General features: G+C 39.0%; 3 protein-coding genes across 7 annotated transcripts; 1 reads left to right on the top strand and 2 right to left on the bottom strand.

Moving 5' to 3' along the window:
- Positions 1-9,054: 9,054 nt before the first annotated feature.
- On the bottom strand, positions 9,055-13,714 carry LOC127580342 (fibroblast growth factor 23-like). Its single transcript, XM_052033666.1, has 4 exons — positions 13,040-13,714; positions 12,238-12,563; positions 11,324-11,427; positions 9,055-10,818 (listed from the first exon to the last, which is right to left on the bottom strand). Exons 2-4 carry the CDS (start codon positions 12,554-12,556, stop codon positions 10,525-10,527), a joined length of 717 nt encoding a protein of 238 aa, XP_051889626.1. The 5' UTR covers positions 12,557-12,563; positions 13,040-13,714; the 3' UTR covers positions 9,055-10,524.
- A 15,251-nt stretch (positions 13,715-28,965) lies between these two features.
- Positions 28,966-75,040, bottom strand: c19h12orf4 (chromosome 19 C12orf4 homolog). Of its 5 annotated transcripts, none has more exons than XM_052033661.1 (15): positions 74,766-75,039; positions 64,595-64,800; positions 61,511-61,656; positions 60,886-61,067; positions 60,223-60,322; positions 59,367-59,488; positions 58,336-58,433; positions 58,025-58,222; positions 55,642-55,770; positions 54,666-54,740; positions 49,453-49,655; positions 45,953-46,010; positions 44,718-44,785; positions 37,662-37,707; positions 28,966-31,329 (listed from the first exon to the last, which is right to left on the bottom strand). In XM_052033661.1, exons 2-15 carry the CDS (start codon positions 64,788-64,790, stop codon positions 31,274-31,276), a joined length of 1,677 nt encoding a protein of 558 aa, XP_051889621.1. In that variant the 5' UTR covers positions 64,791-64,800; positions 74,766-75,039; the 3' UTR covers positions 28,966-31,273. The 5 variants fall into 5 exon arrangements, with proteins under 5 accessions (XP_051889621.1, XP_051889622.1, XP_051889620.1 ...); XM_052033660.1 differs by lacking the exons at positions 28,966-31,329; positions 74,766-75,039 and adding exons at positions 35,377-36,498; positions 65,752-65,851; XM_052033659.1 differs by lacking the exon at positions 28,966-31,329 and adding an exon at positions 35,378-36,498 and having other exon boundaries at positions 74,766-75,040.
- rad51ap1 (RAD51 associated protein 1) lies at positions 74,530-127,039 on the top strand. The gene is made up of 10 exons (XM_052033665.1): positions 74,530-74,574; positions 74,984-75,149; positions 82,890-82,936; positions 83,581-83,719; positions 85,712-85,791; positions 86,777-86,851; positions 89,094-89,258; positions 118,523-118,675; positions 119,483-119,608; positions 124,473-127,039. Exons 2-10 carry the CDS (start codon positions 75,061-75,063, stop codon positions 124,598-124,600), a joined length of 1,002 nt encoding a protein of 333 aa, XP_051889625.1. The 5' UTR covers positions 74,530-74,574; positions 74,984-75,060; the 3' UTR covers positions 124,601-127,039.
- The last annotated feature ends 17,140 nt before the right edge of the window (positions 127,040-144,179 follow it).

The raw sequence follows: 144,179 nt of genomic DNA, 5'->3' as shown, positions 1-144,179 counted from the left end.
GTACAAGTCTCAGGTTGTGGGTTCAAAACTATTGATTTCAAAGTCCAACAGATGCCTCAGTGCACTGCCAAGGGTCTGGGACACTTTCAAATAAGACATTTAGCAATTTAACGAGGGCCATGTCTGGTATTGGTTTATTATTGTTGGTATTAGTTTATTATTGTCACTTGTACCGAGTGACAAGTGACACTCGATCATACTGATTGTACAGGTCAATTCATTACACAGCGCAGTTACATTGAGTTAGTACAGAGTGCATTGAGGCAGTACAGGTAAAAACAATAACAGTAGAGTGAAGTGTCACAGCTACAGAGAAAGTGCAGTGCAGGTAGACGATAAGGTGCAAGGTCACAACAAGGTAGATTGTGAGGTCAGAGTCCATCTCATCGTATAAGGGAACCGTTCGATAGCCTTATCACAGTGGGATAGAAGCTGTCCTTAAGCCTGGTGGTATGTGCCCTCAGGCTCCTGTATCTTCTACCTGACGGAAGAAGAGAGAATGACACAAGTTGGTGGGGCCTTTGATTATGCTGGCTTCTTCACTAAGGCAGCGAGAGGTAAAGGCAGAGTCCAAAGAGGGGAGACTGGTTTCTGTGATGCACTGGGCTGTGTCCACAACTCTCTGCAGTTTCTTGCGGTCCTGGGCAGAGCAGTTGCTGTACCAAGCAGTGATGCATCCAGATAGGATGCTTTCTATGCTGCATCGATAAAAGTTGGTGAGTGTCAAAGGGGACATACTGAATTTCTTTAGCCTCCTGAGGAAGTAGAGGCGCTGGTGAGCTTTCTTGGCCATGGCATCTATGTGATTTGACCAGGACAGGCTGTTGGTGATGTTCACTCCCAGGAACTTGAAGCTCTCTCTGCACTCTCAAGTCATGGGGAAGTTTGCCCATGGCGGCTTCACCAATATTTATCCCTGAACCAAATCATTAAAAAAAGATTATGTGGTCATTATCACATCTCACTTCTGGGGTCTTAGTTCATGTAAAGTAACTGCTGCAGAAGTGATCATACTTCTAAAATATTTTTGTTTTGAGATGGAAATCAAGTGTGTTTTGGCAAAATGGACCAAATTAGACAGTAGATACATCATTAAAAGGGGACTTACAAGTAAAACCCTTAGCACAACAGGTTTATTTTTCGATTGCAATAGTTTACACAAGGGAAAAGGAAAACTGGTGTGTTATTAGCTCAAATTCTGCACTCTGCAGTTTAACTCAGATATTGTATTTTGGAGCAAGTAATGTGAGAGGAATCTGGTGGGTAGAATTTTCAGACCTAATACAAAATATTCCAGACAAGGTAAACATCGTCATACAAAAGTACAGTATTGTCATAGGGTGAATAGGTGATGGTGGAATGAAGGCAGAAAACAAAATGTATGAGAAGTAAGGACCCCAGAGTTGTCAAGCTCCTGAGGTAATTTAATGGCAGTGCCACTGATGGGAGAAAGGATGATCCCTTTGTTTTTAAGGCACTGAAGAATATTTGAAGTTTTAATGAGTAACTAGTAGTGACAATCGTGTTTCAGTGCAGTGATGTACAACTTTGTTTTGTGGAGAGGGCTAAATTTGCAATCCAAACCACTTCCAAGGGTCATACACAAGAAACGTGCTTTATTTTTTCCAAGACATTCAGAAAAGTAAATAAATCCAATTTTTTTTTGTTGGCTGCTCATCCCTTCCAAGGGCAAATGTTTCCTAGTCCCTTGCATTGGAAACCGGACAGATTCCCTCCCTGTCCACCCTCAATAAACACATACACATGCAGAAAATCTGGGGGGGAAGCTATGCTGGGTTGGTAATTCAAGCAATCTTACCACCCGTAATGTCTGTACCATCTCTTTAAAATAGCTCATTGAAATTACAGTTAGCACCAGTGAGACGCTTGTACTCATCAGTACAGATCTTAGGTTTGCATGATGTTAGGCCTGTGCCCAGTGGCACTGCACCCCAGTGTTATACAGTGACAGACCCATGTCCATCATTACAAGACATCAATGGCTGGAACAGCATTTAGACCTGAATCTGGGCTCAGGCCCAGAGGCTTGGGCAGGGCAGGCATAGTCCCAAATCTATCCGGTCCCTATTCCAGGATCAATCTGATCCCTGGTTTCAGGCCCAGTTCAGTTACTGGATAATGGACCCACCATCAAATGGGCCCTGCTCTCTGTATTAGGTGGGACCCAGGTCTGGAACAATTGGGCCTTGGGACCAAGATGCACAGCAGGAAAGGGAAGAGATAAGGACCGAGTCTTCGCTACACTCACTGGCCTCCACAGTTCTCTCCCTCCCCTCATGTGATTCTGCCTGGGCTAATCTGTTTGATAAACTGTCCTGGGGATTCCCAGGAACTGCTGACCTATGGTTGGGGCAGCTCCTGGGAGACTGGACAGAAGCCAACTTTGTGGCACTGCTGGGAGTGCAATTGCTTGCAAGCAGAACCACACCACTAGTAGTTGCTACTGCTGCTTCAGTTTAAGCACTTGATGTCTGTGCACTTCCTGAGTTTTAACACACACAACTCCCAGCTACCTAACCTTTAGTATTTTTGTCCACCTAGAAAACCCATCACAAATAAGGTGCTCAGCTTCTAATGTTGATGTTTTCACCCCCACTGCCACTTTCATAGTTTTATTAGCTTTTAAAATAAGATCTTTTATAATCACCTTGCAGGAGTTGGGATTTGGAGCAGGAGATTTGAAAAGAGGTGAATCTCTGAGTTTCACCTCGCAGAAGTCTAAAAGAGGCACATTTGCAAGTTGTTAATAGTTGATTGGCTTATTGGCTGGTTAATACCAGCCAATAAAAAGAAGTTAGGGACAAGCACAGTGGGTCAGTGTTGAAGGGGGCTGGGGTCTCAGTGAGAAGAGGTAGTGGATAAGGAGTTGGCAATCTGGAGTGAGAGTAGGAGAATTGGAAAGAATAGAGTCTCCTTGCTTGTGAGTTTCACTTGAGGAATTTAAGGGGTAAGTCAGCTAGCTGTTGGTTAATAGGTGATTGGCTAATTGTCAGTAGCTAATAAAAAGTTAGGGTCAGGTGGAGCAGCCATTTTGAGAGTGAATACCAGGCTTCAGTGATGAGGGTGAGTAACACTAACCTAAGGTGAAGGTAGGTTCTTATTCACTTTCTCTGTCTCTTTATTTTCCTTCAGTGTTTTTTTAGTCATGGCAGGTGAGCTCAGACCTGTGTCATGCTTCTCCTGTGCAATGCAGGAACTCAGGGAGGTTGCCTGTGTCCCTGCTGACTATGTGTGCAGGAATTGGAGCTGTGCATGGATTCATTTTTGGAGTACATGGGATGCTGAGAATGTTGTGGATAGCATGTTTAGTAAGTTGGTCACACTGCAGTTTAGAGGCCTAGGAAAAGATGAGAAATGGGTGACCAACACGCACAGCAGTAGAAGGAAGACAGTGCAGAAGTCCCTTGTGGTCGACTTCCCCCCCCCCCCCAAACAGATGTACTGCGTTGGATACTGCTGGGGAAGATGGCTCATCAGGGGAAGGCAGCAGTAGCCAGGATTGTGGTACTGTGAGTGGCCCTGCTGCACAGGAGGGCAGGAAAAAGTGGCGGAGCTGTAGTGGTCGGGGATTTCATGGTAAAGGGAATAGACAGGAGCTTCTATGGCTGCAGAAGGAACTCTCGGTGTGTTGCAAGGGTCAGGGATATCTGAGTGGCTGCAGGACATCCTGGAAGGGGAGGGTGAACAGCCAGTTTTTGTGGTGCATGTAGGTACAACAATATAGGAAAAAGCAGGATGAGGTCCTACAAGCTGAATCTAGGGAGCTAGGAGATGGATTTTAAAAAGCAGTACCTCAAAGGTAATAACTTTAGGGATTACTACCTGTGCCACATCCTAGTCAGAGTAGGAATAGCAGCATAGTTAGGATGAATATGTGGCTTGAATAGTGGTGCAGGAGGGAGGATTTCAGATTCCTGGGGTACTAGAACTGATTCTTGGGGAGGTGGGACCAGTACAAACTGGATGGTCTACACCTGGGCAGGACTAGGATCAATATCCTAGGGGGATTGTTTGCTAGTGCTATTGGGGAGGGTTTAAATTAATATGGCAGAGGGATGGGAATCCATGTAGAAAGACAGGGAAGCAAAGCAGAGACCAGAGCAAAAGTTAGAAAAGAGAAAAGTAGACTAAAGTACACAGAAGTCAAATGCAAAGGTTACTAGATTCTACAAGTACAATGTGTAAGGGCACTTTATCTGAATGCCTGTAGTATTCAAAACAAGGTCAGTGAACTTGTGGCACAAATCAATACAAAAGGCTATGATTTAATGGTCACTACAGAGATGTGGTTGCAGGCTAGAGATGAGTGGGAATTAAATATCAAAGGGTATCAGGTAATATGGAAGGATAGGCAGGAAGGTAAGGGAGGTGGGGTAGTGCTCTTATCTAAGGATGAGATCAGGGTGATGGTGAGAGATAAGATCTAAGGAACAGAATGTTGTGTCCATCTGGGTAGAGATTAGAAATAGCAAAGGGGAAAGATCACTGGTGGGAGCTGTCTATAGGCTACTGCATAATAATATTAGTGGTACAGGCAATAAACCAAGAAACGTTTGATGCATGTAATGGAATGGCAGTTATCATGGGGGGGTTTTTAACTTCCACATAGGGAGAATCAAGTTGGTCGGTAGTCTTGAGGAGGGCTTCATAGAATGCATCCATGATAGCTTTCTTGAACATCATGTTAGTGAACCTGCAAGGGGAAATGCTATCTTGGATCTGGTCCTGTGCAATGAGACAGGTAAAATTAATGATCTTGTAGTTAAGGATCCTCCTGGGAAGTGATCGTAGTATGACTGAATTTCTCATACAAATGGAGGATGCAATAGTTCGATCTAAAACCAGTGTATTATGGCTAAACAAGGGAGACTACAACAGGATGAGGGAGGAGTTGGCTCATGTAGACTGGAAGTGCAGTATGGTGGGACAGTTAAGGAACAGTAGGAGACTTTCAAACTTTTTTCAGTGCTCAACAAAGGTATATTCCAGTTGGAAGCAAGGACAATAAAGGTGGGGAGAGCAGCCTTAGATAATTAAGGAAATAAAAGAAGGCATCAAGTTAAAAGCTCATGCGTACAAAGTTGTCAAAAATAGTGGGGAAATGAAGATTGAGAAAACTTAAGAAGCAACAAAGAACCACTAAGCAAGCAATAAGGAAAGGGAAGTGATTAAGAAAGTAAACTAGCACAAAATATAAAAACAAGTTTTTGTTTGTATAAAGTGGAAAAGGGTGGCTATAGTGAATGCAGGAAGATGAGAAGGGAGAATTAATATTGGGTAATGTGGAAATGGCCGAGGCCTTGAATGACTATTTTGTCAGTCTTCATAGAGGACATGTCTAACATGCCAAAGAGATATGATGGGAGGTGAGGCCCTTGATATAATCACTGTCACTAAAGAGGTAGTGATGAGCAAACTATTGGGCCTAAAGGTAGACAAGTCCCATGGTCCTGATGGGATGCATCCCAGGGTACTGAAAGAAATGGCAGAAGTTATAGTAGAGGTGTTTGTGATAACTTACCAAAATTCTCTTGGCAGATTGGAAGACAGTAAATGTTGCATCACTCCTTTAAAAGAAAAGATGTAGGCAAAAGGCAGGTAACTATGCACAAGTTAGCTTAACATCTGTAGTTGGGGAAAATGCTTGAAGCTATCATTAAAGAAGAAAAAGTGAGATATCAGGATAGGAGTGGTTCCATCAGGCAGACATGGCATAGATTCAGCAAGGGCAGGTCCTGTTTGACAAACTTACTGGGGTTCCTTGAGGATATAATGAGTGCAGTGGATAGAGGGGAACAGGTGGCTGTTGTGTACTTGGATTTCCAGAAGGTGTTTGATCAAGATGCATGGATTTGGGGGTAATGACTTAGCATGGATAGAGGATTAGTTAACTAATAGAAGACAGAGTTGGGATAAATGGGTGTTTCTCTAGTTGGCAAACAGTGAGTGGGGTGCTGCAGAGTTTGGTGCTGGACCTGGAACTGTTCACAATGTACATTAATGATTTGGAAGCGGGCACTGACTACTGCAACTAAATTGAGTGGAAAAGCAAATTGTGCGGAGGATGCAGAGAGATGTAGATAGGTTAAGTGAGTGGGCAAGGGCCTGGCAGGTGGAGTATAATGTTGGTAATTGCAAGGTATTTCACTTTGGAAGGAAAAATAGAAAGCAGATTATTATTCAAATTGTGAAAGATTGCAGCATGCTGTTGTGTAGAGGGATTTAGGAGTGCTTGTGCATGAATCACAAAAGGCTAGTTTGCAGGTGCAACAGGTTATCAAGAAGCAAATGCAATGTTGGCCTTCATTGCTGGAGAGATGGAATTTGAGAGCTGTGCTCACACTGTACAGGGTAGTGGTGAGGCTGCACCTGGAGTACTGTCCAGTTCTGGTCTCCTTACTTGAGGAATGATGTGGAGGTGGTACAGAGGAGGTTCAAGTTGATTCAGGAGATGAGGGGGTTAGCCTATGAGGAGACATTGAGTCACCTGGGACTATACTCACTGGAATTCAGAAGAATGAGAGGGGATCTTATAGAAACACATAAAATTATGAAAAGTGGATAAAGTAGAGGCTGGAAAGTTGTTTCCACTAGAACTAGGGGATATAACCTCACGATTTGGGGGAGTAGATCTAGGATGGAGATGTGGAGAAACTGCTTTTCCTGAGAGGAGTGAATCTGTAGGATTTGCTACCCAGGGAAGCAGTAGAGTCTACCTCATTAAATGTATTTAAGACATAGATTTTTGCATAGTAGGGGAATTGGGGGTTGGGAGGCATGTAGGTGGAGCTGAGTCCATGACCAGATCAGCCACGATATTATTGAATGGTGGAGCTGGCTTGATGGGCCAGATAGCCTAGTCCTGCTCCTATTTCATGTTCGTATGGTGCAAGATATTTGAGTTGGGAATATGATATTTAGCTGTGCTGGGGGTGACTGATTCTTTTTTTTTTGTACCTGGGCAGCAGCTACTACTGAGTTTTACAAGGCTGCAAAATGATGCAGGTACTAATTTTATTTTTCCCCCACCTCCAATCTGCCTACTTTCACATTAAACAAAGATGAGATGCATGCTTGGCAGCCAACCTACTCCCAAGAGACCTGTTGTCTATTTACAAATTATATTGGGACTCAGAGCCCCAGGTACAACCTGATTTATTGGTTTAATTCATGGGCCACAGGAAACCTAGTGGCTCAAAGGAGCAGAGGACAGCTTTGGGGAAAATGCACTGTGCCCAAGAACAGCTCATGAGCCAGGAGGAGCAGGAACGTTCTCTCTGCCTGCCTTTAAACTCAATGATAAGAATGGAAACTGCATACTCTCCAGAATCAATAACTCTAGAACTTCCTACATCATGTCTCCATATTGGCAACATCACAACTCCCACTAACAGCAGTGGTTTCTTTATTTGTTACTGGGGCTATGGCCTCCTCCTGAGGTACCTCTTTTTAGATGGGATTCTGCCTTAAAAGAGGGCTTCACAACAAGCAAGAAAACAGATACCCTGCTGTCCCAATCAGAACTCCTTTCCTTTCTTCATTGTCTAATCCACCTAATAGATATCAGCAAAGGAAGCCTTCCCTCACCAATCAAAATACCAAGGACAAGCTCATCAAGAACTGAGGCCTGCAAGTAAAACAAAATTAAGACAAATCAATTATTATTGGGAAATGTGTAATTATTTGTTTTTTCTATTTCAATACATGCCTTATTTTAGAAATTTCAATGGCAGAAAGAATAATTTTCCAAAAGTTTGATTTGATGATTTGAGTTTATTAATAACAGGTTTTGATAGGCTGGGCATTCAGGATTTTGTAAGTGTCCTCCCTTTAATAGTTTTTCTGTTGCCTTTGGAATTGGAACTCCCAAGATATGGCAGAGGTAAGTATTAGATACAGTACTTGTGCAAATTGACTGGAATGCAAGGTTGCATTAATTTTAAGTGTTGGTGCAGCCTTTGGTAGCTTCAGTTTTTGGCCTGTCCTGATGACTGCTGAAGAGTACCATTTTCATAGTGCAGATGTTCTTTTATCACCTTGTTATGGGGTAGGAAAGATGTTCCTTCCTGTATAATAATTATAACCCTTTTCATATTGGAGCTAAAGTAAACTCCACTGGTAATAAGTCAAAATACTTTAAGGCATTTCTGCCAATTCCAAAAGTAGCAAAACAATGTTGATTTTCACTTTTTAAAAATCCTTATGGAAGATGTATTGCAAATTATTACAACAGCTTCTGAGCTAAAAATATACCCTTGATTGGAACAAATTGTGTAAGAGATGAAACTGGAACTGTATTGTTATTGTAACTGTTATTGCAATCCTCCAAAGCAGTCCAGCCTCGCTGCTTATCTCAGTCATTGCACTTATGGTACAAAAATTGGGACCATCCCTGTTTGCATTGGCAAGGTGATCAGAAGCTGCCTTTGCGAAACTTTCCAGTAAAAATCCTGTTGGTGTCGCATTGAATACTTTAGATAAAATGACTAAATATTGCACTGAATGCAAATGAGTATGTAGTTTTATTGCAAAAATATGTATTTAATTTACATACTTCAAATCTTACTAATTGATGTCATTCCTCAGTAATGCTGGACAGTTCCAGTTTAAAAAATACACAAAATAAGTTACATCCTCTCCAACCCTTTCCGGGAATGATAACACCCTTAACATCAAGAGATTGAAACTGAGTGTTATTTTACATGATGTAATGAATGGCCTCATAAAACTACACACCCATTAATTAGCTAAAATTAGGGCAAACTGCCAGTCCTAATGGTCCTCTCTTCATAAACAAAAGTTGTCAGATAAATGCTCCATTGTATTACTAGGGGTTTTCCAGACTTTTGCCCCCAAGGAAATTATTGATAAGAGTAAATGGAGTTTGAAGGATGTACTTAATTGCTGTTTATTCAAAGCTCTGCATTAAAAGCTATCAATGACAAACTGTCCACTTGGTCCAGTTGTTATAAGTCACCATCAACAATCCTTGAGTAATCATCCAAACAAATGCAAGATTGGAATAGGGAACAATTGACATTTTTATTGCTTTATTATCAACATCATACAAATCACCACTTAAGTAAAAAAAACTTTATAAAAAGTAGTTGCATTTGCATATAAATAAATATTGACAGCAATAATTTAAATAAATAGATAATTCAGAGTAGGCAGTACAAATTCATGCATGAGATTAGCCTACTTTGTATTGCAGAAGATGTGATTCAAGTCTTTTGCATATGTGAAATGAAAAGCATTTACATTGTCCTTCTGATCTCTATTAAATTATCCTTCATACACAATGTAAGAAGACTATTAAACCCATTTGGATTTAGAAGGGAAAGAGTCTGCTTATTTGCCCCCTTTGGGAAGCAGCAATCCAAGTGGTCTTGGGTTGGTCTTAAGATAGTGTACTTGGATTCCAAATAGACATTTGACAACGCTTCATACAGAAAGCAATGAGTTAAATTTAAACTTTAAGGTAAACTTTGGGAATGGAAAAGAAATGAGTTGAGTAGAAAACAGCCAGTGCTGGTTGGAGAGGTTTCATCAGGGTTGAAGAAGGATTATGAGATGGCAAGGTCACAATGTTGAGACTAATGCCATTGCTGATTAACATCAATGAGCTGGCTCTGATATCTCAAGGCCACATGTTCCAAAAATAACAAGAGTCACTGAAGTATTGGAAGGAGTTGGAGTTAATGTGTGAATGGGGGCATCCAATTCAATACAGACCAGTTTAAATTAATGCATGAAGTAAGAGAATGGGTGTCATACAAATTCCACAAATGGTTTAAAGTCACCATGATTTAAGCCAAAACAAAATAGCTATCAGGCTTCTTAAACTGCACAGGCATTTCACCTAGCGCACACAGTTAAGGACAATGCAGAGAAGGTCCTGATTAATCTACAGTTTGCTTTGGTTGGAGTACAACGCCATTTCTCTTCACGGAGATACCAGTGATCCCCAAGTTCTTTGGCAGTGCAGTGAGAACGTGATCCTTAGTATGAGATCAGAGATACCAGTAAAGCCTCCAGAAACATGGAAAGGAGACATCTGAAATATGGCCTAATAGACAGTTATGGAAAGGCTGAATAATACTTTAAAACAGTTTGAGTAGGTGGAGAAATTTTGGTCTAAACTGGTAAAAAGCGTTTTTACACAAAAGCCCACTAATGTATTAAATAGAATTCCAGGAGGAGTGGTGGAAGTGAAAATCCTGGAACCGGGTAAGAAACAATTGAATAGTCCAATCGGGTCTTTATGGCCGGCAGGACTGATTGAGGATGACTTTAATCCACCGAGAATGACTTTGTAATCTTCTGCCCTAACCTTGCCAGTCGTTCTTCAACTGACCCGCACCTACTCTTATTTTCCATTCCTGAACTACATGGCCGTACAAGGCAATAAATCAGTAGAGTCGAATCCCAGGAACAGTACTTTAGACCTATGCCATCGCAGTAATCGGATTTTTAAAGCCTTAAAACGGTGGGTGTGTCCCGTTACCCTCTGCTACTTCTGGACAGTTTAAGACTCTCCCGCGGTCCGGATCTCATGTCAAAGGGATCCGTGTCGTTGGCCCCTCTCTCCGGGTTCCGCCTGCTGTGTGCGGTGGGAGGCAACTCGTTTTCTCGAGGCAAAAACATAGAAAGGGGAGGCAGTTCTGCATTGGGAATGTAGGGACGCTTCTCCACGCTCAAAGTGAGCACCGTCTTGTGCCTTGGCGAGTGGTACACGTTGTAAAATGTTTCTAACTGCACCTCATTGAAGTTGCAATCATCTTCACGGTAGGTTGTCTGTACAAAAAGGGAAAGAGGTTAGAGTCCTCTGCTGGAGTATTCCGTTCATTTAGAGGGAGGGTGTGGGGCAGTAGAGAGGGTTCAGGGGAGATTTCCAACAATGGCCCTTGGGATGACGTACCACAGTTATGAAGTTGTAGAGACTGGGACCATTTCCTTTGGAGAAGGCCAAGGGGAAATTTGATGCAAGTATATAAATGACGAGGGGTTTGGCGAGAGTGGATAGCGGGCGACTCTCCCCGTTGGTGGAGGTCACAGGTGTAACAGAAAGGAATAGAGAATGAAAAGTGGCGTGAGGAAACGCTGTTTTAGGCGGTGTGTGTTTGGCATTTGAATGCACTGTCTGCGGATGTGCTGGAGGCAGACTCGATGGGCCGAATGGCCTGCTTCTGCTCCCTTATCTTGTGATCTTGTGATCTTGTGAATGGTTTTCAGTTAAAAATCTTCAGGGTCGGTGGGGAGAGGTGGGACAGTCTTAGAAAACCAGTAGACGGGTGCTCACCGATCCAAAGATGCTTCCTTTGGTGTCCATGCACAGGTACCGGCCGGTCTTCACCCCTCGGATCACCACCTGGCCATGTTCCACTGCTTTGATCTCCAGTAGAGCTGCAGCCAAAAACCAGGTTCCCGTTAGACAGCGGTACCATAAGGGCACAGTTCTATAATATAACCAAGGAAGTGAGCCAACCTGTCCCACGTGTCTCAACGACCTCGTGGTTTGACGAAGGTATTAGGGAGGTCACCATATGAAGGGGCAGATGTGCAGGGTTGAGGGGTGAGGAGCAATTGGAGAGTAATTTCAAAAAGATGGCACAAGCTTGCGGACTAAATAGTCTTTTTCTGTGCCATATCATTGAGTCAGGTGGTGATGGGAGATCTTGCTCTCCCGTATTGCCCAAGCCCCAGCCGCCTCCTCCCAATATTCCTGCCATTTTCATCCCCTTCAGAAGGTCCCCTTCTCATTCTGTAATCCCCTGATTACGTAAAGAAATGAAAATAAACTTTCGAAGGCTGTGCAAATTACCTTTAACGAGCGATAATCTCATTGATGAAATCGTTAGGCATGATATAGAATTCAGACAAAATAGATTTATTTTTTGATATACTTCATACAAAGTGACTTTGTTTATTTATCACGCAGGTCCCTCTGTAGGGAAAGGACAAGCGTCCTGGGAGTAGGTGCATTCCCAGTTAGAGAAAGGATCCTATCGGTTTGACCATTCCGATGAGTTTGTTAGAAATAATAACTGCCAGCTGAATTGGACATTCTGTCTGCCACGTTAGTCTAATATGACATTTTCTACCATGTAATCAGGAGGAATTTAAGTTTTTTAATAAGGGAAATACAAACTTAAGGATAAACTGTCAGGACGTGTCACAGAAGTCCACAGTTCTCCATGGAAATATTGCACTTACTGTAAAAGTTCTGGGTGTTTGAGCTGTCGATGTGACCGTCAGGGTTGATTTGCAAGTGTCTGCTGTTGCCTTCCATGTACAGATGCTTGAATCGGATCTGCTGACCCCAGTCCCGCTCCAGTTGAGCTCCTGATTCCGTCCTGACCAGAGGAGTTGACCTGACCAGTGAGGACCCGAGAGTGGCGGCGAGGTGAAGCACCAGGAGAGCGCGGTGGGTGAAGCTGGAGCCCATGCCTGAACCGAGGGCTGGAGCTGCGAGTTGGGAGCTCGGATCTTCTCCTGGATACAACCCGGATCGTTCTTCCGCCCCCGAACCCATTGCGCTGCTTTTAAAGTCAACCCAGCAAATGACATCAGAATCACCTTAAACCCCGGCAAAAAGCCAGTGATGTGACAGCTTTGGGTAAGATTATGGGTTTCTGCATTAGGTCCTTTGTGAGACACTCATCCTAGAGGAGGGCGAGGGGAGGGCACAGGGCTGTTTGTTAATTGCCATAGTTGGAATTGGTGATGGAGATGCACAGAGTGCCAGCCCTTCAGCACGGGCTGGAGCGGGGCGAACTTAAGTCCACATTGGAAAGTCGTACTAATACTCAAGTTGTGAAAGTCACAACCAACCTCTGGTAACTCCCTGACCTGGTTACCAGACACCTGCTGAATGTTTCCTTCAGTTACTCGGCGCTCTCTCTTCCTCTTCTACAACCGCTTTACTTCAGACCATCCCTTTCCCAATTCTAACCTCTTTTCTCCAGCCGGTTTATTTGGGTAGGTATGTTATCGGTGTATTGTCAACACGCTTTACCTTTAACACTTCTGCATCGCTTTAATCGGTTCTTTTAATCTCCAGCGATACTCCGATTTCCTTGTTATAGAAGTCGTGACCTAGTAATGTAGCCAATTATCTCTCCAACCATCCGCCCTCCCGAATACACCCTTCCAGTGAGCAGCGAATAATTTTTTGATTGTACTAACTCCAGCGCCAAGAGCTTTATTTGTACATAAAAATGACTTTACTGGAGTCTGCTGTTCTGATAAAGCGACTCCCCCGCAAAACGATGTTATCTTTTATTTGGATGAAAGGGTGAATTCAGGCCAATTTCACAACTCTCGTGATCATTAACCGGGGAGAGTTTCTTTCACTAGACACTATAGTTTCTTTAATTTTCACCAGTAAGTTCCAGCAGCAGATACCAGAACCAAAAAGTGCCCCCTCTGTCAGGTTATGTTCTCTTGGCAATCCGTGCGGGACACACAAATCCTCCCGTCATTTCCCTGTAATCGAAACCTTGCCGCCGACTTTTCCAGTTCCCACACTGAGAGCCACGTGTCCCGCTTCCTGCAGCACGGAATGCGGATCTTCAGCGTCTTCCCTCCATTGACATGGTGCGTGTGAGCCTCCGGAGTCCTGGGGAAACGGCCAGTTTACACATGTGTCATTTCCAGAAACCTGGAATGGATGGCAGAGATTCCGGGAAGGTCAACTGCATCAACAGTTTTCCCAAGTCTGCAGCGTGGAAATGAACGTTGACCGAAAGGCATGTCCCGCACGTCCCTTGCATAAAGTCGATTCATACCAGTTAAATCTTTCAACATTAAATAAACTTTGTCGATCGATTCCAGTCGTTAAATGCATTTATTGCACACCTTTGAGTGGCCGTTTCATCAAAAAATAATTTTGAAAACTTGAAAGTCCCACAGTTCTTGGAAGCTGATCTGTAAATAAAGCGGTACAAATGAGTTACATTCGAGGAAGACATTTCTTTAAAGCTTCCGCAAGGGGTCGCGCAGTCACCCTCGTCTTGGTCGTTTCCACGTTTCCCAGACCCCCGAAACGCTCAAAACTTCTTGTGTCTGACTGCAAACCCATTTCACTATCAACCATCGCCTCCAGAAAAAAAAACAATCTCTGGCATTTAAAGAAATCTAAAAGGAGAAAAAAACTACTTAGTTAAATTTTTGGTACCGTTTTATTATGTCAACTTTTTTAAAAAAACAGATTAACAAATGAATCTCTTCACTCTTATGGTTTTGATGCCTATAAGTCTGATTTTAAGGTTGCGTAATTTTGCTGCGTTGGAAGCAAGCATTCTATATTTTGTTACTGTTGGTCAATGCACTGTTATAGCTATTACTATGTGGTTCTGTGCAGGACAGTAAGAATAATAACTTGCATTGTGCAGACCCTTGCGTTCAAAGTGAATCGCTTGATACATAGCCTGCTCGGTAGCTGTGCATTTGCTCAGAACCACCTGAACAAGGCCTTACTGTTCAAGGTACGTCGGTTCTCTGAAACTCCAGCAGCCCGTAACGGCTGGCAGTAATTCTAGGAAAATAAATTGTACCAAATGCCTCACACCATCTGCAGTCATGGAATCTATATTGACTCAATTGCAAATAAGTTGCAGAACCACCGCGGACCCAATGAGTAGGGGAATAGCCCAAGGAACGAAATAGCCAACTCCTTTGTCACAATGTATTCTGCACAAAAATTCTAACTTTATTGCCATGAATTTACAATCTACGACAACAAGACCCAGCAAAATCAAAAAAAAATCCAGGTAACACCACATGGTATTTCCTTAAAAGCCAAATAATTTTAAGTTTCAGCGATCTGGTTAATTCTATTGTGCAAGTCAGATAAATATAAAACTAAAGTAAGACTGTTGTTCAACAATTATAATACGGGCGGGAGACTATAATGTCATTAATGTTTCACTATACCCAGGAACTATATTCCTCGGTCCAATGAAAATAAAATAAAACTATTACATCGTCCATACTTCAGTAGCCGATTTTAGCAAAGTATTCCATTACCCAAAAGTTTGTGTGGAAGATGAATCTTTTCCATCTTAAATCGAGGAAGTTCAGTAGAAAATTATGTCCCTGCATTGTTAATTAGTAGGAACACACTTTTGTAAAGTACCGTCTCAATCTGTCTCATTTTAAAACCCCCAATCAGAGTCCTCCCTTTAAAATTTCAATCTTCCAAGGAAATATGTTCCTTGGAATTTGGGTCATTTCATTACTCATTCATTGGCATTGACGTTTGCTTAATTATTTGCTGACAGAACTTTGATAAGCCAATATTGAGCAGCCATCAATAGTACCCTCAGAAGGCACTGATGCCAATTCTCCCTGAACCACAGTAATCCTTGTGAATTCCAGTGAATTCTTGTTGTAATTGGGTATCCCAAACTGTTTTAAACAATGTTTTTTCACAAATTACTGCCTTGTTTTTGATTACAGTGTTCCTGTGGATAAAACTCAAAGCAGACTCAGCAGGCAGTTATACAAGTAGGATAAGCAGCAAGAACAGAAATTAAATGTAAATTTTCTTGCACTGATCCATCATTAGACATAATTTAACAATACAAATGTAGAAGTGATATTAATAGGTTGGTGACCCTACAAAATATGACCATGAAAACTTGGCAACAGATGAAGGTAATGTGCATCTTGATCATCACTTTCTTGAAGGGACCAGTCTCAGTTAAGCATAATTCATGTTATCCATGGTTTATTTACAAACTTATGCTTCTGCCCTCTTATTCAATGAGTAGAAAATGATGTAATGTTTTGCTGCATGTACTGGAAATTAATTTTCTAAGATTTCCTGTAAAGTATTCCTTCATGCTACATCAGCAATCAAATGAAGTGCTACCAATAATGATGAATATTGGAACTGCTGTTTGTGATGTAGATAGGGATTGGTCCACTGGGAGGAACTTGCTGCCTGAACAAAAATTAAGCTCATTATTTTCATGTGTTCTATCATATTCAGACTGGTTTTTATACAGGAAGGATTTGGAAACAAATAACTTTATAGGTGATGGAGTATGAAAGGACAATGGACACAAAGGTTTGAACAGCAAGGTGACAGTTCTCAGACATTTTCAGGATATTAAGGCCAGACACTAATATTGATATGCTGGATTATCAGGAACAATGGAGAAATTGTTGTCTCACTTCAAGAATCCCAACAAACATTCACACCATGGGGAGATGCAGTGTTCTTTCCTATTAGGCATTACATGTTTAGTTTCAAAGGAAAAGGATTCTCTGTCAGGTTTAATTAGTAAATCTTCTGGACAACCCTGGACAGGACAAAGGGGGAGGAAGCCAGTCTGAACATTTGGTGGGGACAAGGAGGAGATGACCAAAGGTCACTTGCTAACGGTCATATGTGAAAATGGAAAAGCCATGAAGATTTTTGCTGAGGTAAAGCTGGCAGCTAGTTGGAAGGCATCTTGTTTAACTCAAGTAAGATGAGTCACTAAATTAGGATGCTCTTTATTTTCTATCATTGCACAAAAATAAGTTAATATTGAATGAATGTTTTCTGCATTTTCATTTGCCATGGATTGGGGAAGTATCAAACTTCACCTCACAAAGTGTAGGTTCAATCCACCTACAGCAGGAATACAGAAACAATGAGCAACAGCATTGTATGTTTGTTCCCAAACAATCGTACATCCCAGGTGCATCCAGTATTATTTCTGTGTATGTTACTGGCAGGGCAGACCTACTTGGGTGACAGCACATGAGGGAGCAACCCCAGAGAGTTCTAAGCATTGACTCCAAAGCCCACAAAGTCTTGTGGTATCGGATCAAAATGAGTAAGGAAATTTCCTCCTGATTACCGCCTATCATCCTTGCTGAATTGATGAATCAATGCTGCTCCATGTAGACCAACACTTGGAAGAAACTGTGAGAGTAATAAGGTACAGGATGTACTTTGGGTGGGGAACTTCTAACCCTAATCCAGAGTGGCTTAATGGCACCGTCATTGACTAAGGAGGCTGAGTCCTGATGGACATGACCACCAGGTCAGGTTTGCAGCAGATGTTGAGTGAACCAATGCAAAAGACAAAAACAGAAAATACAGGCAATACTCAAAAGGTCAGACAGCATCTGTGGAGAGAGAAACAGGATTAATGTTCAAGGCTAATAACCTATCATTAGAAGTAAACTTGCTGAATATCTCCACCATGCTCTGTTTTTATGTCAGATTTCTGGCATCTGCCTCCTCTACCATTCCTAGTTCAATGAAGAATGCAGAAGCCCATTCTAGAAGATATACCAGGTGTAGCTACAAACTTGGTACCAACCTGATAATGCTGCAGCACAAGGTGATTTGCAAGCTGAACAGCAGAAGCAGCTTGAGCTAAGCAATACCAAGACCCACAGTTCAGACCTCTGTAGAGCAGATGCACCCAGGAGTGAATGATGGTAATTAGTTTAACACCTACCATGGGGAGGGCACTCCAAGAACATCCCCATCCACAACAATGGTGAAGCCCAGAGAGTGACGTCAAAGACAAGTCTGAAGAATTTGCAACAATCAGCCAATCATTAGCTTCATTAGTTTGGCCCAACATTGTGGGCCAAAGGGCCTGTTCCTGTGCTGTACTGTTCTATATTCTGGAAATGTTACATGAATGATCTATTTCAGCTTCCTCCCCACCACCATAGGACCAAACTTCAGCCACCGGATATCAAGAAGTGCTGAGAGCACAAGATCCAGCAAGGGCTATGAACAAGACAACATCCCACACGCAGCACTGAACCAGCCTTGCCTCCAACCAAGCTGTTCCAGTACAGCTGCAACACTGCCATCTATCAGATAATGTGGAAAATGCCCAGCTTGTCTTACCTCTTAAAAAAAAAAGTACAGCAGATACATTTTGGTCAATTATTGATCCATCTGTCTACTTTCAATCATCAGCAAAGTGATTTGAGGTGTGAACAGCAATGTCAAGCATCATATACTCTCAAGTAGCCTGCTCATTGGTACTTTGTTTGGCTTTCATCAGGATAATGTGATTCCAGACTTCATTCATGGACCAAAGAGTTGAATTTCCATCAAGGGACTCTGGTAAAACTGAAGTCCATGGCCATTTTGGGGAAGACTCTTCATTGACTGCACAGAGAAGATGGTTGTGATTATTGGAGTTCAATCATCCCAGCCCATGACATCATTGCTGGAGTTTGTTTAGGGCAGTGTCCTAGGCCAAAACATCTTCAGTTGTTTCATCAATGACTTTCCTTCCATTATAAGGTCAGAAGTGGGGGTTGTTTCGTGATAATTGCACAGTGTTCAATTCCACGTAATACAACAGAAAATTAGATGCCCATACTTGCGTTCAGCATTCGGGTATGGACTGATAGGTCACAAGTAGCAAACATGTCACGTAAGTGCCAGATAATGATCCAATCCAACAAGAGGTATTACTTTAGCCAACTCCTCCACCATTAACACCCTGGGGGCTATTAAAGACCAAAAACTTAACTAGATCAGTAGCATAAATAATGCGGCTGGGTATCTGGCAGTGAGTGACTCACCTGCTGTTTCCCAAAACATCCTTGAGGTTCTTACCAATTTGCTGATCTCCAGTCATGAAACATAGAACATAGACCTTTAAAATTGAAAGACATAAAGAATATGCATTTTTTTTACATGCTAATAAATGGAATTTTAGAAGTACGCTTCTTAAATTTTATAACTGCAAGCTTTCATTTTAAGTTGTTACATAGTTGTGATTTTTAAAGCCATTCAGGTATGTAATAATTTATTCATTTTCTAATGTTGTGTTTTGTACATTAAGATATGTTGCAAAATCTTTGGCTCAGTTGCAGAAAGTAAAGGGCAATGGTTAGCAGTCGGCTTTCACCAGGCTCTCATGTTCTCTGCAATATAATTTAATGATTTTTGAGTTAAATATTGGCAAGATGATGAAGAAGTTTGCAGGTGGTGTAATGATGGCCTATGGTTGACAGTGAGGAGGAAATCTTTAAACTGCAGGGCAATAGAGATGACGTAATCAGCTGGAGTCGAAAAGCGTTGAATGGAATTTAATCCAGAGCAGTATGAGGTAATCATTGGGGGAAATCTAGCAAAGCGAGGCAATACACCATAAATGGGAGGGTATTGAAGGGTGTTGACCTCGGAATGTAGGCCCACAGGTCCTTAAAGTAGCAGGACATGTCAATAAAGAGCTACATGAGAAAATTCTTTTTATTATCTGAAACAAAAAATACAAGAGCAGGGAGGTTATGCCAGACCAGTAGACATTAATTAAGCACAGTTTGAGTTCTGGGTACAGAACTGGTTACCACATTACAGGAAAGATGTGATAATACCGTGAAGGTGCAGAGGAGGTGTATGAGGATGTTCCCAAGATTGGAGAATTGTAGCTATGAGAAAAGATTGGATGAGCTGGAACTATCCTTTTCTGGAACCATAGGAGGCTTAGGGGAGATATAATTGAGGCGTATAAAATTATGAGGGACCTAGACAGAATAAACAGGAAGAACTCAAAAGGACTAAGGGGTACAGATTTAGAATAATAGCTAGAAGGATTAGAGTTGAGATAAGATTTTTATTTTTCATCCAGCTGTACTTTTTACCACCTGCAAAATGTGGTGTAGTTACTTGCCAAGGCTGCTGCAACAGCATTTCCCAAACCCATGACTTCTACCACCATAAAGCACAGACAACAGGCACAAAGTTACACCATGACCTGGTTCCCCTCCAAGTTACACACCATCCTGACCTGGAAGCCTATCATTGTTTCTTCCCTGTTGCTGGGTTGAAATTCCACAGCAATGCAGGAGAACTATCACCTGAAGGATTACAGCAGTTCATGCAGCTGGCTCACTATCCTTTCTTAAAGGCTGTAAATGCTGGTCCTGTCATTGATGCAACATCCCAGGAACAAATGAAAGAAAAGGTAAAAAAATTTGGTTAAGTAAAGGTGAATGAAATGCCATCCAATGAAAATTTAACTATCAGGAAAAAACCCTTGAACTCTCAAGAACTTGTACTGTTAGGACATAGAACATAGAAAAACTACAGCACAATTCAGGCCCTTCGGCCCACAAAGCTGTGCCGAACATGTCCCTACCCTAGAAATTACTAGGCTATAGAACATAGAAGTTCAATGTCTCTGCAGAAGAATAACTGGAAGTGATTTTTTTGGCAAATATGAGTTTTATGAAATAATACTAAATATAGGCATGCAACTGGATTAACATATCATGGGAAAAATTAAAAATACATTATTTGAAAAATATCTTTTAAATGACTGGGAATTGGATTTTACCCATTTTGGCCCACCATTTTTGTTCTATTGCCCAAATACAGCACCCACAAAAAACTGGCAAACTTGACCATTAGAATATTGCAAGCTCGTGTTTCCCCAGTTGCTACATATGGGATTCCTGAGTGCAACTGCCACACCGCCCTCTGGGCTCTATGCTTGTGGGTGCCTTGACATACATTCACAACAGCAGCCACATCACAGTAGTAACAACCGAGCATGGAGGTGAGGAAAACAGTGGGGGCAGAAGGTACACACGCCCTTAGTGCTGATGGCTCAACCCTCAGAAGGTCATGGGCTCTGAAGCCTGTAGAAACAACAGTATATGTGTGTGTAGTCTTTTTATTGCTGAAGTTGGTAAAGCAAAGAGTAGAGAGCAAAACATTAATTCATGTCTGCTTGATGACTTGCTGCAGGTTTAGTTTTTTGCTGGACTGCAAGTTGAAACAAAGCTTGTAGATCATGACTTTTCTTATCCTTATATCAACACTGAAAGAGTCTATTTGGCTCCATGTTACTTCCCATATTTGAGGCTCATCAACTCCATTCTGATTCTCTTACTACCCACCTACACTAGGGGTAATTTAACTCAGCAAACAGCACATCTTTGCATGGGTTTCCCCAGGATGTTCCCATTTCCTCCCTCATTCCAGTTACAGGGTGGACATTGCAAAATTACTAGCTCACCACCCCTTAGTTAGAGGCAGTGAGTGTTCATTCTGCCAATGATGATACATCCCATAAATGAATCAAAAAACTGTAAGTAATTTGGTCAATGTTAAGGAAGATGTATTAAATGCCAGCCAATGAAAATTTTACAGTAAGAAATAACCCTTGAATTCACAAAGACTTGCATTGTTGTTTAAAGTCTCTGTAGGAGAGTAACTGTAAATAATGTTTTTTGGCATGTAATTGGATTAACATATCTTTAGAAAAATTAAAAATACATCATTTGAAAAATGTCTTTCAAATGCCTGGGAATTAACTTTATCCATTTGGGTCCACTATTTCAATTCCAATGCCCAGTTATGGCACCCACAAAAATTTGGTGAAATTTACCAGAGATCAGCACTGAACCCAGGTCGATGAGGACCCTGGTGCTGTGGAGAAATCCCGTAGATCCCATTGTCCCTCTCCTTATGTCCCTGTACCTCTGCAATTTATTCCTTCTGAAAAATATCAACTCCCATTTAATACTTTTTGCCGTAAACCTACATTAAGAGGTAATTTACATTAGCCAATTAGCCTACCAGAGTGTCTTTGGGAAACGGGAGGAAATCAGAGCACCCCAAGGAAACCCAGATCCAGTTTCTGTCAGAATGGCATAAAGAGTGCTCAACATGTTATGATATTATCACATGTACAAATCATGCTAGAAAAATGATCACTGCACCAAGTTTGATTCTTGTGATAAATGGGCTTAATTGTGTTCAAACATGTGCAAAACTGCTCTTATGCAGGATTTGTGCATAAGAATGGGTGATAGGTGCTCTGATTTCTAAGCAAAAGTGTCCAAAGTACAGTTTGTTTTCACTAGTCTTTTGATTTCATAAAATAATTTCTAACCACAATTGCACACACATAATCCATGTTCATTTTCTGAACATATAATCATTATTTAAAATATTAACATTATATTTCCAAATATTCAAATTTGCCATTGTAACTAATATTTACATTTGTTCTCTTCATAAAATTGAATCATAGAATCTTGGTGGCACAGGGAAAGCTTTGTAATTCATTGAGTGCTTGCCAACTCCTTGAGCAACTCTATTCAGTCCCATTCACCTGCTCTTTCCCTTTGCCTCAAATTGCCCATCAAATTCCATTCTGAATAATTGACGCTATTTCCATGGCACTTGCAGAATGCGAGTTTCAGATCATCACCTTTTCTTCCCTCCTCTGCCTTGTGTCCCTCACTCTGAATGTCTGTCCCTAGTTTTCAAACAATTCCCTAATGGGAATAGCTTCTTTGCCCATACCTGTTGTAAAGCCATCACCTCTATCTCTCAACCTTCTTCACTCCAAGGAAGTGTGTTTGAAATCCCTCATCCCTGAAACCATTCTTCAGATCTGTTATGTACCCTCTCCTGGGCCATTACATGCATACTAAAGTGTGGTGACAATAATTGGATGCAATATTACTGTTGTGAATTAACCGGTGTTTTATGACTATGACCTTTCAGGTTTTGTTCTATAGGTCAGTTTATCAAGTTTAGGAACCCATTGTCTTCACTGAACCATTTCTTAACATATCTTGCCTCTTTCCAAATTTATGGTCATGTTCACTCATGTTCCTCTGTTGTTGCAAACCCCATCTGACCATGTAATTTAGCCGATATTACCTCTCCTCATTCCACTGCCAAAATGTTTTGCTTCACATTTTACTGTATTGAATCTCACTGTCACTTGTCAGTTCACTCCGCCAAGCTATTTCCTCTTGCAATCTATTACCACGTTCATCACTGCTCACAAAATTTAATGTTGACTGCACATTTTGAAATGTCAGCTCATTAATAGATGGGAGAGATACATTTTCCTTTTCCATTTCTTTGCTTACTATAAATTTTCATTTCCTGTGCATTGTAACTTTTATGCAAGATTATTTTCCCCATATTTATATTCATCCTGGAAATTAGCAAATAATAATTAGTTGATTGCACACTCATCATTTTAAATGCTACATGTAGCATATCAGTCATAGGAAATTCTTTGATTAATCCAGATTTAATAATTTACCAGACACTGTGATGTAGAAAGGCAAGAAATCTACAGTACTGATGAAAAATAAAACTCTTCTTATGCTAAGTACTATGCACTTAGACAATAGTTCAGAAATTGTAGTTGTTTCAATAATACTTTTTGATTTTATTTTTGTACATGAATAAGAAAATATATGGCCTTTTCTGAAATTGATCTACTGCGTTTTTCCCCCAAAGTTGGGCAAAAATTATGTCATTACATTATTAATACATTACATGCTTATTTTATGGAATAAAAAGGCGAAGATGTATAACTTGACTTCCTGAATGAACTATTGTATATTGAAAAATATTGCTCTTAATCTTTTATGAAAAATATATTCAAAAGCATCTGAAAGGTTGAGTTTTTTCTTCAAAGGGCAGCCTTGTCGACAGTACAAAGTATTGTATATTAGTTTAACAAATATGTGCAAATATCATCAGTCACAACAGGTTTAAAATCAATCAGGAAAACATCGGATCCAATTCAGTAACTTCCTTGACTATATCATAGTTTCATAATTATGGTGTTATTGTGTGTATATATGGTGTTATGTAAACAAATGTCTTAAATTGTAATGCCTTAAAATTGTATTTCAGTACTTGGAACTGCAAGTAGAAAGCTTCTGTGACATTAAGGTATGCAGAGTTTATCAGAAACATTTCATCATGCTTTTGACCCAACTTTTATTTGTTTTGATGTTTATTGTAGAGTTGCAGCAGCCACATATTACATTTAAACCAAATTCCCATTAATCAAAGTCATCTCCTTCCAAATGGTTTGATTAAGGCTTTCTTCAATAATGAAGAGTAGCAAAGAAGCCTATTCTAAATTGTAACACTGTGGATTAGTTTAATAAAACATAACATGATTGACATAAGTTACACACACATATACATAAGCAGAACATAAACTATTTGAAACTAAAACAGCATATTAATCTAATACAAAAGACAGACAGCTCTTTAATTTAAATAATACATTAACTTTTTACAAAAGCAACCATTAATCTAATACTATAGATGGGCTGTTACATTAGGCACATTAATTTACAATGACCGATTAGTGTAACATATTAGTTTAATCCATTAATCCCTGTACAATCACGCTAACAATGGAATAAACCGCGTATTAAACATCCGATACCACATATTAATGTAATACAACAAATCCCAAGTTTAGTACATGAACTCATTTATCACATAATATATTAATAACATATTTCACCCAACATTTTAACCCAATGCTACATATTTACCTAATTACTGCGTTATAGATTTTTTTTGTTGTGCCTTATAAGGTTAGTGCATTATGAGTTGTATTTTACTTTTAAACAGAATAACCACATACAACTTTAACCCAGTATCACATAGAGTGCATGGACCCGAAAGTTAATACAATATAAAATGTATTAAGGTAACGAAGTGTTATAACGTAGCATTAAAATTGTCTACGGAATTCGTTTGCGTTATGTGTTTACCTATTTTTCAAAGTGAACTCACTGTACTGAGTTTCGGTAAGCGCGCGGTTTGCGCTCCAGTCAGGCAAAACCTAAAGTTGAAGCCGGATACCAGTAACGCCTCCGCAGCCGATCGATTCTCATCAGAAGACTTTGCCAGATATCCAGATCCCAATCATAGACCTGGAAAGGGTCTTAAATAACTTCCGACCGGTTGTTAGTCCCAACTGCAAATAGTTACGGATACAGGTCTTCACTTGAACGGATAATTTCTCCGGTCTTCCTACATATATGGGGACTGTTTTGCCGAGTCTCTGCACTATCTGCTTTTGTTTCAGATTAATACTTGTTAATTACGCATGGAGCACTGGTAATCTCTGTTCCTATGATTTCTCACAGTGTTTTATTTTAAAAGACATTGGTGATGAAAAAGTTTAGATTTGGATGGCGGCGTCAATTTAGCAGACATAAATAACTGAATTCATTAAGCCCATTTTACTCAGTCACTCTCCAATCATGTATGTGAAGGGAAAGTAAATTAATCGTGAACATAGTCCGATAAATAAGAATTCCCACGGAGTTCACTGATTAATATAAATAGGTATTAGATCACAGCAAGGCTGCTTGCTTCCAGTAAGTTATGTTTCTATGTCTACAAAGACATGAAGTTGATGTGTACCACGGAGTTTATTTTCCTAATCCCTATTTATTCTGATACCCGAAATTTTACTTTTAAATAGAATAATTGCAATTAGAAGATGTCTTCGTGAATATTAATTTAAAACAAAATATATGCCATAAATAATTTATATTAATGCTTTTTACAGTGCTGAGTTGATTATTTTGTGCCGGTATTAGTTGTAGACTTGCCTTAGTACATTAACTACAGTGAGACTATTGTTAATTCGCGCAGATGTGGGCACATTTTGGTAATATGGAATGTGCAGGCAATCCCAGTCAACACAAAATCTGACCACATATTAAATTAAGTTAGTCCAGAAATCTAATAGATTATGTAAAGAACAGTTACATTGGGAAAGGTCCTTAGATTTTGGCGACAGTTCTATACTACTAGAACTTTATATATAAACAAACTGCGGATAAACTAGCAGCCAACATTAGATTAACTTTATCAATATGCTTTTATCGAATTAGGTCGGCATCATTCCACATCAAGGCACAATTACCACACTCAGCTGTTAGTTCCAAAGATATTGCTCCAAATATTTGAATAATGAATAAGTTCAACATATCTAAACTAAATATTTGACTTTCTTAATGAGCTGATAGACTTGCACCACACTTCCTGGCAATTAGAATTATTGTTAGTTTCAATAGTTTAATTGTTCTTGCGTCAGCTGGAGCATAGAAAAGGATTTGTCCCCAGATCTCGCGGCTGCTACATAACACTTCTTTAGCGTTACCGTGACATCGCTTGAACCGTAAACGTTTTCCTCCGCTCCTTAATTTCTCCCCAGGATTACAAACTGATATATTTAATTTCAAATCAAATAATAACTCGTTAACAAAATTCGGTTTGTCACGGAAGTTCAACGAGAATCAAAATCAAAATATAAATCCTTTGATTGTTTTTCAACGCTGTCAGGAGAACAAGTATTCTTTTACTATTATAACCATAGTAACAAAACCAGTTGTAACTTCACTCTTTGTTAGGTTGGCAATAATCATGCAAATGTCAGAACAATGCAGGTACTTGGAGTACATCCCTCCTCACGTTGTAAATGTAATCACGTTATTTCCCCTCTTAGCTGCTCCACCCCCCTGGACTCTTTAAAATCAAACTGGGATACTTTTCCTAATTCTACTGTTCCTGAGTCATCACATGCCCTCCTTGCGTGATGTCGAGATGAAAACTTTGAACATCCCTTTGCATTGGAGGTCAAATCATCCTCCATGGCTCAGAGTAAGCTATTATTACAAGGGCAATGCTCCATTTTAAATGTGCACCTATCCATTTGCCTCATCCTTCACAATCCATTGCAATGTCCTGGAAATCACCTAGTACACTAACTCCCAAACCAAGTCTTGCCTTCCCTTTCTTTTGTCGTGACTGACTTATTGTGTATCACTTGGAGTGATTCCAACGTTACTACTCATGAGTTACTGTTGTTTATTAAAATACTTTGCTCCTCTAAGTCCAATTGCTCTATCCAAATCAGTTGGCTCTTTGGGAACAATGAATTCTGGCTGCTGTTTCTTTCTTTAACAAAACACTGGTATTTTTGTAAATAAATATCTATTAAAGAAACTGCATGGAATTTAAAGTTCAAGGAAGTCATATTGAATAGTTGCACAGATCTTCATTTACTTAAGAATGTATGAAATAAGAGCAGGAGTTGAACATTCAGATCCTTGAGCCTACTCCACCATGTCAAATGATCAAAACTGATCTTCTACCTCCTTGTCATCTTCCTGCCCAAGCTTTACAACCATAGGACATTTCAAACAAACACATTATTTTAGAATTGTCTAAATTATTTACTAAATTCTACAGAAAGCCTATGCAACAATGATGCATTATTTTGAATTGCTGGCTATTTCATTTGCAAAATTCCAGCTGGAGTTTGGGAATAGCATTCTTCTCTCTTTCCGGCCAACTCTGGACCATCAATATAAAACATAGATTGATACATTGGTACCTGGTCTGTTGGAAGAATAGACTTTTAAATAGAATAATCCTTTCCGCATTTTTATGATTAAATCTAAGACAACTGATGGTAAATATGAAGCCAAACTAACAGACAGGATTGCATTTTACCATAAATTGAAGTAAAAAATCTGCAGATAGTAGAAGTCTGAAACACTTAGCAGGTCAGGTAGCATCATCTTATGTAAACCTGAAACATTGACTTTGTTTCTCTCTTTCTAGCTGCTGCCTGACATGCTGAGTGTTACTGTTTGTGTTTTATATTTTACTATAATTTTTTTAGACATTAAGGAATAGGAATCTTATCCATCAAATATGTTGTATCCATAACAGTCTGGTGTAGCATCTATATAGCTGAAGTTAATTACAAAAGTAAGTACCAATCAACATTTTGGTAATTTTTCTATGTCAGTGCTATGCATTTTCTTTATGCATATATTATACCATAAGAGTTTTTTTAAATAAAAATATTTGTAACAGTAGCATCTTTGCATTCACACCATGTGAGGACATTTTTCACTTGAACCAAAACTATCTGAATATGTTCGATTTTTGATCTTCAAGTATCTTCATACATTTCCCATTTTCAAATGCTTTCCTGGTAAATATAATGCATGTGTTCCTGTTTGAAATATTGCTTACATGGGCCATCTTTTGAAAAATATGCACACCTTATGATTTGCACATGCTGTTCTTGATACATTTTCTTGGAGAACAAGGCTTCATACTGCAAACTGTGGATCAATTCATATTGGATGTCACACTAGCCAGTTATAAAATATTCCATCCTGTGCATAAATAATTCTGGCAAGTTGCTCATTAGTTTTTCAGTTGATAACCTTTGTTACCCTATTGTTGGACTATCTTTAAATAGTTACCCTCTCTAAACAAGAGTTCCTCAGCTCATCTGCTCGAATGATTTTGTTTTAAGCAGTTCAGTTACCAGATTTCAATAAGAAAGTATGGGGCAGATCTTCCACTTAAAAGCAGGCAGCTTTCTGCTGCAGGTAAGTGCCTACCTCAGCACCTACAGTGCACTGGTGGATTCCTCATGATTTCTCAGCTCTCAGGCTGGGCAGTCTGTCCATTAAACCTACCTTATGCAAGTAGAGCAGACCCATTGAAATTTAAAACAGAAGTCTGCTGGGAGCTCAGCATCTAAACCTTTATATTGAAATTTAAGTCAATTAGTTTGACTTTTGCCAATTGTTTTTATGTATTTTATAGTAATTACATTCTTAAACTTTGTACAAGAAATTTGTTTTTTTCACTTTTTTAAAAAATATTTCAGGTGTTTTGGAATGTCACTCGCACATATTGACCTTGTAACAAAAGAATTAAATGTGCTCGGTTAACTTTGAATAGCGTCAATGACCTTCTTTATGCAATAGAGGAGAACAAACTGGGAAATGTTGCAAGTACTTCCACCTCCAGTTTAGAAGGAGCCCAACAGGTTTATAGTCAAAGCATTTTGACAGCCACTGGCAATTTGCTTCCTTACATGCTCCAAAGTGTAGTCATGGCTGCAGCAGTGGCATATGTTAGTGATTACACCCTGAATAAAGCTCCTATAGTTCATATACTGTTCCTCACCAAGATTCAGATTATAGAATTACACTCTGAACATCCTGGGCATATATGAGAGCCTTTACTTCCACCTCCATCTTCATTACCTGACGTGTTTGCCATCTGCCCATCCTCTCAATCAAGCCATTCATCCCAGAGAATGCCATTAATACACCCATGTGTGGGAGCAAATGTTTTGTGCAGGAGATTTAAAGAGCACAAAATGAGCCATTCTCACCTGGAAGACTTAGATCTCTAATGGTGTTACAACCTTTCAAGATTGCACAGAGTGACTACCTAGAAATTCTTCTTGTTAAAGACTCTAGAGTGGGACTTGAACCCACAGTCTCCTGACTCAGGGCACAAAGTGTTAACAGATAAATTCAAACATAATTTTTAATTTATCCAAAATGTGAGGACATGTAAGACTGTTTAACACTACAGGATTCATGATGCAAGATTCCCGAAAACCTACTTTCAATGCACACTTAATGCTTTCAGGAAGTGCTGTAGAATGCCTGTGGTGAAGTTGAAGCTGCTACAAACATAACACCAGCAAATGATGAGCTTCAGGTGATGCACATCCACAAACAGCCATGCACATTAGCATTACAACATAGAACAATACAACAGGCCCTTTGGCCCACAATGCCTGTGCTGACAATGATGCCATATTAAACTAAACCTATCTGCTTGTACATGATCCACATCCCTCCGTTCTCTGCATCATCATGTGCCAAACTGCCTCTGAAATGCTACTATCATGTCTGCTTCCACCACCATGCCTGGTAGCGCGTTTCACGCACTTACCACCCTGTGTAAAAAAAACTTAACTCGCACACCTCCTTTAAAATTTCCCCCTCTCACCTTAAAGCCATGTCCTCTAGCATTTGACATTTCTACCCTGGGAAAAAGACTACGACTATCTACCCTATCTACACCTCTCAGAATTTTATAAACCTCTATCAGGTCTCCCCTCAGCCTCTGACACTCAAGTTTGTCCAACCTCTCCTGATAGGTAATACTCTCTAATCCAGGCAGCATCCTAATGAACCTCTTCTGCACCCTCTCCAAAGACTCCACACTCTTCCAGGAAAGGAGACACCAGAACAGCACACAACATACATAAATGTTAAATTAGTCAGCATCACGGTTTAATTTTTAAATGCTCTTTACTTCTTCAAATACAAAACTGTATAATCTTGAGACAAATCATTTTATATTCATGAGATTATGAGTAACCATTCCCACAGGATCCTAACATATTTTAAAATGTTTTCATTCATTTTTCTGTACACTAAGTGCAACTGAACTTAATTTCTTTTGGACAAATATGTGAAAAATAATGAATAATGGATTTTATGACCTGTGAATCTGCAGATAAATAATAATAATAATGTCATAAGTTAATTATCAATGGCTCACTGTTACACCAACTTCAAACATAACTTTCCATTTACAGTTTTTGAAGTGATTTGGTCCTTTAATGCCACTTAGTGTCCAAAGTGACTTCATTTTAAATACATGTTCAAAATCCTATAAATTACTTACTAGGACTTAAACTCTCCAAGTCACCATTGGGAATTAATTCATAGCTGAAACTTGTAACTGAATAGAATTAAACCACCTTATGATATCTGCATCACTTTATACATATTACTATTATACTTGTACATTATTGCAATATGCTTGCGGTTCTGATGGCACACTTAATCATCCATGTTTTAAGTCTCAGGACTAAAAAATGTATTAGTTGACTGCCTCATTTATGATCAATTTGTAATGGATTTAGATGGACCAACTAGTTGCATAATGTTAAAAGGCATGGAAAAGTAATTCTAGCTTCATAATTAAATACCTACCTGTACATAAATATGAAACTTTTCAGCAACTAATGTTATCTAAGCAATATATAGACAGTAATCAGTAATCAGTTTCTCAAATCTAATTATTCTTAGGCCGACAACATTACCTCACACATGTACAAATAAGGGAAGTAGAAACTGAATAATTTTTTACATCTTCAGGATTATATGTCCTATAGTCTGGAAATATAGTGAGGATGTGACTGTACAAAGGCTTAATGCATTCATGTCAAATCTTTTTATTTTGGCGGAGGAATTAAACCATAATATTTCCATAATTTTGGTGGCTGAAATTATGGAAAGAGGAATTTAGTACAACTCATTAAATCTGCTTGTAACAACATTACTTGGTAACTTGACAAGTATCGTCTTTAAGACATATCATTTTCATTTTGACAGTACAATAAGTTTTGATGCATATTTTAAATTAAGTGCAACAATTTTAAATGTCTGAGATTCTGCTGAAGTGAGAAAAGTCTTTCCTAACTGCCGTGGGAAACATCATGCAGTGTTGATTATTTTTAATATCTTGTCCGAAGCCCACACAAAAAGTGACCTGTCAGCATAACTCACTTGCTGTTCAGTGGATTGTTTGTTTGTTCATCGCTTGGAGGTCAGGGTCAGGGTGGATGACACTCTAAAAATCTGAGGTAGCATGTTGCTCAACTGGTAGAACATTTCCTCTGAAATACTCTGTTAATATAAAATTGTATCACCATTTACATTCCATGGTACAGAACACACATTAACAGCATTATTCATACCTATGCAATAGTTATACTCCAATATGGGTGTGAAGTTGATTGTTGGCAAGTGTGAAAGGCTGTCAGCAAAAGCTTCACTGGCTGGCTGCAATCCGCACTCTAGTTGCCAAAAATAAGCTTTGGACATAGTTAGATATATGATGACATTGCTTCTAACTGGTAAATGTTATTAACCTGGAGAGGAATGCAAGGTTTCTCAAAGTGTTCATGATGTTCAATGAACCAGAGCAATTTTTAAACCTGGTTTGTCACTACATCATCATTCTATTGCCTGTGGTGAGAGAACAATCTTTTGAAGCCTTGGCATTCTTAATTCTGGGCTTCTAAGCATTCGGATTTCCTTCAATTATTCAGTGTTGGCCATGACTCCAGCCATCTTAGCTCCAAGCCCTGGAACATTGTCCTTCATAACTCCTTGCTAGAGGCATTACTTTTTCCAAATGGTACAGTTGAACACATTTAATTAAAAACATAAGGAACATAGCTACGAATGCTGTGAACACATTGTTTAGCTTTCTTGAGGGTGATGTTTTTACACTTCCTGCACATCTGATGGTTTCATGTTGCAGGAGGCTCTGTTGACACACCAGACTTCAACATGAGATCACAACATAAATTCTAGTTCCAAGTACTGATATATTACATAACAAGAAATAGAAGAACTGGGCCATTCAACCCCTTGTGCTATTCTGCCATTCAATAAGATTATGCATGATCTTTTACCTCAAATCCACTTTCTTACACTGAACCCATATTCCTTGATTCTCTAAATATCTCAAGATCTGTAATGTCTGTTTTGAATACACTCAGTGACTGAGCCTCCATAGTTCTCTTGAGTAGAAAATTCTAAAGATTCACTACTGTCTGCAGAAAACAAAATTCTTCGCATCTTAGTCCTGAAAGGCCCAACCATTATTCAAGACTGTGACACCAGCCAGAGCATCCCTACACCTACTGTATCCTGACAAGCCCTATAAGAAATGTATACGTTTCAATGAGATCACCCCTCATTCTTTTGAACTTGAGTGTACAGACCCAGTCTGCTTAAACTCCACATAGGGACTATTCTTCCCATCCAAAGAATCCATCTGGTGAATCTTTACTGCACACATACCATTGCAATTATATTCCTCCCTAGGAAAGGTGACAAGACTAGTGCACAATATTTTGGTGTGGTCTCACCAGGGCAAAACATAATTGCAGTAAGATGCTTTTACTCTCATACTCAAATCCTCTTGCAATAAAGACCAACATATTGTTTGATTTCCTAATTGTTTGCTGTAGCTGCATATTCATTTTCATAGATTTTCCTACTAGGATATCCAGGGCCCTTTGAACACCAACATCTTGCAATCAACCATGATTTTCTACATTTTTTTTAACCAAAGTATATGGCCTGACATTTTCCACATTGTTTCCCATCTACCTTGTTCTCACACATTTACTTAGCCTATCTATTTTCTCCTGAAGCCTCTGAACATCATCACAACCCACACTGGTATTCAGATGTCATACAAATCATAGATTTTGAACAGCTGGGGCTTGGCACCAATTCCTGTGCACACTAACAGACACAGCATCCCAATCCCAAAATGATCCATTTACTTCTACTCTCTAATTTTTGTCCAGTAACCAGTTCCCAGTACACAACAGTATATTACCCCCAATCCCATGTGCTCTAGTTCTGTTTAATAAACTCTCATGTGCATCTTATCCAAGTTCAATAAATTACTTCCACTGGTTCTCCCTTATCTATTCTGCTAATTACAATCTTAAAAAGCTCTAACAAATTTGTGAAATGTGATTTTCCTTTCAAAAGGCAAAAAAACAAGCTGCTGGAGAAACCCAGTAGACCAGGCAGCATCCATGGAGGAAAATGGACAGCTAACATTTCAGGTTGGGATCTTCATTGGCTGATTCTGCCCAATCCAATATTATTTGCGAACTGCTCACTACCACTACTTTAATAATAGATTCTTGAATTTTCCCTACGACCGATGTCATGTTAACAGGTCTGTATTCCTGGCTTTCCCTCTCCCTCCTTTTTTAACTAGTAGGGTTATATTTGCTACCTTCTAATCTTGTATCTTCAGGCATTCACTGCATTGTTAAATTCTTTTGCAAAGGAAGATAAATAAATCAATACATATGGGAACCGTTCTAGAATCTACACTATTTCCAGATTTTCTGTGCCTTCTTTTGAGAAGACAAACACAAAATAGTTGTTTAATTTCTCTGTTATTTCCTAATTCCAAAATATATTTTATTTTGTCTTGGTCTGACAGGCACCCACATCAACTTTGGCTAATGGGTTTTTTTTACATACGTAGCTATTGAAACGTTTACAGTCATTTTTCATGTTTCTCACCAGATTACTATTGCATTCTACTTTCCCTCTCCTTACAATGTCTTGGTCCTCCTTTGCCTGATTCTGAAATCCTCTCAATCCTCAGGCTTGCTGCTCTTTTTGGCAACATTTTAGGTCTCTTCCTTTGATCTAATTTTACTGCTCGTTGAACCATTGTGTTCTGCAGCTCCACTCTTTTCCTGTTTTTTTTTGCCTTAAACATATATTTTTAATATCAACTATGTATTAATTCTTTAAATGTCAGCCATTGCTAGTTGACTATAATACCTTCTAAAGCTGTTTCCCAATCTACCATATAACTTGCCATTCCTTTGTAGCTTGCTTTGTTTAGATTTAAACTCTAGTTTCAGATTGAACTAAATCACTTTCGATCTTTGCATAAATTCACAAACAAAAGTATTTCCCTCAAATTTTACTCAGGTAGGAGCCAGTTCTCACGCTGCAACTGGCACTACATTAGTTACATTAACTGAAGAAAACATTAGTGCTTGTAATTAAAATCAAATACATAAATTTAGTTGGCTACCTGCCAGGCCAATTTGGCATACATTATAAAGTGCAATTTTCCTCAAAGTCCAGTTATTTAAAATCCAATGGGCATCAGGGTGAAGCACACAAGTAACTGGACTGTCAACAGGTCAATATTTTGCCTTGTTTTACAGAATCCACTACTTGATAATAGGAATGTTTTAAACCATGGAATCTCATAAGCTATGGAAAATTTACCTGCATATTGAACATACACAAAAATGATCCTCCTCCCCAGTAATAGTGGCAGGATGAGGAATTTACACTGTTATTTGACATATCAGTGTAAAAACAGTCCAAAACCAAGTCATTAATTCTCATCTTGTGTACTAATGACACAGGAGGCCAATTGGACTATTGGATCCACACCCCTCCCATGAAAAACAATCCCATCAGTCCCATTTCTCCTCTCGTTATTGCCCTGTTTTCTTGCAACTTATTCATTCTCATACATGTCCAACAAGTCCCCTTGGATTCTTTTGGCCATTAACCAATGCCAAGTGGTAATCTACAGTAGCCAATGAAACTACCAGCATGACATTGGGATGTGGGAGGAAACCAGAGTACCCAGAGCAAACCCACACAGTTGCAGGGGGAATGTGCAAACTCTGCATAGACAACATCCGAGGTCAGGATTGAACCTGGGTCCCTGAACTATGAGGCAGCAACATTTACTGTCATGCTACAACTTATAGGTACTGATGCAGGAACTGATGTTGAGGGCAAGTTTGAATTGTAAGTTCAAACTTTTTCTACAGTGGGTCATGAACTTGGGATAATAAATCCTAAAATGTCCTGTTTGCAGAATCTAGCTCCAAAAGTTATTAATTAATTTACCTTACATATTTCTTGGCAAAGATATATAAAACATGTCTTACAAAATCAATTAACAACAGTAAAACATGGAATTTTTTTACATGGAAGATATAACATGTGAACAGATAGACCATTACAAAATGTATTCCAATATAACATATCAAAGGTGAAGGCAGGAATTCAAAAGAGAGGAGAAGGGCAGTCCACATGCCCTATTAAAAAAGAGTGGAGCTGTCGACCACAATGGTTCTAAAGCAAGCATCCAGGTTAGGTATTTAGAGATCTAAAATTAAGACTGTGTCGTTAGCACTTCAGTGTTTTTTTGTAAACTTAAGTAAATAATTTAGTCTTTGATTAGTTCACTTTGAGGGATGAAAAAACCAGGTGAGTAGATTAAACAATACAAATAATAAACTTGCATCTAAGGAGTTTATTTTATCTTTTTGATTTTTTTAAAAACACACTCATGAGAAAAGGGTGTTGCTGCTAGGCCAGCATTAATGTCCATTGTCCCTTGAATGGCTATTTAGGCTATTTGAGAGGGCAGTTACAGGTTGCAATGAGTCTCACATCATACAGAGGCCACATTGGATAAGAATGGCGGATTTCCTTCCATAAAGGATATTAGTGAGACAGATGAGTTTTTCATTTATTTTCTTTCCACAGAAGGTATAACATGTAAACAGATAGACCATTACAAAATGTATTCCAAGATAACATTTCAAAGGTGAAGGCAGGAATTCAAAGGAGAGGAGAAAGGCAGTCCTCATGCCCTATTAAAAAAGAGTGGAGCTGCAGACCACAATGGTTCTAAAGCAAGCATCCAAGTTAGGTATTTAGAGATCTTTATTTGATACTAGCATTTATTCCAAGTTTTTCTTTCATTAATTAAAGTAAAACTTCTTGGCTCCAATGTCAAACAAACTAGCAGCAAAACTTAGGGACGTGGGTGGAAACTGGAACACCCAGAACAATACAGTCAGATGGAAAATGTGTAACGTCTACATAGACAGTGCAAGGTCAGGATCGAACTTGGATCCTTGGAGCAGCGAGGCAGAGGAACTTACACCACTCCATCATTGTTTAATTTGGATTATGTCGAGATCATTGTCTGGGTTTCTGGATTACTGGTTCAGTAATATAACCATTACCGCCCCATTAAAGTACAGCTATAACCTGTAATCTGTAATTACTGCGGCATGTGGGAATTCCATAGTGCTCCAAGTATCCATGTTTGCAGGAAATGCCTCTGTTTTGTTGAACCTTCAGGGTTTCTGAGCAACTGGAGACACTACAGGGCAGAAGCATTGGTGAATGTTTTCTGGATCACAGGATTCAGGAGACGGTCACACGTAAACTGAGTTCCATAGACCAAAGGGTAACCACCTGCAAGGTTAGGAAAATGCAAGCAGTTAAGGAATCCCCTGTGAGTTTGGGTCCCTCAAGGTGTCCTGAATATTGGCAAGGCAGTACAATTCTGAACTTGGCAGTGAGACAAAGGATTGCACATACAACATAGCAAAGGATACAAATGTAGTAACAACTGTGGATTTGATAATCATGAGGGCAGATGGGCAGTTTTTGTGACCATCATCATGAGAACTGTAGGGTAGGTTGCCTCCTGGGTGCTAGGAAAAGAGAGGGTGGAGAACATCATATGTTCTCCATGATGACAGGTGACAGGGTGGGGTGTGGGGGAGAGAGAACAGCCAGAAATCGTTATCCAGTGCTTAAGGATCTAGTGAGGAAATTAAAAAGCTAAGATTTCAAAAGGTAATCATCATCTCTGGATTACTTCTGCGATTGGGGACAATCTATGTGAGGCAGTGTTCCTCTTAATTTATAACACTGCCTCACCTGGAAAGACTGTTTGGAGCCTGAATTGTAGAGAGGGAAGAGGTAAAAGGCCAAGAGTGTTGCATGTCCTGTATTTGCATGAAAAGGTGCCACAAGAAAGGGAGTGAATGTTGGTGGAGATCGAAGAGTGAACCAGGGAGTCATTGAGGGAATGGTCCCTTCAGAATGCTGAAAGGGGAGATGAGATGGTGTGTCTGGTTGTGACATCTTGTTGTAGGTGGCAGAAGGTACAGAGAATGATCCATTGAATGTGGAGTAGCAATTCAGTTGCATTTCTTCAACTGAGTGTATGGAATTCAGTGCTGCTGATGTGTTCTCTGTCGTATTAGGGAGATCAAACACTGAGTGGGTGATCACTTTGCAGAACACCTCCACTCAGTTTTCAAGGGTGACCATAAGCTTCCAGTCACCTATCACTTTAATTCACTATCTCATTCCCACTCTGACCTCTACATTATTCCAATGAAACCAAATGTAAGCTTGAGGATTAGTGCCTTACCTTCCACCCAGGCAACAATTTCAGATACTTAGCTTTTCCCATTTGAAGCAAATTAGCCAGTTTGGATGAAAGGTAATGCTTCTGTAACATTAACTCATTTTGTTTCTCCACAGATGCCACCCCTGATCTGCTGAGTGTTTCCAGTGTTCTCTTGTATTTCAGATTTTGAGAACTGCAGTGCTCTGAATCTCACCGTTCCAGTGTTGTTTCCTCTGTTCCTCTCCTCTGTCCTCATTCACCTTTCACAAAAAAATGGAGCTGAGGACTCTATAACTGATGTTAAACTGTATACAGCATTCATTCAGCTCTGTTATAGTATTGTCCAATTCTGGCACCACAATTTAGGAGATTGTACAAAAGAGATATACTAGAATGATTCCCAGAGGAAGGATTAGTTATATGGATAGACAAGAAAATCTACGGTTGCTTTCCTCATAACAGAAAAGACTGATAGGAGATTTGATAGAAGTGTTTAAAATCATGAACATGAAAATTTTAGATAGATTAAATAAAGAGAAATAGAGAAACATGGACTTCGTGATTAACAGAAGAACCAGAGACAATTATGAGCAAAACTTTTCTGCACAAGTGTTTTGGATTTACTTGATGGGATAGATATAGATTCAATAGTAACTTTCAAAAGGGAATTGCATTGATAATTGGAGAAAGTATTTCCTAGATACGAGCAGTGGGATGAGACTAGCTGGATTGCTCTATAAAAGAGCGACTTGTCCCACAATTGGTCGAATGATTTTCTTTTGTACTACTTCAAAATGTGAACATGGCTAATGATGACCATCAGCTACCTTGCTTGATACGCACAAAAAGCTTTGGGTGTCAGTGTAGCCGATAATAGTTCTACCCTGAACTCCTCCACAGTTCCAAGTATTGATTATTTGATTATATTTTCCCAGTGATGTTAGCAATTGTGCTGATATAAACAGCACTAAAACATAGATTGTGAAATTATTCTGTGCAAATATTAACTGGTAATGACATTCATTTGTCTGCTATTTAAACAAGTTAATATATTTAAACAAATTAACAAAAAGTATCATACAAGTAAGTGTCTATAAATTACACTCAGTCAATTTCCCACGATAATGAATTTTTCCACTAATTATAATGAACATTAGTTGTTTGAAATCATTGTGATGAGACAAATGGAAATTATAAGTGAAGTGGAGAGGATGACGTAACAGTGCACACAGATAATGTTGGATTCTATTACTGCAACCCAAGTGCATTAACTTACAGCATATTTTATTTTTCTAGGTCTTTATAACCATGCATACTGGAGGGTGGGGGGGGGGGGTGCGGGCGAGAGAGCCTCCGTTGTTGAAAACTGGCTGCAGCAACCATATCCAGCTCCAGTTGCTCTGTTTTGTGCTCTTTAGCAGATGTAGAGTGCATGGTTGAGATCAGGGACTCAAAAGAGCCAGGGACCTCAGCTGACTAAATGACTGTCTCAGACATCCAGCCTTGATTTATCACGACGAAGCTCCTCAAGTCTGGCTCTCCTAATTCCAGGGTGTTCGAATATTCATCTCAGCATCAGATTCATGCTTAGGAAGTGTGGTGCACATTGATAGCAACCACTTTATTCAATTTCTCACCAGCTAAGTTTGGCAACAGAGCGTTTGACAGCTTACGTTGTTACAAATCACTCCATCTGCTAATACACTTACAAACTGAAGGAACATTGTAGACCAATACAATTTTGTGTTTATTATGAAACAATATCAATGACATAGTGTCAGGATCAGGGACCAAGCAGATCTTACACCAGGATTTTTTAAAAACTTGGAAATATTATTTATTCAGTGTTTGAAGTGTGGGTAATTTAGAGGCAATTTCCAAATAAGTCCATCTCACTTTGAATGTAAATACATACCACTTTGTCTGGAGAATCAAAAACACTTTAACTGAGAACTGTTGGTGTTATCTTCTCTAGCAGAGTCAATGGCCTAAGGGATTGTGATCCTCTCCGAGTATTTATTCCATTTTTTGTCTTAACTAGGTATTTTCATGGTGTTCAGAGAATCACATCATTCTTAGAGATGGACCTTGCTCCCAATTATGTGGCATGAACCTTTACCTTCCCAGGAATTTGTAACAAGTCAGAAGTCAAATAAAGAGTCTCTTCACTACATTTAAACTTACTGATTCTATTAAATCTTAACTTTTCTTGACATAATCTTTCTTCACAGTACAATAAAAAAAAGACAGTGGCAATGGCTATGAACTGATAACATTATTAAACAGCAAATTGAAAGGTAGCTCTAAAGTAGCTACAAGTTTATCTTCTTTGAAAAGGGACAATTACATTGGTTATGCTAAACCACAAAAGCAAAATGAACCAAGAATTAACCTTTAATTAGGGATCAATCATCCAAAGTTTTAACAAGCCAAATTAAGAAATTTAAAATGTGTCTCCAACTTTTAGAAACCAATCAAACATATAGAAATAAAACCCTCAAGATGCTTACATTTCAGTTGAATGCTTGTCTATTTTTTTGGGACATTTGGCCAGGCACTTGCCTAGAAACTGGATTGCACAATATCAGTGCTTTTGTGTATCGTATGATCCAACGTCACTTAAAAGTGAAACCTAATTGAAAAATCATGCCGACACCATTTCTGTATTTGGTGGTCCACACCACCCAGTGAGAACCAATCTAGAATCAGGTTTCCATAGCACCAGTGAGCCTGCTTTTGTGTGACTTAAGGAGGACTTACTTGATCAGGCCATGCCAGTGCTGGGTTCACATCTCAGGTCGAACGCCTTCAAGGTAGGTATTTACTTGGTCTTGTAAGGTCCCACCTCTCATTACCCCCACCTTCCATGGAGCAACCTACAGTCCTGCCTCATGCTCCTGGATCCTTGCAAATCTACTACAGACTGATCTGCTGATTGACAACAATGCACCCCATCCAATCACCAGTGCACTCCTCCTTCCACCCTACCACTGATTACAGTTCTGATCACTACCAAGCATATTTTTGACAACTGACCTTCAGCTCAATCACTCCACACTTCCATTGATCCTGATATCATTCCAATAACTAACATTCCTCCCCACTCCTGGGCTTCTCTCCTACCAAACGACCCAGAACCAGTTTGAGATTGTCCCTAGCCTTAGTCAATTTCCTGCACAAGAGTCTTGAGTGTGCAAGGGACAGCTGTTCAACAGTGCCAACTAATTCTGATCCTGAAAAAGGATCATCAACCTGAAATGTTAACTCTTTTTTTCTTCACAGACGTTGCCTGACTTGCTGAATATTTTCAGCATTTTCTCTTTTTAAAAGAAAGTTATGAACAAGTTAAACTTGAACGTACCTGACACTTATACACTGTGACAGAAGTAATTTAAACATCACAGTCAATACTTACGCTTTAATCTTCCAGATTGAAAACTGTTTCCATAAGCAGAATTTTGTGTTTTCTGCAGATCACCCAATCTCTTATTTTAGAACCTCTTTTTATTATCTTATTCTGTCTCTGTGCATTTAACAATTAGGACCTTAAGCACCTTTTCTTAAACCCTTACATTGTGCTATGAATGAAATAAATTAGGACAGGGCACTCAACAAGATTACATGAGAGTGTACCTCAGATATGTCTACAGCAAGACCACCATAATAATCTTTAGTCTTAGCTTTTAGCCAAGACCCAGTTTGAAGAATGCAGATCACAGCATTGTGTGATCCAGAAGCAATGAATAAATCATATTCATCAAAGAAAAAGTGTTAAAGTAAAAATGGAATAGATTAAGTTAGAGAAAGCTGTTTAAAGAACTCAAAATATTAAAAGGTGAATGGTAGAAATGGGAAAGAAGAAATGACAAAAAAATTATAATATTCCAATACCTACTCACTTCAGAAAATATCTCAGAAGGACTTCATTTACAATTAATTATTTTGAAGGGCAATGCAGTGAATATTTTGAAGGCAAAAGCAGTGTTAATTTGTACAGAGTAAACAGAAATAAGACAAATAATCATTCTTTTATCTTTGATGACCAAAACACTAGAACACCCTGTCTTTCAAATACTGTCATGGGACCTCTACGACCACTTGAATCACCATTCATGTTGTTTCTTAGCCAACTGATTTCATCTCTGATAGGGGGGGAATCCCTCAGTGCTGTATCTTAGAATCTATTTATTTATTTCATTTATTCACAGTCCTAATTGCCATAAGGTGCTGGCACACTGTTCTCATGAACCAGTTTTGGTGAAGATATTCCCACAGTTCTGTTGGATAGAGAGTTCCAGAATTTAGATCCAGCAGCAGAGAAGGAATGATAAATTTACACGTCAGGAAAGTGTGGGTGGGTCTTGGGGGGAGCCTGCAAGTGTTATAGTGCACCTGGTGCCCTTGTCCTTCCTGATGGTAGAGGTTTGCAAAGTGCTATCAGAGTGGCCTGGCAAGTAACTGCAGTGAATTTTGTTAATGGTACACAACGCAGCCTAACATTGTTCATAAATGAAGTTCTTGAATTATCTTTACACTTTCCTCTTCAACACAGCTTCCAAACTTATTTCTTACTGTACTTACTTACTTACAGTAAGAAGCAATTCTAGACTAGTTTAGAAGATCATAGGATGTATTTTTGGGTCATTAATTGTTCAAAAATGCTACGTGGACATGACTGAATGGGTAATCTCTGCGGATTCTTCATTATTCAAAACTTGTCCAAAATTACTTTGGCAATTGTATTAATTTTCAGCCATGCACGCTTATGAGTGGCCAAGAGGGGATGACTAAGTGCTTAAATGTTTTACAATATTTAATTTTCCAGGCTATCCATTCAATCAGGTAGGAGCCTCATTAATGTATGTAAATTAGAGACCTGTAGGACACATAGAGCTGCTGTGCAGCTTTAAAAGCTGACTAGACAGAGCTTCCACCATGAATGTTTTGTTCAACAGACCAGGTCTGAAAAGGCAAGATTCCAAATTATTTTTATGGTGTCAGAAGTTGCAGAGGTGATAAAGAAATTTTGGGGGAGTTGCAGGGGGAGCCACTGCCAAGTTTGATCCCTCCTCCACAATGATAATGTCAGCCATCTTAATTCCTAATCATGTTTTTTTTCCCCTGCCTTGGTTGACCTCTAGGCTCTTAATGTTGTTTTGGTCTGGACTCCCCAAATGACATCAGGTTCCCTCCGATTTGCTGCTTATGACATACATCTTTGTGGGGCCCTGCCCCACAAAATAGACTGAGGGTCTTGCTACACTATTATGTACCCTCACTGGCACAGTCTCCTTGATGACTGCTCAGTAATTATATCCATTCTTTACAAGTAGTTAATGCACTTCACTTGCCAAACTGAAACAGCTGACCTTTCTAGCCCGCTGAGTTCCTCTAGCAGCTTGCTTTTAGCTCCAGGTTCCAGTATCTACAGTCTTTTGTGTGTCCTCTTTATTAGAAACCATATTTTTTATACTTTAACGATAATTAAAAACTAAAGGATTAAGTTTTATATGACTGCCAAATAGATGATTTAATAGACATGACACTGTTAGCAAGGTCCATAGACCAGAATAGAGAAGCCCACGCATTTTGCTACTTTTAAACCCAACCTTTGATGACAGCACACGTATGTCATATAATTCAAAATATTTGACAATGGAGCCAGACTGCCAGTGCACAGTTTATGGTGGAGTGGCACATCTCAGTAAGAATATTTGATTTTCATATTGGTAAAAGCTGTCATTCAATTTGCAGATAATTAACAGAAAAGTCCATCAACGTCACCAACATTTTCACATCAAATCCCGAGTCAATGACTCAGACGATTGTTTAGGTATAGAAAATGCACAGGAGCATTGTGGACCTATTGGATTCGAGTATCAGAACACCAAACCATCATTGAGGAGTGATTTGGTTCTGAGCTTCCGTTGCCAGAGAAATCATGCTGAAAGAATTGAAGTGGATGGTTCCTGCATGATCATCAGAAAACTGAGAAGAGCAAGTCATCTCCAAGTGGGATGATATGTGGTATACCTCACAATAACTTGAATAATATAGAGTGTATATGGATTGCTATCGATAAACCATGTTGCTCCTCTTCTAGCTGCAAACCCATCATGTACGACAATGAGATTGAAATAAGTCAGCTTCTACGCTCATATCCAGCCATTAGCCAACATTCCCATACCACTGCTACCCCATATGTTGCTTTGTTCATCAGTCAATTGCTGGTCATCTGTTCTTAGCAGTGTGTAAGAAACATAATGCAGTTTGTGTCCCATCTTCTATGTTTGCTCTTCTTGATATTAAAATCCAATACTCCACTTATTATGAAGTTTACAAATCACCAGATATTTTATCTTATTCTTGTGAGGGAAATCTTTGGCAAAGAAGCTTACTTGGTAAGATCATATCTCATCCAGGTTAATAAAGAACTAAGCAGGAAAGAACCTACTCTCTGGAGTCACTTGTTTTGCCAGAGAACCATCTGAATTTGGTACTATATTTAATATGATAGTAACTTTGTCATGAGCATGCAGTACTGTCAAAAGAGCTACAGTGCAAATAAACTGAAGAAATTAACCCCATTATTTTAAGAACATAGCTCTCAAATTAAAATCTGAAATTCTTATATATTATTGACAGGAGAGTGTGAATGCTAGGTATTTACATTAAGTCCTCATTATTCTTAAGGAATAATTGTTTGGACTTCCTACGGATAACAAAAAACACAGATACCACCAAGGCTCCAATGAAGCTTCCTATGGAAGGATTGACTGCTGTATGGCAACTTCAATGTGGGTTTTGGCTTGTCAAAACAAACCAAAACACACAAGTATTCTGGACTCTGGCTGTAAACCTGCCCATGTTTCTGACTCCTCCCGTGTTCCCAACCACGGCTCTAGTCATAAAAACCAGCCCACACTTCCATGGCCAACCTCACAAGTATGCGGATCTGCAGGCGGTAAGTCAGCAGATAAGGAGGACTTTATGTGCCATATACGGCTATCCGTCCCATTGCCAAAACACCTGAGAGAGATGTAAAGCTGCATAATGCTTCTCAAATCAAACTCTCTCGATAGATGTTAACTTAAATAAGTTATGGTATTTTCCATATTTCCAGCAGTGCTGTTGCAGTATGTTAATTTTGGTACTTAAGTTTTATTCTTTTCAAAGATACAATTCTAAATGAAGGAATGAATGGAGGTGATTCAGTGCAGGTTTTAAAAAGAATGGAAATGCTCAAACAGAAACAAAATTGGTACTCTACCTGTGGTACAAGGAACTGGACAGTGCGAGAAGTTCCTCCATCCCAGGATGCCATTTCCATCATAAAGCCTGAAAGAAAGATAATATACATGGATTTAAATAGAAGATCAAAGTTTCACTAAGTTTGCACATTTTTAACACATACTGTATATATATTGTAAGAATATGCAAACAAAGTAGAATCATGTGGCCATAAATGGGTACTGTAACTGAAATATATGATGAGAAAAGAAGCTAAAACCAAGGATAAGAGTAAAAATGCCAAGGCACTTAAATTGAAGGCTGTGAAAATATAATTGTTCCAAGGAACAGATGAATTGAATAGTAAATGTTTATGTGGACACTAAAGACCAGTTGAAAAAAGGAAAAGAAATTTTTATAAAAAGAGTGAAGATGTGATTATCTGTAGAGGTTTATCTGATCAATCTGAGGAAAGTAAAACATAACTTCAAAAAATATCTTGCTAAAAATTAGAAGTGGGAAAGCAGCTTCTTGTGGAAGTAACAAAAGAAACTCAAGATTTTCCAAAGGGATCCATGCTGGCTAGAGCATAGATTCTCAGTGTCTGATTGCACAAGGATCCAACTTCTCATACTTCAATCTCCTGAGAAAGGAGTCAGTATTGTCCAAAATTGGCTGGAATGCATTCATAAACACTGCCGACTTGTACGCCCTCTATCTAATACCAAGCATGTAATATTACATCTGTTAAGAGTAACAAACTACAGTTTTATATTATTGCACATTAATTTTACATAAACAAAAAAAAACCTGCTCTTGCCAACACTGTCAGGTCAGCCCCACTCTTCCCAAATAGTTAATTAGCTGTAAAGGATATTGAAATGTGCAGAGATCTAGAATCACAAGTCTTCCATTGAAGTTCTACAAAAAGTATTTGTTCTAGTTTAGCTTTAACATTTTGCAACAAAAAATTCAAATGAGCATTCCCCTTAGATGGTCTTTGCTCATTACAACCAAATATAGTTTAGTTGGCTTGATAAAGCAGAGAACAAAGCACATGAGCATTCGACAGCACAACCAGTAGAAAAGGAACAAACACTTCAGTAAGTCCAATCTGTTAGCTGCTAACAGACAATAAGTTTTATTATTGCAGATGCACTGTGTGACCTCCATGACTGACCCTCGCTTAAAACATTCATTTCTCCCCAACCACAAAATTATCTTGTTAATCAGAAGGTATCTAAAATTAATTGGCAAATCTAATCATTTACTAACCTTTTACACACTTAAACACAAGTTCTGCCCTTTTCAGACACCAAGGTATTGTCATCTCCTGTAAATATATGAAACATTATGGACAAACTACCATATAATCTGAAATATTCAACATAGGTTTCATAAATAAATGGCCATAACATACCAGTGAATTAACTTCCAGTTGAGTCTCAATAACGTTTACTAACGAAAATAAATGTAATAGTAGTGCAGCACTGGTTACTTCTTGGTTTTATCATCTACAAAATTTTATTTCTGGAATTTTGAAAAGGATTACCTTTCTTTTTGCATTTTAGTTCTTTTCTAGTAGGTCTGTATAGTATCTGTGATTGTTTGACATTTGGCTCTGTGCATGGTCCTTGTAAAAGTCAATATATTTCAAGACTGATAGCATCTGGTCATTTATCCTCCCTGGTTCAAACTACCAGAATAATATTGTGTTTTTTCATTTTCCCAGGGATACATCAAATTGTCATACTTTCATTTTGCTCTATACTGTTCTTGGCCTAATAGTTGTGGAAATGATCCACAATCAGACAAAGACTCGTAATTGAATTAGCATTAAGAGCCAGGTGCTTGAAAATATTTGTCTGTCACTTTGGGTATCTTTGCCTCTGAAGGATGTTGTCTTTAATTTTGATTCTGTGCATTAGCTACAGCAATCTATCTTTTATCATTTTAAGTTAGATTTGTTGCAATCAAGTTTCATTTTTTTCAAAGAAGTTTGAGCTGCACATTAATTTAATTCAAAATTATATAAAATTATATAAATACAAACATAATCTTCCACTGAACTACTTAATAATGTACAGAATATAAAGAGTGAGTTGACAATAATTTGCAATTTAACAGAGCTTATAGAGTGCAAAATGTGAGTAAAGCTTGACTAATTTGTGAAATGCATCAGAGCACAGAATAAACCATCTACAGCAGCAGGTACTTACAATTCTACAAAATTAAATCGGTGCTTCCACCTCCCCCCATCTTCCCATCCAAAATAGGGAAATTTCTTTCATAGTAATCTCAACCCCTGCAATCATTTATTTGAACTACTTCTAGGAGTGTTTGTGCCTTTGAAACATGTGTGTCAATGGCTCAGAGAAAATATTTTCACTGATTTTATCTCATTTTGTCCTCAGCTTAGTGCTTGGCCTCATCATCAGTACAGAGCAAGGAAATTTCATGGGGTATGGAGTAAGCACACCCTAGTATGTGTACCATCTTTTAACTTATGCATGAGTGGAGGTATGAAGCTAGACTTGGTGACATTTAGGTGAGAGAATATGGATAATAAAACGGTATTATGTTAAGGCAGGGTTACCATAACTGCTTTTCTTGTAGTGGACAAATAAATATATCCAATAAATAGTAACTTCCATGATGCTAAGATATTGGGTTACTTTTTCCTATTTGTACCCAGAAAGTTATACTGAACTATTTAATGATGAAGTAATTCAGCTCAACATTAGTCATTCAGCATACCAATCTACTGTAATTTAGGACTTTCACAGATGATCACAGAAATATGCTTGGGAAGTGAGGCAATGCAAAAGCAGGAAATTGTGTGCAGTTTTTTGTAAATAGTAAAAGGATTAAAGAACATTTTTGGTATTGTGCAATATTGTTGTTGAACTTCCTCGCATCTGTTGACATTTAGCTTTTCATCCAATCTATTTTAACATGGTTTAGAAACTACAGCATTTACGAAAAAGATGCAATTAGTTGCTAATAATTTCCATAGTTTATTCTATGTTTCAATTAAAGCAAACAAAAACACAGACAAATATTTACAAATTTGTATTTGTGTAATTGTAAATTAATGTAAATGTAAAAAAAATGTAAATTATGCTATTCACAATAGTGCTAGCATGCTTAAGTTGGGTTGGTGAATTTAATCTCAAATTCTCCAAACTTTGCTTCAAAATGCCCCATGCTTTTAACCAGTTTTAGGTCAATTTGTAGCAATAGAACATGTAATCTCAAGTTGTGTTAACATTAGCTGAAAGACTTCTACTTTATTAAGTATGTCTCCTTGAAACAAAATGAGCAGCACTGACTGGTTATGAACAGTGTAGTCTGTACCAACCTGATGAAACAACAATTGTACAGCACCAGTAATGGAATAAACATCCCAAAGCACTGCATAGGAATATTATGAAACCAAATATGACACTAAAGCACACTAGAATATAGTAATGAAACAATCAGAAGCTGGATCAAAGATGTTTTAAGAAGAGTCTTGAAAAAAGAAAAAGGTGGAAAGGCAGTAAAGTTTAGGAATTTCAGTTCAGGGAGCCTTGGTAGATGAATGCCCTGCCAACAATGATGGAGCAATTAAAATTGGAAGGAGACCGGAATAGAAGAATTGCAGTAAGTTGGGAGAGGGTATAACCATGGAGGGACTTGAAAACAAAGATGAGGATTTTAAAATCATGACATTGTGATTTTGATAATAATTATTCTGGCACTGCAGCAAGAACTGAAGCCTGATTATTTGAATTCTTCCCAGAAATTTGAGAGACTCCAACAGTTTAAAAGAATTTAGAAAGGAAAATTGAAGATGGGTAGTAATTTGCAAGGATGAAGGGGTCATGAATTATTTATTTAAGAAGAATTATTATGGAGAGATTTAAAGCAGAGGAGATTGTACCTCAGGAGAAAGCTTATATTGTTAATGACTCTATCTTGGAGACCACAAATGCATATTGGATGATTACCAGATCAGTGGGAACAGGATTGCAGGAAAAGGAGATGGATCACATAGACAAGGCAATTTCAAAGACAGTTTGTGGAGAAATAGAAGGGAAACCAGAGAAAGATGCAAGTTCAGAGCTAGGGCAAATGAAAATTTTAGTGGGTTTATCCTAGTAGACTATAGGAAGGGAACAAAATAGCAGAAGGATCTGATCAGTCTTAATTTGCAGAGCTCAATAGGGCATTATGTACTCCAACCAGATTTGGAAGTAAATGTCTCAAGTAATTGTCTGCCAAATCTGTTATATTGACGAATTTATGTAGAGGGAAAAATTAAAGTAAGATAACTGGATAGTAACAGTTTCTGTTTTTAGTCATTGCAGCCCTGTATTTCACATTTCTGAACTTTTTTTAATCCCCTCTTCTGGTAATTTTAGATTTCATCTACTTCCTCCTGTCCACACCTCTTCCTGACACAACTTTTGATGTTCACTGCCTTCAACACGATTTTGCAGATAGAACTACCACCACTTATGTCTTTACCCTAGCACAGACCTTCCCTTTTGTTCTCTGCCTACTTTCACTGCAACTGAAAACTATATTTACCTCTGGCTTTTCTGAGTTCTGATGAAATGTCATCTACCTGAAATGTTAACTCTCTTTCTGTCTTCACAGAAGCTGTCTGATCTGCTGTGTATTTCCAGTATTTTGTTTTTATTTTTTTAATATCTATGATATCTTCAGCTGATGTTATAAATCACTTTGATACAGTCTGATGTTGTTTGCCTTAACATTTTTCCACTTACCTCAGACATATCATGCACCAGTAACAGAGGGATTGTTATTGTTGTAATGTCATGAGTGCAACAGACTTTCAGAATGTTCCGTAGGCCCATAATTGCGGGATCACGGGCTGTAATATTGCTAGACCTCACATTATCATCCACGCACAGGTGAAAAACAACATGAACTTCAGAAAGATTAGAATGCCTTGTGGTGTAAAATTCTCCTGTAGAAAGGAAATAAAAACATTACATGTTAAAATTATACTGTTTAAAATCACATAAAGCACACCTACGTTGTTAAATCATTGAAGAATAAACATTGAAGGTGTAGAAAATGTGAGATGTGGAAAACATCACCCATTATTATTAGTAACTAAGAGCAGCATTATACTATGTATAGACAAGGCAATTACAGACTATCAATAAAGAATTTCTCACATTTCTTAATTAATGTATAGCATTCATCTGGGTTTTCATGGCAAACTAATGTGTGATCAATGCAACTCCACATTGTAAAATACTTCATAGACTCAGTGATAATGTTAAGTTTTGGTTTCAGATTAGCTGTGGAGCTATTCCTGTATTATGAACAATAGAATACTTAATCTGTCATAGAGCCATAGAATCAGACACCATGGAAAATGGTATCCATGCAGAAAGTACTTGATACATAATTCCATTTTCCACCACTTGGCCAGAAGCATTCTATCCCATGTCATTTAAAGTGTTCATCTAAATACTTCCTAAATTTTGTGAGAATTCCTGCCTCACCACCCCCTTAGGTAGTGTGTTCCAGATTTCAACTACTCTCTGCATGAAAAAAAATCTTTCTCAAATCTCCTCCAAGTCTCCTATCACTTTCTCTAAACCTATGTCTTCTGGTTTTGAACACCTCTGCTTAGGGGATAGTTCCTCATTATCTACCCCATCGATGCGCTTCAGAATTTTGTCCATTTTAGTCAGGAACCTCTTGGCCTTCTCCACTCCAAAAGACCGCAATTCTTCCACAGGCAGGGCAGGATGTGCCCAAGGGTGATGGGGAAGGGAGGGTGGTTTAGCTGCCACTAACTGCCTCTGTGCTCCCATTACATGAATTTGTGCTTCTCAAAACCATCCCAGATGTTCCTTCTTCTCCTGAGCTGTCATAGGTTAGAGATCCCCAGGTGGTAGCAGGGAGGCTTTGAGCACATGCTTCAATCATTTCCTCTATCTGTTTATCACTTCCCATGATGGAGCTCAGAATAAAGTACCTGTTTTGGGAATCTGATGTCAGGTCTATGAACAACATGACCTGCCCAATGTAGCCAGCTGAGCATAACTAGGGCCTCATTGTTGGGGATGTAGGCCTGGGATAGGATACATTTGTTGGTTTGCTTATCCTTCCAGTGAAGTTGGAGGATTTTGCAGAGAAGACATTGGTGGTATCTTTCCAGGCATTGAGGTGCCAGTTGTTGGAATCCCAGTCTCTGAAACACATAGGAGGGCAGGGATCACTCCTACCCAGAGACCATGAGTTTTGTGCTTGGTCTGAAGTCTTGATCCTCAAATACCCTTTTCCTCAATCTACCAGATGCTGAGCTGGTATTGAAGGCAGTGGTGAATTTCATCGTCGATGTCTGCTTTTGCTGAGAAGTGCCTCCCAAGATATGGAAAGCGATCACATTTTCTAGGGTCTTGACATGAACCAGGGTAGGGCAGGATGGCTCAGCATGAGAAGGTTGGGAGAGAAACGTCATCCTGTTGATGTTGAGCACAAGGCCCATCCTCTCATATGCTTCCATGAATAAGTCAACAATAGCTTATCGATCAGCATCTAAGTGGACACAAATGCAAGCAATGTCTGAATACTGCTGCTCAACAACCAATTTTTGGGTGATCTTGGTTTTAGACTGTGAGTTGCCATAGGCAACATTTGTTCTGTAGATTAGCTCCAGCCCCACAGGATACTTGTTGGAGTTGACGTACAACGACACACAGAAAAAGATTGGGAAAAGCATTGAGGCAATGTTGCAGCCTTGTTTGGCACCAATCTTCACTGAAATTGGCTTGGTTGTTGACCCATTGGTTAGTATCATGGCTTACGTGCTGTCATAGCACAACCATAAAATGGAGATGTGGGCAGCCAAATTTGGGGAGGGTATTCCACAGTCATGTCTGAATGAGGAAGTCAAAGACTTTAGTAAGGTCAAGAAAAACCATGTTTTGTGGTTGGTGCTGCACTTTGCATTTTTTTAAACTTGTTGTGCTGTGAAGAATGTGTCTCTAGATGGATGGAATCCCCTTTGTGCCTCTAGATGGATGGAATTCACAGTGCAATAGATGGAGAATTTCTCTAGTCACAGTGAGCAGACAGTTCAGAAGGACCCCGATGATGACTCTCCCTGTGCCAGACAGCAGAGAGTCCTGTCTGCAGATAGCGCAGTCGGACTTGTCTCCTTTTTTGAAGATGGTCATGATTACAGCAACTGTGATTCTCTGGTAAATCCTCCTCTTCCCAGATGTAGGTAGCAAAATTGTGGATTTGTGACCAAAGCTCTTCACCATGGGATTTCAGCAGGGATCCTGTCTCTTCCTGAAACTTACCTTTTTTTTTTATTTGGTATATATCCTTTTTGACTTCTTGTTACTTAAGAGTGGTAGCAAGGCAGGACTGAATAGGAGATTGTGGGATGAATTCAAGGGCGCTCATGCCAAAGATGAAGGCAGAGTTGAGCAGTTCTTCGGTGTCCCTACCAGCAGATGATGACTGACTCTCTGTCTCTAATAGGTTCACTCGCTACCCTACCTTGATTCTCAGTGGGGTGGGGTCTTGTATGGGGTTATAAATGACTTTTACAGTGCCAAAGAACCCTTGCACATCATGGCTGTCAGAGTTGCTAAGTTTCCTATGCTCCATCCATCACCTGTTCTGTAATCAAAAGGTTTTCAGCTGAACCTCTGCCTCCAGATGCCTGTGGAGCCGCTTCTCAATTCAGGAATGCCTTACATTTTCAGTTAATTAGCTCCTTGATCTGCTGGTCATTCTCATTAAAACAGTTCGAGTTCTTGAAAATCAAAAGACTGCAGATGCTGGAAATATGAAATGAGAAAAGAAAATGCCGGAAAACCTCAGCGGATCAGGCAGCATCGGTGGAAAGAGAGAAAGAGTTCAAGTTTCAGGTCAAAGACTCCTCATCAATTCTTCATCAGTTCTGCAAAGGGTCTTCAACCTGAAACCTTAACTTTATTTCTTTTTCCACAGAGGCTGCCTGATATGCTGAGTGTTTCCATCATTTTGTTTTTATTTTAGCCCTATTTCTTATTGGTAGAGAACTCGAGTCTTTTTGCAGGTGATAATAATGGCAGACCTTAGGGAAGCCCATAAACCGTAGACACCGTGGCTGCTGTAGGCTGGATTGTGAGGTGATGCATGAGGACAGTTACAGTTGAGGGGACTTGCACTGGTGGGCCTACAGAATTCTTCCTCGGCTTCTAACCTACACTGTGCCTGATACAGGTAATCAAGGTTGGACAGGGAATTTGGAAGGATATGCAGAAAGATACGCAGTGGGAATCAGGGGTCAGAAACCAGGTACCAGGAAACTGGATAGCTGTGTTATTGGAGTTAGGGAATGGGAAAGTTTGTTACCAGAGCCAAGGATAGGGATCAGAGGCAGGTTCATTGGGCTGGCTCACAGCTGGAAACTGATGCATGAGAGGGTGGGTGAAGGGTTTGAGTAGTGATGAGAGACACAGAAGGCGAGGGCTCCTGTGCCCGAGCCCACATGTACGCATGCATGCATGAATAAGTGAGCACATGCCAGCTGGCACCCACACATAAACATCAACACCCACAAAGAAGGGCCTGGTTTCCAGTTGTCTTGGAGCCCCTTGCTACAGGATTAAGACCTTGCTCAGTGAAGCTTGTGTAGTGGAAACCATGCACACACAAATTCTACTCCAGAACATGAAGTTCAAGACCTGGAATATCAGGACCCTCATGGACAATCTCAACAGCCAAAGATCTGGACACCGCTCCAGCTTGAGAACTCTGAGAAGATGGCCAGTTCAAAGAACAAGGCAATAGGTGCAACTTCTTCAGGAACGACAAATTGGAAAAGGATTGCCATCTTCAAGAAGTGAGCTTCGCTTTCAAGAGTTACATCTCAGAGACTCCCCCTGCAGAATTAGTGAATGCTTTGTGACTCTTTGGCTCACTCTAATGTGGAACTAACCTTATACTGTTATCAGTGCACACAGCACAGTTTTGGAAGCTTCTGATAAGGTGAAGGTGGACTTCTACTCCAACCTTGAAAAAATCTTAGTCCACTTCTGAAAGGGAGACAAACTGATTCTCCTGGACAACTTCAACACTAGTGTAGTTATCTCTGATATTGTCATGGATAGAACATGGACGGCTAAAGCCAATGCAGTGCCTTTCTTGACTTGGAGCATGGACTTGTCATAACAACTCCTTACTTCATCAAAGAGGCAAGCACAAGACCTCATGGAAACACCCCTGGTCCAAGCACTGTCACCACTTAGATCATATCATTGTCCAAGTGAGAGACTGCAAAGATGTTCACATTACGTGCACCATGACAGATACCAATGATTGATGGATTGACCACTCCTAATTTGCTTTATTATCTCCAGAAATCTGGCCCCACAACATCAGAAATGTTCTTGTGGAAAGATCAAAGTCAAACCTTTCAAGGACCCCACAAATTGTTAATTAGATATACAATGACAAGTCTAACCTAAAAGGAAACTTTTTGATATCACTAATTTCTCATTCTGTATTACTTTTATAAAAAGAACTCAAAAGAATTGCATAACATCAATTTTGCGATAGCTTGCATTGATTCCTGCAATTGATATCACTTTTATTCTTAAGGAGTGCTCAGCAGAATCATTCAGTTAATAGAGGATCAGTGTTTCCAAATAATCAGGTTGATGAACAGGAAGTACAACTGGAATCTAAGTGTTCCTTTCTGAAATTTCTAATTAATGGAGCAATTTCAGGATGCAAGAGTTATGGAAATTGTCAACGCAGTTCCCGTTAGAAACACGTTGACACAATTGTTCCAACAACCAGGAGCTGAAAATTACTGATGGCAAGAGTGCCGTGTACAGGCCAAGATAATGACCCTGCCATGATTTCAGCTCGCCAACTGTCTGGCCCATTATTCCTGAGGCATTGAAAATCAGAATGTTAGATATTAACTTACAATGGAATTTGCAGTTCCACTTACCTGGTAAAATATTTGACGGATTTCTTTCTCCAGTCTTTGACTTATCTTCATTCCCCCCATTTCCATTTGGCAGTTCTTGTGCAGAAAATAGATTCTGGTATTAATTATTTTAGAAACTACTGGAATGAGTTGTTTTCAAAATTTGTTTTGATATTTAATACATCATCCAGTGTTTCAAGATAATTACTGTTCAAGGTTTATGAGCAGAAATATCACAATTGTAACTTATTAGTCTGGATTTCATGATCAGCAATAAAGCAATGGCACTCAGAATCTTAACCCTCAATGATCCAGTGATCTCTGTGGTGCAGACATTTCCTTTTCTATTGACAGTTGCTGTCAGGTATCAGCCAATGAGGATCTCTGCCATTCAGAACAGTGAAGTCATCAAGTAGGTGACCAGCCAAACACACCTAAGATTTCTTAACAGTCCATAAAATCCATAAGTTAATAAGCTCTAATTTTTAACTAACTTTTTCAACATTTTACAAAGAGTGAAACAAAAACTGGGCCATATACATGAGATTCTATTAAAGCTCAACTATCATCCACAAACTTTAATAGAGTAAAAATAGTTAAAAATCAGGAACTTTGAAATACACATACCCATTAAATACACAGTCAGCTCTCACACCTATAAAATGGGAATTGTAGTAAAAATTCTAGATTATGAAATTAGTAATGAACTTTTGGTTGGGAAGAGAAACTCTGAAAATTTTACAGAGCTCCAGCTGTACTCACAAGAGACATTGATTTTCATTACAAGGCAAAAAAAAATAAAATGTTAGCAATAATAACAGATAATTCTTTTTAGATTAATACCCAAGATTTATAGATTGCTTCCTCATAGGAGTTGTGGTATATAAACATTCAGACCACAAGTGTCATTTGGAGCAACTCTATTCATTTTAGAACTTGGTCAGACAAAAAAAAACATAGTAAAATTTTCAACTGCACTGTGTAGCTTCTAACCTACCAGCTCTTTCCTTTATCTTCTTGTTACGTTGAGCACTTGCATAAAGTACAACTTGCTGGACAATCTGAAGCTGCTGTTCCACTCTAGGGAAATGGAAATCTGTGCACTCCTGGCAAACCGTTGCAAAATCTGGCATATACATAAAAGAAACAACAATCAATAACACTGACAAATGACTTAATTTTCTGAGATTAGCATGGATAAGTAAAATATTGGAATTGTTCTTCCTGATTTACATTATATGACAGTACTATTGGTTAGATTTTAGTACTATGCTAAAAAAAAGTCAATACAAAGATTGTCCACTGAAAAATCTGTCAGTTACAGACAAATTTCTATCACAGATTTGGCATTTGTCCATCTAAGTAATTTGTTTTGGGCAAGACATCACCAATTGAAGGACTGGAACTTAGTATCAGTAACTACCTGTTCCTCCTCTCTCTGTCCCATTCCACCCTTCTCAAACATCCTAGTATTCATTGACTCTGGTTCCCGATGCTTCAGTGAATAATCAACTCATGAAAACTGGAAATGCCAGGTTCAATTACTGGACTTGCCATAATACTTTATCTCAGCTGGGGAATCAATTAATGCACCACAATTGCATTAAGCACCCCAGTTCAGGAAGGATTCCCAGTCTTGTTTACTTCTCAACCTTTCTTGTCTGAAGTATCCAGCTGTGTATATAAAATACTTGCAAAACTGAGGATAATTATTATGTCTGTATACTGAGTCTTTTACAATAGTACCAATCACTTGGTTGAAGTACCAAAGGGTATCCAGTGCTCACTGAACTGCAATTGATAAAAAGCATTCCTGGTTCCATGATCTACTGCCCAACTATGAAACTCACGTTAAACATAACATTCTTTCTTTTACTCAATATTTTGCCTATTCTTCTGGGAGACAAAATTGTTACTGAAATGATTGGAATTAGACAAACTATGGTTTTACTATGCTTTTTATAGGTGCTGCTGATGGTGAGTATAGACAGCTTTCAGCAAAAGACAGGAAAGAACAAATACCCATAAAGAACTAATGAACAATAAAATGTTCCTTTAAGCTTTAAGAATTAGCCAGATAAATAAAACATCTTAACAGAATTTACTCTGTACATAGTGCTTTTTTAATGCTCCCTTAATCAAAGAAGAGGTTACCAATGCTTGATTGAAGGTTATGAAATATAACTACTTTGAGTTAAGTAAATGGAATAACGAGTGATTTATCATGATTAAAGTCATTGTTCTCAGTGTTAAAATAGCTAACTGGATTATTATGGTGTCCAATGCAAAATGGACAATGGTTTAACCATAACCGATCTCAGTGCTACAATTTTTTGTAATTGGAGAGGTGATCAGAAAATAGAAAAAAAATCATATATTTTGTATGGTGTAATCAGCTATGGAACAAGGCTCCAACATTGAAAATATTGCACAGATAAGCATGTAAATATCTCTGCATGTTCAGTGGGGCATTTAATTTGATTGCTCCCCCCCAAGACACATGCACGTGTTTCCCTTGGATCTGGCCCTGTAAGGTTCAAGAACCACTCTGGTAAACAACACTCAAAAGTCACGGACAATTCACACATCTGGTCCTATAGTTTCTGAATTTAAGTGTCACTGAATCGATATGTATGCCTATTGTGTTTTCTGTTAAAAATAATACTTAAAGGATGAATCTCCTTGCTATAATCATCTTTGGAATCAAAAATATTATGTTTATATCCCCAGCTAGAAATATTTGTCAGCATAAATTATTCCGCTTATTATGTGGAAAATAACTACTTCATGCATTCTCTCTATCTCATGGGAGAAGTATGCATTATAGAAGGCTTACTGGGGATTAATATCTTGATTACATTCCTCCTTCTACTCCACTTCCCCTATGACACTATTCCATTCTCTCAGTCTTCTATTTCCATTGCATCTGTTCTGATGACATTAGATTCCCTTTGTCTTTTTGTCAAGTAAATATCCATGCCATGACTTGCGCTTACAAACTCATTCCTTCCCTACTTGCACAACTTAATTATTTGTCTTCACGTTTCAACTGCTCATCCTCTACCATTACTGGCATTCCTGGTAAACGTGTTCCATTAGCATTTGCTTTGTACTATCATCACTTTTATCATTTAATCTCTCATGACTTCTATCCTATCACAGAGCTTTCATTTGATCTCTCCTCCCCTTGTCCTCTTCGCTCTGCATCTTAAAACTTGTTTTATATAACATGTTACCATTCTGATGAAAAATCACTGAACTGTCTCCATTGATGGTGCCCGACTTGTCAAGTACTTCCAGTCTTTTATAAAAACATGTAAAGATATTCCTGCCAATTCCTGCAATAAGAAAAATTAAATTTTAAAATTGCTTTGTAATACCTCGTTTGATGCCGCTGTAGGAATTGATGCGGTTATCGACAAGCAAGACAAGCCCACAGAGGGAAGTGGAATATAGTGACAGTGCTGTCTGTAATCTCTGAAGTTTAACACCACTTTGTTGATTGCGCTTGTGCTTGCAAAAATCAAGGACGTCAGCTCTCACTAGCCGTAAGTTGTGCATGGTTTTCAATTGGGCTCCTGTAAATAGTATAAGAAAGTACAGGTAATTTAAGCACCAGGTTAAGGTAAACGTTTCAAGTTCCAAAATATATCTAAGATTGGACAACTTAAACAGTAAAATAATTTCCTACCTAAATGTATGGTAAAACTTTCTTCCAATAGTGATCGTTCTTCAAACATTCGTTCATTTGTTACTGTGGATTGACTTTGCTTTACCTTGATTTCCTCACTTCAAAAAGCAGGAAAGTTAATTTAAAAAAAAATGTACACAGAATCAAATTTGAATTAGTGCAAAGTAATATTTTTAGTATGTACATCAATTTCAAATTATTTATTGACCTTAAAATCTAGATTGGTTGAAAATAGAGAATAATCCAATTTTCTTCAATTACAAGTGAATGAATTATTCAGAAAGTATACCAAAGTATCAGCATATGTAAGTATGCAACAAGTGTAAAAACACCCAAGGGCTAAAGTCAATTTTGAAGAAATTTGTGTTTTGTCTCCACTTTCAATACATGGTTCTACTGAAATCAATGACCAGGTGCTTGGAAATCAATAAAACTTTCCATGCTTACTGAACTGCAGTCTAATTCACAAGCTGTGGCGATTAAATTTCATTAGTACACTTCTGGCTAAGCCATTTATTTATTATTATCCTTTAAGAATCAGAAACTAAATTACAGATGTTGAACTTAATCATTTTAGAAATGGTTAATTTGGTAATTGAAAAGTGACAGAAAACACAGTTAAAAGGCACAAACAAAATCAAGATAACAAAACCAAATGCAAAATACAAGAAATAAAAACTCTTGGTTGAGTTATGAAAGCAACAGAGTGCTATAATGCCCAAGAACTAATAATTAACAAGGAGCAACAAACAATTAGCTGGAGGAACTCAATGGGTTGAGCAGCATCTGTGGGAGGAAAAAAGTTGTCTACGTTTTGGGTCTAAACACTGCATCAGGACAGTCCTGATGCAGGATTTCGATCCAAAATGTTGACAATTCCTTTCCCCCTACAGATGCTGCTCAACTTGCTGAGTTCCTCCAGCAGCTTGCTTGTTGCTTCAGATTCCAGTATCTGCAGTCTTACACCTCCTCTCTAATTAACAAGGACATTGTAATTAACAGACCCATAAACAAATTCATAAATAAGCTACCTGACTGTACTGTTGTTAGGATTTTTCATGTCTTGATGTAGTTTTATTACCCACTCTTGGTACTCCTGTTTCTGAATAGTCATTAGTTGTTTCAATTCACTGGCCCATTTATTCTCCAGTACCTAGTTACAGAAATTTTACAGATGCTTATGAGGTTTTCTTTAAGTCATTTTCTTTGCGTTAAGATGCAATGGTCTTACATCTTCATATTGTAATAGTGAGTTTTCAAGAATTAGGTTACTGAAACCAGTAAAGCTCCGATAATCAGGCACATTCATAACTTTGGTGGTGCCAAACAAGCTGATTTTCTGGACAATTGGATGTCAATTCTACGAATGCCCCAAAGCACATTTATTTCACTATTTTAGGCATTAGGCAGAACTGTAATGAATTTTCCAATTAATCAGGTAAGTTAAGTTTAGAGGGAATGTGGAAACTGGGGCCCCAGCGAGCAGCAAGTGCAAACATTAACTGGTAACTAGATGCTGAACCATAAGTGTTTCCGAATAGTTGGATAGCAGATTATTGGAGTTTTACTCTAGTACCATGTTCATTCCACACACAGAACAACATTATAGGCTGCACGCGGCAGCAAAGTTAAAGGTGTTAACCTTCATCCTCTTAATTCAGGTTGATTGAGCTTTTGTGGAGCAAATTTTTTTTCTTCAAAATAATTTGTACAAATTTCTCCACACAAAAATAGGTGGAACTTCACGAAATGGAAGGTTTTGTTTCAGATTATAATTTTTGTGCCCCAATACTGAAGTAACTGATGCATCTGAGAATGTTACCTTGCACCTGAATTACATTACATTAGTAAAATCTAATTGTCTCAGTGAAAGTACAGTTAGATTACCTGTTGGGAATCAAAATGCTGAGCAGCGACTGAGTTTACATCTTGATCTGTAAGTGTTTTTCCCAGCTCTTGCATCACTTTGTCCATTTCTACAGACTGCCTATTAAAAAAAAATCGATTTAAAATACACTAACCTCCCTAACACAGCAGAACACTAACCTCCCTTATACAGCAAAACCAGCAAGAAAAAAGTAATTTTAAAATGCATATTAAATTTGGTCATAATGTACCGCTGAAGGAAATCATTTTTATGAATATGTATGCCATCAATTAAAACAGCTGGACTGGAGATAGTAAGACCAAGTTCTACCAGTGATATTAGATTTTGTGTAAAGTTGTATTTCAGATCAATGAATATCAACTACATCAATATAGACTCACTAACCTCTCCTAGTGAACTACTTCAAATTGTGTTAACAGCATTCCATATTCAAATAATCAGAATATTTTCCACAAAGAACTTGATAGCACTAGTCAAACTTGCTATTCACCAGCAATTAATTCTGCTCTAGAATTCCATATTTATTACATCACTGCTTATTTGTCCTGGTTTCAACAATGTTTGGCTAGGTTTCTTGGATTAAAAACGCATTCCATTTTTGAGCTTGATGGAAAAACTGCATTTTATGCAGACACTTTTATTTGTATAAAAAAATTACAAACCTTTCCTGAAGTTTCTTTAATTCCATGTCTCTTTCACTTATGAGCTCTGAAACTCTAACAAAGTAATTATGTTCGAGGTTTAGTAGAGTCTCAGAGGCTGGAGAATGAATCAAATCATGGTACACGTCTGCAAAATCTTCATCCCAACTTGGCTCTTCAGGCCTAGCGTATTCTAATGTGGTCTAGAAAATAATGAAACCAATTCGTTAAATGTAGTCCAGTGTGTTCTTTAAATTTGTGCTATATTTTAAGCAATTGAAGCATCAAATCTATTGAATGAAATGTGTTGCTATCTAACTTGTTACATTGTAGATGACGCAAGAATAAAAGGGCTATGGTATAACAATATTAAGAGCTAAGTGTGTATAACTTCAATAAAATATATAGGCATTGGAATTATTTGAAATATTTGAAAAATTAAATAAGTAATGAGGTCTCTCACAAGTTGCACTTAAACCAATTGTCCTTCTTTGGAGACACAAGAGACTGCAGATGCTGGAAATCATCTGGTCATCCTCCAGCTCCTTTGCGTGTTGTCCCTATTCTTTAATTTCTCATTCTGCCAATTGTTTCATGCTATTAGATACCTCCAAACTATTGACTCTGACATTTCTAAAATACGTACCTCCTGGTAAGCTTTTGCCCAAGCATTAACAAGCTGTTCGGTACTCAATTCGTTGCTTTTTAGTTTTTCTAAAGCAGCTTCTGCTTCTTTGTCATAATTCCTTTTAGTTTCTTCATTAATAAATTGATAAAGGGAAATTTTTAAATCTGTAAAATATTTGAAACACAATGCTGATAAAGTATTTTCCTGACCTTCAAAAGATATCCCTTAATACTAAAAAATGCAACCTAATTTCAACCATTCTGTATCAATCTAGCAGAGCATATTTCACAAAAGAAACAAATTTAAATAAAACACTACAATATAAAGGAAGACCCCAGAAATTCACGTGTGTATTATTCATTTTTTGGATACTCTAGGGTTCAATTTTGAATTTTCCTAAAGTAGACTGCACTGGAGATTATTTTGCACCAGATGTGAAAATGGACCGAGAACTACCATGTGCTATTCATGTTGCTGACCTTCTTCTGGTGCACATCAAATGACGGAATTATGTGCATTGTACCCATTTCCTCCGGTATCGTCAATAATTGGAGCAGAAAGCTGCAATCTGTGACTGTTGTGAACCATGCACAGTGGAACCAGGAGCACATCATGCTTGCATTTTGTTAAAAGCTCTACTAACATTGGACAACTTCAGAAGTACAGGATGCTCAAACATCTTCCAAAGTCCACAGTGCATGTTATAATAAATAGTAGCTGTGTTTTTTTTTCCAGCACTTAGGTGCTAAAATACTCACTCAATGGGCATTTCAATGGGGACACCACTGGCAGTATTCCATAACTGAAAGGGTCTAAGGAAGCATCTGCTTTTATATAATTCTGATTAGCTTCTTTGTTAATAAATTAATAAATTACCAAGGAAGAAGATATTGCTGCAATAACAAAAATTGTTATGGAAAGGATACTAGAAAGGCGAGGTACTAGAAAGACCAGTAATAATTAAAGTTCTTAAATCACATGGTCCAGGTGGGATGCATCCAAGGTGCTGAGGAAGTTTAAGAGAAGAAATTGTAGAGGCCTTAGTTATAATCTTCCAAACATCTGTAGATTCAGAGATGGAGCACAAAGCCTGGAAGTCTGCAACCATTACATCAAAAAATGGGTTAAGTCCTGTAACTACAGACTGGTCAGTTTGACCTTTGTAGTGGGGAAGTTTCTGGAAAGAATAATTAATGACAAAATTAGTAATCACTTGGATTAGTGTGGATTGATTAGTGAAAACTAGAATAGATTTGTTAAAGGCGAACCACATCCAACTATCCTGGCAGAGTCCTTTGATGAAGTAATGGAGAGGGTTGCTGAGGGAAATGTGGTTTACAATAGTATAAATGGATTCACAAAATCCCACATGGTATACTTATCATCAAGACTAAAGCCTATGGAACAAAAAAGGACTGTAGCAACACACATAGAAAGTTAGCTACATAACAGAAAACAGATGAAATGGTATAAAAGATTGTTTCTCAGACTTAAGGAGAAAAACATAAAACTTGGAGGTGTGGTGAATTGTGAGATGAATAGTAATAAACTTAGCTATAGATAGACAGGTAGAATGCAGATTAATTGAAAGTTTTATATTTTCATAGGAAGAATAAGTATAGGCAATGTAAATTAGAGAACATAATTTTAAAAGGGGTTCAGGAACATTGAGAACTGGGATTGTATATGCACACTTCATTGAAGGAGGCAGAACAAGTTGAGAAAGTGGTTAAAAAAGCATCTAGGATCCTAGATTTTATAAAGAGAGGCAGAGAGTACAGGAGCAAAGATGTAATGACGAGCCATTAAAAAACACTGGTTCAGCCACAACTGGAGTACTCTGCCTAGTTCTGGGTGTACACTTTAGGAAAGATGTAAAGGCTTTAGAGGGTGCAGAGAAAAGATTCTAGGAATCAGGGACTTCAGTTTTGTGGACAGTTTGGAGAAGCTAGGGTTATACACCTTGGAACAGAAGAGGGTATACACAAAAATTGTTTTTACTGGCAGAATGATCGAGGACCAGGAAGAATGAAGTTAACTTGCAAAAATACTGAAGGTAGCATGAGGTTTTTTAAAAAATACAATGAGTGGGTCAGGCCAGGAATGCACTGCAGGAATGGTGGTGGAAGCAGATTCAATTGTATTGTTTAAAAGAGGGCTGGATAAGTACATGAAAGGAAAGAATTTGCAGAACTAGTGGGTATGTATTGCTTCAGACATGAAAATGAACCAAGCACTACCATGTGCTATTCACATTAGCTGTCCCAATTGCTGTCACAAAGAGCCAGTATGGAATCAAAAGGCCAAATAACCTCATTCTATTCTGTAAACAATTTGTGATTCTGTGTTGACATACTTGGGATGGGTTTTGGAGAGCGTGGGGCAGGAGGCAAAGATGTATCCATTAGCAAAGAGCCTATTCCCACAGACTTTTCAGAAACATCACATTCTACCTGATGTGATGTTAGAATATGTTCTAATTTAATGATGCTGACTTTCATTTTAAAGTGTGGTAGTGATACTCTTTGTACTGAATTTTAATATGGCCATAATGGACTGGTTGGGTCAAATGACACCCTAGAACCAGTTGATATCTGCAAGTGGTTATAAACGCATTATTAGTTATACTTATGAAAGCTTGCAAGCTCCTTTTATATCTAATGGCATTCAAACATCAGACTGAAGTGTGTGTTTGCTAAAAGTAATATAAGCAAAAAGATTTGGTTTCAAGAGGTATATTTTGTCATTATTCCTTACACTGATTAACTCCTGTATGTTTACACTTTTCCTTGTATGGATGGCAGCCAAACATAAATAAATAAATAATAAATCACCAAATTGAATGTCCAAACAAGCTGGAATAACAATCCATAGCACCAGTGGTGAGGATTTGATCAATGATGAATAGATAGACACAGATGAATGGGGAGACAGATAGACTAATGGTTATTTCAGAACAGGAAAGTCAGTAATTTCTTCTTACAGGAGGATTACAGTTTTACTCAATGACCAACCTGACAGCATTTAAGAGGAATACATCAAATATAGTTGTGTATGGCTCAATGGTCCAGCTGGTTGTCAGATTCCAAATGAAATACTCACCATTCTCAACAAAATAAGGAAGATTATGTAAGAGCATAAGACGACCATGTAAATCATTGATACTTCCTTGCATTGGGATCTGTAGGGGTGCAGTTAGCACATACGACTGTTGTCCTGTCCTAAATTTAAAGATAAATTTTTTTTCTGATGACTGGAAGTGTGCAGGTTTCTCTTTTATTCTTGTGCCCAATAGCATCTTTCCAGTTCTGAAATAAATAATAACAATAGATGATAAAACCATTAAACCAGAAAACAATAGATTACTGTACCAGACTGCTGTACAAAAGATTACAGTTCAGGCAAATTCAGCATCACACAATTTACAGTATCAAAAGAAACCAGTGCACTGTACATCCATGTGTGGGGCAAAAGATCTAAAATTAACTTGGGTAATCCATCAGTACTGGGAAATTGTCCAGAACAGGAGTTGAATCTCTTGTCTAATCATAGCAACAGCAGAAATGATTTACGAGAATATTGCCAAGACTTGAGGGATTGAGTTATGGAGAGATGCTCGGCAGGCTAGGACTTTATTCATTGGAGCATAGGAGAATGAGGGTTGATCTTACAGAGGTGGAGATCATGAAGGGCATATGCACAGTTTCTCCCCACCCCCCCAAGTTGGGGAATCAAGAACTAGAGGGCATAGGTTTAAAGTGAGAGGGGAGAGATTTAATAGGAACCTGAGGGACAACTTTTTCCACCCAGAGGGTGGTCAGTATATGGAATGAGCTGCTGGAGGAAGTGGTTGAGGCAGGTACATTAACAACATTTAAATGACATCTGGACAGGTACATGGATAGGAAAAGTTTAGAGAGATATGGCCAAACTCGGGCAAATGGGACTAGCCGAGATAGGCATTTCAGTCGGCATGGACCAGTTTGGCTGAAGAGCCTGTTGCTGTGCTGTATGACTCTATGACTGTGACTCTAACTGGAATGAGACTGGGAGAATGACAAAACTGTTCTGACTAAAATCATTTATTGTTTTTGAAAATACTTAGTAATTAGCAACACAAGTATATTCAATAGCAATGCAAATAACAATATTATTAATGTTGAGAACCTCAAACTTTGTAATTTGTAACTGACATAATCAAGCTACAAGGAAATGACGTTGTCTATTTGAGTTGTGTCATTAGCTTCTTATTTACTTACTGTGGAAAGAAATATTTTAAAAAGTGCCTTTCAGGACCTTAAGATGCCAGGAATGCTTAGTCATTGCTATACTGTAGGAAACCAAGACAGCTAATTTGCCCACAGCAAGCTCCCACAAGCAGAAATGTGAAAGTAACAGCCAACTTGTTGAAGAATGAATATCAGAAAAGAGCTCCCTTGCTCTACTTCAAGATAGCACCAGGCAGGGAGTGTGGAAATACGTGGAGAAACCCTTACTTGATGGACTGAAATAAAGAAAAATCAGAAAATACTGTAAATACTCAGCAAGTCAGGCAGCATCTATGGAGACAGAGTAGAAACAGAGTTAACATTTCAGGCCAATGACCTTTCATCTGAGCAACTTACATCTCTACACATGCTGCCTGATCCGTGAAGTATTTCCAGCACTTACTGCTTGAGTTTTTATTTCCAGTATATGGAATATTTAGTTTCTGGATTTAATGGACTGACTCACTTGTTTCTATCTGTAACATTTCATTAAATTCAGATTAGAAGTACAAACTTTTTTTCCAATCCTTCCACAAACAGATGCATTAAATCCCCATGATGTGTTTTTTATGACAATCCTGGATGACGCATTTACTGAATTTTAGTGTTTTCTTCTGAGGCTCGGTACTACCAGTGGAAATTCCTGGTTTATTGTGAGAACAGAAATTCCCACTTCCAGCAGAGAATTTGGTTCAGCAAGAGATGTAGCCAGAACTGGTAATGAAGTCAGTAAATGGAATATCGTAATTTTTTGGCCAGATACTGTTACAGGACAAATTTGTGATTCAACAGATGATTTGTTTCCCAACAGAATTAAAAGTGTATACAATGGCATGTACCACATATGCCTTGTTTCAAAATCAGTATGTCATGTTAATAAATTACAAAACTGCATCTACTTCATGCAAACAACTCCCAGCATATATAAATATTTCCTAAGATTTCAAAATAGTGGTTTTTACTCTGGATTTAGATCTAAAGCTTTACCTGAAAAAAAAGTAAAACACTGGGTTGAATGAAAAAAAATTGTAAACGTGCTGATGAAGAATACACATATTCAAAGTTGAAGAATACACACATTCAAAGTGCCGTACCCTCTCTCATTCTTTGCAATACAGATTGACCTTTTGTGCTTTTCCACTTTGAAAATTTACATTGTGGTACTACATTACCTTGTTCACCCATTTTAAAACTGCCCAAGTGTTTAAAAGGTGTGGATCTCTTGGTATTCCTCAATTCTGTTTAGATTACTGGCGAACATATGACAATACATTTCCCACAATAGACTGGGGTTTATAACGGATGGTCTGAAAAGTCTACACCACTGGAAGAAGGAGTGTTTTTGACTGGAAAAAAAGTCCCAAATGCAGAGATAGAATTAACTCCATTATTGCTGCTTCTAGATCATTTAATGAAACAAACTAATGTGCATAACAACATCTGCGGAATATTTTCCACAATATAGTTAGCTGCCTTTTCTAACATTGCCAAAGCTGGCCTAGCTTGTGATAGTTACCAACCACGTGAATATGGTGAGGAACCAACTGTGCAAAGGGCCATTTTTGATCTTGTTTTGAGAAAAAGTTAATCAACAATCTTTTTGTAAAGGCGGCTTTAAGCGTGGTGATGATAATATAGAAATTTATGTCAAGCTTGAAAGGGATATGATTTAATGCAAAACTAGGGTCTTAAATCTAAACAAAGGAAGCTGAACTTATGAGGGGATAGTTGGCTGAGGTAAATTGGGAAAATATACAGAAAGGTATGATGGTGGACAGGCAATAATTAGCATTTAAATAAAAAATGCAAAATTAGCAAAAAAAATTATCTTAAGACACAAAAATCCAACAGGAAAAGGAACTTAACCAGGATAGAGTGGAGAAATCATTGTATTACATCCAAGAAAGAGGCCAAAAAGTTGCCGGAAATAGAAGTAGATTATAAATCAACAAAGCAGAAACAGAGATTGATAAAGAAAGGCCGCAAAGAATATGAAAGTAAATTGGCAGAAGGCAAAAACAGATTATAAGAGCTTTTATAGATATGTGAAAAGGAAAAGACCAGTGATGGCAAATGTAGTTATGTAACAAACAGAAAGGATAATTTATATCTGGAGTAAAAAAATGGCAGAGGAATTTAACTACTTTGTACCTGTCTTCATGCAAGAAGACACAAAAACACCTGTCAGAAGTACCAGAAAATGAGAAACTGAAGGAAATAAGTCTTAGTAAAAAAAAAAGTACTAGAGAAGTTGGGAAGACAAAAACAGATAAATCCTAAAGACAAAATAATCTACATTTCAGAGTTGGCTGTATAATGAGTTCTCTGGTTATGATTTTTAAAAATTCTATGGATTCTAGAACTTTCCCATGGATTGGAGGGCAGCAAACGTGATGCCACTATTTAAGAAAGGAGAGAGGGAGAAAGAGAGAGAGATTACTCTAAAGTTAGTGATAGGAAAAATGCTAGAATTTATAATGAAGTATTAATATAACATCTTATACAGAATAATTGGATTGAACAGATTCATCATGGAAAGATGAAAAGAAAATCAAATTTGACTAATCTATTGAAGTACTTTGAGGACACAGCTAGTAGTATGGGGAAGCTGAAACCAGTGGTGGCGTATTTAGATTTTCAGAAGCCTTTTGATAAGGTCCCATACAGGGAGTTCATCAACAAGGTTAGAACACAGGGAGTTGTAGGCATTATATTGCCATGAAGTGAGAACTAGTTACCAGACAAAGCAGGGAGTGGGAATAAATGGATTTTTCTCAGGCTGAAAGGCTCTGGCTAGTAGGATACTGCAGGGATTGTACTATCCAGAATCTTTATCAACAATTTGGCTGAGGGGACCAAAAGTCATATTTCTAAGTTTTCTGACGATATAAAACTAGGTGGGGTTGTAAGTAAGCAGGAGGATGTAAAGTGGCTTCAAGGGAATATAGACAAGCTGAGTGAATGGACAAGAACATGGGTGATGTAATGCAATGTGGGGAAATGTAAAGTTATCCACATGGAACACAAACAGGAAAGCAGAATATTTTTGTTAAATGGTAAGGATTAGATATTTGATCAAAGGGGCCTTGGTGACTTTGTAAATGTCACTGAAAGCCAATATGCAAGTGTAGCAAGCAATTAGCAAATGGTATGTTGGCCTTCATTATGAGAGAATTTGAGTACAAAAGTAAAGATGTATTACTGCAATTATATAGAGCACTGGTGAGATGGCACCTGGAGTACTGCGTGCAGATTTAGTCTCTTTCCCTAAAAATGGATTTACTCGTCAGAGAGGGAATGCAGTGAAAATTCACTTTACTGGTTCGAGGAGAGATTGAGTAGATGGTCTGTATTCTCTAGGATTCAGAAGAACGAGAGGAGGTCTCTGAAATTTACAAAATTCTTATAGGACTCAACAGGCTAGATTCAGGAAGGATGTTTCACTTGACTGAGGAGTCTGGAACTGGAGGTCGCAGTTTCAGAAAAGAGGTAGGTGTTTAGGGCTGAAATGAATATTTTTTTCAGGCAAACACTGGTGAATCTATGTCATACTCTACTCAAGGCAGCTGTAGAGGCTCAGTCACTGAGTTCATTCAAAATCAGAGATTGATAGACTTGTGAATATTAAGGTAATCTAGGGATATGAAGATAGCGAAGGAAAATGACATTGAAGCAAAGATCAACCATGATCTTGATGAAGGGCAGATCCAGCTCAAGGGGCCAAAAGGCATACTCCTGCCCCTATTTCGTATGTCTTATAAATTATATAAACTTCAGATTTAATTACCAGAGCTCGATAGTGTTCCAATTGGAACAGAGAAAGAACAAACTCCAGTAAGCAATGCCCTTCTTCAATTGGCTTGGCCAGGTTGGTAACACCTTTACATTTGAAACAGAAGGTGGGTTTAAGAAACATTTCAAAGTGACTTTGAGCATTTTAATACAAGAAATACCACCCATTTAGGTGAGTTGTTAAACTATAGAACAAAACAAATACTATCACAATTAGAAAAAGTGTGCTAAAGAGATAAAGGGCAAAAAAGGAGACAGTTGTAGGAGAGGAAAACATGTATTAGGACCTATAAACATTTCAGAAACCATGGCACCTGCCAAGAAGAGCAAGGACACTGAAGTGACACAAACAGCAGAACTGGTTTCAAATAAATCTATCAATGGAAACACTAACCCTGCAACCTTACCGAAAACAGGTCAAAAAACATCCAAGAAATCATGGATTAATCACTGCAGATGTAATTTCACCTTGTTTTACTTTTAAGTAAATTGAATATCATGTTCTATATGTCACTGGAACAATTTTACATTACTGTTATTCTACTCTGAAACAACTTCTCTTTTATCCTGCAAATTCTTTAACATTCTCTTTTAGTTTTCGTGAAGTGGCATATTCTCCAATGAAAAACAACAAGGGATAACCACTATTAACATAAAAAGGTCTACTTTGTAGCTTGTCTGTCACAGTTGGGCATCACATTTCTTCTTCATCAAATTCCAGCATTAATTTACATCTCTAGCACACTTTCCTGTAATCAGTGAAGCAGTGATAAAGCACAACTAACAATAAATCATAACAAACAACAACTCAGAAGTTGGAACTAATGTTATCTTTGTTCTTTTATTTTCTTGGCACCTTAGTACCACTTCCATTTTTGACGTAGAATGTGCATTCAAATCCAACTACTGAAAGTAGAGCACACAATCTGGGATGACCATTCAAGTGTATTATTGAGGAAATGTGGGACTGTCTAATGCCAAAATACAGCATAACATTTCTCCCTATGCCTTATTATCTTTCAATCAACATGAATAAAACAGATTCTCAAAGTCAAGTCAATGTCATGTCAAAGTCAAGTTTATTGTCATATGCACAGGTGCAATGAAAAACTTACTTGCAGCAGCATCACAGGCACATGGCATCACAAAAGCAGCATTCACAAGAAAAGCGTAAATTAAACATAAATTATACACAATTTTTACAAGAAAGAACACAATTAGAACAAAAAAAATCCACTTCAATGCAAAGTGATCAAAGTGGTCATAGTTCGATAACCTGTAATGATTAGGGTTGTGGAGGTTGATTCAAGAACCGAATGGCTGAAGGTAAGTAGCTGTTCTCGAACATGGTGGTGTGGGACTTAAGGCTTCTGTACCTCTTGTCACGAACCAGCAACAAAAGAAACACACTGAGCATGATTCAGTGTTAAAAACTATTTTATTAATCACTACTTATGATAATACGTAAAATAAAAGTAAAAATGTTAGTATGTTAGAATTCAAAAATGTTAAACCTTGAACGTTAACCCCAAAACTAAACTCTTCGTGTGTGTGTGACAAAGTCCCAAACTCCAAGTTCCGGAATGGTTCTTAAAGTTCAGTTCCGCAAGCCATAAGGTGAAACATGAGCAAGGGCTTCTTCAACAACCACCGTTGTCTGAAGATAAGACGTAGACGTAGAAAAACAGAGAGAGAGTACATACGAAATCCAAATGTTCCACGATGGAACCCAAACGACACTTCAGTGTTTACTCGGTAGTGACTTCCTCACCCCGAAAAGCATCCGAATCGTGGTCGTCCACACAAATACCTGTTTCCTTCTACAGGTCAGCAATAAAGTGAACTCCACCGGATTACTTCCAACTTCCATACAAGGATTTCAGTGGCAGACAGTTATTGTTTCTCATCCATCGATAGAGAAAACTAGCAGGCTGGTGTCTCTCTCCCTTCTCTCTCTCTCTCCTTTCTTCTTCTGCTTTCTTCAACAACGTCATTATGTCCTTTATCTTCTATTGATGTAAGCACGCCACACACACACACACACACACACACACACACACACACACACACACACACACACACACACACACACACACACACACACACACACACACACACACACTCTCTCTATCTTAAAGGGACTTTCACTGAGTCCATAACACTCTGGCCCAATGGTAGCTACGAGTGGATGATGTGGCCCAGATAGTGGGGATCTTTGATGACAGATGTTACCTTCTTGAGGCAGCACCTCCTGGAGATACTACCAATGGTGGGGAGCGATGTGCCCATGATGTATTGGGCAGAGTCCACTACTCTCTGCAGCTTCTTACGTTCCTGCGCATTCAAGTTGCCATACCAGACCATGATGCAACGAGTCAGGAACCTTTCAACAGTACATCGTAGAAGTTTGTCAGAGTTTTTGTGACAAGCTGAACCTCCTTAACCTCCTAAGAAAATAAAGATGCTGGCACGCCTTCCTTGTGATTGCGTCTATGTGCTGGGCCCAGGACAGGTCATCTGATATATTAATGCCCAGGAATTTAAAAATGCTGACCTTCTCTACTGCCGATCCCCCAATGTAGACTGGTGTATGTTCACCCTCCTTCCCCTTCCTGAAGTCAACAATCAGTTCTTTAGTTTTACTGACATTGAGTGAGAGGTTGTTGTTGCAGCACCACTCAATCAATTGTCCTATCTCACTCCTGTACACCAACTCATCACCACCTGTAATTCGTCCAACAACAGTGGTGAAGTTGTATATGGCATTGAAGCTGTGCTTAGCCACACAGTCATGTGTGTATGGAGAGTAGAGCGGAGGACTAAGCATGCAGCCTTGAGGTGCACCTGCGTTGATGGTCAGCGAGGAGGAGATGTTGTTACCAATCCTCACTGATTGAGGTCTGCCAATGAGGAAGTTGAGTATCCAGTTGCAGAGGGAGGTACAGAGCCCCAGGTCTTCAAGTCTGCTGATGAGTTTGGATGGGATAATTGTGTTGAACACTTAGCTGTAGTCGATGAACAGCAGCCTGACGTACGAGTTCCTGTTGTCCAGATGGTCCAGAGCAGAGTGAAGAGCTGGAGAAATCACATCTGCTGTTGACCTGTTGTGGCGGTAGGCAAACTGAAGCAGATTCAGGTCATCTCTGAGGCAGGAGCTGATCTGCGCATTAACCAACCTCTCAAAGCACTTTATTATGGTCGATGTAAGCGCTACCGGATGGTAGTCATTGAAGCAGATCACCATGCCGCATTGGGCACCGGTACAATAGGTGCCTTTTTGAAGCATCTGGGAACCTCAGAGTACAGAAGCAAGAGGTTCAATATGTCCGTAAATTCTCCAGCCAGTTGGTCTGCACAGATCTTCAGTACTCAGCCAGGTACACTGAATGGACCAGACGTCTTCTGTGGATTTACTCTATGATCATTTGTCACATTTATTTGAAATGGCTCACTTCTTTACACTTCATGACAATTACTACCTTTTAAAAGGTACTTCACTGGTAAAATACACTTTGATGAGGTCTTGAAGTCATTTAAAGCATAACACATTGTTTCCCTTAAGTTTGTTTGTTGGTGTATAATAAGACATACTCTCCACCAAACCAATAGCTTCTTCGTACACAATATTGTGCATACAGGAAAGAAATGGCCATTTCCTTACACTGGCCAAATTGCAAACATCACAGCTGGCATACCCCATTTTACTTCCCTTCTGAAAAGCACTCATTCTCTGAGCCACAAAAATGCTACTAGAAATAGTTGAGTACCCAAACACAGGATTACTAAATTTATAACATTTCAATAAGATTCCCAATTATATCACAGATGTCTGTTTTATAATGTTATGTTTGAAGTTGCAAAAAGGTTCACTTGAAAATATAGAAGTATAATTATAATGGAGTCCTTGAGAATGCGGTGGAGAGGAAAGCGACACAAACAGCAGAACTGGTTTCAAATTTTGGATTTTCATGATAACAAAAGGATAAAGTTTACTGAATAATCTGTTGAGTTGAAATGTCCTGTTAAAACTGTTATACGATTGATCATAATTACAATGTTGAATTTTGCAGGAGTGTACGCGAGTTCAGAATTTAAAAATTGATATGGGGTGCATGTCTGAGTTTCCATTCATTGTTGTAATGCAAAAAAACTGACATGCAGCACTATTCTTCCTTTAATTTGCTATTTCATGAGGCACAGAGCAAGGAATATTGTTAAGAAATCAGACCTTCCTGCCACTGGCAGAGCAGTCTAGATTCTGGAATTGTTTCCAAGGTTTCTAGAACAAACGCAGGGGAATGGCAGATAACCTATTTGAAAAAGCCAGAATCTGATACCAATTAGCCTGTCAGTTGTCAGAAAGGGTCAACAAAAAGTTATATTGGTTCTCCATTCCTAATATAGTGATGGGAAACTACTGATTGAAATGTCTGGATTTTCAAGATCCCATACAAAAGACAGAAGGATAGAGAATTAGTTAAGCACAAGAAATGGAGAGATATGGATCTTGTGCAGGCAGAAGGGATTCGTTTAGTTAGGTGTTTAATTACTTGTTTAATTAGTTCAGCACATCGTGGGCCAAAGGGCCTGTTTTTATGCTGCACTATTCTATGAAATGAACAGTCAAAGTCAAGTTTATTGTCACATGCACAAGTACACGTATGCATAGGTGCAATGGAAAACTTATTTTCAGCAGCATCATATAAGCGGGTTATGTTCAGGTTGGCAGGCAAACATTTCTGAACATATTTGCAAACTAATTCGACGTGTGTGAACAATGCCAGAGGCAGAACACAAACGTGAGAAAAAATATATAAATCCTTGGAGAACTTGAGTTAGGAGGGGCACTTAGTTGTATTAGTTATGGTGCACCTGCATGGGCAGGAAATAAATGAAGTCGGCACAAGAAAGGCATTACTTAACAGTGACGCCTGGGACGTACAGGAAGAAGAAACTACAGAAACGTAGCGTGTTTTGAAAGAGAGAGAGAAAAGCTATTCTACACGGATGGAAAGAAAGAAGGTGAGGTGGGTGGTGGAGATGGAGGACGGTCTTTAATAATCATCACTAAAAACGAAAGCACAGACTCCTGTGTTGTATGGAATCGAGCCTTCTTCAAACGTCAACAAATTTTCCTAAGGATATTCCATTTACCTTATTTTAATACTCGACAAAACAAACATAATACAATTGAAATCAGTAAGTTCAGAGACCTGATAGTCCAGCAAACGCCGGTGACTACAGCTGAATCCTTCACTGACACCTCACGTCTGGTCCCAGCAACAGGAAGGCCAACTGAGGCCCAACGTAGGCTTTAACCCACAACTGTGGATTCTATCCATAGATATTTAAAAAAAAACAACAGATTTCTAGATAGAAATAAGTAAAATTTAAAAAAAAAACTTCAGGATTTATTTCATTTAATCTCCAGCTCGCAAAATCTGCCTAACTCTTGACACGAAAGTGCGTCTGCGAGCTGCTGCGAGTGTCGGGAGCGCGGGCTTTTGGATGGTTTGTTTATCGCATTGCGGCAGCTGGATGGTCCCGACCCAAGGCAGCAGACCCCAGACAGCAGCTGTAATGCCCAGGCCTGTCAGGTTCGTAAGTATAAGTAGAAACAGAGGAGAGAAAATAGAGAGAGAGAGACAGACAGAAAGAAAGAAAGAAAGAAAGTAAGTGGAAATAGAGAGGGAGAGGCGGACGATGAATGAGTTGGGAGATGGAGGGGGCAGAGGTGGAGGGGAGACTGAGATGGGGTGAAGGTGGACGGGAGAATGAGATGGGGTGGAGGGGAGAATGAGATGGGGTGGAGGTGGAGGGGAGAATGAGATGGGATGAAGGTGGAGGGGAGAATGAGATGGGATGAAGGTGGAGGGGAGAATGAGACGGGGTGGAGGGGAGAATGAGATGGGGTGGGGGTGGACGGGAGAATGAGATGGGGTGAAGGTGGACGGGAGAATGAGATGGGGTGAAGGTGGACGAGAGAATGAGATGGGGTGAAGATGGAGGGGAGAGGAGGTGGAGGGGAGAATGAGATGGGGTGGGGGTGGAGGGGAGAATGAGATGGGGTGGGGGTGGAGGGGAGAATGAGATGGGGTGGAGGGGAGAATGAGATGGGGTGGGGGTGGAGGGGAGAGGAAGTGGAGGGGAGAATGAGATGGGGTGAAGGTGGACGAGAGAATGAGATGGGGTGAAGATGGAGGGGAGAGGAAGTGGAGGGGAGAATGAGATGAGGTGGAGGGGAGAATGAGATGAGGTGGAGGGGAGAATGAGATGGGGTGGAGGGGAGAATGAGATGGGGTGGGGGTGGAGGGGAGAATGAGATGGGGTGAAGGTGGACGGGAGAATGAGATGGGGTGAAGATGGAGGGGAGAGGAAGTGGAGGGGAGAATGAGATGGGGTGAAGGTGGAGGGGAGAATGAGATGGGGTGAAGGTGGAGGGGAGAATGAGATGGGGGTGAAGGTGGACGGGAGAATGAGATGGGGGTGAAGGTGGACGGGAGAATGAGATGGGGTGGAGGTGGAGGGGAGAGGATGTGGAGGGGAGAATGAGATGGGGTGAAGGTGGAGGGGAGAGGAAGTGGAGGGGAGAGAAACATTGCAGAGCGGGAAAAGACAGGTCACGGAGTCGTACAGCACGAAAACAGATCCTTCGGCCCATCTTGTCTTCACCAGCCACCAAGCGCACACCTGGACTAATCCTTATTTTTGCTCTCGTGTTCCCGTCAACTTCAACCAGTTCAAGTAGGCAAGTGTACAGAGAAAGGGATGGGGGTTAGAGAGAGAGTGATAGAGTTACCAAACAGGCATCTGGCAGGTTTTCAGGTCAACTACAAGACAGTGACCAAGACTGAGGTGCAGTGAAGATGAGGCAGACACTGGATCGAGAGAAATATAGAAGATGACAGGCTGGGGATAGAGAGAAGGCAGACTGGGGGTAGAGGGAGATGGGGAGATGATGTATGAATAAGGGTAGAGGGAGATGACAAACAGAATAGGGAAAGATGGAGGGGTACTGGGATAGAGAGCGAGTTACAGGCTGGGAGTAGAGATGGGGAGACAACTCTGGGGAGAGGTGGAGGAGGAGAGAGGCTGAGGGCAGAGTGGGAGACATACCAGGGTTAGAGAGAGAGCAGGAAGTGACAGAGGGGATGGAGAGAGGTGGGGACAGAGAGACAGACTGGGAGTAGAGAGATTGGGAGACAAACTAGAGCTGGAAAGAGAGAGAGAGAGGATAGGTTTACAGGCTTAGGAAGAGAGAAAGAATCTGCTGGGCAGAAGAGAGTGTTGGACGGGGTGTTAGAGAAAGGTGGCTGTTTGTCCTGGAGACTCCCAACAGGTACAATAATCCAAAGTATACCAGTTAATTATGAGCACTAGTGCCTTGTTGTGACCTTGAATTTAGTAAAGACTTGCTTCACAGTGTTTCCCCACGACATATTCCTCTCCCTCCTCTTTTCCGCCACCTCCATGGGAGCTCATGGAATTGCTGTGTGGATTCCTCCTTCACAGTGAAGTAGAACACAGGTGGAACAGTGGTGCAGCAGTTAGTGCTATTGCCTCACAGCCCCAGAGATTGTGTTCAATCCTGACTTTGTGGAGTTTGTGCATTCTTTCTGGCTGCCTGAGTTTCCTCCCACATGGCAAAGATATGCTGGTTGATATGTCAATTGGCTATTGTAAATTTCACCTAGGAAGGTGGATGCAGGAGATGGTGGATGGTGGGTTTGGGATTGGAATGAAAAGGAAAATTGGTATTAGTGCAAATAGCTGCTTGGTGTTCATTGCTGATGGTGTAGGCCAAAGCATCTGTTTTTGTTCTTTATGATACTATATCATGAACTCCCTGCAGGTCCAGGTGACTGACAAATTGTCAAAGATGGTACAGGCAGTCCCTCAGTTATGTAAGGGTTTCACTCCTGAGAACTGTCCATAAACTGATTTTTCCGCAAGTCAGAAACGAACATTTTCAATGAGGCGAAATTAACATGAACATTTATTTATTATCTTCCTCTGTGTTAGTTACAATGGTACAGAATCAGAATATCCCTCATTCAATGGCCAGTTTCCATGGCCTTAAAGTATGAATGAATGTTGCATCATTTGATAAAGTATTTTACAAGTGTCAATAGAAGAGATTGCCTTGTCAATTTCGAAAGTAAGTCTCTTAAGTGGCCTCCTGCTGTGAACTAGCAGCCTGCCTTCTTAAAGACAATGGTGTCTGATTACTGCAAGGAGGTTACATGTACAGGTAACACCCACATTACAGCTATTTGGGTAATGGAAATTTTCCCTTACAGAATTCACAAAACAATTCCCACAAATTTGAGATACAGAATAATATTTGCTCTCATGAAATTTAGGTAAAAAATGTAAATAAATAAACACAATATTTTTTTAAGTCACATTTCTTGACCAATGCGCAGATGACACGGCTTTGCATTACAGAAACTCACGATACAGACCGTTTCCTTGGAAGGTTGTCTTTTGAAGTCACTAACTGCTACCCCTAATCCATAACTCTTGAAGATGTTTGCATTTCTGTAACTAACTTTCCTATCTTGAAAAGTTCTTTAAAAATTTATGGGAGAATTTGCATAAAGTCAGATTTCCATCAGTCAGGTCTTCCATAACCTGGGGAGCCCCCGTACTTCCAGTTAATTGCTACTGGGGCAGGAGGATAGTAGTAAAGAGGTACAATGAGGGGAGGGTGGAGGGGAAAGATGATAAGGGTTGGGACAGGGATGAGAGGGTCAGGGAACGGAGGGAACTTGGGTGTCAAGAGGGTAGGGCTGGTGTTAGGGAAGGAAAAGAAAGTTGTAGTAATTAGCTTTTTATTCCAGATTTACTTAAGCTATTAAGTTTAACTTTTTCCACTGAATTTTTCTCCAGATCAATAATAGAGGCTTCTGGATAGTAATCCTATCATTTAACTGCTATGTTTCTTTGCTCCCATAGTACTGTGATTAAGGAGCTCCTGTATTTAGACCTATATGATGAAAGAGAGGCAATACAATTCCAAATCAGTATGTGTGTTTTGGTCAACAACTTTCTGATGGTGTCATTCTTAGGCAAATCCACCTACAAGAAATTTCTCTTACCTGACTGATGGAATAGTACTGTCCGTTCAGATAGTATGCCAGAACCTGTGGCTTATAACTCTTCTTTCATATCTCTTGTTCAATCCATTTGCCAAGGAATGATAGGAACAAGATACTATACGGACAGTTATTTGCAGCATCTAATATTTTAACAATAACGAGAAGTATGGAAAAGCTGTATTGATTCACATAGGGCTCTGCATTGGGTTTGCTCTTATTCACGATATGCACAGATTATTAGTAATGAGAAGGTAATTTAAGAAATTACACCAAATTGGGGAGTATCGTTAACTGTGCGGAGACTGTAGGGAAATTTAGGCTAGCAGAATGGCAAATAGATGTAAATGATCTTAAATTAGAAAGTTATGAAGTTATACAACTTAGGAGTATAAATAGTTAAATGAAATATATTTCAAGTAACTTTCAAATTGAGAGGGATCTTAATGTGCAGAAAAACAGGATATAAACAGTAAAACATTCAAATAGAAAAGGCTCTGTAAGTGAAAATGAAATCCTAGCTTCTAGATTTAGAGGCAAAACATGCAAACAAGAAAGTGTTGAAAAACATTTTAGGATGCAGTTGGAATACCATGTGCAATTCTGAGCATGCCCTTGAATTGATGTGAGTTAGGTGCACCATGTGACACAATGGAGATCGTGGCAGGGGTAAAATTGTGAAGACAAACCTGAGAACTTTAGACTTCCTCCTTCCCCTGCCCCCTTAGTGTTGGGAAAGTTACGAGTTGATTTGGTAGAAATTTTCATGGTTATGAAAGGCTCTGGTAGGACGAATAGTTCTGGATATTTCCACTTGTTAGTAAAATGAGAGGGTGCAAACATAAGCAAAGCAGACAAATAATTAAATAGCAGATGGAACATATTTCTTTATACAGTGGGTGCTAAGCCAACAGAATTTTCTATCACAAATCATTATTGAAGAAAAAATCATAAAATTCAATCAAGTTTATAGCTAAGAAAAAACTAAATTTACAACTGATCTCCCTTCCCAATCCCTTTATCTTCTTAGGCAAATGTTTATCTGTATTTTCTTTAAAAGCATAATAACCTCTCCATGTGTACTGTGTGCTTTTTAAAGCTTTATTAACTTCTCCATATTCATGTCTACAAAAGTGCAGTATTATTTTGGTCTATTTGTTTATTTGTGAACACACTTTGTTATCTGTTCACTCTTCTTTACATTGTCCTTGTTTTGAAAACCCAAAAATGCTATTGCTTTATGGTTTGTTGTAACTCATTCAGAATGTATTTTGCACACATATGTATTGTGAATTAATTATGTCTTCCACCTGCCTAAGTTGTGCTATGCTGAAGCCTTTTGCACTCTTCCTGTCTGCTGGACTTCCAAATTTTGTGCTGTCAGCAAATTCAGATCCTGTTTTCTTCAAGTATCTATCCAAGAACTTTTTTTAATTTGAAGAGGATTTCTGTCTCTACCACCCTTTCATACAGTAAGTTCCAGATTGCTATTACCCTCAATGCTGAGATATATTTTTCTGGCCTGCCTTCTAATCTTTCTGCCAATTACTTTAAATCTGTGCTCCCTGGTTTTTGATGCTGCTGCAGAGGAAGATTGGTTCTTCCTATTTAATCTATCTAGACCCTTGATAATTTTATGTGCCTCCATTAAGTTTCTCCTCAGTCTTCTCTGCTTTAAGAAAACAACCCTAGCTTTTACCATCTTTTAGTTACAGTTTTCCAATCCTGGCAAAATCCTCGTTGATCTCTTCTGTACCCTGTCAAGTGCAGTTACATCATTCCTGTAAATAAAGTGACCATATCTGGAACCAGTAATCGAGCTATGGCCTGAGTAATATTGTAAACAGTTATAGCATAATTTACCTATTCTTATGTTTTCTGCTTCAGCTAATAAAGGAAAGGATCCTGTATGCCTTATTGACCTAGTATGCTACCTTTAAGGACCTTGTATCTGCACCACTCATTATCCTGCTATATTTGGATATTCCCTTGCCTAGTTGCACCTTCCCTTATGCATAATTTCACATTTCTGTGAGTTAATTTCCACTTGCCACTTTTGTGCCTAATGGGTTAGATTATCTACATTTCCTGTAGCCTAAAGGTTTCCTCCTCACTGTCAACTTTGTCGTAATTTTGGTATCATCAGCTGACTTTATTATCTGCAAACTTCTAAATCGTTAATATGCAGGTTTCACAAAAAGAAAGGGACGAAGTTCTAGGCTCCACGGAGCTCACTATTAACAGCCTGCTAGTTACCAACATGCCCATCAAACTTGCTGCTGAGGCAATTTGGCCACTCTCCTTTGGGACTTCTAGTTTTTGATAAGCCTATTAGGTGTGGCCTTGCTAAAATCCATGTGGACTATGTCACTCACAGCTCCTTCATTCACTCGTGTTACTACTACAAGAAAAATTATCACATTAGTCAGATACAACCTTCTCTTACAAATGCATGGTGACAGTCCCTGATTAATCTGAGCCTTTCTAAATTAAGGTTAATTCATCCTGTGGTGGTTCTAATAAAGTGGCAAAAGAAAGTCTATTATTTAGGTCAAGTGACTTCTAAATAAAATTTCAATGTGCTTTTATTTAAATATACTTTACCTATGTGTTACATTCTAGCCACAAATTAAGGTGATAGCTTTGTCATCTGTTTATCTTTGTGTATGGTGATATTTTTCATTCTTTATACAATATCACATGTATGAAGCAATTTGTATATAGCTATAATAAAAATATTTACAGTCTTTTAAGTTAGTTTGTGTCCATTTATGTAGTGGGCGAAGTTTCTGTTTATATTGACTAGCAATGACTGTGTCATGAAGCAGGGAGTTGTGACAAAAGAGTTTTAGATGGATCATCTGTCCTTAGATGAAGTAAGATTGGAATGCCCCTGTTCAGTGGTGGGAGTTATGAAATGTGAAGGGATAATGGAGGAAAAAACCGAGATGCTGACAATGAATGAGAATGGATTTAGGAATGGCAAGCAGTTTGAGTGTTGATGTCCTGAGGTTTAGAGGATAAGGGAAGAAGTAAATTCCAATTGAATTAGTTTGTTAGCAAGAGGTTTGGTGGGATGAATTTCAAGGAAGAAGAGAAAGTTAGCAAAAAAAAAGTATGGAGAAATGTTTTTAAAATCCTTGAACACTAAAAGTTTTGTTTTTGAAAGTAAAAAATAGAAAAAAACTGTTTGTAGCTGTGGAGGAAATGGGAAAGGTGTGAGTTGATTATGCAAGCTGTGGCCTGAGTCTGACTGGTCTGTGGAGGGGAGGAGGATTGAAGGAATTGACTGTAATGGTAGGACGATTAATGTTTTTGGTTACAGACAAGACTGCAGATGCTGGAATCTGGAGCAAAAAAACAAACTGTTGGAGGAACTCAACAGTTTGAGCTAAAACCAACATTGGTTAAGCTGGGAGGGTTTTATCAGGGTTTGGAGTGAATACAGGGTAGGGGAAAATAAGAGTGTTTTAGGGTTGGTGGAGATAGCATTCAATATGTGAATACCAGGAAACAGTTTAAAATTCAACATATTACATAGTCTAGCATATAAATGCTGATTGTAAAAGCCTAAAAAGAAAATCACGTATTATCCTGATGAAGCAGCATAGAAGTTTCTGATATTTCTGCATTGCAGAAGTCATATTTTTTATAAATCAAGTAACATACGTAGAATCTCACAGCTCTGAATGAGGCCATTTAGACCATGATGCCTAGCCAACTCTTCGAAAGAGCTATCCATATTAGACCTACACTCCTGCCATCATTTACCTAGTTCCCTTTTGAATGTTACAGGTAAATCCATTGCCAGCAGCTTCTCAGGGAGTACATTTACAAATGTTCAGTTTGCTACGTTTAAAAGAGAAACTCATCTTCCTTCTGCTAAGAGTATTGCGTGTAGTTCTCAGATAAGTAAATTCATTAGTTGCCTTGAGAGCAAACTTTATTTCAAAGATTGTCTAATGCAGCCATCTTTGACTTAACCTGTAATTTTTGGCAAATTCATTGGGGGCTTTTAGTAGGGGCTTGGATGGGTACCTGAATGAGAGGAACATAGAGGGATAGGGCATTCTGTATGTAGGAGGCAATAGCTATGTCGGCACAACATTTGGGCCGACGGGCCTGTTTTGTGCTGTACTGTTCTATGTTCTAAGTCTAACTTTGAAATATTGTGCAAATACATAAATTGAATGAATTATTAATTTTTGCTGAAAAGTAAAAGATTTTTTTAATCATTAGGAACAAGAAAATTGTAGATTATTCACAGAGTGAAGACTTTGATGATGGTAAGTTTGGAGTAAAAGTCTATAAGTGCTTGTTGGTTTCCTGTGGAATATAGAAATTCTGGTGCATAATGCTGTCATGTGCCACATCCAGCTCCTACACTAGAGCTGCCTACTGTAATCTTATTCCCACACTATTTGCCTGTGTCCTTTTACTTCTTCAATTTAAGTACAATTAAGTGACTTGAATAACTATGTAGGAAAGTATCACGTATCCAAAGACAAAAAAGATCCTTCTATTCTTTCTTCTTATTCATTAGGGATTATTCCTGGATTTAGAACCCGACTCTCTAATCTTTCCTGTCCTACAAAATACTTACGGAGAAATAACTTTAAACGTAACAATTTCTCCAACTGTTTCTGAAATCTGATGTTATTTGATGTTCCTTCTATCCAGTCCCCTTAGGATTGGGACTCTCTGCAATTACAGTTGTTGCAATTTACTGAATAATTTCTTGATTAACTTCTTAAAGTAACTTCAACTCATAGTTTCTTCAACTTTGAATAATTATTTCTTGATTTCATAAGCTTACTTAATTGCAATTAATATAATTAATCAGTGAGCTCTGGTGGAATAGTGATTTTAGGGAAACAGCAAGTGAATAATTAGAAAAGTGGATATTCATTAGTGTTGATTTATTTTTCAGATGAAGATTTTGCATGTGTGTCTGCTCCTCCAAGTAAAAAGCCTCGTCTAAAAGTTGATCAGAAACCAAAAAAGGGAAAGAATGGCAAAAATTCTGACAGTCAAGATGCAAAAGTCAAAAAGGAACTGCCTAAGGAAAGGTGAGATTGGTTTGTAACATAAGAGAACATGTGAGAGCTGTTGATAGCTGGGATATCTCTACAGTCTGAGACCCGGTCAGTACCACTCTCTCCAGATTCTCATTGTTTCCTTTTCCTGCGATGTCTTGCAATTAATGGAAGTATTTACTAACCTATATACTAATTTTCAGACTGTTGAAAGCATTCTAATTAAGTGTAATCCCTCTTACTTAAACGTAATTTCTGTTAGACCTGTCCTAAATGCTTGATAATCTTTTCCTCATGGCTGAGAGTTGAAACTTGTGTGCAGAATTGCAGTCTCATTTTTGAATCCTGGTACTTCTGTGCATTATATCAAATTGATTTAAAGGGAACTATTTCCAAAAAATTTAATGCACTTTGATTCTGTTCCAAGTGAACTGACATGCTTCTTGTTGGCTCTGTTGATAATGATCCAAGTCAAGGTTGTTATGTAATAGCTTTACCAATAAACAGTGGTGTATTCATGATATTTACATATTCCACTAAAAACAAAAACTCCATACAAAATGGGATTATATTGAGGAATATTTATTACAGAATTTACTGAAACTTTCCTCAATAAAAACTGTGTGAATTTCTCCATAAATATGTACTGAGTAGTAGATAGTTACTTACAAATTCGCTACATAAATTCAGTTCCAGTTATGTACAGCAATGCATTCACCATGCTTGATTGACAGAGAAGTTCTCTCATTTCATTTGTGGCTGAAAATACACCTGTTGCTACATGTGGCCAGTTACTCAAGAGAAACACTAGAAAAACTGAGGGGACTAAAAGCTAACAGATCCTCTTGACTGATAGTCTGCATCCCAGGATTCTAAAAGAGGTGTTTGATGAGATAGGGGAAACATTACAGAATTTTAGAAGATCATCATGAAAGTCAGCAGATTAGAAGTCAGCAAGTTCAACGCCACTTAAGACTGAGATTTAGGACTTTGAAATTTCAGATGGTAGTGGGAGCTTGTCAATGAGTACATTCAAGCCTACAGTTGATAGATTTTTGAATACTAATGGAGTCAAGGATATGCTGAGTGTCAGTTGGTTTGATGACTACCAGCCATTTAATTGTATAGGAAACACAACAACAAGAAGGTTATTTAGCCCCTGAAGCTGTTCAGCCATAGAGTGAAATCATCATGATCTTTGAACTTGCAATGTACAGCCACCTTTTCCCCATATCCTTTAATAACTTACTTTAATGAAACTTTCAATCTTAGATATAAAATTAACAATTGACTGGGCATTAATTATCAGTTGTGGGTGAACATTTCTAGTTTCTATCACTCTTTATGGAAATATTTCCTAACTTTATCCTGAAAGCTCACTTTAAATTTTAAGATTATGTTCCCTAATTTCTAATTTGTTTTTGTTTTGTTTTGGCAATGATCACTTATTTTTAAGAACTGCAGTGACTCCAAGAGAGACAAATTCATTATGCTGTGCCTTGTTAGAGAGCTGGATGTACTTTGAGCTCAGCATTGGACAGAGCCACTTTATTACTGCAAAGATCAGTAAACACACTAAATGAAACATCACCATTTAATGGTAAATTCGTTATTCCAGATCAGTATATGAGTTTTTATTGACACACTGGTGACAGGGGCTCATTCTTCCTCACTACCACAGTTTCACCAAAATGCCCTATTCTTAGTGGGTGCTCATATCATTTTGTTCTGGTATTGTTGGCAAATTTACTCTATTCCCCAAAGTCAATTCTGGGGAAAATACTGCCAGTAAAAAATGCTAAAGCAGCTGAATATATGCATGGAAAATGTACTGTAAAGTTATATAAGGTAGAAATTAGAATTTTTTTATTGTTTGATTTGGAGGTGTTTGGGATGTCTTTTCTTGCTGTAGCTATTGTATGTTGCTGTTGTATGTCTGTGTGCTGTTCCTTATTTTTTTTGTTTTGGTGCTGTTTGCCCTTGAACTTTATTTATTTTAATTGGTCAGATTGCTTTCTAACACAGACTGCCGCTTGATGAAAAGGTTTATCAAAGAAACTTAAAGACTGCATTAGTCTTATCAGTGCAAGAGTACACTAATGAAGGTGAGACTAATTTATTTTAATAAAATGCAAGTTTCCATTGCTATACTAAATAACATAGGTTGTAGCCTAATTTAAGAGCATATTACAGAAAGCAGTTCATTACAAATTCTCTGTGTAATTGGGAATAGAAAATAATCTTCCATACCATTAAAATGCTTATTTTGTATTATAGATGTACTAACACATTTATAGGTGGTAATATAGTGGAGTCTGAGCATTTCCACCATTTTTACGGAAGAATTTATGATGGACACATTCATATGCGCTCACTTATCACCTTTATGTAAAAGAGTGGGCCCATGGATTATTTTCAAAGGTGTGTGCAACAAATCAGAAATGCGGAGCGACAAACAATCTTCTAGGGGAACTCAGCGGGTCGAGCAGCATCTCGGGGGGGAAAAGGAACTGTTGATATCTCAAGTCAAAACCCATCAGGACTGAGAGTGGAGAGGGGAGATAGCTAGTATAAAGAGGAGAGGGGAAGTGGTGACAAAGGAGCCTGAGGTGATTGGTGGATTCAGGAGGGATGAAGGATGATGGGCATGTCGAGCCAGTTAGGGGAGGGGATGGGTGGAGTTGGGAGGTGGAGGTAGGTGGGTGGTTAATGGAGGCAGAGAAAAAAAGGATATCTCAAATTATTCACCTTTTCCTGACCTAATAAATATAAATAACATACTTTCTGATAGTCTGTGTTAGTAGTTCATAGACATATTTTTAGATAAGTACCTATCAATGTAATGGCAATATTTTTAGCATTTTGTCATACTTTGTTTCATTTCTACCTGAAACACTCTGCATTTTATTGTTTCTGTTTGTTAAAATATAATGTTATTTATTAATACAGTATGTTGTTAAAATAGCAATAATATTTAGTTTGGACACCATATATAAAAAAAAACTTCTTAATTTGTGAAGTTGGTGTCACTTGCAAAGCTAACATTTATTGCCCATCCTTAATTGCTACTGTAATATATCTAATAAACAGCAAATGAATCAGCTGAAGCTACAAATACGGATACATCATTACACCCTAACTGCAATGAGAATAGCGATTTTCCTGGTAAGTTTGTGATAATAAATAGAATCATTGCTGTGCCACTTTCTTGTGTTACTGAATGTTGCTATCCTTGTTGAAAAGAGTGTTTCAAATGACACAAGTTTTCATGAATTGCCTTATGTTTGTAATTACTACCTGATTACTGAGTCACAATTCTTGTGATCAGCAGTGGGCTTTTACGTATTTAGTATCTCCCATCTTTTCATTTTAAGTACCGCACAAAGTACGTGATTAAATTTGGCAGTTGAATCATTATTTGTGTCTTTTATTCCCTCCACTGATCTTTTACCTTGAGGGTCTCAAGGTCTTGGCCTCAATCAAAATGTCGGGTAAAAATTTGTATTGTACCCCCATCCTGAGTTCTGACATTCTGAGCTGAATTTGGAATGTCTGGGTATGTGCAGTGTATCTGACAAGATACAGCAATGCTGTACTAATGGAGTATTTTTTCTGAGGTTCTTCTAGTAGTTTTATTCATGTTTTTCAGAATAGTTAATGAAATTATAGTAAAACCAAAAGTTGGAGAGAGGGAAGGGGTAGAGAGGGTACATAAAGAAATAAAACAGCAATACAACACAAACAGGGAAGCCTATTCCCTGCTTTGTGTAACAGCATGGTATTTAAAACAAACCTCTCTTCTTTTGGTCTGTCTCACATCTTTGATTTAAAATTATTTATTGATCTAGGATCTAAGAATTTATAATAAATGTTGCTAGATGATGTGTGTACAAGGTGTATATTAAGAGGATGCTATCTAATGCATGTATTCTTAATTTTTGTGTTGCTTCTGAGAATTTTTTTCATGCCGATTTTCTCAAATTCCACCTGCATTGTACGTTGTTAATTATCCAAGATCTGAATTTGCCTGATCTGGATCAGAGTGGCCTATTTTGTGAGGTCTAACAATGGCAGGGCCTTGAACCACACAAAGGAGAAACTCTGCCTCAAACTCCATTGACAGCTTTGACAACTGGCAAAGTCTACCAATGGCTTAGCTGGCTGACCATGTTGTCAGAGTTTTATATATTTCTAACATTAAGAAACATTTTAAAAACTATTAGAAATAAAACTTCCTAACATTTTCTTAATTTTTATACTATATTTTTTAAACAAAATCCTAAAAACACATAGGACAAACTGTTGAAATAGTTAGAAGTATTTTGTTGGAAAAGAAACTTGCATAGAACAGTACAACATAGTATAGGCCCTCCGGCCTACGATATTGTGCCGACTAATATAGATATACTCCACAATCAATCTAACCCTTCCCTCCTACACAGCCCATAACCCTCCATTTTTCTTACATCCATGTGCCTATCTAAGAGTCTCTTAAATGTTCCTATTATATCAGTTTCTACCACCACCTCCGGTAGTGCATTCTAGGCACCCACCACTCTGTGTAAAAAAAAAACTACCTCTGATATCTCCTCTAAACTTTCCTCCACTCACCTTAAACGGATGTCACCTTCTTATCTTTCTTCCCTGCACCCCTACAATTTTCATTGAAATTGTTGGGGTGAGGTGTAACCTTGTACAGAATCAAGAACTGATTTTCCTGGAGTAAGTGCTGGGAGAACCTCATGTAAATGAAATTCAGCTGCGGAACATATTGAAACATGATGCCAACTAATAGTGATTTCAAAGGGGATCATCAGACCACAGCAGAGGATTCCAACAGATAAATGAAGACAGCTGCAAAAAAAAATTCAAGTCCTTCAGTTAGTTCACTACACATATTTATCAGTTGGATGTCCATCAGTATTATGCATTCAGATCACGAGTCAATTCACAGATCCTCCAAATTTACCTGTTGGTGCTTGCTTTTGCATTGTATAAGAGGAAAAGAGTTTGACAATCACAGATTACAGCAACTGGCAGCAACAAAGTTAGGATTTCAGTGGTATGGAACCAGCTGGTTGAAATTAAATAAAACAGAGAGAAGTAGGCAAGGAAGCATCTGCAAGAAGTTGATTTTTGGTTAAGCTCCAGGATAGAATTCTGAATCTATAATTTATTTGATAGATCAATTAAGTTGGAGCTCTGGATGGTTCTGATGTTTTCCATTTGTGAATATTTTTACTTTATGAAAAATGCATGAAACGTTGCAGAAAAAGTTGGGAGAAATATGGCAGAGGCTAAATGTATGGCAGATTTTATGTAATGGATTGTATATTATTACACAATATTTTCTGTATGTTATTCAGAATAATGACTGTAGTAATCCATAACTAGTGTTTTTCTATAGGCCTAGATAAAACTACTGCTGAAAATGAAGGACTCTCAATACGACCTAGGCAGAGACAGGCAGCATCTGGAGCTGTGATAAAGCAGAGGAAAATTCTTCTTGATGATAGAGGCAGTGATGGTGAATGTGAAAACGACTCTGGAAGTGAACAAATCTATCTGACAAGTGAGTAGCTGGTATTCTTAATTACAAAATCAATATTGATTAAGTAAATGTTTCTATTAAAAGTAAGTTAAATGATAGTATATAAAAAAACACTTACAGCATATTTGTGGTAATGCTTGGTTTTTTAAAAAGCAGCCTATTAGTTTACCCTTATTAAATTAATATTTGTGTTTATATCTGAGGTGGTGGAATCAGATACAATTACCACATTTAAAAGGCATTCAGACGCACTTATAGACAAGACAGAGAAGGATACGGTCCTAACGTGGGCAAACAGGATTAATGTAGATGGGCAAAAAGGTCAGCATGGATGTGATCGGCCGAAGGGCCCATTTCTATGCTGTACAACTCTGTGACTCTGACTTTATTGGGAGCTCTTTTTTTTGATACATTAAGTAATTAAAGAATGCATTAATGTATTTTGAAATGCACAATTTTAAACCTCCAAGAAAACATAAGGTTTACTAACATTGTTCAGAATTTCATTAAAAAGTTTAAATGCAGTTATCTTCTTAAGCTTTTTTTCCTGCACACAATATGAGGTACTTAATTTTTCCTGTGGCCTTTGTACTTATTAATTTTACAAGAGCAAAAACATAACATAACTAGTAAAATGCTTTGAGTGATGAGATCAACAGATACGCAGATGCAGACACGTAGAAATTTAAACATAATATTGCATGTAGAGTAAGAGATATTAAATAAAATATTCATTTTTGCTCAGAGGCATTGACGATAAAAGGGAAAAGTGATGTTAAATGTAAATGTTAATCAAGTCCCATTGATTATTTGGGAACCGCATTAAAGCAAGAATATTAGAGTCACAAAAGAAAAGATTTGAAGGACTGATACCAGGAGCTCTGGTTGTGGGGGAAAAAAGAAAAAAAATGACTTTTTCATTGGAACACCAGACATCCAAGGGATCCACTAATTTTTTTTCAAAGCTTTTAAGTTTTGAGACAGTAAATAGAGAATAATTGTTTCTGTTAATTGCATTGGTGGCAAGGGATGTGAATTGAGGATAGCCATTAGTAGAATGGTGTTAGAAGAAATAGAGCTAGAAATTTTCTCACATTATTGTACATCTTTGTTTGCTCCATGAGTGAATTTTATTTAAAACCTAATTGGTACATACAATTAGGATCTTCAGGCACTTATTATACACTTTCAAAAATTTGATCCATGTAGGTACACTGACATCAAATCCTGTGTTACACATGTTTTGATGCCATTTGCACAAAATTCTTCTGTACATTTATGACCTGTGATCAGTACGGACCATTCACAGTGAAATAGGCCTTAACTGAAAGACTGAGGAACTGCTTTAGTGTTAACTAAACCTTACCTTGTTCATTGTTGTGTTGTTAGAGGTATCCAGCATTCTAAGTGCTTTCCTTGATGTTCATACTACACCAACCCCTTGCTACCAATGTCCTCAAGACCTCTACTCATGTGTCTGACCCATTCCTTCTCCTCCCCCATCATATACCCCCATGTCCTGGCCTAATTAACTGTTTCCCCACCCCCACCCCCCATTTGACCCATGCCTGCTACCCAAGATCATGTATCCAGCCCCCTTCCCTCTGAGCTCTGAAGGCCCAGTGCTCTTTCCTGGTCTTAGGTATTCTGTACAATGGCACTTCCCTGCCATGGGTTCTTACACAAAGCAAGTTCTCTGCAGTGTGTTTAACATACATTTGTAGATTCTTTATAATTTCTAGCCCATTTTTTCACGTAGCATGTTAATAGAACATGAAATGCTTGATCACAAGTAGTTATTGGTACAGTGCATAATTGAAATGTATTTGAAGCATGTAAAAGAGTATAGAGAAAGAAGCAAGAAATGAGAGCCAGTTCCTGTTGAAGAATTAGCATTGACATTGAAGCAACAGACCAAATGGTTTCCTCCTGTTGGAACTACAATGTTGGAAGTACAATATATTCTTTATCTGGAATGAATACCTTTGCATTGTTTAAGGATGGGCTGGGATAATGATTAATCTTGCTGTCTCGCCACTTGACTGTCAAATTTGTATTGAAGATAAATCCCCAGATTTTATGTTTCTGTACAGGGATTAAATATATGATTTGTGCAGTTTGGATTTCTGCGATATTAGAATCTATTCTGATGCAGATGTGCTCTGTATGGGATCGATAGATGGGCCGGTCTGTATAGGATTGATAGGCTGGGCTGATCTCCTCAGAGGCAAGTTATCAGTATTGTGGAGGAAAGGAAGCAATAAGATGATGCAGCAGAAGAATCTCCCCAACAGGGCAAGAAGTATTGGGATGATAAAGGGACAAAGCAAGTAAGTGTGTTACTTTTCGGGGTTTTGTGTATTCAACATCAGCTGCTATTCTATTTAATGTGTCCTTATGCACATTCTTCTGTTGAGGTCCCAGCTTTCAGCTCATCAAGAAAGCTCTGGGTAATGTAGAACCTCTCTCGGCACAAGTGGCTGGTTGCAGTGACAAGAAAGGTATTGGCAGCTGTGAGGCTCTGCACCTCGGATACCGACTATCACACCTGTTATTTTAAGCATTCAATTAGTCAGAACCTCTCAAATATTAAGACATTTTCACGTTAAAGCAAATTAGACATACATATGCACTTTGCTCACTCACTCATGGAGAGATATGGCAAAGAAACAGCCCTTTGACCTACCGGGTCCCCGCAGACCATCAAACAACCATTTACGTTAATCCTAATTAATCCTTTTTTTAAAATTTTCCTCACATTCTTATCAACTCTCCCCAGATTCTACCACTCACCTACACACTAGGGGCAATTTACAGTTGCCAATTAACCTACTGACCCATATGCCTTTGGGATGTGGGAGGAAGCCAGTACAGCTGGAGGATGGTCACAGGGAGAATGTACAAATTCCACACAGACAGCTCCCAAGGTCAGGATTGAACCTAGGTCTCTGGTGCTGTGAGGCAGCAGCTCTACTAACTGTGCCACAGTGCTGCCCGACTGACACATAACTGAAGGAAGACCATTTAAACTAGCTTAATGAAATAAACTGAATAGCTTTATTTATCCTTCTTTCATCTAAGTTCTTCTAATGATTTTAATGAGCTCACTTTATTTGCCCCAGGTTAATCCAGCACAGGTTCAGAGGTGGATTTTCCAACCTTAGAGGTGGGAAATCTGCAAAAGTTCACATTGCCTCCTTGGACCGTATGAAGAACCTAACCTGGGTACACAGACATGGTTGGTAGTCTGCTGAGTGAAAGGCTGTGGTAGAGCCTCCACTGTATGAATGCCCAGTTATGGGCATATCTGTTGGCAGATCTATGTGAGTTTCGCAGAAAGTTTTCATCATTAGTTTGTTGAGGAAATCATGGGACTGATTCCTATTTTAACAAAAACCATGAGGCAGAGGAATATATATTAGAAAGTGTGGAGAAACAGAGTAATCTTGATCTTGGAGGTGGCAGAACAAGTAGAAAAGCTGGTTAAGAAACCAGATGCGATATTTGCCTTTATTGGCTGAGGCACAGAACATAAACAGGGTGTTCATGCTGGAACAGTAAAAAAGTTAGTTGAGCCATGTCTAAACTACAATTCTGGTCAGCACACTACGGGAAGGATGTGATAGCACTTGAAAAATGTTGAGAAATGTGCAGTTGTACACTTTGGAAATGTAAATAAACAGGCAGATTATTATCTAGGAGGAGAGAAAATTCAAAGTACAGAAGTACAAAGGGACTTGGGGGTACTCGTGCAGGATACCTTAAAGGTTAACTGCCAGGTTGGATCGGTGGTAAAGAAAGCGAATGCTATGTTGGCATTCATTTGGAGAGGTATAGTGTATAAAAGTAAGGAAGTGTTGATGAGCCTCTACAGGGCACTAGTGAGGCCTCATTTGGAAAACTGTGCACAGTTTTGGGCCCCATATCTTAGGAAAGATGTGCTGATGTTGGAGGGGGTTCAGAGGAGATCTACGAGGATGATTCCCGGAATGAAAGGGCTTACGTATGATGAGCGTTTGTCAGCTCTTCGACTGTACTCACTGAATAATGAGAGGGGACCTCATAGAGACATTTAAAATGTTGAAAGGACTGGACAGAGTAGATGTGGCTAGGCTGTTTCCCTTGGTGGGTGAGTCCAGGACCAGAGGGCACAATCTTAGAATTAGAGGGTACAGGTTTAAAACAGAGATGAGGAGAAATTTCTTTAGCCAGAGGGTGGTGAATTTGTGGAATTCCTTGCCATGTACAGCAGTGGAAGCCAGATTATTGGGGGTGTTTAAGGAAGAGATAGATAGATATCTAAATAGTAGGGGTATCAAGGGATATGGGAATAAGGCTGGAAATTGGGGTTAGAATAGTGTGTGTCCCCCCCCCCCCCCAATTTCTCATTTCTTTTTCTTTTTCCCCTTTTCCTTGGAGCAGACTCGATGGGCCGAATGGCCTACTTCTGCTCCCTTGTCTTGTGATCTTGTGAGTAGATTTACAACGATGGATTTGGGTATTGCTGGCAAGGCCATTGTTTATTGTCTACCCTAAATGCTGTTGAGAAAGTGGCAGTGAACCATCATCTTGATCCACAGAAATACTTCTAGTGAAGATAAATGTATGGTGCTGTTGTGGAGGGGAACCAGGATTTCAACTCGGCAACAATGAAAGAACAGTGATGTATTTTCAAATCAGTAAATGAGCAACTGTGAGGGGAACCTGCAGGTGGTGGCATTCCCATGCATCTGAAGCCTTTGTCCTTGTTGGCCGAGGTTGTGGGTTTGGAAGATGCTGTTAGGGTTGTCTAGGTGAGTAACTAGTGTATTTCACAGATGATGGTCAGTGCAACACTGTACACTGATAATGGAGAGAATGAATGTTTAGGGTGGTGGAAGGATCACCAGTCAGGTAGGCTGTTTTATCCCGGATGGTGTAAAGCTTCTTGAGAGTTGTTGGAATTGCACTCATCAGGGCAAGTAGTGAATCTTACACTGCTGACATGTGCCTTGTAGATGATGGAAACAACATGGGGTGTTATGAGGTGAGCCAATTGCTGCAGGATACCCAACCTCTGATCTGCTGTCATAGCCACAGTATTGCCAACTCTGGAGAATTATAGTATTGAGAGAGAGTCTAGGTTGGAGTTGTTTTCTTTGGAACAAAGAAGCCAGGGGAGATTTATTTGAGGTATATAAAATTATGTGAGGTTTAGATAGGGTAGACCAAAATGACTTATTTCCCTAGCAAAGAGTTCAGTAACTAGAGGGCTTAGGTTAATTGGTGGAAGTTCAGGAAGAAAATATTTCATTCCATGAGTACTGATGGTCTGGACCTCACTCCCTAGAAGAGTGATGGATGTAAAACCCTCACTGCATTAAAGAAGAACCTGTATGAGCACTTCAAAGCCACTACCTGCAGGCTATGAATAAACAGTTGAAAGTAGGTTTAACCTCAAGTCCATTTATGATTGATTGAGTGGCTTTCTGTGCTCTAAACTTTGCACTTTTATTGTGTTGTGCAAAAAAATCACATTCTCAATGGAAATAAACAAATGAAACACAGGGCAAAGAGTGATAGACTTTAACCTGATGAATTACCTGAGACACAGTTAAGAAAGAGACTATTATATTTTTATGAAGAGGACCACGTCACAAGCTTTCAGTAAGTTTAAATGGTATTAATTAGTATTTTCCCTAATTACCCATGTTTTTATTTCAAAAAGTATCCTGTAAATATTAAAATATGTAGGGCTGGATTTTGCAACTGTAATGATTGTGAAATTAAAGGTAACAATATGCACCTACATAGCCAATCGCAGATATCCAGAAATTTTTACCGTTATTTCCTGCTGCTCCACAGGGGGTGCTGTTTTCAGCCCCATTGAGCACAATACTAAGAAATCCGTGAACTGCTGAGGACTTCATGTATTTGTTGGAAATGGTAGTATAATGTTATCTTAACAGACTCCAAACTTTATCACGGTTGCTGAGAAATGTAAATCTAGAATAAAGAGTTGGTATCTGTACTAGTAAAAACAAAACTAGCTGATTGTCCTAAGTACTTTACTTTGTTTATTAAGGTCATTCAGGGAAGTAAATCTGTTGTGGGGAGTTTACCTGGTCTGGTTTATATGTGGATTCAGACCCAGTATGGTTTACTTTTAAACTGTGTTCTGAAATAATTTAGCAAACCACAATCATTTTTTTTTTTGAAAAACAACTACAGATATCACTGCATGTCAATTGATGCACCAGTTGTGACAGTGGCAAACCCTAGCCCAGATACCTTTACGAAGTACTCCACACTTAGTGTCTGGGAACATGTGCCAAAATTAGGATCCCACAGATTACCCAAGCAACAGTCTAAAGTGGCTCGCATAATGCCTTTCATTAGGCATCCAAGACTTCTTGCGTAGAAGGAACCCACGAAGGTTGTGTAGTATATAGTTGGGAAGGGGATCACCGTGGGAATCTTCAATGTTGATCTAAACCCATGAAGTCTAATGGCATCAAGTCAAACTTGGTCTTGGAAACCTCCTGCTGATTACTAGCTATTGCTGTATTCTTACATGTTGAACACTGCCCAGGGTGGCAACAAACGATGGTTGGGAGAAGGGAGCAGGGAAAACTCAAGAATCCTTCAATAAAAGTGGCTTGGTAGCACCACTACTAGCTTGGGCTATGTGAGTCCTGAAGACCGTACCTGCCAAATTGAACTGGAGCTGAGAACCACCATGAAAGAAAAATCTACTCTGCTGGGATTGCTTTGGGTCATAATACTGTTAGCAAGAGTAATTACTGCACAATTCTTGTGGAGACAATATTCTAACTTCTTAAATAAGATATGTTCTAATTTGTTGTGTGGCATCACCAATGTGCAAAATATGATTGATTCAGGATGGATCCCGCATCTCAAATTTGAGTATCCATAAGGCACTGCGTGCTAACAAAAGCAATGCAGTGTATTCCACCACCTTCAGTAATCTAGTGGCCTAGCCCTAACTCATTTAACGTTGCCATCAAGCCAGAGCTAACCCTAATTCAACGTGAAAGAATATGAGATGCAGCACCATGCATACTTAAAATTGTGATGACAACCTGAGAAAGCCACATGCATTCTTAAGCTTTGGAATCTGTACAATACAGACAAAGGTAATCAGTCACATCATCAAGGGACCTAATCTGTCCTGCCATATCTGGTCATGAAAAGTGGCAGAAGTTAAAATAGCTATAAGGAAGAAGAGGTCCCGGTACCAGCCCGAACCTCACTTTTGTCAGGAGCCAACATATAAGTGCAAAAATCCATTGCTCTGGAACTTTCACCCATCCTCTGCATGAAGTACTAAGTGAGAAATCCAAGTTGGCCTATTCCTGAGGTCCCCAGCATCACAAAAATCAGTTTTCAACAAATTACTCCACGTGATACCACAGGACAGCTGAGTGCATCAAATATGGCAAAGGTTCTGGGTCCTAACAATATCCTCAGTTTAGGGTTGAAAACTTCTATTCCAGTGTCACTCAAAGCTCAGCAACCTCCAGAACAAAGCAATTTCCTTCAACTATCAATGGAGCATTTTCATGATGTAATATAAAATCTTGTCATTACATGGAGAGCACGTGACAATGTCCAAGCTCAACTACTTAGAAGGACAAGTGCAACAGGTAAATGGTAACAATGCTATCTGCAGGATCCCCTTCAAATTACACACCATTCTGGAAATATTTTGCTGGTTCTTAATCATAACTGGTTCAAAATCTGATAACTTCCTGCTTAGTTGCATTACAAAGGCTTAAGAAGGCAGCTTATTGTTGTCTTCTTGAGGACATTTGGTTTTGAATAAAAAATGATGGGCTTGCCAATTATATTACAGTGAATATATTGAAGAAAAATTACACATTATTCTTGTTCTTTGGAGAAAAATAGACATGGATTTGTTATACTTTGTTGTGTGGGTTATAAATGAATGCTAAATGGTGCATTAAGCCTTCCTTCCTGGTTTGAATGTGACAGTTCTTGAAAGTGGCATTTTAACTAGCTTGATGACATCATTGCTGCTAGGTTCTTGGAATCCCCATGAAATGAAGTTTGCTAGTAGGTGATAGCCATAGCACCCAGATCACTAGACCTTTGTAGACAGCTTTTTTCCAAAGTCATCTGCGAGTTTCATTGTTTTACTGTTGGCTGCAGAATCCTGGCCCTACTTTAGAACAGAACATTGTTAGTTGTTTCTAAATTAAGATTTCAGTTTGGGAAGACGTGGTAATTTGATCTCTTGGGTTATAGTTCAAAGAAGCACATTTCATTTAAAGCTGCATGTTCTTGTCAGGAAATGACGCGGTTTTAGGGAAGGAGATCATTTCAGATGCTTGCCTTGCCCTTTTTCACCCTTGGAGCTTCTCCAACGTGATAGATATGAAGATACAGGATTTTAACTTTATAAACTTTGTTTCTTATTCCTGTCACAATCGAGACAATAATATCTCCAAATTGGTATAAAAATGCTCTGATTTTATATGAAGCAATATCAAGTAGCAACATGAAGTTGTACCTTATTGATGTGTTAAAATACAGTAAATGTAGAACGTTGGGACTTAGTTAATTGAACTGAGACTTAAAATCCTAAACGTTATGCAACTCAAAATATATTTATTGACAGATTGCTCGTTACTACAGTTGGTGTCTTGATTGTATTGATCACACTAAAGCTAATATATTTCCTCTTTAAGTTTATTGGATTGCCTTAGGACATTCAAACATGTACTTGGTTGACTGTTTTGTCCACATCCTGAATACAGTGTATGTTAAGTTACATGAATGCACAAGTCAAAAACAAAAATCAAAGAATTAATCATAATTAAGCCTGGTAATTTAAAGTTGCTTCCTGCACTTTACCTTCAATATTAATTGGACATTGGAATGCAATACCCAACCTCTGATGTCTCACTTCACCAGTTTCAATCAGGAGTGGTTTTGTGGTTATACCAGCAGCCAGAATTCTGGACCGTTGATCCAGGGACATAGGTTGGAATCCCAATGAAACAGCTGAGGAATTTAAATTCAAATAATTAAATAACACTGTATTTAAAAAAAGAACTAGTTTCAGTAAACACAAACTACTGGACTGTTGTAGAAACCCATCCAGTTCACTAATGTCTTTCAGGGATGGAAGTCTGCCATCGTCGCCAGTCTGGTCCATATGTGACTTCAGACATTTGCTCCTTCTTCAAGTAACAATAATGGATGGGTAATAACTGCTACCATTGTCAGTGACATCCACATCCTGTAAATGAATAAATTGAAACTAGATGCTAGTTAACATCACATTTCTTTAATTTGATATTGAGATGGGTTTCAGCTGTTAACTATTGCATTATGTGTGTGTGGCTCATGATGTAGAGCTAAAATTAATTAGTAAAAAACTAGTTTTTAAAGACGGCAACAACAATTGCACTTCAAAGTGTTTTAGGACAAGGAAAATTAATGGTCAACCACATTCCAGCTTAATTATCTATTATTTATTTGGTTTAAATTAATTTAAATTGCAATATTTTAATGATGGTTAGTATCTAACATCCTGGAAAAGTATTTAAGTGCAAGTCTAAATAAAGATGCAATCAATCCACTCCTGGGCATGTGTGTCTGCACGTACTGGGTATTTACACAAAGAGTGAGAGGAAGGTCACTGTTGTTGGAAACAGAAAGTTGACAAGCTCAGCCTCGAGACTTAACTCTCATAAGAAAAAAAACAGTCTTCTGTGAATGTTCACTTTTTAAATCAATGAAATAATTTAACAGCTGATCAGCTCATTGCATAAAATGCATTGTTCAGCTTGATGTATTCCTCATACTGCTCTCACAATTGCCTAGCATAGTTCTTTAAAAAAGAGTTAGTGATACGAATTGCATTCTTTAGAATTTATTTTGTTCCATTGCTGGGAAATTCAAATTTAGCACTGATATAGTGTTGCTTGATGCTCACTGGTACTTCAAACAACTGTGTAATTATAAAGCAAGTTGGATTATTTTGTGGAGAACAAAAGCAGAAAAAAAATTTAAAAGTTTAATTATGTTTAATAAAAGTTCAATAAGACAGACTGATAAGCTAGAACATGTTGATGTTATGAAGGAGGATGTGCTGGAACTTTTGAAAAACACTAGGATAGATAAGTCACTGAGGCCGGATGGGTTTTATCCCAGGAAGCGAGGGAAGAGATTTCTGAGCCATTGGCGATGATCTTCACATCCTTACTGGCCACAGGAGTAGTACCAGATGATTGGAGGGTGGCAAATGTTATTCCTTTGCTCAAGAAAGAGCGTAGAGATAACCCTGGGAATTATAGACCAGTGAGTCTTACTTCAGTGGTGGGCAAATTACTGGAAAAGATTCTCAGGGACAGTATGAGGATTTGGAGAAGCATAGTCTGATTAAGGATATTCAACATGGCTTTGTGAGGGGCCGGTCATGTCTCACGAGCCTGATTGAATTCTTTGAGGATGTGACAAAACACATTGATGAGGGTAGAGCAGTGAATGTGGTGTATATGGACTTCAGTAAGGCGTTTGAAAAGGTTCCTCATGATAGGATCATTCAGAAGGTGGAGAGGCATGGGATCCATAGAAATTTGACTGTGTGGATTTGGAATTGGCATGCCCGTGGAAGGCAGAGGGTAGTTGTAGATGGAGCGTATTCTGCCTGGAGGTCGGTGACTAGTGGTGTTCTGCAGGGATCTGTTCTGGGATCCCTGTTCTTTGTGATTTTTATAAATGACTTGGATGAGGAAGTGGAAGGGTGGGTTCGTAAGTTTGGTGGTGTTGTCGATAGTGTAGAAGGTTGTCGAGGATTACAACAGGACATTGATAGGATGCAAAGCTGGGCTGAGAAGTGGCTGATGGAGTTTCTGGGTTGAAAAGTGTGAAGTGGTTCGAATGTGAAGTGAAGATCGAATTTGAAGGCAGAATACAGGGTTAATGGCAGGATCCTTAGCAGTGTGGAGGAACAGAGGGATCTTGGGGTCCAAGTCCGTAGATCCCTCAAAGTTGCTGCGCAAGTTGGTATTGGTATTGGTTTATTATTATCACTTATTCCGAGGTACAGTGAAAAGCTTGTCTTACAAACCGATTGAACAGGTCAATTCATTATACAGTGCAGATACATTGAGTTAGTACAGAGTGCATTGATGTCGTACAGGTAAAAACAATAACAGTAAAGTGTCACAGCTACAGAGAAAGTGCAGTGCAATAAGGTGCAAGGTCACAACAAGGTAGATTGTGAGGTCATAGTCCATCTCATTGTTTAAGGGAACCGTTCAATAGTCTTATCACAGTGGGGTAGAAGCTGTCCTTAAGTTGATAGGGTTGTTAAGAAGGTGTATGGCGTGTTGGCCTTCGTTAGTCACGGGATTGAGTTCAAGAGCTGCAAGGTAACGTTGCACTCTATGAAACCCTGTTAGACCACACTTAGAATAATGTGTTCAGTTCTGGTCACCTCACCATAGGAAGGATGTGGAAGCTTTAGTAAGGGTGCAGGGGAGATTTACCAGGATGCTACCTGGAGAGCATGTCTTATGAGGATGGGTTGAGTGAGCTAGGGCTTTTCTCTTTGGAGAGAAGGAAGATGAGATGGGTGGGTGCGTGGAACACACTGCCAGGGGTGCTGAGAGATCTTAGATAGGTACATGGATGATAGAAAAATGGAGAGGTAATTGGGAGGGAATAGTTAGATTGATCTTAGAGTAGGTTAAAAGGTTGGCACAACATCGTGGACCAAAGGGCCTGTACTGTGCTGTAATGTACTATGTTCTATGCAAAGTTAATGTAGTGTTTTAAAATTGTATTAAATAAAGAAGCATATTTTCTTAATGGTATAAAAATTGACACAGAAATTGAAACATTAATCAAAGTAAAAGAACAGACTTTGCATTTATATACTACCTTTCATTGCTGCAGGATCTATAAATTCATTTTATAGACAATGAAGTAAATTTGAAAGGTAGTCAATGTTGAAGGAGAAAATAAAAATCAATCTTCACACGACTTGTGCCACAAACAGCAAAAGATACTGCGCACATAATCAATTTTAATGATGTTGGTTCAGGAATAAATATCGGACAAGACACTAGGAGAATCCCTTGCTTTCTTCAAATAGTGCAGAAATGGATACTCCTTAGTTTAATGTTTCAGACAGCAAATGAATCTTCACTTTTACAACAGTCCCTCAACACTGCAGGGAAGTTTCATTATGTGCTCACTCCAGCCAAAAGTCTTGAATTGTGAAAAACTTTAAACATTTATTTAAAATGGGCCTACACTTAATTTTGTCTGAGCCAAATTATTTTCAGTTAAATAAAAAGGTCAATATAAAATTGTAGATTTGGCTAAAATGCTCATTTTAAGTGGGATTTTTCTGCACTAAATCCCTACGACAATAAAAGTTGCCTACTTTTGACATGGGTCACTGACATTACCAGTAAGTACAATGAACTAAATGAAAGCAAATAAAATACACAGGGTGATATATCTCAAGGTCCTTTTTGTATTTTTTTAACAGTTGGCTCATTTCCTTCGCTCAAAGTAGATGCCCTTCACAAAGATGTTGTCACAGAGCTTTTTTTTCAAAGCTGTGGATGTTGCAAATCTTTTGATATATTTGTATCATCTCATTAATTATGCACTATTATATTAAAATGTGCAATGCTTTGCAAATTCTACATATTTGAAAGGTAACAGGCTGAGGTAAATATGGTTCTTTAATAATTTCTTCAGAATGAACTTGTACAGCAAATGCTCATTGACTATTCAGGATGCACAGTAAAACCTAATGTTTTCTTTGTCTGATGTCCACACATTGTACTTTTGAGTAGGGTTAACTATCTTTTCTGCCTACTACATTTCTGAATTTTGTTGAATAATACAGTAACAAGTCAAACCCAACAATGTAAAGAACATCAAAAGAACAAATAGAATATTCCCAATTAGAAACTTATAATGATATATAAGAACCCTATCAGGTTCCTGAACCCCCCTGAACCTGAGGGGGGCCAATATCCTTGCGGCCAGGTTTGTTAGGGTGGTTCAGGAGGGTTTAAACTAGATTGCGAGGGGGAAGGGAGCCGGAGGAGTAGGTCAGAGGAAGAAGGGGATGGGGAAAAGTCAGATCTGACAGGTAGAGAGGCTTTGAGGAAGGAGAAGCAGAGTACAGACTATAAAAGTAGTAAGGTGGATGGGCTAAAGTGCATTTACTTAAATGCGAGAAGCATCAGGAATAAGGGAGATGAACTGAGAGCTTGGATTAGTACATGGGACTATGATATTGTGACTGTTACAGGGACATGGCTGACATCAGGGCAGGAATGGATATTGAATATTCCTGGTTTTCAGTGTTTTAAAAGGGATAGGGAGGGGGGGAGAAGAGGAGGAGGGGTGGCGATACTGGTCAGGGACACTGTTACAGCTGCAGAAAGGGTAGATAATGTAGAAGGATCCTCTCTAGAGTCAATATGGGTGGAAGTTAGGAACAAGAAAGGGGCAGTTACCCTCCTGGGAGTATCCTACAGGCCCCCCGGTAGCAGTAGGGATACTGAGGAGCAGATTGGGAGGCAGTTTTTGGAAAGATGCAAAAATAACAGGGTTATTATAATGGGAGACTTCAACTTTCCAAATATTGATTGGCACCTACTTAGTGCCATGGGTTTAGATGGGGCGCAGTTAGTTAAGTGTGTCCAGGACTGATTCCTGTCACAGTATGTTGACAGGCTGACTAGAGGAAATGCCATATTAGCTCTAGTTTTAGGTAATGAACTGGGTCAGGTGACAGGTCTATCGGTGGGTGAGCATTTGGAGGACAGTGACCATTGCTCCATAACCTTTAGAATTGTCATGGACAGGGATAGGAGCAGAGAGGACAGGAAGATATTTAATTGGGGAAAGGCAAATTATGAGGCTATAAGGCGAGAACTTGGGATTGTAAATTGGGGTGACATTTTTGAAGGGAGATGTACTATGGAGATGTGGTCGATGTTCAGGGATCTTTTGCAGGATGTTAGGGATAAATTTGTCCCGGTGAGGCAGAGAAGGAATGGTAGGGTGAAGGAACCGTGGGTGACGAGAGAGGTGGAACAACTAGTTAGGAAGAAGAAGGCAGCATACATAAGGTGTAAGCAGCAAGGATCAGATAGGGCTCGTGAGGAATATAGAGCAGCAAGGAAGGAACTTAAGAAAGGGCTGAGGAAAGGGAGAAGGGGACATGAAAAGGCTTTGGCGAGTAGGGTTAAGGAGAATCCCAAGGCTTTTTTCTCGTAGGTGAAGAGCAGAAGGATGGCTAGGGTAAAGGTAGGTCCAATTAAAGACAAAGGTGGGAGGATGTGCCTGGAAGCTGTGGAAGTGGGTGAGGTTCTCAATGAATACTTCTCTTCAGTATTCACCAAAGAGAGGGGTCTTGATGATGCTGAGGACAGTGTTGGTGAGGATAATGTTCTAGAGTATATAGATATTAAAAGAGAGGATGTGTTGGAGTTGTTAGAAAATATTAGGACAGATAAGTCCCCAGGGCCTGACGGAATATTCCCCAGGCTGCTTCGTGAGGCAAGGGAGGAGATTGCTGAACCGTTGGTTAGAATCTTTGACTCCTCGTTGTCCACAGGGATGGTACCGGAGGATTGGAGGGTGGTGAATGTTGTCCCCTTATTCAAGAAAGGTAGTAGGGATGGTCCAGGGAATTACAGGCCGGTGAGCCTTACGTCTGTGGTGGGTAAGCTGTTAGAAAGGATTCTAAGAGATAGGATCTATGAGCATTTAGAGAATCATGGACTGATTAGGGACGGCCAGCATGGCTTTGTGAAGGGAAGATCTTGCCTCACAAGCCTGATAGGGTTCTTTGAGGAGGTGACCAGGAAGATTGATGAGGGTAGTGCAGTGGATGTGGTCTACATGAATTTTAGTAAGGCGTTTGACAAGGTTCCGCATGGTAGGCTTCTTCAGAAGGTCAGAGGCCAAGGGATCCAGGGAGGCTTGGCCGTGTGGATTCAGAATTGGCTTGCCTGTAGAAAGCAGAGGGTTGTGGTGGAGGTAGTGCATTCGGATTGGAGGGCAGAGACTAGTGGTGTCCCACAGGGATCGGTTCTGGGACCTCTACTTTTTGTGATATTTATTAACGACTTAGATGAGGGGGTGGAAGGCTGGGTTAGCAAGTTTGCAGATGACACAAAGATTGGTGGTGTTGTGGATAGTGTGGAGGGCTGTCGAAGCTTGCAGAGGGATATCGATAGGATGCAGAGCTGGGCTGACAAGTGGCAGATGGAGTTCAATCCAGAGAAGTGTGAGGTGGTACACTTTGGAAGGACAAACTCCAAGGCGGAGTACAAGGTAAATGGCAGGATTCTGGGCAGTGTGGAGGAGCAAAGGGATCTGGGGGTTCATATCCACAGATCACTGAAAGTCGCCTCACAGATAGATAGGGTAGCTAAGAAAGCTTATGGGATGTTAGCTTTCATAAGTCGGGGGGATCGAGTTTAAGAACCGCGAAGTGACGATGCAGCTTTACAAAACTCTGGTTAGGCCACACTTAGAGTACTGTGTCCAGTTCTGGTCACCTCATTATAGGAAGGATGTGGAGGCATTGGAAAAGGTGCAGAGGAGATTTACCAGCATGCTGACTGGATTAGAGAGCATGGATTATGATGAGAGGCTGTTCTCATTGGAGAGAAGGAGGATGAGGGGAGACATGATAGGGGTATACAAGATATTGAGAGGAATAGATAGAGTGGACAGCCAGTGCCTCTTTCCCAGGGCACCAGTGCTCAAAACATGAGGACATGGCTTTAAGGTAATGGGTGGGAAGTTCACGGGAGATGTCAGAGGGAGGTTTTTCACCCAGAGAGTGGTTGGTGCATGGAATGCGCTGCCTGGGGTGGTGGTGGAGGCTGATACATTGGATAAGTTCAAGAGATTGTTAGATAAGCATATGGAGGAATTTAAGATAGAGTGATATGTGGGAGGAAGGGGTTAGATAGTCTTAGGTGTGGTTTGAAGGGTGGCACAACATGGTGGGCCGAAGGGCCTGTATTGTGCTATATTGATCTATGGTTCTATGTATGAAAATGAAGAAAATGACCATCCTGTACATTTTGAACGTACAAGTTCTCTTGTTTCATTTCCCATCTGTGGTTCTACAGCTTTACAGACTCCTGGGAAAAGTAAAGAACCTAATACAATGCCAGTTTAGGACAAAGCTAGGAACTTCTCTCCAACTACATAAACTGATGAATGTTGGTGACCAGTTGATGTATCCTTCTTTCTACATGTCACATTTTAAACTCTCTGTAATTCTTCCAATTCCCTTTTGAATGCTTTGCAACCAATCTGCAGTCATTGCAAATGCCTTCAATTTGTTCCAGAGGCCAATGACTTTCTGTGCAGTCGGAGCTTTTAGCTTCTAACCTAATTCTATGCTAATGTAACTATCCTTTCCAAACTATAATCCTTTAATTATTTTTAAAATCTCAAATAATCTACATTTTTCCATGATGTAATCTGTGGATACAGTATTCAGGGTGAGGCCTTGTCAAGGCTTTTACAGACACAAATAATATTTTTAGTTTTAAATGTAATCATCCAAGCAATGTATCCTTTGACCCAATTTGCTTTTGCTGTTGCTTTGCACTATTGGTCATGGACCTATCATAACTCATGCACCTAGGCTTTCTCCCTTTGGTTAGTCTTGACCACACAACCTTGCCCAATGCACACATGGTGTCACTCCATTACCCAAGAGACCTCACTGTGACTGATTCTCCACATGACACAGAGCCACTACCATTTATAATTACATTTTATCTATGGGAATGTTACCAGTCCGACACAAAACCTGCTTGCCAGTCCCACAGGACTCGACCTGTCTTGTAGCTTTTTTGTGTATAGTGACGTCAAAGGCTATTTGAAAATCAAAATATGCACTGTTAACTGGGCTTCTGACTTCCACTATTTTAATAACTTCCTCAATAAAAACAACCAAACGTGAACCATAAAAATCTAATAGTGAAAGAAAGGAAATTGAACTAAATGCATTGCTAAAAATAACTTCTGACTTTTTATTTTAAGTCTTCAACTTTTCCACTCAGGCTCCTGGCTAATAGTTGTATAATGGTTTTATAAGAAAAGGGATTTTCAGAATACCAATATTAGGAATAACTGTAAAATTATCTTTTTCTATCTTTGAAAAAATTGATTAATTGCATCAATTTCTCTTAAAATTCCAGTCTTGTACTTAATGTTTTTCATAGATTTGCCACTTTGTAAACCAAAATCCCCAAATGACCCATCTGAGAATATTCAGTATTTTCTCGCATGCCTTCGTATGTATCTCTCTTAGCAAGATGTCTTTGTGGTGTAAAAATGATTTTTGAGTTACACTGTTCTGTCGAAATTTAAAACTAGCAGGGAAATGCACGTGTAAGTTTCAACTCGGGACATTGTTTCATATTTAGTTCAGAGACAGTTTAGATGACAGACATAAAGGAAGTGAGTCCATTTATCAGAATTGTTCAATCAAATACTCACAGCACAGTGTCTTGGTGATCTATAAATTCCTTTCCAATATTTTGCCATAGCTGCTGCTTCTTCTTAATTATCCCTCGCATCACCATTGCCAGCTAGGTTATACTCTACACACCTGCCAGATTCTGGGGGTCTTTGCACGGTGGTACACTGCCCTAGGCTCTCCTTGGTGTTGCTATACATCAAAACCCCCAGAATCAGGATCAGGTTTATCATCACTGGCATATGTCATGAAATTTGTTGTTTTGTGGCGGCAGTACAATGCAAGACATAAAAATTACTATAAGCTACAAAAATAAATAAGTAGTACAAAAGAGGAATAATGAGGTAGTGTTCAAGAGTTCATGGACAGCTCAATGTCTCGTTGTCAAATCCCAAACCATACTCAACTAGCTTCACCTTTGCATTGTTCTATTTAAAGTTCAAAGTTTTATGTTAATGTTCATCCTTCCCTATTCCTCTCTTGCCACCACAAATGTGTTGTATGCTTTATGACCATTTATTGCTTCCTTTGTTTGATTTAGGCATATTTGCATGTTCTGCTACTTACCCTTCTGCCCCTTGACTTTCTCTCCAGGCCTCACTTTTTCACCTACCTTGAGCCCTTTCCAGATCCTCCTGCTACCCCCAAGTTCGCTCACTCCTGATTTACCAATGTTCTGACGCTGAGCCCTGAGACCTTCACTTTCCCACCACCCTGCATACATTGAACTTTATAATATGCTTGCCAAAACCACTTTACATTAGCTTCTCCAATGTTTATTGTTTAGAACTTTGGATTTTTGTTGAAAAATTACAAAAGTTTTGAATCTGACACCATTCTTGATGTGATTACAGTATCTGTTGTTACCCTCTCTGTCCCTGTTTTCACGTGATAATAAACCTGATTTTGAGTTTTTCGGATGCTGACTGATTTCCGATGTGCCTCCCTATCCAAACCAGTGCAGTCTTATGAATTGCTCAATGTCCTAACCTCAAATCTCAGATTTCTTGTTCTGCATAGATCTTGCTTCTCCTCCTGTTCAGATTTCTTTCATAATTAATTGGTCTAACAATTATAAGATAAATTATTATTAAAGGAATGCATGTTTTAAGATTTTGATCAAGACAGAAATTTTGGCTTTCATACTTAAACAACCCAAATTCCTTCTTTGGTGTGCAAAGAAGTATTGAATTTAGTTGAATTTTCACACAAACTTGCAATCATTTGAGGTTGTTGTATATTTTCTTTAATCTACACCAGATTTCTTAAGCCAAAAATGAGAGAAGTAACATTGAGGTTGAGTTTATCACAAAATGGCATTTTTGATCAGTTTCATTCTATTTAGTTGGATAGAATCTAACCAAATTTTGGCAACTAAAATGTTCATCATTTCAAATAAATGTTTGATTTTATAGAACTTACACTTGAATTTGGCACCATGAACCACACCTAGCAAAATCGGTAATTTTTGTTAATGTTTGAATTCAATATTTTGTATGACATAATTGCATGAAATTGCTAAACAGAGCATCTGTAGCATCCCATGCTTAATGCAATGTTGCACATAAATGTAAATGAATGCTGCATGCATTTTAATAGGAGATATAAGAAACTGAAAAGGTAGAAGAACAAAGGGAGCAAGGGTACAAGTGCACAAATCATTAAAAGCAGCAAAATAGGTCAATAGAAAATGAAGATCGAGCACCATTTTCATTGTTTAAGGGATGAAACTGAAAAGTGGAGGAGTTATGTTAAGTGTATATTGAACCTTGGCTGTATCACACATGCAGTACTGTACTCCTCTGGTCTCTATATTATAGAAAAGGAACTGGCAAGTGACTGCCAAAAAACTGATTCACAAGGATGATACCAGATCTAAGAAGATATACTTAGCACAAAAGGCTAAACTGGCTAGGATTCTTTGCTCTTGAAAAGATAAGGCTGAGAGATGGTCAAATAAAGTTTTCTCCAGGATAGCTTGGTAGTGGGGCCTTCAGTACAAGATGGTCACTAAATAAATTCATTTGGGAATTTGGGAAAGACTTCCTTACTTAGAGACAATGAGAACTTGGAGTGCACTACCAAAAAGAGTAGTTGAAAACTGCATCAATTTTCTGAGAGACAGAAAATAATAGAAGAATATGGTCATACAGTTAGATAAAATATGCATTTTAATAGGAAGTACAAGAGACAAAAAAGCTATGTTTTCATCCTGGAATATTCCGAAGTCTGTTTAGGGGGCTGAATACAAAAAGAAATTGAACCATAGCATGCAAGAGATAGACCAGAATGGCTAGAAATTTAGTTGACAAAAAGTAATGGGTTGGGTTTAAAGGTTTGTTCATTATGAAGTAGGATGTGATGTATCATTTGCCAATGTTGAGTCTTCAATTATATTTAAATAAGCATAAATTTAAAATTTGTATTGATAAAATATGGGAATAAGATTTGGTTACAGCACTGGGATTTGGTAAACATTACCAGACTAAGGAGGATACAGACTACCAGGCATAACAATGAATAACGTAAAGAATGTCAGAGGAACGATAAGTGATGGGTGTAAATTAACAGGGACGCTCAAAAATTCAAAAATATGTTTCCTTTCAAATAACAAGCCATAAAATGGGTCATCTTTCTTTACAAATAAGAGTCATGGAGTTCAAGAGCAAAGAAGTAATGACACATTGATATTAAACAATCCTTAGGCCACACTTAAGACGCCATGTGAAAATTGTAAAAATACTAAAGCTACAGAATTCAATATAATATTAGCTAGTGTGAGAAATTATTGATATTGGTACTATTTCCACTGCTGTCAAAGAGGCAGAGAGGATTTTAATTCATGGAAGTTTATGATGGGATGAAAAAAAACTTTTTTGTGATTGAGGGGTAAATGGCTTGAGGCTTATTGATCCAAAACTGTAAAGCAAGGAAGGATAAAGGTTAGAGAAATGTACTTGTTGGAGGTTAGCCAAAATATCCTCCTTCAGTGTTCAACACCCTGTATTTAGCTATAACAGAAATGTATGTGCATGTATTTTTCAGAGTTTTACGTTGTTTTAAAAATAGCAAAGGAATAATCAGATGATGAATATTTAGTAACTTCATTTAAGGTGCTCAAGGCCAAATTGGTAAATGATTTATTTAAGAAGTAGTTGGTTGGTTAAATTGCATTTTTGTAAGGTTACAAATCATTCCCATCCATAAATCAAAGCAGTATATTGTATTTTCATCATTGTCAAACATTCAGAGGTGCCCATAAATATGTTTCCAACGGTGACACATCATTTCCTTATCTGTTATTTTGACAAAGTATGCAACAATGTCTACACAAACCATGGCTATTAATCAATAATAATGTATACAGTTATCTGATCTAAACAATAAATGTTATCTGTAATCTATTGCCTCATTTCATATTACACAAGAGGGAAAAGTCCAAAATAAATCATTATTTTTGATCAGTTTCGTCATCCAGTAACCTCTTTCTGAGTTAGTTAAAAGTGATGTTTGGATAAATTGCTGGACCTATTGCAGAAATAATGAAGTTATTTTCAAATTCATCAAAATCCATCATTTGCTACTTTTCTAAAATAATAGTATTCAACAGAATCAGAATCAGATTTATTATCAGTGACATATGATATGAAATTTGTTGTTTTGCAGCAGCAGTACAGTGCAAAGACAGAAAAATCTATAAATTACAAAAATAAATAAATAGTGCAACAAAAATAGGAATGATGAGGTAGGTTCATGGATCATTCAGAAATCTGATGGTGGAGGGGAAGAAGCTGTTCCTGAATCATTGAGTTTGGGTCTTCAGGCTCCTGTACCTCCTCCCTGATGGTAGTAACAAGAAGAGGGCATGTCCCGGACGGTGAGGGTCTTTAATGATTGATGCTGGCTTCTTGAGGCACCACCTCTTGAAGATGTCCTCGATGGTGGGGAGGGTTGTGCCTGTAATGGAGCTGGGGGAGTCTATAACCCTCTGCAGCCTCTTGCTATCATTTGTATTGGAGACTCCATACCAGGCTGTGATGCAACCAGTCAGGATGCTCTTCACCATATATGTATAGAAATTTGTCAGAGTCTTTGCTGACATACCAAATCTCCTCAAACTCCTAATGAAGTAGAGCTGCTGCTGTGCCTCCTTCGTGATTGCATCAATGTGTCGGGCCCAGGATAGGTCCTCTGAGATGCTGACACTGAGGAACTTGAAGCTGCTCACCTTTTCCACTGCTGACTCCTCAATGAGGACTGGTGTGTGTTCTCCCAACTTCCCCTTCCTGAAATCCACAATCAGTTCCTTGGTCTTGCTGACATTGAGTGTGAGGTTGTTGTTGCGATACCGTTCAACCAGCTGATCTATCTTACTCCTGTAAGTCTCCTCATCGCTGTCTGAGATTCTATCAACAACAGTGGTGTGATCGGCCCACGGAAACCCACCAAAATCCCAGCTCAGTTTCTCAAGAAAAATGAATGCTGCTGAAATTACCTTGCCCAAAAATATTAACAGTATAGTTTGCATGTACAAATATATTGTTAGAAAGTGGGATATCTAAAGAAATGTGGATTAATGCATTTTTTGCATTAATGTAAATCTGTTTCATGGTCATCGTGTTGAGTGCCCAAACGCAAAAGAACGTGGTGTCCTTCGAATACATATCAGTTGCATGACCTCTAGTACAGAATAAAATATCAGTTAACAGATTATGAGTGTCCAACCCTTAGTATTTCATTTGGAATCTTTTTAATGTTAGATCACAGAAATCATAAATCCCAGCAAAGCTCATGTAGCAACGTAGTTTGTGGAAAGGTGTATTGTCATTGCACCTTGCAGAAAGTCAGACTGCAGTTCATCAGCAGCACTCTCAAGGTCTGTTGACTGTACACTGCAACCACCTGATACTGTTCTCAAAAGATAAATATAATTTTAACCCATTAATGTTATTCAGGATGGTAGAATTTGGAGCGGAGAAAGTGGAGTGTGATTTGATAGATCATTCAGAATCATGAAGGGTCTGGACAAAATGACTAAAGAAAAACTGTTAGGGAATGAGTTTGATTGGATTGTTCTTACAAAACACTGGCATGAGCACAGCAGTGTGCAAACTTTTATGCTGTAACAAATCTATAATTTCAAGCAATATCAACAAATCAAAGGGAAAAATTAATTTGTTTTGAAAGATTTAAAATTTATTCACATAATAGAACATGTTTTTTTACCCTAAGCTCTCAATATTCCCCTCCTGGAAGAATTAATTCTTGTTTCATGAAGCTGAGTAGTGCCACTTGCTTGCCCTAGTTGACATTTTTTGTGTAAACCGAGATAATGAAGACTTAGGAGTAGGTATAAGAGTACTTGCTGATTTTTTTTTTCTTCCCTATCGACTCTGATCGCAGTTAAAAGCAAAATGTCAGATTGGCTGAACTAAGGCACTCTCTCTGCTTGTGCATCATACGATTCAATTCTTAGAGCACACAATCTAGGCAGAAACTTCAGTGCCGTGTTGAAGAATTGCTGCATTGCCAGAAGTACCCATTACACTTTTTTAAAAGTGGAGAGTTCTTCTAGGGAGTGACTTGCTTAGTATTCATGTCTCAACCACACCTCCAAGATCTACCAACTTAACTGTTTGTCAAGTATTGCTATTGCAGATTTGGTTACAAAATAGGAGTCACTGTCTTAAAAGGATTTCAGTGGTTATAATGCTGCTTTATTTCATTACTGATTAGGTATTGAACGTGAAAGAGAGCAAAATAAATATTTCATATGGTGATTTATTTAGAAATGAAATAATGTAGTTGAACTTCACAGTAAATTTATATAAGATCTCATGTGTAGCTATCAGATGAATGGCAAGCTGTCTTTGATTGATAATTTGATATGGCCAAGGACACTAGGAGAGCCCTTTAGTGCTCTTTACTTTTTTTTGAAGTTATGTGATCAAATCTTTAATTGCAGATAGGATTTTGATTTAATCTCATCTGAATGAAATTTTCTAATAATGCAGCATTTCCTCTGTACTGCACTGAGGACTCTGTGCTCAAGTCCTAAAGTGGCACTGCAACTTATAGCCTTCAGATGTGTGTAGTTCAGTTACATGCTTTTTGCAATTTTTCCTAATGCAGATATCTTTACTATCAACCTCTACCTATGGGGCATAGGTATGTTGGTGCTTTGGCTTAAATGAAAGTCACAGAATTTCACATCTTACTTTCAACACAACTTGAATTTATGCAATATTTTGTTCCAATTTGCAAAAAAAATCGCAGCAAAAGACAGTCCACTCCACCAAACTAGTGATACTACGAGGTTGAATTAGTCTCCATGTCAAGTTCCCACTGGTTGTATATTTGATGGTCATTAAGGACACTCTTAAAATTAAGCTTTTTGTTTAGATGCCAATGCAAAAATGATTTTCATGTATATATCTAAAGTAGCAAAGTAGCTTAAGGTGGCATCACAGGAGCTTTATTAAAGAAAGCTTGATGCAAAGCTGCATTTTAAACAAAAGTATTAGTTCCTTATAGGAAAATGTAGAGGGGAGAGATTTTGCAAGGAAATTCCAAAGCTTCGGACCCTATCAAGTGAACACATGGCTGACAATGATGGAGCAATTTAATTTGGATGAGCAACGTAATTGGAAGAGCACAAAATCTTGAAAGGTCAAGGCTGCTGAGATTACCGGGAAATGGAGGTGCAGTAAAAAAGGATTAGAATTTTATGATCATGTTATTGCTTAACCAGGAGACAAAGTAGGTCAGCAAGCTCGGGGATGATGTATGAACAGATAGAAAACGAGCAGCAGAGTTTCAAATGACCTCCTTTAAGGAGACTGGAATGAAGGAGGTCTGAATCCTACCCAGGAGCCAAGATTACTCTGGCTACTGAAATTAGAAGCAATTTAAGATAAATTGTTTCCACTGCTACTAATATAGATTGCTGAAACATTTGTCTAGGAATCTGCCAGGGTGGTCAAGGTTAAAACAGTTACAAATGTAAAAACATGCTTTTAGTTGGTAAATGTTAAAATAAAATTTCCTAGAAAAACAATCTGTATCTTTGGAACTTCATAGCACTAATGGTTAACAAAAACTGCTGAAGTGACTGTTCAAGTGTCCTTTTAAGGTTTTCCATACACTCTGCAACCTGGGTTCAAATTCAACCCAGAATGAAGGGATGAAAATGGCCTGGGTTGGTTGATTTTAAAGATGCCATGTGAAATAATTTTGAGACATTCTAAACAAAGTGTCTACAGAGAATGTAATCCTGCAACACAAAAGCATAACAAATTGGAATATTCAGAGAGGCCATGGGTATGATACAGACACACTGGGTTTTTCTGGTTCACTTTAAGAGTCAGAAAGTGGACTTTGATCTGCCCTTCATGTGCAAGCTCTAAAGTGTTAAACCACTCTTGTCGCTGCACTGAACACTTCCACTTTGTCAACATGTTTTTTAAAAGAGAAGGTAGAATTTAAATTACAGACCACTTTAATGAAATCTAACAAACATATACCAATGTATTGCTTCTTGCATTACTAGATATTTTAACCAGTGAACTTGGTAGCAATAAATATCACCAGCAGCCCTTTCTGTATCGATGAATATATTATCAGACAGATGTGCTTGCATTGTTGTTATTTTAGGTTTCATATGATTGAAAATTGTTTTTAAAGGCACAATATCTGTAGATACAATGTGGTATCAAACGAATGCTCTATCTTTTAGAGGTTCAGCATAAATAGAATTCCATCAAGACTCTGAGAGAAACCTTTACAGACAGAAGCATTCCAATAATGTGTGCTGTAACTTAAATAGTTGTCTAATGTTTACTTAAAAAAACTATCATAAGTGCTGGCACAGTTTCAGATGTAATATTATTTAAGGCAATAATAAAGGCAATCTTCTTTGTACATCCTAACTACAATACTTGAGTAAGAAATTGTACAATGGCCCAGATTTTGCTTGCTGCTGTCTTACAAAGAAGTTATGAATGCACCCTGCACACTCCCCCAGCAGGAGTATGTGGAGAGAAGCCAGCCCAGTTCTCAATGGTGAAGCTCAGCATGATGGCAAGACCTTCTGCAATGTAAATTTCACTGTGTATGGAGGTGGGGAGAGGCTTATTCATTCTCTCTATTTTCACTGTATTTAATATTACGCATTTTTTTTGTCTTTTAACTGAAATGCTTTCCTCTTTTTTGAAGGTAAATGCTAAGTATTCATTTAGAACCATGTTCATGTTACCTCTATCATCATTGCAGTCACTTTGTTTTGTTTCAAGTAAGCTGTACCCATTATTTTCTTTCTTCTCTTTAGGTATTTATAAACACCATTGGGGTTTCCTTGATTTTTATTTGCTAATATTTTTAAATTCGTTTTCTTTGACTTCATAAATTTCTTCTTTAATTTTGTCCCTGCCATCCCTCCACTTGTAAAGAGCTTGTGGTATCTGATGTAAGCTTATCTCTTTTATGTTATGCTACATTGACATCCAAAGTGCTGTAGAATTAGAAGTCCAGATCCTTTTCTTAGTAATTAGTCTGAATGCTGACAATCTCTTTGAATGCCTCCCACTCCTCTGACACAGATTTATCTTTAAGTAGCTGTCTAGTCCCCTTTAACTAATATTAATGAAGCTGAAATCCCCTAATATTGTAATAGTATTTTTGTACTTCTCAGAAATTTGCCTAAATATTTGAACTTCTATCTCCCTCTGACTTATGGGGTCTTATAATGTAAATGACATTTTTTGTCCCTGATTTCCTTATTTGTTCATTTTTCTAGCATCTATCCTCACATCTGTCTTTGTTACCTTGACCAATATTGCTGCTACTTTATGCTTCTCTATCTGATCTGAGAATCATGTCATAGGAATGCTGAGCTGGCTTTCCTGTTCTTTAAGTTTCAGTAATAGGTGCAATATCATAATTCCACATGTCTATTTGTACCTCAGCTTGCTGGCTTTATTTCCTAGATTTGTTATAATAAGATGTATATTAAGCATTGTTGCCTCTTTTCCCCAACCTATTCACCTACTTCCCAAAATAGCTGGCTCCAAGATACAAAGGAATGTACCTTTAGAAGCGAAGGGTAGGTATCTTGAAGTGACAGAAGGTGTAAACAAGCTCCAAAAGGATCACTGCTAGTTATGTAGACACAAGATACTCTGCAGATGCTGGGAATCTGGAGCAACACACACAAAATGCTGGAGGAACTCAGCAGGTCAGGCAGCATCGATGGAGGGAAATAAAGTCAACATTTCGGGTCGAGACCCTTCAGGACTGGAAAGGAAGAGGGCAGAAGCTAGAATAAAAATGTTGGAGGAGGGGGGAGCACAAGCTGGCAGTTGATCAGTGAGTCCAGGTGAGAGGGGGGGAAGGTGGGTGGGGGAGGGGGATGACTACTTCCCATTCCCATACTAACATGTCTATCCACAGTCCCCTCTACTGCCATGTTGAGGCCAGACGCAGGTTAGAGGAGCAAAACCTCATATTCCGTCTTGGTAGACTCCAACCTGACGGCATTAACATCGATTTCTCTAACTTCTGATAACCCCTTCGCACCCCCCTTTGCTTTCTCTCATTCCTGTGGACCCCATCACCCTTTTTCCTTCCCCTCCCCCACCCTCATGACCTGCCCACTACCTCCCTCCTATTCCCCACCTTCACTTTATTCCATGGTCTACTGTCCTCTCCTACTGGATTCTTTTTTCAGCCCTTTGCCTCTTCCACCTATTACCTCTCAGCTTTTTACATCATTCCATTTCATCGCCCCTCCCCCACTCACCTACCTTCCTCCCCCCCTTCGCCTGGACTCACTTAACACCTGCCAGCTTGTGCTCCTCCCCAGCACCCCCCCCCCCCACGCCCCCGGCTCCTGCCCTCTTACTTTACAGTCCTGATGAAAGGTCTTGACCCGAAACATCAACTGTTTATTTCCCTCCATAGATGCTGCCTGACCTGTTGAGTTCTTGCAGCATTTTGTGTATGTTACTGCCAGTTATGTTGAGGATTTAGACTTTGAAATCAAAAGCACAACTTTGCAATGTGTGGACAATGTCAAACATTTGAGCCCAGAATTTGAAGATTGATTCCCATCTATTTGCAATTCTGCAAACTTTTTCTACAAACTTCCTTCGATGAATAACCTGGAGAGAAATTTTCCCGCCCATGCAAGTGTTGACATTGCCCTATAAAACTCAGAGCAACCTCAAAATTGCTGCATAGTGTGGAAGTTTGAAAATTGCTCCTGTCAACTTTTGGTGTTTTCACAATAGCTTTTTGATGTTAGGAATCAGTTTGAACAGCTTGGACCTGATGCAGGAAGTTCTCCGTTGATTTCAGTGGGGCAAGTAGTTGTTGGTGGAAACAGTTGCAAAGGACTGAGACAAGAATTAGTTTTAAATTGTTTCAGTGTTTTTAGTTACATTGATATTTTAAATACCTTTAGAGAATTCAGACTAGTTTGGCTTTTAGTGTTTTTTTTCCAATGTTTCTGAATGTCTGAAAACAGCTTAAGAAAAACCTTTGACAGCATTAGTCAGGTTTGTGGGGTGGGTTGACATCCTGTCAAAGATTTTTTCAAGCTGTTTTGTGGCTGAGGTTTGTTTTGGTACCGACAGTAAGGATATTTATAATGCGTGACTCTCTGACCAAAAATTCTGGGTCATTAATCTCTATACCTCAGTAGATAATTACTCCCTTTAGACTATGAATCTTAATTCTTAACATTTTATCATATATCACAGTTGTTATCAATCCAGTTGCTTTTCAATGTAGCATTACTACGTAGATGCACTATAAGTTTTTTAACCAACTAATCCATTGTCAGAAAAGATTGTATGGCAAAACTGCTACAAGTTTTATAGTCTTAAAATACTCTAAGATAGGATAAAGCCACAGAAGAATAAATTGAATTGTGGAACACTCATCAAGACAATTTTATGCAACTCATTTTACCTCTGCTTTTTAAATTATTGGAAACTTAACTATCTAGTGCTATTCAGCCGTTCCATGAGAAAATTCTTAAATCATGGCATTTGCTTCATGCAAAACACAATCAAAGCTTGAATTAAATTCACTTTTCCAGCTCCCAAGAGGTCAGAGTAAATGAATGATAAATGACTCAGACATGAGTGGGACGTGTACAGATAGTGGCAAATGCATTTCAGCATTGATATTCCAACATGCTATGGGAACGAGAGAATAAATCTATTTTGAGTAGAGGAGCTCAGAAAAGTCAAAGAGCACAGATCCTCAACAGCAAGATTTGCAATGCAAAAAGCCATAAAAAGGGGTAGAGGCTGAGTTGCTCAGAATATTCAACAGATCTAATAGATTTTTTAGATATTAAGGTAATCAGTGGATTGAAGGTTAGTGCAGGGAAGGGGAGCTGAGGTATAAAAAACAACTTTATTGAATGAGAGAATGTGCAGGAACGGCCAAATGGCCTTCCCTTTCTTCGAATTCCTATGTTCTAATGGAACAAATTGGAGGAGAATATTTTTGCACGGAGGTATTAGGCAGAATTGCCTAATATTGCCTGATGAAGCTTAGTTAATCCATATTTTAGATGAAGTTAGATAAACCTTTAAAGAAGTGGTAAAGTCATTGGTGAAAGAACAGGGAGTTGGGATTCACCGGAGAAAAGGATAAGGATAAAACAGAAAAATTGAAGATGATTTTGGCAATTAACTCTGATGTTGTGCCTCATGGTTCATGTAGACCTGTGCTTAATACCGTATTATTTGTGTTGCAGGTGAAGAATCGGAAAGCAATGGAAGTGATGCAGATACAGATGAGGAATTTACTTTTAAAAATTTATCAAACAAAAACAAGAAAAAAGATATAATCAAAGTACAAACAAAGAAAAAAGAAAAAAAATCTCCCAAATCGAACAGCAGTGATTCAGGTAGATTCCATTAATCATTACAAATGAATGTGTTTAATCATGTTTTTTGTATTGTAATCCCATGTTAAAAATATAGAGTAAGACAAAATAGTTAACTGTAGAATGATTGTGGAATGCAAATAAGTTAACAGACTGCAGAATTCTTTTCATAGATGTCTGGAGATACTCCATTTATTTAAAGTTCTTTGCATTGCCTCAATATTTTGGTAAATGTTTGTAATGTTATTAGATTTTTCCATTTTTATTTTTGTCATCTGAGTGATTACATGATTTTCTTAATTCTAATCGAGGCAATTTTATTTTCCACTAGTCATATGCTAGTTTTCTTCAGATACACTTTAAGCAGTTTAAGCAGCCATTAAATACAAGTGCACTTTTATTATGCAGAGAACAAATTGGAATAAAAATCAAAGATAGTCAATTGCACTGTAATTATAACTGCATTGCATTGTAAAGTATTAAAAAACACAGGTATGTAAGTCTTTTTTGCTGCTGTGCCTTCTAGTGGCTTGTGTTGGAAAAGCGTAAGCAAAGGCTAAGAAGCATATTCCCTGTGTGATCTCTCAGGAAGTGTGTAACTGTAGAGATTCTTCATATCAGTTTTCCCAATTTAACACCCCTGGGCTCCAAAATAGTATCTCACAAAGTAGTTCAATTCTGTTTTATTTTTGTTGCCTTTTTATACAACAAATTAAGTCATGTCATTATGAACCTTGTACTGCTTCACAATACAATAAAATACTTGAGTGCATTTCCAATTAGCTGATGATAAAATGTATATAATATTCTAATTTTTTTCCCCTACAGCTCTGGTTCCTGTAAAAAGCAAACCACTGTTGTTGACGGAAATACCAGTTTCTCCACCATCCTCCATAGCATCACAAGCATCAAGTCCTTCCACTGGAATAAGAAAGCCAAAGTGGATTCCACCAGGTAGCGAATCTTGTTCCTTTGTTTAAGAAGGGCAATAGGGATAATCCAGGAAACTATTGGCCAGTGAGCCTCACATCAGTGGTTGGGAAGCTACTGGAGAAGATTCTTAGGGATAGGGTTTACTCACATTTGGAAAAACATGGAATTATTAAGGATAGTCAGCATGGCTTTGTCTGGGGCGGGGCAGGTCATATCTTACAAACTTGATTGAGCTTTTTGAGGGGGTGATGAAGATGTTTGTTAATGGTGGGATAGCAGATGTTGTCTACATGGACAACATCCTTGTAAGGTATATGACAAGGTCCCAATCGGTAGGCTGATCCAGTAGATTAAGATGCATGGGATCCATCGTGGCTTGGTATATTGGTTTCAAAATTGGCTTGGTTTTAGAAGACTTAGGGTAGAGGTGGAGGGGTGTTATTTTGACTGGAGGTATGTGACCAATGGTGTTCTGCGGGGGTCCGTGCTGGGACCTCTGTTGTTTGTGATATACATAAATGACTTGGACGAAAATGTAAATGGGCTGATTAGTAAATTTGCAGATTACACAAATATTGCTAGAGTTGTGGAAAATGACAAAGGATACAGCAGGATATAGATCAGTTGCAGATATGGGCGGAGAAATGGCAGATGTTTAATTCAGGCAAGCGTGAAGTGTTGTACTTTGGAAGGTCAAATGTAAGAGGAAAGTATACAGTAAATGGCAGGACCCTTAGGAGCATTGAGATGTACAGAGGGACCTTGGGGTCCAAGTTAATAGCTCCCTGAGAGTGGTAACACAAGCAGATAGGGTGGTAAAGAAGGCATATGGCATGCTTGCCTTCATCGGTCAGGGCATTGAGTATAAGAGTCAGGAAGTAATGTTGCAGCTGTATAAAACTTTGGTTAGGCTGTGTTGGGAGTATTGTGTCCATTTCTGGTCACCCGATTACAGGAAGGACGTGGAGGCTTTGGAGAAGGTGCAGAAGTGGTTCACCAGGGTGCTACCTGGATAAGAGACTATTATCTATGAGGAGAGATTCGACAAACTTGGATTGTTTTCTCTGGAGCATTGGAGGCTGAGGGGACATTTGATAGACTTTTATAAAATTATGAGAGGCATATCTGGGGCAGATAGATCTTTTTCCCATGGTAGAAATGTCAAATACTAGAGGACATAGCTTTAAGGTGAGAGGGGGAAATTTTAAAGGAGATGTGCAGGGTAAGTATTTTATAATGAAAGTGGTAGGTTCCTGGAACACGCTGCTAGGGCTGAAGGTGGTAGCAGACATGATAGCGGCATTTAAAAGGCATTTAGACAGGCACATGAACATGCTGAGAATGGAGGGATATGGATCATGTGCAGGCAGATCAGTCTAGTTTAATTTGGCATCATGGTCAACACAGAAATCATGGGCTGAAGGGCCTGTTCCTGTGCTGTACTGTTCCATGTTCATGTTCTAGAAACGTAGCATAGTGGTTAGCATAATGCTTTACAGCGCCAGTGACCCGGGTTCAAATCGGCCACTGTCTGTAAGGAGTTTGTACGTTCTCCCCGTGTCTGTGTGGGTTTCCTCTGGGTGCTCCGGTTTCCTCCCACATTCCAAAGACATACAGGTTAGGAAGTTATGGGCATGCTATGTTGGTGTCGGAAGCGTGGCGACACTTGTGGGCTGCCCCCCAAAAATCACCACGCAAAAGATGTATGTCACTGTGTGTTTCAATGTTCATGTGACTAATAAAGATCTTATCTTATCTTAATTAATTGTATTTTATATTGTGAACAATATAGCATAGAAATACATTTAGAGTGAGAGGCCAAAGAAAGTATCAAACTTTTTTTTAAAGTGAACATTTAACAATTTTGGTTGCCTTGTAAAGAAAATAAATGGTGTTTAACTTCTAACATCAGAAAATTGATTCTCAACTGAAAAAAAGATCAGGATGGCTAAATTCAGAATAAATTAGTAGATTTAATCTCCAATTGGGAGTGAAATTAAGTAGCATTTTTTTATTTTAGTAATAGTTATATAAAACACTGAAATAATAAAACATACATTGTGGTTTCCATGTATTGTTATGGCCATAAAGACAGTGGATTACTGAGTTTATTGTACAAGGAGTGGAGGTGTTGAATTTGAACCCATAGGTGACGCCAAATGAGATTGAGAAAGGGAAGATATCCTGTTATCCAAACAAGCTAGTTTAGATAGGTCGCCAACACTGAAATATTAGCTATGGTTGCCAGATGTCACAATTTTGAGTACTGACTATAATGACTAGGATTCAGTCAGTGAAGAATCCATGACCAAAAATGGAAGAGTTTCATTTAACAATGAGCCAGCGTACTTCTCTTCCTGGCCGCACAAGGAAATTTGAGAAATTTTTTACCTTGTCTGGCCTTTATCCACAACATTTATGGTTTAGCCTGGGAGGAAACTGTCCTGCTTCCTGCTCAATAAATTTTGATCAGTTAAAATAACATCAAGCCAGCTATTGGCAGAGTAAGTGATCTGGGCTATCATAACTTCCCACCAATCCACAATAAAAATTTCTCCCCCAGGAGTAAGCTTTCAGGTGATGACGAGGCACGGGGTAATTAGACAAGAACAATATAAATGATTCATTCACCATGTTATACTTGCTCCATTTGTTTTTATGTTGTTGTTTTGAATGAAACACTTCCTTCTATTTAACTTCCAATAGTAGTAATTATTAAAATAGCTGTTGGTGAAGCAATGTTTTAGCACTAGAGTTTCTCCACAGCACATTCTGAGTAGCTGGGATGTATAAGCTGCAATGTTACAACATTATAATTGTTGGGTGTGTTTAATTAGTATGACAACCTTATATATTCCATTTCCTTTGACATCATTGAATGATAACAGTACAAGTGGAGGCCATTTAATGCTTTGAGTCCATGCCAGCTCTCCTCAAAGACCAATGCAGCTAGTTCCACTCCCCTGCCCTTCCCATGTAGTCTGTAACTTTTTAAAGCACTGTTTCAATTCCCTTTTGAAAGCTTCAGTTGAATGTGCCTTGTCGGATGGTGCATTCTGCACAAATAGTCTTCCTCATGTTTTCCCAATTGCTTTAATTTTTTGTCATTTGGTTACAGACCTTTTCCCTGTGCCTAGATCCCTCAATACTTAGAACACCTCTACCACATCTCGTCACAACTTTCTCTCCTCTTTGGAGTACACCTGGTGGAGCTGCTGCCTCACAACACCAGAAACCAGATTCAGTGCTGACCTCAGGTGCTCTCTGTGTGAAGTTTGCACATTCTCCATGTGACTGCATAGATTTCCTCTGCTTGCCTCCCATGTTCCAAGACCATGAATAACCACTGTAATATTCAATAACCACTGTAAATTGTGGTAGAATCTAAGTGGTGTTGATGAGAATGTGGGGATGAAAAATCCTGGGATTAATGTAGGATTAATGTAATTGGGTGGTTGATGGTCAGCGTAGCCCCATTGAGCCAAAGGACCTGTTTCCATGCCATGTGACTCAATGAGAGTAATCACAGCTTCTACAAAGTTTCCAGTAAACATGTTCCATAACCCTGGACCATTTTCATAGATCTTCTCTGCACCTTCTCCAAGGCCTTTATATATTTCCCAAAGTGTGGTAATCCAAAATGGATATGCCACCCCAGTATTTGGTTGAACCTTCATAAAGATTTGTCAAGACTTCTTATCATTGCCATTATTTACAAAGTGCAAAATCATGTATGCTTTTCAATTACTTTCTCTTTATAACCATGGGTTTACGAATATATAATATACAACTTTTCATATTTCTTTTAGAACGTGGAAGGTGGTAATTTGGCTTATTGTGTGTACGCCGGTTCTCGGAACAATCCCATCAATGCTATTTTACTGTAATCTATTCTCTCATGCATGTCTATTAAACCCTCCTGATTCTCCTACTATATCCTCCACCAGAAGCAATTTACAGTCACCAGTTAATCTAAAAGCCTTTGGGATGTGGGAGGAAACCAGAGCACCCGGGGTAAACCTGTGCAGTCAGAAGGAAAGAGAGCAAACCCCACACAGATAGCACTGAAGGATAGAATCGAACCTGGGGCTGGAGCTGTGAGATAGCTGTATTACCTGCAGTGCCATTGTTCCACCAATTTACATTGTGTATAGATATATTTTTATATTGATAAATGTGTAGTCAAGTAAATAAGCAATACTGAAATAAGTTCTAAATTCAAGAAATCCGTAATTAGTTATTTGCAAGAAAATAAACTAGTGTCTCCAGATTATATTGTTAATTGATGATTAATCTTTATATATGTACTCGTTCTTTCCTGGAATCTTGTTAATTATAAGAGCTAATTACTCCCTGGAGGTACTAACCAACAGGTTTGAACTTTTATGACGGCTCCTCAGATGTTTACCAGGATTTTTGGGTAGAAGGGGAGGGTGGTTGCAGAGGGTTGGCTTAACTGTCTATTTGCACAATTCAATGGGAGCTGATGGTCATAGATACAGTATAACATGACAAATCGCTTGTAATGTTTCTGTTTGAGACTCCTCCCTCCTGTAGCTTTGAAAACAATTCAGCAAATCTTAGAACCATTTAATTTGCATTGAATTAGCTGAGGACATGCTTCTCTCTGCAGCTGTGTTTTTAAACTCCTTTTGATATGACTGAGTTAAAGAGGTAGTCACCATATTAAGGTGCTTACAATTATAAAAGGTGCTTCAATTTTGTCACTATTTAAAGCAGCAATGTAAAACAAATGGAACCTGGGTCAAAATTATATCAAAATACTTTTTTTACACTTATGAAGAACATAATTTTATTAACTAAAATTAAATCCTTTTTTCTTTCTACATCCTAAAAGTCAAAAAATGTTTATCCGCCTTTGCAGCCTCAAAAGAAAACAGCAATGCTTCACGGGAAGGAGTTTTTGTCAGAAGTCCTAGCCAAGGCCTTCGATTAGGCCTTTCTCGATTTGCCAAGGTCAAACCTTTACACCCCTGTGCAGACAATAGCTGAAGATGGTTTTAAATTGTATTAAGAATGAAGCTTAATCTTCTGTTGCTTTAATAGTGACATTTATTTTTTAGTTTTTATTGTCATAAGACTGTTTTACCAGGTTATTGTATTTATCTGTATAACTCTTTCACAACCTGTTCACAATTTTGCTAGAAGTAGCGACTGGAGGAACTCTTCTTGATTACAGATTACATTGATAACGTTGCCTCACACAGAGGTCTTATCTGGTGTGTTTCAAAATAGGAACCATCAGACATTGACAAATTGAGTACACTTTTAAGCCCTCCACCAAGATTTTGAGGTATTTTGTGCCTGCTGTCTTTTTCATCAAGACTGAATCCACAGGCTGTGCAGAAAATGTACGTTGTATTTTCTGCATAGCCTGCACATTTATTCATATGGTCTAGTTCAAAATCTACTTCAAATGGAAGTCTTATTGGAACTAAGTCCTGTAAATTAAATCTGAGCAAGTTTAATCTGGACCCAATTGGTGCAAAACCACATCAGAAAATACCAGCTTTTCCATGATCTTTATTAAAAGAGATCGTATTATTGCTAGTGCTTTACAGTGTGTTCTTAGAGGCTTTTCTTATTACGTAGATTGAAGGATGAATTCTTCTGTCTGGTCAGCATAATGAAATTTCAAACATGCTCTTTCTAGGCATATTTGCAACATCTGTTTTATAGACAGTAAATCTGCTATCACCAGACCAGTCTACACAATGAGAACTTTGGCTTACACTTGGAAATTTTATCCAAGTGATTTATCTCAGCATGAAAACTGCTCTGTCACAAAGTTTGTCAATCTGATGTTTGGGAATCGTAATGTTTAGAGACTAAAATACTGTTAATTAGATAATTATCCAATTGATTTTATAAAGAAAGTATGATTTATTAACATTTGAACTCTCTTCATGTCTGGGTACAACTTCCCAATATCCTTTTTAATCATGTTGCCATTTTTTGGTCTCCACCTAAGAGAGTTTCAAGTTTACTATTAAAGTAACTATTATAAAAATTAAAAATAAACATATCTTTGTAGCAATCTGGAATGCATTGGTTTTTTTTGCAAAAAAACTCCTGCATTAATAATAACATATTGTTCAATAGCTCTTTGCAACTAATGGATAGCATTTAAATTGTATTGCAAACAAAATTGTCAATTTATACCTGGCAAGGACCTACATAAAGCAAATGTGATAGTTGACCTGACAACTTGTTTTTGATACTGGATTAGGGAAAGTTATTGGCCAGTGACAAGGTGGGGAACAGAAAAATTAATTTGTTTCCACACTTGAAATAGATAGTTGCCAAAATGTACAACAGATTAGCCCCTCTGGGAGGAAACATGGTTAATATTTTTACATCAGCAATAATCAGAACAGATTTCCAGGCTTTCTTAATATTGTTTTTTATATCTTTTTAAGGGATTGGATAAATTTAGTTAAAATACTTATTTAAAAAAATATTCACCAGGATTATTAGAAGCAACAAGTGCATGACAAATATTTACATTGTCTTTCCTGATAAGACTTCCAACCATGTCAAAGAGGGATTTTACATCCATTTGCCCAGTGGAAACTAGGTGAAATGGGAGTCAAAATGGCTCCACTGCCATTGATAGAATGCTTTGTCCCAAATCTGAATTGCCTGCCTGATTCATATGGTTACCTTGTCAATATGTGCAAGGACATTTTGTTAACATACTGTGTAGTGGAGTCACCACGGTCACTCATTCAAAGTAGAAATAATTGGTGACCCCACAGAAGTACCCAGTGTTTATGGAGCCAACCTGAACTCTGGCCCCCATGAGGATGAATAGAGATACTGCAACTCCTTACTTCCAATCCCTCCATGTGAAATCTTTTTGAAACTTTATCATTTGCAGCATATTCAGCAGCTAGTACTCGTGACTGCAGATGATTTTGGATTCTCTGAAAACCATTTCATCTGGGCAATTCATCTACTGTGTTTAAATGAGGTGCATTTAAAATTGAACCAAGACTCTCAAAGCATCTCCAATGCTTGTCCTGCCCGTTTTTTCCACCTAGGAACTAAAATACTCTCATTGTAATCCTTCCACTTGATAATATTTGATGTACTGTATTATTTTAACTTAATTGCCATTATTCTTAAAATAATTAATTCCATGACTGCAAGACAAAACATTGGTGTACTTTCCCAAGATTGGAGGATCAACTCAATAGAGGTCTGGGATTTTGAAAGAAGTTAATGAAAGTAGTGGTGAATTATTTCCACTGGTTGTTAGAGCACTTAACAAAATGACAAAGATGTAATATATTCAAAAGAATTTGAAGATGTCAGTAGAATAAAATGTTCTGAAATGTTGAAGTTGATGTTATAAAGATTATGATGAGAACCTATTGCAAAAACAGGAAAGGATTTGTAATGGGACTTTTTCTTTCACAATATAAAGTGTAATAAATGAGCATTGTTTATTACGTAAAGTAATAGCATCTTTGGCTGTGCAGACAGTAGCATGATTTATAGTGTTTATGTTAGAAAGTGTGGGCTATCTGTTAAGAAAATGGAACAGACGCTCACTTGTAACTTCAACGATTATCAAGTACTGACGTCAATCGGCAATGATACTTCAAACTGCATCGGTATTTCAAGATGTTTTGTAACAGATGAAGACATCGCATGTCAAGAGTAAAGTGTTAAAATACATTGCCAAGCAAGTTCCAGAAATGATCAGTGTTTGAAAACATGTATTCAGGATTCTCACTTATGCCTGCAATGTGTAATAACTCAGCCCTGGAGTGGGGAATATATTTCCCTCAGAATGTGTTTGACAGCAATAAGATATCTTAATTCATAGGCAGACTTGTAGCTTCGTTCTCCCCGACATACAAGCAGCCCACTAGCTCCTTCTACTTGCCCACAGACACAGACCCTCATAAATGAACACACCTCCACATTCAACACATTCTACACTTGCTTTCTGTCCCCTAAAATCAATCTCCTTTTACATTTTTAATTGGCCCAACTTTAAATCAAAGAATGCTTGCAGCAGGGAAGGAAGCCATTCAATCCATCAAGTCCATACTGATTCAATGTTAGAGCAATCCACTAATGCCACTGCCCTGCCCTCTTGCAAGTTATCTCATTACCTGTCCAGCTCCCTTTTGAGCTCCCTTTCTGCCTTCCCTACTACCCCAGCAATGTATTTTAAGTTATAACCATTCACTCTGTAAAATCGTGTTTCCTCATGTCACTTTTGGTTCTCTTGCCAACCTCCTTCATTGTATGTACTCTGGTACTTGATTGTTTTGCCAGAGGAAAGTTTTTCTATCTACTCCGTCTGTAGCCTTTGTGATTTTAAATGACTCTATCAAATCACTTCACAACCTCTCTGTTCCACTGTTCCAAGGAAAACAACCCCAGATTACCCTGTCTTGTCACATAACTAAAGTTCTTCATCCCTGGAATCATGGTAGTAAATCACTTCTGGGACTTCACTAAAGCCTTTACATCTTTCCTGAAGTCTGCTACCCCAAAATGGACAATACCCAGCTGTGGCCAGAACAGTGTTTTACAAAGGTTCATCAGGAGCATTTGATGGCTCTGGGCCTGTAATCAATGGAGTTCAGAAGGATGAAGGGGGACCTCATGAAACCTACCGAATACTGAAAGGCCTGGGGAGAGTGGACGTGGAGAGGATATTTTCACTAGTAGAAGATTTACATCCTCAGAATAAAGGGACATGCCTTTAGAACTGAGATGAGGAGGAATTTCTTCAGCCACAAGGTGGTGAATCTGTGGAATTTGTTGCCACAGAGGGTTGTGGAGGCCGACATTGTGTGTGTTTAAATCAGGGATTGATAAATTCTTGATTGGGAAGGGGATTAAGGGTTACAGGGAGAAGGCAGGAGAGTGGGATTGGAAAAAAATTCAACCATGATTGAATGGCAGAGCAGATTTGATGGGCTGAAAGGCCTAATTCTGCTCTTATATCTTATGGTCTAATCATAATTATCTTTGCTCTTATACTTAATGCTTCCACTTATAAAGCATACGACCTTTACTATAAAAATTGCAACAGTTCAAGAAGGTGGTTCACCTCATCATTCTCAAAAGCAATTAGGGAAGTCATTAAATTCTGGTTTTAACATCCAATGAGTGAATCTAAAAGGGACAAATTATGTATTGCACACCCTGTTTCAGTTATCCACAACCTTCGATCAAAGCCATCCTCAACTCTCCCAAAACCAGCCTCTTCCCAATCTCCTGCAACTCCAGTGTAATCATCGTGAAACTCAGTGGTTGGGCTCCGCAACCTGGAGTCAATGGGCCCTGTGGTTGGGGCTGCTAATTGGTCTTCAGGTCCAGCCAATAATTTGAGAAAGGATCGAGAACAGGTGGGCTAGAAACAAAGACTGATTAAACTATCAGTAAGTCGATAATAGTCAACCTTCAAGACAGAGATACAAACCAAGCATATTGCCAGATGGCAGAAAGATAGGATATACAAATCTGGAGCTCCCTGAATGACAAAAGGAGGCAGAGGTTAAGATATAACTGGAAAAGTTTTAGAATACAACAAAGGAAGGAGCGGAACACGGAAACATTTTAAAAGTAAGAAGGGCAAGAAGTTTAAAAAAATATGCACGTGAAATAAATGGAAAGCAACTCGTTTTAATAAATGCATAATAATAAAAGTGATGGTGCACTTGAGTAAGGACAAAAAATTCTTTTGCTGTCAGACGACAGAATTGCAGCACCGAATGAGTGGATCACAAAAGGCCAGGATGAAATTAATCTCACAGCAGAGGAAGAAGGAATAAGAGACAATTAGACAGACTAAAAGGACTATAAAGGAAGTGCTAAAGAGGGTGGCATTCAAAGTTAACAAGGCACCCGGTATAACTGGGACATATCCTTCTGGGGAGATCGAGAGTGAAGGTAGCGGAAACTTTGACAAAATCTTTCAGTCTTTGTAAAAGAGACTGGTATCAGAGCACCAGCGGACTGCTAACGTTACCTACTTATTCAAAAATGTGGAGGGGGATAAACCAGGCAATTGCAGACTAGGCAATCTAACCCCAGTGGTAGGAAATCTAGAAACCTCTTGCAAAAGTAAAATGAACTCCCGGTCGGAAGATTGGTGACAACCACAAGTGACACTTTCCAGCCGGCCGACGGGTCCCGCCTGCCGCCTGGCCCCACGCACCGCTGCAAACGCGCGATAACCAATCGCGAAAGGCGAGAGCTGACGACTTGGATGTTAAGTGATTACTTGGTTGCCATGGTTACGAGCTGCCGTTGCTGTGAATGAAGATCCCGGCGATTCCGAGTTTGTGCTGCTTTCAGCCCCCAGTCAGTCATTCACACCGGTGCTGAGCGTGTCCAAGCTGTTGCATGGGAGAAAGTCAGTCCTTTGCTTACATTAATATTACAATGTGGTCTGCGTGCTGTTCATTTTGTGATTTTAGCGTATAATATTGTGCAAACAGGAACAGAAGCTGTGCAGTGCAAGCAGCAAATCCCTACATTTGGTAGGTGACTAAGTTGGGAAGGCCATATTATTTGCATGCCCATCGGCACAATGCTGAACAGACACTCTTTTCCAAGCCCTGTCACAGAAGAGGTTACTAGGTGGACAAAAAGTAATAGATTAAAGGATTTGCTCAAAGTCATGACCCCTGGGAACCTGTGGTCCATGATCACTCAAGTGGAGAATGAGCATTGGGGATGGTATTATGAATCTCAAGGCCTTGCACTGGGAACACAGAGCAGTGGAAAGAGTGCACCACCTCACCAACTACCTACCTGCCTGTGGCATCGGAACTTCCTGCTCCATCTGTGGCAGAGTCTGTGGTCCCCACATTAACCTCATCAGCCATCTTGGAACCTGCAAAACTGGAATGGAAATAAACCAATTAAATCCCATGGGTTGCCCAAGAAGTAGAAAGGTGAAGAAGCTGGAGGTTCAGAGTGTGTGCTACTTTCAGCCCCAGTCATTCACACCTGCACTGAACATGACAGAAATGATCAAGTAAATACCAAATTAATATTAATGTATTATTCATTATTTATATGTGATTTGGATGTGAATGCACAAGGCTTGATCAGCAAGTTTGCAGATGACACAAAATTAGATGGTGTTGTTGATAGTGAAGAAGGTTATCGTAGATTACAGGGGGATTTTGATTAGTTAGGGAAGTGGGCAGAGGAGCGGCAAATGGATTTCAATACAGATAAGTGTGAGGTGATGCATTTTGGAAAGTCAAACCAGAGTAGGACTTATACAATGAATAGTAGGGCACTAGAGAATGCAATGCAACAAAAGGACCTAGGAATACAAGATCATAGTTCTTTGAAAGTCGTGTCACAGGTTGACAGGGTGGTGAAAAGGCTTTTAGCATGCTGGCCTTCATCAGTCAGGGTATCGCGTATAGGAGCTGGGCTAATATGTTGCAGTTGTAAAAGTTGTTAGGCCACACTTGGAGTACTGTGTACAGTTTTGGTCACTGTGTTGTAGGAAAGACGTAGTTAAATTGGAAAGAGTGCAGAAAAGATTTACATGGATGTTGCCTTGACTAGAGAGCCTGAGTAATAGGGAGAGGTTGGCCAGGCTAGGTCTTTATTCTTTGGAATGTAGGAGAATGAGGGGTGATCTGAAAGAAGTGTTTAAAATTATGAGAAGCATAAATAAGGTGGATGGTAACAGTCTTTTCCCCAGGATAGGGGAGTCCAAAACTAGGGGGTATAGACTTAGGGTGAGAGGGGAAAGAGTTAATAGGGACCTGAGGGGCAACTTCTTCATGCAAAGGGTGGTGAGTATATGGAATGAGCTGCCAGAGGAAGTGGTTGAGGTAGATACAACGGTATCACTTAAGAAGCACTTGGAGAGAGACATGGAGGGGAGGGGCCAGGGGGGATATGGGCCAAACACAGGAAATTGGGACTAGCTGGGTGGACAATGTAGCTGACGTGGACACATTGGGCCGAAGGGCTCTATGAATCTCTGACTTTATTGTTGGTGCACAGTTTATGTTGTTATTTCAGTGTGTAACATTGTGCAAACAAGAACCAAAGCACTGCAGTGCAGGCAGCTGATGAGAAATCAGCTCACTCTGGAGTTGTTTGGTGAGCGTGGGGCCTTGCAATGTTCAAAAAGTCTAGTTCCACTCTTTGTAATTTCCCACAATGAATGTAAGCAAACTATATTGTTTTCCTACATTCATGGCATTTCCTGCAAAGTCAGATTTTCCCTGCAAATACTATTTAGTCAATGGTTTCTGCTGGAGATTTGAATAAGTAAACTGAAGAAACATTAAAAGCCGGACACGTAGTTATACTTCCCTTACTCAGAATAAGCACTTAGCGTTTTGCCATATTTTTGTTATGCAATGATTCAGGGTTTCTGAGTTCCCAGCATTTAATGATATTATTGTGTGTTTAGGAACATGAAAAAGGCACTGGTACTTTGCTTAATACTCAGGAAGCATTTCCAGGAATGAGAGCACTAATGAATCAATGCTAAAAGGGGTCATTAAAGCATGATGTACAAAGAGATGCAATACGGACAGTGCTCCTGTGCTGGCAACCTGACACAAATCCCCTCTCCTACTCCCATTGCTGCATGTGACTGTGCTGGGAACCTGGTGTGAACCCCTGCTGGTCTTGTAGCAATGAATTGCTCAGGATTAAGCAGCTGCCAACGAGGACTGGAGCAAGGGGAGTGGCTCTAACTTATAGTAATTTTTATGTCTTTATGTCTTGCACTGTACTACTGTCACAAAACAACAAATTTCACGACATATGTCAGTGATAATAAATCTGATTCTGATTGACTTGTGGTGAAAGGTGTTTGTCTGCAGAAACATTCCTACCAGGACAGGTGGTGTGGCACAGTCCAACTGAATTGAATATTCCATAGCAACAAGGCTGGACCTTCCTTCACAACACTGAAGACAAGTAGAAACTCAGCATGTCATGCCACTTGGTGTTTGTGAACCCAGGCTCTATGCAAAGCTTAATAGAGCATCAGGATGAGGGCAACGTTGGGTATATTCTCCATATATCATGCTGCAGCAAAGGATCAGGTTGTGGGCTGCAATTGCGCCACGTACAGCAACACCAAGAGCAGCTTAACCTGATGACCAGGTTCTGTCCCACAATTGAGAGGGAGCACCAGCCCTGCTCTCAGCTTCTGTTTTGCCATGGGTATTTTCTCTCCCTCTCAACCCACCCCCCTCCCCTGTTCCTTTTGATTGCCCCAGCTCCTCTGAACTAGATTCCCAGCACCTTCACATTATCTGACCTGACGATGAAGGGAACAAAGGATCAGTCTGACCAGTTGCCAAAGGCATGGCCTCACTTTCACTGTGATTGACTTTGGCACCTCAGGCAAGTTCAGACTGGTCACAGATGCTCAGTCTGCCGACCAACATTTGTTCCCAGCAGAAAATGACAACGCTGGCCATATGTAAGAAAGCTTTGACTTGAGTGCCCTTGGGATCATCACTCGTCATGCCCATGGGCTTCCTGAATGATCCGGCTAAAAAGGTGAATACAACATACAAACAAGACTGAGCAGAGAGAACAGCCTTGCCTGACTCCATTTTTGATTGGGAAGCTTTCCATTTCCCATTTCTAAAAAAATCATAAATATACTTTATTCATAAAAATATATACAGAAAAAAACAATACAATCAGTTCACATCTTTTTCTATATTCATTGTACCATTGAATCAACACATTCTATTACAATGCATCAATGTCACTTATTTCCCACCCATTAATTTCAGGTCACGTACCTGCAACTGGTTCTCAAGGCTGGACTCTACAAGCTGTGAACTATTAGGGCAATTTCCCTTTCAAGTTTTGTTGGATTAGGTCTCGCATTTGTATTGAAACCTGGTTCTGCATGAATGGCCTGTGCTTGCCATTTGTTTGGAAGACTTGGAAACAAAATCACAACTTTGGAATATAGACAGTAAGGGCACCGTGACTGTTATTTTTGTTTAAAATTCTATCATGTGGCCCATATAAAAGATGGGTCATACATTAGAATTTCAAAGCCGTTTAAGTTAATCTTATTTTGCCCTCTACTGGTTGCATTATGTATTTGATCCTATTATAAACCATAACCCATGTACACAGTGCAATTCTTAGGGTAGGAAAGTATTGTGTTGTAGTCTTTGGCAATGAAAACCTCTTTTCTACAATAATGCAAGATAAACAGTGACAGAGACTCCCACTGGACCTTAAATCGAGACAGTCTAATGATCACATGTCTATTACAGAACCAAAGTAAATTTAAGATTATTAACACTGTGCTCAATGAGTTTAACATTTGTACAAGTTTCCAAAGACAGATAAGGCAAATGTGATCTGTCTGCTTAGCAACAAATCTTTTATGATGCAAAACAATTTCCTAAAATTTACTTACTTCAAAACTATTATAAATCAAGCATATGAATAACATTCCCACCACCTAACCTTATTTTTATCATCCAGAAGAATAGTTATTTGCTCTGATCATGTCATTAATCTGTGCTCTTAGCTGATCATAGTTTATCTTTGAGACAGAAATGTGTGGAATCAAGACCCAATCTAAGTTATTTTTTGTTTTAAAATAAGTCAAGACTGAGGTAAGTAAGGTTTGAAGAAGGCCCATCATAATGGTGTAAAATACATTTGAACAGTGATTTCTCCCAGGAGTCAACTTTTGACTTTGGCTTCTAGACAGTAATTTAACAGATTGATCAGTCACTAGTTGTGAAGCCTGTCAGGTTCTCTTCCCATTGATTTCAAGGTGGTACTGAGTGGGTGGACTGATGGTAGTGGGCTGGGCTGGAATGGGGGTGCTGTTAGGTTTTGGGGAGTTTTGGGAGTAGAGATATTGGAATGAGGATGGAGGTCAGGAAATCCATTCATGCAGATTCCCACCCAGGCAGTGAAAACAAAAACTTACCCCTGATATTGCAGCAAACATAGTTCATGTGGAAAACTTTGAGGAATTTCTCAGAGATGTGATAAGGAGCAATATAAATATATTGCTTTTTCTCTCATGTCAGTTATTTACAGTAGAAAGCAGAAGAGCCATCACTGAGTTTCTCCACATTTTCTCATTACTCAGGTATCTTAAGATATGGTATACTGGCTCTGGGCCATTGACCAAATACATGCTGACAAAGGGGGAAGGTTTAACGGTAAACGTGAGAACGTGCACTCTGATGCATTTGCTAACTAATATGATGTAAAAGGATAGTCCCTGGAGAGCAATGAAAGCCAAGGCATTAGATTATGGGAACTCTGAAAAACGCAAAAGGGAAAAGAATCACATAGCAGCTGTCAGAAGCTTAGTAGCACGTGCACTCTTTGCAGTAGGCCCTCCATAATTCATTTTATCTTTCAGCAGTTACACTACTGAAATTAAATAGCCCTGCCTTCCAATGAGCTACCTGATTTATGCAACTCAGTTTTGACATTTTTGACCTTTAAAGGTTATCTAAAATGTTCCCACAGAAAATCACATTCAATGCACATTTAAAACCTCACGTACAAAGTTAATTTAGTTGGATAAAAAACTTTCTGTGTTTGAATTGCTCAAAAGATTTTATGTTCTACATGTTCTTACCTGAATTTACCTGGATGTTCTTACTTTGAATCATTTTCACTTGGTGAACATTTACTGCTAATTATTATATCTTTATGCTATCTTGTAATAGAATTTCCAAATTCTGTATTTTTTAAAAAAGTAAAATATACTGAATTTAGAAATCCTATCATATAGTGCAACAATTATTTTCATTATATGGTGCAATCTCAATAGGAAAGCAACCAAGCAAAATCTAGGATTAACAAAGATTTAAAAAGAATGCAATTTTTTCTCCATGCATCGGATGCTGATGCATTGCTTCACAGTGATGCCTGGACAGGTAAGACCAACAATGAGTTGATGCTGCATCCATGAACTTGTTCCACGTGCACAGCATGTGAAGACTCCATCTCAAGTTATGGGATACAGTGCTGGGAACCTGCTTACCACAATGTAAGCAGAATCAGAATCAGATCTATTATCACTGACATATGATGTGAAATTTGTTGTTTTGTAGCAGCAGTACAGTGCAAAAACATAAAACCTCTAAATTATAAAATTAAATAATGCAATAAAAAAAGGAATAGTGAGGTAGTGTTCATGGGTTCATGGATCATTCAGACATCTGATGGCAGAGGGTAACAACCTGTTCCTGAATCGTTGAGTGTGGGTCTTCAGGCTCCTGTACCTCTTCCCTGATGGTAGTAATGAGAAGAGGGTGTGTCCGGGATGGTGAGGGTCCTTAATGATGGATGCCGCCTTCTTGAGGCACCGCCTCTTGAAGATGTCCTCGACAGTGGGGAGGGTTATGTGTGTGATAGAGCTGGCTGAGTCTATAACCTTCTGCAGTTTCTTGCAATCCTGTGCATTGGAGGCTTTATACCAGGCTGTGATGCAACCAGTCAGGATGGTCTCCACCTTACATCTATAGAATTTTGTAAGAGCCTTTGGTGACAGACCAAATCTCCTCAAACTCCTAACAAAGTAGTTCTGCTGGCGTGCCTTCTTCATGATTGCATCGATGTGTTGGGCCAGGAGAGATCCTCTGAGATGTTGATGCCCAAGAACTTGAAGCTGCTCACCCTTTCCACCACTGACCCCTCAATGAGGACTGGTGTGTGTTCTCCTGACTTCCCCTTCCTGAAATCCACAATCAGTTCCTTGGTCTTGCTGACGTTGAGTGTGAGGTTGTAGTTGCGACACCACTCAATCTATCTCCCTCCTGTATGCCTCCTTATCGCCATCTGAGATTATACTAACAACAGTGGTGGCATCGTCAAATTTATAGATGGTGTTTGACCTGTGCTTAGCCACACAGTCATGAGTATAAAAAGGTGCTCCTTGAGGTGCCCCTGTGTTGATAGTCAATGAGGAGGAGGTGTTATTGCTGATCTGCACTGACTATAAGGAAATCAAGGATCCAGTTGCAGGAGGAGGTACAGAGGCCCAGATTTTGAAGCTTGGTTATTAGTACTGAGGGAATGATGGTGTTGAGCGCCAAGCTATAATCAATAAACAGTAGCCTGACGTATGTCTTGCTGTTGTCTAGGTGCTCCAAAGCAGGGTGGAGAGCCAGTGAGATTGCGTCCGCTGTAGACCTGTTATGGCGGTAGGTTATTTGCAGTGGGTCCCAGTCCTTGCTCAGGCAGGAGTTAATTCCAGCCATGACCAACCTCTCGAAGCACTTCATCACAGTAGATGTGAGCGCTACCGGGCGATAGTTGTTGAGGCAGCTCACCCTGCTCTTCTTGGGCACTGGAATGATTGATGCCCTTTTGAAGCAGGTGGGAACGTCCGACTGCAGCAGTGAGAGTTTGAAGGTGCCCTTGAACACTCCAGCCAATTGGTTGGCACAGGTTTTCAGTACCCTGTCAGGTACACCGTCGGGGCCTGACGCCTTGTGAGGATTCACCCTCTTGAAGGGTGTTTGGACATCGACCTCTGAGACAGAGATCACAGGGTCATCGGATGCTGTGGGAATTTGCACAGGTGTGGTGTTATTCTCCCTTTCAAAACGTTCATAAAAGGTGTTGAGCTCATCGGGGGGTGACTCCCCGTGTCTGACTCCCCGTGTCTGACTCCCCGTGTCGGATTCCCCGTGTCTGGTTCCTTGTGTCTGATTCCCTGTTAGGTTTTGCCTTATAGGAATTAATGGCATGCACACCCTGCCACAGCTGTCGTACACCCGACTGTGTCTCCAACTTCAATCGGAATTGTCTTTTCGCTCTTGCAATGGCCTTCCGTAGGATGTACTTGGATATCTTGTAGGGTTCTGGATCGCCAGTCTTGAATGCCACGGATCTAGCCCTCAGCAGACTGCAAATATCTTGGTTCATCTGGGGCTTCTGGTTTGGGAAAACTCGGTATATTCTCGAAGGCACACTCTCATCCAGGTAGGTCTTGATGAAGTCAGTGACGGTTGTGGCATATTCATTCAGATCTGAAGATGAATCCCTGAATATGGTCCAGTCCATTGATTCAAAGCAGTCCTGTAAACAGTCCTTTCTCTCCCTTGACCACACCTTCACGGTCCTCACCACTGATGGTGTGGACCTCAATCTCTGCCTATATGCTGGGAGTAAAAGTACAGCCAGGTGATCGGACTTACCTAAGTGTAGCCGTGGGATGGCACTGTAGGTGTTCTTGATGGTGGTGTAACAGTGATCGAGTGTGTTGGCTCCTCTGGTTTTGCAGGTGGCATGTGGGTGGTAGTTGGTCAGAGATTTCTTCAAGTTAGCTTGGTTGAAGTCCCCTACGATGATTGGGAAGGCATCAGGGCATCATCTGTCTCATGTCTGTTGATCATGGTTGATCACTCCCTAATACCCTGCCCTCCCCCAACAGTCACAATTTAAACCCTACCCCCCCAGAGCAGCTGCCAATTGTGCTGCCCTTCTCTGTGCACCCCACCCCTGCCCCCCCATCCTACAATTCCACCTTGCTCCACTTGATCTCATAGATTCCAATAACTCCCAAGGGACTCCCTTTACTGTCTGCCTGCCCTGTAACCCTGATAATCACACGCACTACCTACTTGTTTTCTTTCAGTGCCCACATTGATGGAGTATTCTAAGAAAAGGACTTTCACTGTGCTTATGATGCAAGTCCCAATCTATTGTGACTGGTGCCTGGATCTCAAGCACCGCAGAATTTTGCTCTGACAGGCCTGTTGCATACTGTCAACTTAATGTGCTTTTCCATATGCTGAATATTCACCAACCACTGAAATAAAAACTTTTTATTTTTTATTTTGTTTTAAGTTTATAGAACAATAGGATCAGTTTTCTAATTGTGTGTTTTTGAAGCATTATCTTATCCACCTGGAGCAGGGAAACCACCCTTGATCCCTGTCCATTAAGGACAAACCATTGTGCTTGTGCTTTCCCAGTTTTCAATTTATGCTTCTTAGCCTTTGTACTGGCAGCAGATACTTAGAAAATATACACTATTGTTCCAAATGTGGCAAACCAACCCATACAAACACAAACCCTGAAACAGAGAATTAGACATATTACTCTCACACATTTGAGAGGTGGTTGTAGTATTAGACCATCTTATTTATTAATTAATTGACTCTGTATAATGGTGGTCTCCACAGGAACCTAACACTGAAAATTTTAATTTCTACAAGCTGACTGAAGAGTACACTGCAACACATATACAGTGGAGAAGTTACTAGTCCAGTTACTAGATACTTGTTGGATTTATAGGGCTTGACCAGAGACTTGTAGCTTCATGTGTGATGACTGCCTTGATAAGGTTTTGAGTCTGTTAGTGGCAGATGGCCTGATTAGCATGTGTGCTAATAGGGAACATAATCAAATGAAGTGATCTTTTGCACATATGATCAATTTACATAATCCCAGCAGGCAAGACTCCATTTCGTTATCACACTTTCTTAAATTTGGCTTACTGTTGCTATTAAGGGTGGGACATGTAAAGATTCTGTCAAAGAAGTTCTTATAATTACTTGTTTCTGGACAATTTAACTGGATGGATTATTCAGAACTTTACACTGACTGAGCATTATGTAAATGTTATCAATATGCCACTGACATAGGCACTGGCTCATAAGTGAAGTTGCACGGGTTGCCAGTGATATTTCTGATGGAAAATATGGGCAATATGAGCACAACTTCCAAATGACTACCCAGTAACAAGCATGTAAAAAAGACAGCCCTTTAAACTAATGGAGAATTATAAGTAATAATTGGAGTCTATTCTTTTCTCAAAATGAATCAGCATCAATTCATTAAGAACAGTTTCCAAGGTTTTAACCATTCCTCTCATCTGTTGACTTGCATACATTTTGCAGAAAGATGGCAGGGGAAAAAAGCCTGTTACTATGAACTGAAACCTGTAAATAATGTAATGAGATTAAGCTGTTATTTAAGGTTAATATCATCATGTTACTTTATTGAGTACAACAGTAGTAACAGAACTGTGTTATGCAATAAGCTATACATAATTCTTTTGCCTACTCAGAACTGTGAACTTTTACGTTCAAAAATTCATGTGAACTGCAATGCACTGGTTTTCCTCTGTCAGCAATCCTTAAAGACAAGATAATGAATAATTTTCCAGCAACACAAAAATGTATTACAATTGGCAATTGGCTTAAGTGGTTTATTATTGTCACATGTACAAGCCATCCATACAAATCATTTCATCACATCAGTGCATCAGGGTAGTACAAGGGAAAAGCAATAACAGAATGCAGAATAAAGTGTTATAGTTACAGAGAAAGTGCAGGCAGACAATAAGGTGCAGGCAATCACGAAGTAGTTAGTGTGGTCAAGAGTCCATCCTGTCGTACTAAGGGACCATTCAATAGTCTTATAACTGTGGGCTAGAAGCTGTCCTTGAGCCTGGTGGCATGTGCTTTCAGGCATTTGCATCTTCTGCCCGAGGGGTAGCGGGAGAAGAGAGAATGTCTGGGGTGGGTGGGGGCTTTGATTATGTTGGCTGCTTTACCGAGGCAGCGAGAAGTGTAGACAGAGTCCTTGGAAGGGAGGCTGGTTCTTCTGATGTGTTGGGCTGTGTCCACAACTCTGCAGTTTCTTGCAGTCCTGGGCAGAGCAGTTGCCATACCAAGCTGTGATGCATGTGGATAGGATGCTTTCTATGTTGACGGAATATAGTATTAATGGTAGGACTCTTGGCAGTGTGGAGGATCAGAGGGATCTTGGGGTCCGAGTCCATAGGACGCTCAAAGCGGCCGTGCAGGTTGACTCTGTGGTTAAGAAGGCATATGGTGTATTGTCCTTCCTCAATCGGGGAATTGAATTTAGGAGCCGTGAGATATTGTTGCAGCTATATAGGTCCCTGGTCAGACCCCACTTGGAGTATTGTGCTCAGTTCTGGTCACCTCACTACAGGAAAGATGTGGAAGCCATAGAGAGGGTGCAGAGGAGATTTACAAGGATGCTGCCTGGAATGAGGAGCATGCCTTATGAAAGCAGGTTGAGGGAACTCGGCCTTTTCTCCTGGGAGAGACAGAGGATGAGGGGGGACCTGATAGAGGTGTATAAGATGATGAGAGGTATTGATAGGGTAGATAGTCAGAGGCTTTTCCCCAGGGCTGAATTGGTGGCCACAAGAGGACATAGGTTTAAGGTGCTGGGGAGTAGATATAGAGGTGTCAGGGGTAAGTTTTCTACTCAGAGAGTGGTGAGTGTGTGGAATGGGCTGCTGGAAATGGTGGTGGAGGCGGATACGATAGGGTCTTTCAAGGGACTGTTAGATAGGTACATGGAGCTGAGTAAAATAGAGGGCCATGGGTAAGCCTAATAACTTCTAGGGTAGGGACATGTTCGGCACAGCTTTGTGAGCTGAGGGGCCTGAATTGTGCTGTAGTTTTTCTATGTTCTGTGTTCTAAAATGGATCTTAATGGGCTAAGGGAATAGAAAGTTATGAGGATTAAGCTATGCACATCTTTAGAGGTAATGATGGAAGTTAGTAAGATACCAGGAGTCATTTCTAGAGTGGCAGAATTGAAAAGCAGCAAAGTTAAGCATAGATGGAACCTTAGTCAGACCATATTTGGAGTATATTAAACACTTCTAATCACATTATAAGAAAGGATAAGAAGTTAGAAGAATGATTTACTACAGTGAAACCAGAACTGAGAAGATAGCCTATCAGGAAAGGTTCAATGTGCAGGTACTCTCTTTAGAAATAAGGTGACTTGGTGGGGGAGATAATGAATGAGTTTGACAAGGTGATGTAGAGAAGACATATCTACTTGTAAGTGAGGCCAGAGCTAACTGTTCTCCCTTATTTTATTTAACATTGTGATGACATATTATTACGCACGTGAAGTATGTCGGGATGTGTTTTTTTTATTTAAATAACAGTGATACAAGTTATACTGCTGTGGCCTTTGCTGATGGTATTACACTCATGAGTTACACTCATAAGGGAATAGTTCAGAACGTAAAGATGGTCAAAAGATTTTGTTTAAAAACTGATTTGAAAACTAATGTTAAGAAGACTGCTGGCTTCTATGTGGCTTCTAAAAAAAGACCCTGCCATCTAATGAGATTAAGAAATGGAAAATGAATAATGTTCATATTGCCCTAGATGCTTTTGAAAAATAATTGGAGGCCCATAGGTTGTGATAAATAGCTACAGACGGGGGACTTGGGATTCCAAGATTGGAGTTGCAAATTCCTTTGGAAATCACAAGGAAGTTAGAAAGCTTTCCTCAGGCTGGTGATGCCTTAGTTCCCCCTCTCTTGGTTATGCAGACATTAATTTATGCAAAACATTAGATAGGAAGAGTTGAAAAGTTTTCAAATGGAAGATGCTAATGTAGCGAATCCAAATGTTATTGACACTTGAGGGAAGATCTAATAACAGGGTCTAAAATTGTCATGATAGGGAATTTGAAGTATGCTTATCAGGGTGAGGAGAATGCTTATTTTAAGAACGACAGTAATTTAAACAAATGAGTTAGGGGATATGTTTCTGTCAAACAATCAAAATTTATTCATGTGGTCATCAACTCGGTGAAAGACACCCTTTGGTCTGCCCGAAACTTGGTGGTCTCCCAGCACTGTGAGACGTCTGTAGGGGAATGCTGCCGACTGGCACATTCCAGGCTGCAGGAGTACGTGCTGAGGGACGCACTGAAGCTGGGTGCAGCCAACGCAGGGGCTTGGTGGGGAAGGACTAGAGTTTAGGGTTCTTCTGCCACTGGAGAGGGAGGGGCGGGGTCAGACGAGAAAGTCTCTTAAGTATTGTAAACATGGGATTGGGGTAGCACCCCAGGGAGCCACTCGAGTGGCATTGGTGCTGCGTTTTTTATATAAGAAGGTAACACTAATGATTGATCCGAACACGAATGTAAAGGTTTGCACTGTTTTATTGTTACGTATAGTTTTGTTTTTTATGATGAATAAAGTTTATTTTGAAATTTAAAAAAACTTACACATGTACAAAAGTTAAAGTCAAAGACAGACCCTGTTAAAAGTAGTCTTGCACTGAGTGGGCTCAAACAGAAAAAAATCTACAGATAGTGCAAGTTAGCTGCTGAGACCGTGAGCCGTGCATTGCTTAGTTGTGAAAAATCCTAGAATTAAAACACACAGTAGGATAGTGAATTGTTTTATAACAAAGATTTGCAGTTTGGTTGGACACTATTCAAGGAGCTGAGGTTTGTTGGTACTGAGGGCAAAGTCTGGATATTCAAAAAGGGAAAGTATTGTTGCTGTCATGGATGTCACCATAGACTCAAGGATAACAAGGGTTGCCTCAGTGCAGCATGGATCAAAAAACTTTTGAATACACACATCTTGAATCAGCCACCTCAGAGCACTGTATTGTATTGTATTGGTTTATAAGTGTCTCGTGTACCGAGATAGAGTGAAAAGCTTTTGTTTGCATGCCATCCAGATAGATCATGCCATACATAATTACATTGAGGTAGTAAAAAGAAAAACAGAATGCATAATATAGTGTTGCAGTTACAGAGAAAGTGTAGTATAAGTTTACAAATAGAGTGCAAGGGCCATGACGAGGTAGAATGGCAGATCAAGAGTTCATCTTTTGGCGTATGAGAGAGTCTGATAACAGCAGGGTAGAAGCTCTTCTTGAGCCTGGAGATACATGATCTCAAGCTTTTGTATCATCTGCCCAGTGGGAGAAGAGAGAACGACGGGGCTGGGAAGGGTCCTTGATATTACACTTTAGGGTAATGATGTTTGGCTTCTTGGCTTCATTGTTGGTTCTGGGGGAAACAATTCCCAGATAATAACCCATGCAGGAGATGTCTGGGAATTAAGAATTTCAGGGGCTTTGCCTCATTACTGCCCTTACAGGAACCATAAGGATTTTAAGATTTTATGAATACTTAAATTGTGTTTCTTCTTGATTTTGTTATGCATATGGTCTAACATAAAGTCTAGTTTTTAATTTTTTTATCTCAACATCTCTGATAATGCAACCATATGTTATGACTGATCAATATCCCCATGATGGATGACGCGTCTGAGGTTTATTCGCTTCACTATGTTTTTGGTATGTGATCGGCTTGATTAGTCTGTAGACAAGCTCTGCTAAAACTTGAAAGAGATAGCAATGTTTGCTTCTGTATATAAGTAGACACAAAAAATGTCAGATGGAATTTAGGGAATATTCCGTTATCCAGAGGGAGATTGGAATGTGGAGCCTGCTTCTACAAAGTGTGTTAATGTGCATTGGAGAGTAAAGACAGGCAAGCTAGATAAGTGCATGAAAAACAAAGGGCTAAAAGAATATATTGCTAGGTTGTATAGATATAAGTTGTGTGGAAAATGAAACACCAGAGAGGACGTGTTTAATAGTATGACCTGTCTCTACGCATTTGAATGTGGAGCATTTGGATTTCCAGAAGGCCTGTCAGTTTAACAAATTTAGAGCAAATGATAGTGGGTTTAAACTACCTGCATGAATGAAGTTTGGTAAATGGACAGAAAACAGAGAGTAGGAATAAACTGCCCATTTTTGGATTGGGGGTTGTGACA

Source organism: Pristis pectinata, chromosome 19 (genome assembly GCF_009764475.1).
Source record: "Pristis pectinata isolate sPriPec2 chromosome 19, sPriPec2.1.pri, whole genome shotgun sequence".
Taxonomy (NCBI): domain Eukaryota; kingdom Metazoa; phylum Chordata; class Chondrichthyes; order Rhinopristiformes; family Pristidae; genus Pristis; species Pristis pectinata.
The sequence above is the reverse complement of the archived record's forward strand: the minus strand, read 5'-3'. Positions and strand labels throughout refer to the sequence as shown.

What these genes read in the sequence shown, in the direction of transcription:
- LOC127580342 (XM_052033666.1), bottom strand. Translation starts at nt 12,556, where the DNA reads ATGGGTTCGGGGGCGGAAGAACGATCCGGGTTGTATCCAGGAGAAGAT. An exon ending in AAACACCCAGAACTTTTACA is followed by an intron (nt 11,428 to 12,237) that starts GTAAGTGCAATA and finishes TTTTGGCTGCAG; the next exon opens with CTCTACTGGAGATCAAAGCA. An exon ending in AAGGAAGCATCTTTGGATCG is followed by an intron (nt 10,819 to 11,323) that starts GTGAGCACCCGT and finishes CTTTTTGTACAG; the next exon opens with ACAACCTACCGTGAAGATGA.
- c19h12orf4 (XM_052033659.1), bottom strand. Translation starts at nt 64,790, where the DNA reads ATGCTATTGGGCACAAGAATAAAAGAGAAACCTGCACACTTCCAGTCA. An exon ending in AGCATTTTGATTCCCAACAG is followed by an intron (nt 59,489 to 60,222) that starts GTAATCTAACTG and finishes TTCTGTAACTAG; the next exon opens with GTACTGGAGAATAAATGGGC. An exon ending in GAAGATAAAGGAAAGAGCTG is followed by an intron (nt 54,741 to 55,641) that starts GTAGGTTAGAAG and finishes TTTCTGCACAAG; the next exon opens with AACTGCCAAATGGAAATGGG.
- rad51ap1 (XM_052033665.1), top strand. Translation starts at nt 75,061, where the DNA reads ATGGTTTGTTTATCGCATTGCGGCAGCTGGATGGTCCCGACCCAAGGC. An exon ending in TGAACAAATCTATCTGACAA is followed by an intron (nt 89,259 to 118,522) that starts GTGAGTAGCTGG and finishes TTTGTGTTGCAG; the next exon opens with GTGAAGAATCGGAAAGCAAT. An exon ending in ATCGAACAGCAGTGATTCAG is followed by an intron (nt 118,676 to 119,482) that starts GTAGATTCCATT and finishes TTTCCCCTACAG; the next exon opens with CTCTGGTTCCTGTAAAAAGC.